Source organism: Salvia miltiorrhiza, chromosome 2, assembly GCF_028751815.1.
Source record: "Salvia miltiorrhiza cultivar Shanhuang (shh) chromosome 2, IMPLAD_Smil_shh, whole genome shotgun sequence".
Lineage (NCBI taxonomy): Eukaryota > Viridiplantae > Streptophyta > Magnoliopsida > Lamiales > Lamiaceae > Salvia > Salvia miltiorrhiza.
In genome coordinates, this window is record NC_080388.1 from 70,169,282 (window position 1) to 70,280,482 (window position 111,201).

General features: G+C 34.0%; 12 protein-coding genes and 2 long non-coding RNA genes across 37 annotated transcripts; 3 read left to right on the forward strand and 11 right to left on the reverse strand.

Moving 5' to 3' along the window:
• Positions 1-4,300: 4,300 nt before the first annotated feature.
• LOC131009942 (protein FAR1-RELATED SEQUENCE 5-like) lies at positions 4,301-7,685 on the reverse strand. The gene is made up of 4 exons (XM_057937340.1): positions 5,114-7,685; positions 4,768-4,910; positions 4,438-4,500; positions 4,301-4,336 (listed from the first exon to the last, which is right to left on the reverse strand). Exons 1-4 carry the CDS (start codon positions 7,683-7,685, stop codon positions 4,301-4,303), a joined length of 2,814 nt encoding a protein of 937 aa, XP_057793323.1.
• Positions 7,686-19,408: 11,723 nt separating this feature from the next.
• LOC131008789 (uncharacterized) lies at positions 19,409-26,508 on the reverse strand. Of its 3 annotated transcripts, none has more exons than XM_057935818.1 (7): positions 26,308-26,508; positions 24,464-25,401; positions 24,304-24,385; positions 24,075-24,141; positions 21,470-21,655; positions 21,299-21,359; positions 19,409-20,079 (listed from the first exon to the last, which is right to left on the reverse strand). In XM_057935818.1, the coding sequence occupies exons 2-7, from the start codon at positions 25,281-25,283 to the stop codon at positions 19,892-19,894; spliced, it is 1,404 nt and encodes a 467-aa protein (XP_057791801.1). In that variant the 5' UTR covers positions 25,284-25,401; positions 26,308-26,508; the 3' UTR covers positions 19,409-19,891. The 3 variants fall into 3 exon arrangements, with proteins under 3 accessions (XP_057791801.1, XP_057791799.1, XP_057791800.1); XM_057935816.1 differs by having other exon boundaries at positions 26,068-26,482; XM_057935817.1 differs by having other exon boundaries at positions 26,005-26,482.
• LOC131008790 (uncharacterized) lies at positions 22,201-23,157 on the forward strand. The gene is made up of 2 exons (XR_009096352.1): positions 22,201-22,578; positions 22,898-23,157. It is a non-coding gene; the product is annotated as an uncharacterized LOC131008790 (long non-coding RNA).
• A 1,871-nt stretch (positions 26,509-28,379) lies between the features above and the next one.
• On the reverse strand, positions 28,380-31,275 carry LOC131008792 (uncharacterized). 3 transcript variants are annotated; one of them, XM_057935823.1, is made up of 8 exons: positions 31,140-31,275; positions 30,075-30,185; positions 29,866-29,979; positions 29,507-29,785; positions 29,291-29,404; positions 28,840-28,912; positions 28,693-28,754; positions 28,380-28,510 (listed from the first exon to the last, which is right to left on the reverse strand). In XM_057935823.1, exons 2-7 carry the CDS (start codon positions 30,135-30,137, stop codon positions 28,717-28,719), a joined length of 681 nt encoding a protein of 226 aa, XP_057791806.1. In that variant the 5' UTR covers positions 30,138-30,185; positions 31,140-31,275; the 3' UTR covers positions 28,380-28,510; positions 28,693-28,716. The 3 variants fall into 3 exon arrangements, with proteins under 3 accessions (XP_057791806.1, XP_057791808.1, XP_057791807.1); XM_057935825.1 differs by having other exon boundaries at positions 30,075-30,236; positions 31,140-31,268; XM_057935824.1 differs by lacking the exon at positions 31,140-31,275 and adding an exon at positions 30,482-30,680.
• A 1,689-nt stretch (positions 31,276-32,964) lies between these two features.
• LOC131008791 (uncharacterized) lies at positions 32,965-37,503 on the reverse strand. Of its 4 annotated transcripts, none has more exons than XM_057935820.1 (9): positions 37,192-37,503; positions 36,284-36,367; positions 36,032-36,142; positions 35,313-35,460; positions 35,064-35,153; positions 33,869-33,923; positions 33,649-33,771; positions 33,397-33,453; positions 32,965-33,317 (listed from the first exon to the last, which is right to left on the reverse strand). In XM_057935820.1, exons 1-9 carry the CDS (start codon positions 37,344-37,346, stop codon positions 33,190-33,192), a joined length of 951 nt encoding a protein of 316 aa, XP_057791803.1. In that variant the 5' UTR covers positions 37,347-37,503; the 3' UTR covers positions 32,965-33,189. The 4 variants fall into 4 exon arrangements, with proteins under 4 accessions (XP_057791803.1, XP_057791802.1, XP_057791805.1 ...); XM_057935819.1 differs by having other exon boundaries at positions 36,284-36,373; positions 37,192-37,478; XM_057935822.1 differs by having other exon boundaries at positions 36,284-36,430; positions 37,192-37,332.
• Positions 37,504-44,571: 7,068 nt separating this feature from the next.
• On the forward strand, positions 44,572-46,891 carry LOC131008793 (protein SPIRAL1-like 1). Of its 2 annotated transcripts, none has more exons than XM_057935826.1 (3): positions 44,572-44,961; positions 45,644-45,954; positions 46,545-46,891. In XM_057935826.1, exons 2-3 carry the CDS (start codon positions 45,664-45,666, stop codon positions 46,620-46,622), a joined length of 369 nt encoding a protein of 122 aa, XP_057791809.1. In that variant the 5' UTR covers positions 44,572-44,961; positions 45,644-45,663; the 3' UTR covers positions 46,623-46,891. The 2 variants fall into 2 exon arrangements, with proteins under 2 accessions (XP_057791809.1, XP_057791810.1); XM_057935827.1 differs by having other exon boundaries at positions 44,822-44,961; positions 45,649-45,954.
• A 902-nt stretch (positions 46,892-47,793) lies between these two features.
• LOC131008798 (RHOMBOID-like protein 12, mitochondrial) lies at positions 47,794-51,814 on the reverse strand. 2 transcript variants are annotated; one of them, XM_057935844.1, is made up of 8 exons: positions 51,148-51,814; positions 49,522-49,642; positions 49,328-49,447; positions 49,111-49,221; positions 48,702-48,743; positions 48,341-48,445; positions 48,215-48,256; positions 47,794-48,026 (listed from the first exon to the last, which is right to left on the reverse strand). In XM_057935844.1, exons 1-8 carry the CDS (start codon positions 51,477-51,479, stop codon positions 47,928-47,930), a joined length of 972 nt encoding a protein of 323 aa, XP_057791827.1. In that variant the 5' UTR covers positions 51,480-51,814; the 3' UTR covers positions 47,794-47,927. The 2 variants fall into 2 exon arrangements, with proteins under 2 accessions (XP_057791827.1, XP_057791828.1); XM_057935845.1 differs by having other exon boundaries at positions 50,221-51,529.
• Positions 51,815-52,114: 300 nt separating this feature from the next.
• Positions 52,115-70,612, reverse strand: LOC131008795 (RHOMBOID-like protein 12, mitochondrial). 7 transcript variants are annotated; one of them, XM_057935837.1, is made up of 11 exons: positions 54,579-54,713; positions 54,123-54,213; positions 53,979-54,037; positions 53,664-53,784; positions 53,468-53,587; positions 53,258-53,364; positions 53,141-53,182; positions 52,788-52,862; positions 52,682-52,717; positions 52,542-52,604; positions 52,115-52,456 (listed from the first exon to the last, which is right to left on the reverse strand). In XM_057935837.1, exons 3-11 carry the CDS (start codon positions 53,988-53,990, stop codon positions 52,358-52,360), a joined length of 675 nt encoding a protein of 224 aa, XP_057791820.1. In that variant the 5' UTR covers positions 53,991-54,037; positions 54,123-54,213; positions 54,579-54,713; the 3' UTR covers positions 52,115-52,357. The 7 variants fall into 7 exon arrangements, with proteins under 7 accessions (XP_057791820.1, XP_057791822.1, XP_057791821.1 ...); XM_057935839.1 differs by lacking the exons at positions 54,123-54,213; positions 54,579-54,713 and adding an exon at positions 69,524-70,612; XM_057935838.1 differs by having other exon boundaries at positions 53,979-54,213.
• LOC131008794 (RHOMBOID-like protein 12, mitochondrial) lies at positions 56,211-61,412 on the reverse strand. 8 transcript variants are annotated; one of them, XM_057935828.1, is made up of 9 exons: positions 60,954-61,408; positions 58,615-58,735; positions 58,414-58,533; positions 58,234-58,344; positions 57,983-58,024; positions 57,812-57,886; positions 57,692-57,733; positions 57,571-57,618; positions 56,211-56,508 (listed from the first exon to the last, which is right to left on the reverse strand). In XM_057935828.1, exons 1-9 carry the CDS (start codon positions 61,295-61,297, stop codon positions 56,398-56,400), a joined length of 1,014 nt encoding a protein of 337 aa, XP_057791811.1. In that variant the 5' UTR covers positions 61,298-61,408; the 3' UTR covers positions 56,211-56,397. The 8 variants fall into 8 exon arrangements, 7 of the variants coding, with proteins under 7 accessions (XP_057791811.1, XP_057791815.1, XP_057791816.1 ...); XM_057935832.1 differs by having other exon boundaries at positions 56,420-56,508; positions 57,812-57,911; positions 60,954-61,411; XM_057935833.1 differs by lacking the exon at positions 56,211-56,508 and adding an exon at positions 57,056-57,369 and having other exon boundaries at positions 57,812-57,911; positions 60,954-61,411.
• LOC131008797 (RHOMBOID-like protein 12, mitochondrial) lies at positions 67,308-71,019 on the reverse strand. Its single transcript, XM_057935843.1, has 9 exons — positions 70,626-71,019; positions 69,109-69,229; positions 68,913-69,032; positions 68,704-68,814; positions 68,285-68,326; positions 67,953-68,027; positions 67,833-67,874; positions 67,712-67,759; positions 67,308-67,591 (listed from the first exon to the last, which is right to left on the reverse strand). Exons 1-9 carry the CDS (start codon positions 70,955-70,957, stop codon positions 67,493-67,495), a joined length of 990 nt encoding a protein of 329 aa, XP_057791826.1. The 5' UTR covers positions 70,958-71,019; the 3' UTR covers positions 67,308-67,492.
• A 16,387-nt stretch (positions 71,020-87,406) lies between these two features.
• Positions 87,407-90,090, reverse strand: LOC131008799 (cytochrome P450 78A5-like). Its single transcript, XM_057935846.1, has 2 exons — positions 89,034-90,090; positions 87,407-88,300 (listed from the first exon to the last, which is right to left on the reverse strand). The coding sequence occupies exons 1-2, from the start codon at positions 89,991-89,993 to the stop codon at positions 87,695-87,697; spliced, it is 1,566 nt and encodes a 521-aa protein (XP_057791829.1). The 5' UTR covers positions 89,994-90,090; the 3' UTR covers positions 87,407-87,694.
• Positions 90,091-93,127: 3,037 nt separating this feature from the next.
• Positions 93,128-96,028, forward strand: LOC131008800 (COBRA-like protein 1). 2 transcript variants are annotated; one of them, XM_057935847.1, is made up of 6 exons: positions 93,128-93,369; positions 94,027-94,106; positions 94,347-94,803; positions 94,906-95,062; positions 95,156-95,430; positions 95,494-96,028. In XM_057935847.1, the coding sequence occupies exons 1-6, from the start codon at positions 93,309-93,311 to the stop codon at positions 95,796-95,798; spliced, it is 1,335 nt and encodes a 444-aa protein (XP_057791830.1). In that variant the 5' UTR covers positions 93,128-93,308; the 3' UTR covers positions 95,799-96,028. The 2 variants fall into 2 exon arrangements, with proteins under 2 accessions (XP_057791830.1, XP_057791831.1); XM_057935848.1 differs by lacking the exon at positions 93,128-93,369 and adding an exon at positions 93,753-93,926.
• An 825-nt stretch (positions 96,029-96,853) lies between these two features.
• Positions 96,854-98,961, reverse strand: LOC131008801 (COBRA-like protein 4). Its single transcript, XM_057935849.1, has 6 exons — positions 98,629-98,961; positions 98,477-98,556; positions 97,936-98,392; positions 97,706-97,853; positions 97,360-97,637; positions 96,854-97,276 (listed from the first exon to the last, which is right to left on the reverse strand). The coding sequence occupies exons 1-6, from the start codon at positions 98,693-98,695 to the stop codon at positions 96,999-97,001; spliced, it is 1,308 nt and encodes a 435-aa protein (XP_057791832.1). The 5' UTR covers positions 98,696-98,961; the 3' UTR covers positions 96,854-96,998.
• A 2,827-nt stretch (positions 98,962-101,788) lies between these two features.
• Positions 101,789-104,359, reverse strand: LOC131008802 (uncharacterized). Its single transcript, XR_009096354.1, has 2 exons — positions 103,869-104,359; positions 101,789-102,271 (listed from the first exon to the last, which is right to left on the reverse strand). It is a non-coding gene; the product is annotated as an uncharacterized LOC131008802 (long non-coding RNA).
• Positions 104,360-111,201: the final 6,842 nt, after the last annotated feature.

Below are 111,201 nucleotides of genomic sequence, written 5' to 3' on the forward strand. Positions count from 1 at the left end.
TCCAAATAATCAATTTGTTTCAGGTAAAACATGAGCGGAAAATCTGTCTTGTATTTAGAGTTGATTTGTTGCGCAATGACGTCTATTGCGTTGAGATCGCGCTCCCCTCCAACGATCCATGTATTAAATCGTTGTTCATTGATTAGATAATCAACGAACAAATCCTCCATTTCGGCATTCCAATGCCCGCGATAAAACCATTTAGTGTGCGGAGTAGGGTTTCCGAATGCCATGTTAAGTTTTTTTTTCCTGAAAAATGGTACATACACCTTACACTATATGAAACTTATACGATTGTTAAAAGTTTTGAAGATGTAGAGTTGTTTGCCGAATTTCCAGTTGTTTCGGCGACATTCATGCTAAATTGAAAGACAGCCTGCCTGCAGCACTGCCGAAAAGTTGTTCTATAATTACATAAACGACAAATCCAGTAGTTCACAAGACCAGCGTATCTTTAAAAAAATCTTTGTTGCCGAAATCTCTGCCGAAAGTCAATGAAAAAATCGTCTAACATGCATGCACCTTTCAAATCACTGCAGGCCTATGCCACAGAATAGAGGGAATCAAAACCTTTTTTCAAGATACACTTTATATTTGAAATTCCACGCTGAATTGCCAATTTATATTTTCGAGGACATTTATTGCCGATACATGTGCCGAGACTGCATGCATTTAAATTATATGGCAGTGCATTTAAATTATAGGGCAGAGTGCACTCAAAAGGCTGCATAAATGAAAGACAAGTTGTCGGCACCATTCCCACCTTCAAGACTTTTTTGCCGATACATGTGCCGAGAGTGCCTTTAAATTTAAGGGTACAGTGCACTTGCCAGCGTCGGCAAAATTTATTAATCAACTTTGCAGAAATGGCAACTGTTTCGCCGATAAGGATGCAAAAAATGCAAGCCACGCTGAATTGCCAATTTATATTTTCGAGGACATTTCTTGCCGAGACTGCATGCATTTAAATTATATGGCAGTGCATTTAAATTATAGGGCAGAGTGCACTCAAAAGGCTGCATAAATGAAAGACAAGTGGTCGGCACCATTCCCACCTTCAAGACTTTTTTGCCGATACATGTGCCGAGAGTGCCTTTAAATTTAAGGGTACAGTGCACTTGCCAGCGTCGGCAAAATTTATTAATCAACTTTGCAGAAATGGCAACTGTTTCGCCGATAAGGATGCAAAAATGCAAGCCACGCTGAATTGCCAATTTATATTTTCGAGGACATTTCTTGCCGATACATGTGCCGAGACTGCATGAATTAAAATTATAGGGTAGAGTGCATTTAAATTATAGGGCAGAGTGCACTAAAAAGGCTGCATAAATGAAAGACAAGTTGTCGGCACCTTTCCCATCTTGAAGACATTTTTTGCCGATACATGTGCCGAGAGAGCATTTAAATTATGGCCTACAAGAAAGCATACTTCAAATCGATAACAGCCATTTAAATTATGGCCTACAAGAAGCATACTTAACATAATTAGAGGCTATCAGTTAAACAAACTAATTTATTAAATCATGAGCCATAATGCTCATCCGACCCTCCGTAATACGAGCCATAACCACTACCCGACGTGTCATCCGATCCGTAATGATTCGCTGCACCATCGTAAGATCCATAGCTACTAACTTCAACATCGTCTGAGCAATTTTGAATGGGGTCGCTCGCATCCAAAGCCATGGGCCTGCTTGTAACTTCTTCGGACGAGGTAGTAGAGCTAAAGTAGGCCGTAATATTGCGCGGAGAGTTACTGGCTGAGTTAATTTCCTCACAAGAGAACAACCGCTTGAGTAGTCTGTAATTTAGCTCGCCCTCGCCAATATAGCGCCGATATTTCTTGTGTACCTTTATTATGAAGTTGTTAGATTTTATAATAATAAATAACATACTAAAAACGACGTTGCACAAGTATGTTGTAACCTGAACCAGTAGCTCCCATGTCCAATCGCTCGCCGTGACTTTATTTGTCAGCTCACAGTATTGAACTCCACCCTCCTTAATAAGCGATGAGAATTCAAAGTAACGTTCCTCCCACTCTAATAGTTTGTTTGTGTATTGATCCCAAGTGATATTTAGATTCCATGGGGCACGTGAAAGGCGCGTCTGAATTTGAGCAACAACGCGTTCGTTATACTCACTGTATCCATTCACCCATTTACCTAATCTTCTTGCATCGGCAAGCTTTCTCAAGACTAAGGTTTCAACCTGACGAGACCACGGAACCAAATAAAAACAACGATCTTGATCAATGGGTTGCGGAACCATTTTATGCAAAGATGAGTTGTTTGTGTAGTTGTTTGAGCTGAACGCAAATGTTTATAGTGTTGTGTAATATTTTTCATGAACCTCAATATGCCATCAATGTATAGGATCTTTGGGTTGTACGTACCATGGCAATCTTTAGTTATGGTCGCAAGATAAAGAGGTGCAGGCTATTGTTTGTTTGTTTGTGAAATGCTTAGGTCTTACGTGTTTTTTTTTATCAGTTATTAAGTGAACCTATAAAAAAAGGACCAAGTCATACAAATTGTGAATCCCTTGAAAGGACTTGACTATGCAAGACAACCATAAAAAATAATCTATCGCTGAAAATTAAAAACCATTTTTAAAAAAAAACTATGAAATATCGAAAGTGGTCAAAAAATGAGGCCCAAAATTGGTTTCGGCAAAACTAGAGGGGTCGGCAATCGGCACATAACTTTAAGTAAGAAAAGGAAAGTACTTGGCAGCAAATAACGTGAGCATATATTAAACACAATCTAAATAAACCTTTCGGCAGTTATTGTTGCCAACTATTTCGGCAGCAAATAACGTGAATTAAAATTACAATTACAAAAACATAGCATTACATATTAAACCTAATCACATATTAAACTAACGAAATTTGAAGGCTGCCAAGTAGCATTACATATTAAACCTAATCACTCGTCTGAGTTGTCATCATTGGGATAAGGGAATAACTTCTTCATCTCGAAGAAAAATGGTTCGCCTTCTTGAAAATATGCCTCAACAAGAGCATCCACCTACAAACAATGGTCAATTATTTAAAATAGAACTAGTAAATAAATGAATAAATCACATACCTTTATTAAAGCATTCCAAACGCCAGGCTTTGCTTTCATAGTGTTATGGAGAGCGTCCCACTTGACACCGTTCTGAGTAAGTAACCAAGCAAACGTTTCGAACCTCTGTTGAATAAATGCAATTTTCCCCGAGTAAAAAGAGTAATCAAATTGCCTGCCAAACTGGATGTTGATACTGTTCCCCACTTCGGTCAAAGCAACGGGATCAATACCCCGTCCGACAACCCATCGGTCGCGGCATTCAAGTTCATCGACCATCATCTCAACAAGGATGGACTCCATTGCCGGAGTCCATTCAAAAGAATAGAACCATGCCTCTTGTGGTGAAGTTGGTGACATTTAGGTTACCAAATATAATAATTTCTTTACACTACAATATTATGGAGTGTGTGTATTGGCATTATTTCTTTACATCACTTATAATGGCTTCAGTTAGGTACTTCCCTGCCACCAAGGGGCCGACACCCCCCTCCCTCCAAACAACCAACTCACAAAGGTAGGTGCATTATTGCACTACCTTTAAAATAGGTGTCAGGTATCAAGCACACAAGTTGAAATCTCAACAAACAAATATACTAATATAATTCAAAATAGAACATATATACAAAATTGATAAGTAAAAATTGGACAAACTATTTCAGTTACATTATATTTTAAACACATATACAAAATTGCTAAGACAAAAAAAGCAACAAGTATTTCATTTCATACTAAGATAATAAACGAATTAGTCTTTCATACCGGCATTCGAACGCTCATTCGGCAAAAGACATTTCCAACATATTTTCAACAGTTCTTCGCCAAAAAATTGAGTCTTCAAATGCTGGTTGCCGATATCTGTGACGAAAGAGACGACAAAAGACGTGCAGCTTGCATGCAACCTTGAAATCATTGCATTCTTTTTTTAGAGCACTTATAATTTCAAGAAAATTTGAAAATAGAACAGGTATACATCATTGCTAAGACAAAATAGCAGAAAATATTTTAGTTCAAAAATATTTTCATTTCATAATAGGGCAACTGTAATATTAAAAGGACAAAATACAACCATATATTTCATCAGGAAAAATTTGGTTTAATTTTATGAAAAAAATTTCAATAAATAGTTGAAAATGTACTGAAACATATTTCATAAAATACAACTAAATTTTTCCACATGAAGTCCAAAACTGTACATACTATTTAAGGCCCAAAATCGAACACAGAACAACTCAATTCCTTGAGAGACTAAATTCCAAGTCCAAGTCCTGCATTATTCAAAAGACCAACGATTGATTCAATATGTTAACAGTATAGTTGAGATAAGCTTCGAAATATTAGAAGAGACATTGCAAAAGAAAATTCAAACCTGAAAGTCATCTTCCGGGGTGTGATTTATCCGGTCTTCATTGTCACTAATATGAATGTATCTCTGCAATTAAGTTAAATATATATTTCTTGTCAAATTACATCGTAATTTTATTAAAACATATTGCATTCAAACCTGAGAGTCGGCATCCGGGGTGGGGTCTATCCGTTGTTCATTGTCATTAATAATAATGTATCGCTGCAATTAAATTAAATACATATTTCTTGTCAAATTAGCCTAATCAATAACAACAAAACACTACAAAATTAGCCTAATCAATAACAACAAAACACTACAAAATTTAACATAACAACGCATGCAAAACAATACTTTAGCATCAGCACGTGTCCAACCAAAAGTAGTATCCCAACATTCCGATACCGAAGGACTTTCGTATGGCGTAGCATTACTATCAGAAGGGGCGGCTTGAGCTTCATGCAACTTTCGTTTCTGCGAACCACCAATTTTACAACCTGTTACATACGTTTGAGTGTAGACATAAGTGAAAAAAACAAGTAAATAAAATAAATTCGTGTGCAATATATTTGAACTCACCAGGATTTCTTGTTAGATACTTTCTTTTTACCCTTACTTTTAGATCTATCCCAATGGCGAATAATTGTTGAATTCGTTTCACCACGTGTTTTGGCAACTTTCGGATTGCGAAATGAAATACCTCCTTTCGGCAATTGAGGCTGCTCTCTTGCCAAGGGCTTCTCAACAGTCATCGAACCAGGTCTTTTCGGCATCGCATGCTGCTCTCCTGCCGAGGCATTCTCAGCAGCCTTCGAACCACCTCTCTTCGGCAACTCATGGTGCTCTCCTGCCGAGGCATTCTCAGCAGCCTTCGAACCACCTCTCTTCGGCAACTCATGCTGCTCTACCGCCGAGGCATTCTCAATACCCTTCAAACCACGCCTCTCCGGCAGCCCTTGCTTCTTCTCTCCTGCCGAGGATTTCTCAGCAACCTTCGAACCACGTGTCTTCGGCAACTCATACTGCGCTCCTGCCGAGGAGTTCTCAACACCCTTTGAGCAATCTCCTTTCGGCACTTCACTGCCATCTCTTGGCAACCCATTCTGAACATCATTCGAACCATAAACCTCCTTGCACAATGAGGCAAGTCTGGTCAATATAAGCCCACGCTTATCAGAATTGACTTTTGCATATTCACTAAGCTCATATGTAGTACGCATGACCTGATTTGCGAAAGCCAAACCAGATACATGTAGGGCGGAATCATTATCAACTACATTGTCGGCAGCAACATTCGTGATAATTCTTTGCTTGGCAGCCAGAGATAGCCTCTTCAACAAATATTCGTTGGGAATTTTTTTCACATTCATAAGAAAATAAATCTTGAAAATATGAGAACACAAAAAACCTGCAGTTTCGAATAGCCGACAAGTGCACGTACAAAGATGGGTTTCCCTATTGAATTCAATATACCTGGGCTTTCCACCACCAAAACCAGAGGTCACAGTAAACTGGAGGTCATCCGAATCATATCGTGATGGACCTTTGATTAAATCCACATTCATCGAATAAGCTGCCTGCTGCTCAATTTTTCGAAAAACACTTCTTGTCAATACTTTAGCCGCACCCTTCATAAGTTCATTGTTTAGAACAAATAACCCGGGCACTCCTATGCAAAGTGCATCCTCTTCAGTTTCTTTTCGACGCCACTCAATCTGTATTTCTTCGAACTTAAGCACAAAATCATGCAGAGATGTGCTCGCATTACAAAGGCTCTTTAGAACTTTGTTGGTTACCTCACTACGTGATGTAGCATGTAGGCCGGCGCAGAATCGGTGATTCGTAAATGCAGATGACCATCTAGTCTTCAAACCGTACATGGTGTTAAACCATCTATGATCACCAAGCGCATACTGATCAATCATAGATTTCCACGCATCTTCAAATTCGCCAGCCGTATCACAGCCATTCATACAATGAAACCAAGCTTTCTTGAAGATAGAACTCCCGTTCAGTTTTCCGAAATGAGATGGCGCGTTCTGATTGATATGCCATTGGCAAAGACGATGACTAGAAGTTGTAAATACGATATCAACTGCATTCATAAGAGATTGGCATTGATCTGTAAAAATCACCTCTGGTTCTTTACAAGACATGCTCGCCCAAAAAGTAGTAAGTAGCCATTCATACGATCGGCTAGTTTCATCTGATAAAAAACCCATTCCGTACATCACATTATTCAAGTGGTGGTTGACACCAACAAAAGGTACACAAACAAGTTTGTACTTGTTCGTCCGATATGTACTATCCACAGATAAGACATCGCCGAAATACTCATAGTCCAACGAGCTGCGTGTGTCTCTGAAGAAGAAATTAAGAAGTCGGCCCTCATCATCAAGTTCAAAGTCCCAATAGAAGAATGGTTCTGTATTTGCCTTCGTCGTAAAATATTCAACAAGGCACTTTGCATCACCGTTCTCTACTTTCGTCTTCATCTTAAGCCCATTAATGTGATTATATGCATCCTTCCTAGTAAAACCACAATTTTGAGGACCGCCGGACTCCTTCTCCATGAATCTACAAGCCTTAGCAATGCTAATGCCGACTGACTGCATGGCTTCTAGCAAAGATTTCTTATAAGTCGACAAATTACGCGCTGATCGTAGCAAATAAGATTGCTGAGTCGGAAATAATTCATGATTGTGCTCTGTGTAGAATGAAGAAACTTTCCATTCCTTCTCCCACTTGCGTGACACTCTTAGCTTTGCCTTACACGAACACCTCCGAACTTGCTTCTTGTAAGTTGGCATCCTTCCATCAGATGCTTTGCAATCACTCTTGCCATTGCAGGAACAAACAAATTCTTTGAAACGCCATATTTTAGTGCCTGTGAAGTAATCTTGGTTACGTCTTGTCACGCTAAAGCCCTTAAGTCTTCCGTACTCACAATATAGAAGGTAAGCTGTATCAGGATCTGGCACGGGTTCCCCTGGTTGAAATTTTGTTTCAAATTGATCCACCAAATCAAAATCTTCATCATTCAGATTTGCATCTGAATCTGAATTCAAATGGGGTTCAAACTGTCCATCATCCAAATTTTCATTATCATCTGGTAAACTTTGCTCACTTTCTTCAACATCTTCAACATGTACAACATCTTCAAAATCGTCAACATGTCTGACTTCTTCAACATCCACAGAATCTTCAACATATACACACCTATCTTCATCTCCGAGATCATCAAAGGGAGCTTCATTCAAATCAAAGTTCATGATTAACCTAAAATATGACAAAAATCATTCAGCATACTAAAATATTACATTGTACAACTACAAAAAAAGGCATTTGCCGAACTACAAAACCAAAAATCTTAACAAATTTCTGATTTGCCAATTCCGGCAAGGACATGCCGAAATATGTACTTGGCAGGTTGCTGTTCCATAAAAATATGGTCATATGTGTAGTTGCCGAAATTTAAAAACTGCCGAACAATACATGTTGCTTTTTGTTCGGCAGTTTTTAAAATTCGGCAACTACATATGTGACCATATTTATATATGTTTAGCCTATTCTCGCCAAAAAAAAATTTAAATTTACCTATTACTAGATTGTTCGGCAGTTTTAACATTTCGGCAACTACATATATGAACATATGTACTTGGCAGGTTGCTGTTGAATAAAAATATGGTCATATGTGTAGTTGCCGAAATTAAAAAACTGCCGAACAATACATGAATACATGTTGCTTTTTGTTCGGCAGTTTTTTTATTTCGGCAACTACATATGTGACCATATTTATATATGTTTTTCCTATTCTGGCCAAAAAAAAATTAATTTTACCTATTACTAGATTGTTCGGCAGTTTTGACATTTCGGCAACTACATATATGAACATATTTTTATTCAATAGCAACTTGCCAGGAAACATGAAACACGAAATTATTTGGCCATATCAATTACATAACATAAATACATACGAAAAATAGGATATTGTCGTGATAAAAAAAAAAAAAAAAATTCAGAACCGAATCAACAAAATTCGAAAATAATCGGATAAAACTAAAAAAAAAATTCGTATTGTTAGAATGGAGCTTCTAATTAGTCGAATAATGATACTTCACAGTGCAAGAATGACGCTACAATATCTTTTCCATTTAAGAAAAATTAAGAGCTTCAAAATATACTCATATACAGTAAAACAATATAGAATCAACACAATTAAAAAATAATCAAATAAAAATAGAATAATAAGTAACCTTTGAATGGAGTTTCTATTTAGTCGAATAATATGATACTACACAATGGAAGATTGAAGCTACAATTTCCTTTTTGATTTAAGATCAATGAAGAGCTTCAAAACAAGCTCAGAATTCGTGGGGAAGAAAATGAAGAAAGAAAACCCAAAAGTCTCTATTTGATCCCCCACCAAAAAAGGAATTCGAAAAATCGCGCCCAACAGTACAAATGTGACAGTGTTGCCGATACACTAGGCAGCAAAAATTGCCGAATTCTGATGCCGAGACGTATCTATTCCCAAGAAAGCAATGAGTGCTACACGGCTGAACTTGACGGTGTTAACTATTAGTTGCAAAAGAAAAATCGAAACTCATAAAGTTCACCTTTACACGTGTCGCACATCCGATCTAGGAGTGCCGGCGACCCTGGTGTAGGGTAGAATTTACCGTGATTTTGTCACCACTCTCTCTCTCCCTCTCCCTCTCCCTCTCTTCTATTTCACATTACAAATTAATTATTTCATTTTTTATCCTAAGCTTTTTCATCTTCAGTTAAAAAAGATACAATTACAGAAAATGCAAAACGTCATTTTAATGTGAATTTAATTTATTCTTTTGGCTGTATTTTCCCACGTCGAAACACCAGAATATCACTAGGATTAGATTTGTAGATGCTCCAATTGTTTTATGATTATCGATTTTAGTACGAGTAACTTTTCTTTTTCTATTTACGGAGATCGTAATTTGTGATTTAAATACTATAGTGTAAATTGTATGAGAAAAGTCACGTGGGCCTTAATTTCATGTCCAAATATGTCATATCTCCATCTTTTAATAATGTGCATTATTTATTACTCCCCCATCCACGAAAGAATTTTCTAGGAGGGAGTGACACGTGTTTTTAAAAAAATATTGTTGAGTGTATTAAAAGTAGAAAAAAAATTTGTTGAGTGTATTGGGAGTTGTGAAAAAGTAAAAAGTAAGTAATTATAAGTGGTGGATATAATTCAAAAATAGGTAGGAAGTTTTTTTGTGGACGTCCCAAAAATGAAAGATAGGAAGTTCTTTTGTGGACGGAGGAAGTATTTTAGTCACTTTTAAACGATGCACACTCTATATATTTGGAAATTTTTACCTGAAGGAATTCTGATCTTGAACATTAATCACTTACCGTCAGATCAACACACGCATACAACATACCAATTTTATCATTTCTAATATTATGACTTGAAACGTTTTATTTATAATGTTTAAATGTTGAAGGATAAAATGATATCGTGAACATGGAACAATGTAATATATTTTCTTTCTTTTTCTAAAAATATTTTCTTTAAATAATACATGTAATTGAGTATTTCTCTCATATAATCGAATAATCTTTATTAAAATTAGTTCCTATATAAATATATAAATAAAGATACACGAAACTCCTCTACTTCAATGTCAACATACAGTAACGATAAATTAAATAAAAGTTGATAAGCACACGTTATTAATCTTTTTAATGGATCACTTTAAATTAAAATCTCATCATGTATCGTTATATGGAGACACGTATGAGCAATTTAAAAAAATAAAAAAAAATCTCAAAGACCCAGTTTCGATCGAGTAATGCTAAACAGCCACATTGTGGTCACCCACAATTTACCTAAATAAAAAATAATTTAATTCATTTAACTTATTTTTGAAAATAAAAATAAGATTTAATTATCTTATCATAGTCTCTACACTGTAATTATTTTTTTGTAATTTTTTTGGTAACTTTTTTATTTTTATTAAAAAATAAATTAAAAATAAAAATTGTAAAAAAATTTAAAAAAAATAAGTACAATGTAGAGAATATACTAAATCCTATTTTTATTTTAAAAAATAAATTAAATAAATCTAAATTTTCTTTATTATACTAATGTGTGGGTGACTATAATGTGGCCGCATAGATTTATTGGTTTCGATAATCTATCTCTGACTATCACTAATCTTTTGAAAATGATGAGCCAGTATAGTCATAAATACTGGATTGACTTTGACCCTATAATTTCTATTTTTTTTTTATAAAAGAAAAAGATTATACATTTTGTGGAAAAGAATTGCCCTTCAAATGCAAATCCTTGAATTGCCCTTTCAGAAAATGACATAAGACAAGGAAAATGTCAATTGTCTTGAAAATCACATTATGTTAAATGTCAATTGTCTTGAAAATCACATTATTTTAAACAATAAATCTATAAATTCTAGTAGATTTAAAATGGGCAGGTTTTATGACGATAATATAAATTCTAGTAGATTGTAGCATCCGATCTAACTCGAATGGATCCACTTGGATTGAAGATTCAAAAATTATAAAAAGATGGATCAACTCATGCCAAAAATTATAAAAAGATGAATCCACTGAGGACCGACCTTAGATCGAATCGAAATCGAACATCGAGTTCGGTTCGATCCGTCAAAATATTTGGATTGTATTTTTTTACTATTTTACACCCAATTTTCATAATTGAAACTTGAAATTTTCTATTCAAAGTTTGAGTTGAAGAACATGAACCGATTTTTTTAGTTTTTATCAAGTTTTAGTTAGGTTGGATATTAGATAAAATTCAATTTATTTATTATAAATATATAAATTAAATAATTACTATGGTATTTTATATATACAAATTGATACGGGTTGAGTGAGTTCAAATAAGTTTAGACCTGGACCGACTCGAAAAATAATCGATCCCTAAAAATTAACTCGACCCGACCGGATCATATGTGTCTTTTGGATCGGTTTAATTCGGATTGAATCTGTCGATTCAAATCGATATAACATATTCGATTTGAATTTGCTCACCCCTAATCACGATACCAATTTTTCGCAATCGAAACATTTTTAACTTTTTGCAACGTCTTTTCTCAAAATGGGCTTTGTCAATCCTACACGAGATTAATTAAATACACTCAATATCCATACACCAATAAAATGATGATGATGATTATGATGATGATGCACTTTTCCAATAATTGGCAATTGTTGGAAACAATTTTGCATTATTAAACTTTATGATCAAGTTGCAATTTTTTATTTTGAAATGCAATAGAAAACATCTAACGACACTTAGCCTTTAATTTATGAATTTAGGACAACTTAAACAATTGGATTAGTTGCTAAGTTAAAAGTGAATCCAAAAGGTTACTAAATGCAAGGGCGGAAATTGCATCATCTTTTTTTTTCCCCTTACATCTGATCTCGTGGTAATTCAAATGCGTTGCATATTGATCGAAAAAGAATCATCTTATCAATTAAGTCGCGTTTTATTATCATAAAATCTTAGTTATGCGTAATGTCTGAGAATTTTTCAATTTATACTTTTGGAACGTAACAATAATGTAGTAAACCTTTCATTTCTAATTTGATGAAAGGACAAAATCCACTATAAAAAGGAAACGCATCTTTATATTCAAATCGAGGGACATGTCTCGTTCTAGAATAAAGAAAATAAATCCAAAAATACAAAAGCAAACTAAGCATAAGTATTTATTTTGAGATAAGATGCACCAATGAAAATGACATAAAAACAAAAAGTAAAAGTAAAAAGAAAAAAAAAAAAAGAGAATTGTCAGCTCTGATTGGGTAATAAAATGGATGGTGAAAAGTGAAAACTGCCCAAGCGCCTATCCAAAGTCTTCGGTACTTCTGTTGAGGAATATGTTTTTTTTTTTTTTTTTTTTTTTTTTTTTTTTTTTTTTAATTATGCATTATTGATATTGAAAGTATTGAATAATAGTATTATGGTAAGAACACCAGCTGTAGTTTTTATTGTTATTTTATTATTAAAATAATAAATATACTTATGTTCGTAAGTTCATAATAATGTTCGTTGGTTCCCAGAATTGGAAAATGAGGAATTTACGGGATTTTCTAAACTTGAAGAATTCGGATTAATCTGATTCATTGATTTTGGTGATATCAATGACTCTGATTTGGTCTCTATTCTCTATATAGGGAAGTGGTCTCTATTGAAGCTGATCATATATATATATATATATTATATATATATATAGGGAGAGGTTCAGGAAAGAACCATAAATAAAAGAAGACCGGAGAACCATTTTCAGTCATTCGATCATCAAGATCTACGGTGGATGCATCATCTTGTTGGATGAATGCAGATCCTGGGTTCGAATTCTGAAGGAAGCATTTTTTTAATTTTTTTAGTGCATTAATTTTAACAGCGAATGCATTAATTTTTACAGTGGATGCATTAGATTTGATGGTTCTCCCGTTCTCACAAATAATGTAGTTCTCTCTAGAACCACACCCTATATATATATATATATATATATATATATATATATATATATATTATAATTATTCTTTATATATTTCATAAGAAGGTGAAAAATGAATAATGTTGAACTTCTCACTAAAATTGTCGTTATAAAGAAGCCTGAAATCAAGACCTTTTTTTTTTTAGGGATGAAACCAAGACCTTTGGGATATAAACTATAAAGTATTTAATTTCAAATATATATGTCCACTACACCACTAGATTTGTTTATGTGATTAAATGGGTGTGATTTGTCTTATTATTATTATCATTATTATTCACAAATGTGATATACTTTGTCGTAATTTTCGAACAAAGAAGTTCACCTATTACTTAGAGGTCATCTGAATAAATCACATGCAGTTTTCTAAATTAATGTAATGGTCCTGGAATATTAAGTCTGTGACCTATGCTATCAGAAAAGGAACAAAAAAGCCCGTGGCCTACCAATGAAACACCAATTTTTAGTTCCTAATTTGGGAGATCCTACTACAACTATACATTATTAATTGCTTGAGTTCGTATATAAATGTCGCAATATAATGTACCATGTTTTTATATACTATTTGTTTGTTTGTTTTCTTTGGACGAAGGTGGTCTCGCATTGTTCCATTTATTCTAAACTACCAAAATAGTATGCATGTAAACATCATCACTTTAGATAATACTCCCTCCGTCCCTGAAATAAGTTCCTCTTTTTCCATTTTGGGACGTCTCCCAAATAAGTTCCTCTTTTTTTTTTCTATTTTTGGACAACTACCCCACCACTAATAATACTTTATTTATTCTTACTTTTCACTTTTTCACCACTCTCAATACTAATTATAACACTTTTTCACCTTTTCACCACTCTCAATACTAATTATAGTAACATATTTTTTTCCACTATCAATACACTTTACCATTTTCATTAAAACCCGTGCCGTCACCAAAGAGGAACTTATTTTGGGGACGGAGGGAGTATATACTTTCTCCCTTCAATAATTAAAAAGTTTGAGTCATTTGCTGAAGGTATGAATAGTGGAGAATGAGTCTCACGTTGAGAATATTAACAATGAAAAATAGTCTAACATTAAAATTATCAAATTATGCGTGAGATAGTGTTCAAAAATAGGAAATGTATATATTTAGGGACATAAAAAATGAATAATTCTAAAAGATGGACATAGTACATATATATAAAAGATAGATAAAGACACAAATTGATTTTTAGTTATATCAAATCAATAAAATTTAAATATTCATTTACATATTCAAATAATTAATTAGTTAGCATTCAAGTTAAAATAAACAAGAAAAATAATTATAAGTATATCAAAATTTGTAAGAATAGATAATATTCTATTATTGATCGGATTTGAGGGTAAAAAAACTGTTCATGTTTGTTTATGCATAGTTAATAACGTGTGAATATATAACATAACATTATTATATGATAAAAATAGAAATTAAACTATATCCAAATTTTAATTAAATGTTCATTGTCATTAATAAATTATAATTATAGAATAATAAACTATAAATAGGAATTACTAAAATTTAATTGGAAAGATTAGCATATCATAATTTGAAGATTAATAAAGCCCAATTAATAAAGAACTACTAATTAATCAAAACCCTAATTAACTCTTCATTAACCTCCAACAAAAGTTAATATCTGCAGGAATCGGAATTTGTATGCATACATACATGGTCAGATAGAATAAGACATTCTTAAAATAAAGAAATGAAAACATGTGCAGAGCGTCAACAATGTTGGGCAGCAACAACTATCAATCTCAATCATCTTACAAACCTACAAAAAATTGACATGTGATGATTTTTATTTGATTTGTATCAACTATTTCAAATACTAATAAAATCATCACACTGATTATTAATTACGATAGACAGGTTGGAACAACGTTACACACTATTGAAGTGTCACACCATATATCACAATTCTCGTGAAAACCAAAATGCAGATAGATGCTGCCTTGTTTGGATTTTCAGAATTATTCAATTTTTCTAGTTGTCTGTTTCTAGTAATTATTTTCATTAGTGTATGTATGCTTGTTATTCAATTAGATTAATAAGTAAATTTTTAAGATTAGCATATATATGTAGAATTAACTTTTAGTTAGTCTTTAAGAAAACTAGTAATTATTTTGGTAGGACTGTAATCTGCATCTTATGATACATTTAAAAAATAATTGTAAAAAGTTGCCAAGTTCAGATCATTTACAAAAATTAAAATAAGGTCATAAATCAAAAAGTTGTTGAAATTATGGTCATAAATTGCCATTAACCTCTAAGAAAAATGCACATGTATTTGTAGAAACAATGTTATTAATATATTTTTGTGGCAAAAAAAGTGTTATCAACATTTTAATTAAGATTTGTAGTGCTTGACATGTTATACTATTTCAATAGCAAAATAACTGACATTTTTCTGAAAGGTTCACACTTAATAAAATAACTGACATTCTACCCAAAATAAATAAATAAACTGACATAGTCCACGCTTAATAAAATAAGAATAAAGTTTGGAGAGATCAATGAGTATAGATTGCAAATTGTGACAGATGTTGACATATTACCATTTATGAGGGGTCGATGTGGATTCCATTTCCTGAGAAAAAGCTTATCCTAATTCATAGACATTAAGATATTTTTACTGAAAAGAATTTCATATTCGACAACATTTCAACTCATAGAATTCTTTTAATTTGACAATAACGTGAACAATAATTTTAAATATTTGAAGAGAATCGAAATAAATCGATCAAATATAAGAAGTCCATTTTATTGTATTATTTAATAATCAAAGAATGTTCAACATGTGGGCATAGTATTGCGTTATACTCAGGGACGGAGCCAGGAATTAAGTTCGGGGGGGCTGAACTTGTGCGGGGGTTCGGGGGCGGCAACCCCCGAGAAAATTTTTTTGGGCATTCTGTATATTTAAGGTATTTTTTTATTAAAATACGAGCATAATACTAATAATAACGAACAATATTTTCATAGATTATATAGTTTCAATATATCACAAAACTTTTTTTGGACATTCCGTGTATTTAAAACTTTTTTTATTAAAAGGCAAGCATAATAATAATAATAACAAACAACATGTTCATAGATTATATATTTTCTATATATTACAAATTAGTTTCAATACATTATAATTTTTTTTAGCATTTCATACATATTAGGCATTTTTTTATTAAAAGACAAGTATAATAGTAATAATAACAAACAATATTTCATAGATTATATAGTTTTAAATTACAGAATTATCCTTAAATTAAGTATATATGAGAGAATATAATAATCAAATACTCTTTTATAAAACAAAATTATTTTATAATAGGTATAAACATATATATATATATATATATATATATATATATATATTTAAAAAAAAACTCAGAATTTGGGAGGGGGCTCTAGCCCCCCCTAGCTCCCCCCTGCCTCCGTCCCTGGTTATACTCCATCTATAAGTAACAAAAAAATCGATATGTTTCATAATTAAATGAATTTTGTGGGAAAAATCACAAGTACTCTTAAATGAATATTTGATGATATTTTTTTATATATTATAATAATACTTATTTTTGACGATAAATTGTACAAAGATCAACTGTGTAGATTGGCCGCTGCTAGAATTTTTGTAAAAAAATTACTTTAACCACCCGCTATATATTTTTAATGATAAATTGTACATAAGACTTTTACTTAATTCGCAAAATAAATTTATGCTAACTTTCACTTAAAAAAATGTTCATTTAATTTTTTTTTAAAAAAGTTCGTGTTGCATATAGCAACATGTTGCAACATATTTACTTTCTAAATAAATGAATTTTGTGGGAAAATTAGAAGAACATTAATTTTGTGCGAAAAATTGAAAAATTGTGAAAGTTCGTGTATTTTTTTTTTTTGAAGCATGAAAGTTCATGTATTTGTATATGAATAACTCAAAGAAATAATTAAGATCATCGGTCGATCATTTCACGTTGGTAGCTCCGATGGGCACATCACCATCAATTTGAAGAAAACTAAATTGTGTGGGAAAAATTAGATGAGTACTAAATTCGTTTATTTAAATAAAAAAAAAGATTCGTGAAAAAAACTTAAAAAATATTAAAAATTTGTGTAAATTTTATATTCATTCATTTACACATAAATATTTCTTTCAGAAAATACTGAATCATTTTTTTTTTTTTTTTGTAATTACTACTCTAGTTATTATGGTTCTCAACAAACGCAATGAAATGTAGAATTACGTCCTTGCCAAGAGAAAAAAGGGCTCAAAAATATGAAAGTAGGTCAACATTCATTGATGATATTAGTCTTTCCATAAATGTGTGAACCTAACAGACAATACAGCCTAATAAATGCAAATAACATAGGCAAGTGAGGATTCTTTAAATGCAAATTAATCATGTAAATAAAAAGGACAACCATCTATTTCTTGAAACGCACTTGCAACCATATGGTTGGCAATAATTGCTACTTCACATATTCATATACAAAGAAGGATTAGGTTATAACTTTTTTAAAATAAATTCATTACGAATGTATGAATTTTACGTAGATTATGTATATGAATTCACTTTTATAATGTATGAATATAAAAATTAATTTTTTTTGCACTTTATGAGATTCAAACTTATGATCATAAATTCATTCAATAAAGTGATTAATCACCGTAGATCTTCATGATCTAAGGCCTGAAAATTATTCTTAATACAGAGGAATGTTATGCTACATACCTTATGTGAGCACCACTCACCTTTAGCCCTTGTTAGCATTATCTTTTTTGTTTTAGACATTTATTTTTATTCTAATACTTTATAAATCGTTATTAGGATCATTAATTTTATAAATAATAAAAAATTAAAGTCCGATTTGTTCATATTCCTTTTAACTTCAAATAATTAATAAAAAGAACAAATTAGACTTCGGTTTTTCTGTTATTTATAAAATTAATGATCCTAATAACGATTTATGAAGTATTAGAATAAAAATAAATATCTAAAACAAAAAAGATATATAATGCTAACGATGGCTAAACGTGAGTGGTGCTCACATAAGGTATGTAGCATAAAGTGATTAATCACCGTAGATCTTCATGATCTAAGGCCTGAAAATGATTCTTAATACATATTTTACAAAATGAATTCTTAATACAGTACCCCAAGCCTAGGGTAGTACTCAAGTCCACACATTTAATTTGTTCCTGTAGACACACTCGAAACGTGAGCCTTTTAAGACAAAAATACAAGGGGGTAGTATTGTCCTTTAAATATATGATGGTTAATTTTTTTTTTGCATTTTTAAAATTTTTAACGCGTTTATAATATGCATAATATTAAATATAAATCTACGTAGTGTTAAAAATAAATATGTATATTGTCATACACAAAAGTGCAACATTATGTTGAGGAGAGTTTGGCTCGAGCGGGTTTTATCCGGTGACGGAGTCACGGAGGCAGCGGCGACGAGGGAATTTGTCGCCATATGGCGACGGCGGCGCCATATGCGTGAAAATTTAAAGGTCTGAAGCTGCATGCACCAGTTAGGTGTGAAAATTGGTGAGGCATCAATTTTAACCACCAAAATTAAATGAATCGGGTAGCATTAATAATGGAAATTAAGGATATATGTGCAAAGTATATAACAATTTATTATTTATTTTTTCTATTGATCGAATATTGACCTAAAATAAAATTTTAACTCGTGACATTCTCATCGCCTATCTCATTCCACAATTCATCAACTATGTTATTTTGAGATTTTCATTCGATACTACATATTATGTGCACACTACTTGGATAGGATTTACGTAAGTTCTACGATGCAATTTATAGATTACATTAGATATTTAATTAGAAGAAAAAACAATAGAAAGAACATGATTATGAAAGCCTAGTATAAATTATCAGAATGTTATATCAGTTATCCCCTAAAAAAACAGAAATATTAGAATCTTATAAAAATCCTTTGGGAAACAATATATATTACTACTGACTAATACTACTAATAATTTATTAGTAATATTTTTTTCATAAAAAATCTCTTAAATATCTTAATGACCCGATTTATCAAAAAATATCGAGCTCATCCTAAAATCAGAAGTAATTAAGCATATTTTTTAGACATTTTGAATAAATTTAGCAAAACGCCTCTACGTTAATATGAAACTGACATCAATATTGGTGTTCTGTTTTGAGTTAATTAATAAGTTTAGCATACGTGCAGAAGTTTGTTGAGAAATAATACGTGCAAAAGTTAAATAAATTATTTTTAATATGTGTAAAATCACTGAGTTTCAGGTAACACCCTCAAATAAAAAGTTGCGATCTGCCAATAAATAATTTTCAAGCTGCAGCTTCTTCCTTTTTCCCTCTTAATTCAAACTTGTTCATTTTCAAACGAGCTAACATATCTCGAGCCAAGCTTGAACTCAAGCACTTTCCTGATCAAACAAAAGCTCAAGTCTAGTAAAAGTTAAACGAGTTGAGCTCGAGCCAAAAAAGGTACAAGTCAACTAGGCACGGCTCGGTTACACCCATAACAGCACTACATCAACCAGGACTAAAACTACAAAGCCAAGCCAGACGACGCGTGGTCATACATCAAAACACTGTAGGTCAAAAGGGTGCTTTGCTTAGCAAAACACAGCATACAAAATCTACCTAAAATTACATTAAACTAACCATCCATTTGCCAAATAGAACTGTGGGACTTACACTAAAACTATTCTACAAAAGAATAAGTTAAGAAGAGCATCGAGAAACAAAAAACAGAAACGATTGGATAGCAATGGACTTCTGCTCTGCTTTATGCAGCAGTTAAGAGACTGCTGATGCTTCATGGAAACTGAAGAGAAAATCTGTGTTTGGGCAAAAATTGTGATACAAGTGGGACGTCGGGATCAGGACTTACTGTTCATCATCAAGGGTTGCCTGTATCTGTTTGTCGTGGTGGTGTGGAGTTCGCTGCAATAACCTTTCGATAGTAACCCCAGGAAAGATTTTTCTCTGTTATGGGCCTCTGGCCGAATGGGTTCTGCTTCACATATTCTTGAACATTTTCTGCTTCGGCCAACCCCTCTAAGTAAACACGGAGATCACCTCCAGGCCCTATGCAGGACAAAATAAGACAATTACTTGTCACGCAATCCCTATGTGCATTTGAGAAGCGAGTGGGGAGTTGGGAAGAGAATAAAGTGACAACTATCCAAATGAAAAATACAAAAAATTACTAGTGTATGATTGCATAATGATATAAATCCCAACCAATGTGGAAAGTGATATAACAACGGTTTCGTGCACAAGTATTGAGGCAACAAACTCATGTTTCATAAGCATGTAAACTACTTCACGTTATGACATGTGATTAAAATAAGGAACAAAAAAGAGCATGTATTTAGAGGAGCTATAGTATGTATGCTTTGCCCCCTTCAACAGATAATATATATTTGGAACGTGATCGCACTATGCTTGAAAAATTATCAAAATGATGCAATGATGTAATATCCATAGTTGTACAGTTTGTCCATCTCAATGTAGACACTAATATATGAATACCATCTACAAGACGAATATGTCTAACATGATATTTTGCATGGTGTAACATTCCACCTCAAAATAGTTCATATGTATCTTTTATAACTTTTCTTGTGGCCAAACATTAAAGATTTGGTCCCAACTCCCAAGGTTAATGTGTGACTGTTTGAAGGTAATTGAAAATATCTTGAATCTCCGGCGTTTGCATCTTCCTCAATAAGTTGCTCAATCTCAACCTATCCTTTCAGTCATGCCGACTGAACTAAGTTAAGATCTGCTGTAAAGCCTAGTTATAATATTATAAGAAGATTTTATATTTTCTAACAATACCACAAGCACACATTTTCCAATCCATAAATGTACTCTGCAATAAGCAGATCCAGACATTTATATGGTCTTACTGCATCCTTGAATTCCCACATCAGAGATGAACTAATCTAGTTAGACTATTACGGTTTGACAACACCTATAGGCAAGCTACTTCCTTGTAACCTAGCATATGGATTCTTTTTTTTGTATTTATCTGTGGTCAACTATGTCAATCTTTCAATAGAACACCTTATCTATTTCTTTCTTTCTTTTTCTTTTTCTTTTTTCATTCTTGTTTCTTTTAAAAGAAGGGGGTGGGGCACTGCCCGCCAAGTGATTATGAATACAGGGCTGCCAAAATTAGATTACGGATAGCTGATGCCTGTTATGCATTAAGAATAACAACAAAAGGAATCTAAAGTATAGTACTGATTTCAGAAAGAAGTTCCACGCGAACATGAGCTGCATAGATTATAGAACTCACCTAATGAATTGTCTTTTACATCTCTGAACCGGTAGGTGTAGGGAAAGACTGCAGTGTATGGCTGCAAATATATGCATAGTTACTTTCAGAGATAAACTGTCACCAGAATCACGTAAAGATTGGATCAAATGTTCTTATTTTTTCTGGAAAGAGAGAACAAATTAAACTTACAGGGTTTGTTAAAGCTTTACAGGGAGTATCATCTAATAAAAGTGTATTTGATTCGTTATACACTCCCCTCTCCCATGGGAGACCAGGCTCACATTTATCCCATAACTTTTTAAGTTTCTTCAAGAGAAGAGGCTTGTTTTTTTTCTCAACAGTATAGTAACCTGTATCAGTGCAGTGCGATTGATCCTGTAAAAGGGGTTTCTAGTTAGATAGAGCAAAAATACTTTAAGATTATCAGCAATGGATAATTTCATTATGTATCCACATTATAATTACAATTATATGAAAGAAAGTAATCCATGCATTTCGTAAAGAGGCAGAATAAGTATATTTACAACCGTCAATATGTCCAAATGATTCTTAAAGAGATAACGCCATCATTTTTTTAATCAACATATCAGAAGAAATCTGATTTTAACAGACAAAAAACAGGCTAATAGCATCTCAAAAGGCAGGGAACAGGTTTCACCTACACCCTCAGCCCATTAAATCCTCCTGTTAGTTACCTTTTCATTTTAGAAGAGAGCATGTTACTTTCTAACATGTGCGAGGTTCTCTGTTTATAGAGATTACTACCATAAATATAGGTCTTAACATCTTATGATCTTAATAAGTATTTATTCATGTATTGGACAGACATGGAAACAATTATTCGCCGAGTCCAATGAACATATGCCCTCTAAAAACAAAGTTCTGGATGCAAAATGAAATATTCTAACTGCAAATACACCTTGGTTTAAAAAAGCGCGCTTAAGCGCAAAAAAGCGCGCGCTTTTGGTGAAGCGCAGCTGTGGGCTTTTTTCTGGGCGAAGCGCGCTCACCTACACGAAGCGCCGAAAAGCGCACAAAAGCGCACAAAGCGCAGAAAAGCGCAAAGCGCAGAAAAGCGGGCTTTTAGTATGTTAGGGTTAGGTTTTTAAATTTTAAAAAAACTAGGTTTTATTTCATAAAATCAAAGGCTTGCCTCCAGCGTCCAGCCGTCTTCTCCCATCCCTCTCGCGTCCTGCCGTCGCGCGCCGCCGCCTGCCGTCGCGCGCTGCCGCCTGCCGTCGCGCGCCGCCTCCAGCCCGCCGCCGTCGTCGCCAGCTGTCCGCCGGTCATCGTCCAAGGTAAAGTTTTCAGTTTTCCTTCATTTTTTGTTCGGTTTTTTCAAGTTTGTTTTTTTACTGTCAGTTTTTTTTTTTGGTTTTTGGGTCATTGTTTAAAGTTTTCGATTTTTCCTTTTGTTTACTTTTTCCTTTTGTTCAGTTTTTTAATTTCATTTTTGGGTGCTGAATTTTTTAAAATGAACCTTTAAACAAGTAGCATCATGTAATGTGACTTCAAATGAATTTTTCCAGTTCAGTTTTTTAAAATGAATTTTTCGGTCATTGTCCAGTTTTCTGTTTTTTTTAAATAAATTCTGATTTTTTTTATTTTTTTTTTCAGTTTTTTAATGACTTCAAATAGTTCACAAGTAGCATCATCAACGGATGGAGATGATCCAGCTAAAAGATATGAGGTTGGGGAGGAGATGGAAGAGGACATTGGTGAAGACAAAGATGATGAAGGAGATGGGGATGATGCACTTAATGATGATGATTTTTGATTAGTTGCTTGAGATTTGATTGAACTTTTAGACTTGCGTACTTTAAACTTAAGTATTTGTGTGTTTTAATTTTTAAATTAAGTATTTGTGTGTTTAAGTATTTGTGGTTTTAAGTATTTGTGTTTTTTGCTATAAAATATATTGTAGGTAAATATATTAGAATTTTTTAGGTTTTAGCGCGTTTTGCCTACGAAAAGCCCGCGCTTTCACCAAAAGCCCGCGCTTTAAGCCCCGGGGCAGTTTGCGCTTCGGTGCGCTTCACGCTTTTTTAAACCAAGAAATACACTTACACAAGCATGCATGCTTAAAACATCTTCAAGTCAAGGATATACCAAATCTTACAATATATGACTAATTTACCAAAAACTATGAAAGTGTCCCACTAGCACTCTCTATTGAGTATGATTAGTCATGCAGTTTTTTGAAAGACCGGCTAAAAAATGCCTAGAATTAGAAGGCTCCTAGTTTCTTTCCTCCAAATGTTATGTCGGAGGTTCTAAATCCATTTATTAGCCGTTCCGTTGTCATGCAATTTCTGCTGTTGTTTACTTTGGAGCTTGAGTCTCTTGTTAAGAAACACGAAAGCTTTTTAGTTTTACTTTATGGTAATTAGACACTTGCATAACTACAGTTATGTAAGATATTCAAGCATTCATATAATCATATATTTCATCTTTTTTACAATGAAAAGAGAAAATCCCCGAAGTGTGATATTAAGTTATTTCCATTGCTTTTATCATACTTTCAATGAAACACAAAGTAGAAATTCCAATGCAGTTTGGTTTACTTTCAAGCGAATATATAAATGCAGCATACACGGACAGGCAACCAAGAAATGGACACAGATACATGTGCAGGCAACCAAGAAATGGACATAGATGCACATAAAGGCATACTTCTAAGCTTCAAAATACAGGCCACTGCCAGATTCAAGTCCTGTCTCATGCTTTCCATGCCAAGAAATTAAATTCCAGAAAACTCAAAGAACAAAACAAAGTGATACAGAAAATGACTTACCCAATAAAAAAGCAACCTCGACTTATTATTCCCTAAAAGAAATTCAAGAAGTGGCTCCATGTTTCTTCTGCAAAGGTTCCATCAGTGCACATGGCACATTAGAATAGGTCACGGACTTTCCAAGAACACAAAAAGAATAAATAAGTAATATATATTACGAGGAACTTATAGGAAATTTTGATGTGGGGAGAGAGAACTTAATCATGAAAATGCAAAGGTTGAAAAGTACTTGGTTCTTGAAGTCCAAAAACCCACATTGAACTTCTCAAAGCAAAAGTCCAGAAAATCATTACAGTGAGGCCTCCGAAAAACTGATAGAAAAAGAAGAAGAATGTCAGAAAAGTAGTCGAGCAGCATTAGAAGCAACAACTTACAACTGATTATTGTACCTGCTTTCTTCATTATTATATCATCTGGATCACAATTGTAAGGTACAAATGAGCATATATCAAGAAGCAACCCATTCAAATCAAGAACGAGAAGCTTCTTCTGCATGTAACCAGTAAATGCTCTATCAACTGGGACAATTATGGTTTCACAAACAACACCTTGTGTATCATCCAAGGAAAGATCATCATGTGATGCCACAGACTGTTCCTCATGGTATAATGGAGTAACCTCACCTGATGCATCACCATCAACCACACTAGTAATTTCCTTGGCCTCATCATGCAGTTCTTCCAGGTGATCGCTTACTGGCATACCAGCATCACAAGACTTACTTTTCATCATTGCATGCGTAGAGTTATTCAAGGAAGTGTTTAGAATTTCTGAAGAGCAATGTAAAGATTCATCCAGTGACATCTGAACAACCTCTGCAGAAATCCCATCCTCAAACGCCTCCTTTTTCTCACTCATAGCAACCCCTGCAGAAATCCCATCCTCAAACACCTCCGTTTTCTCACTCATACTTGAAGAAAAGCGATGTGGCACAGATTTAAATTCAATAGGCTGAACCAAAGAATGATTTTCGATAATTTGGCTCACATTACCCAAGGATAAATCATCCCCCTCACTGAAAGATTCAAGATCTGTTCTTGGAAGATCAGATAGGTCTGCCTTCTTCAGTCTTTTCCTCGGTTGATAAGTAACTATATCCTTTGCATCTTCACGAATCTCCTTATTCCCAACGATGTCATTCTTTTCCTGAGCCAGACTCATATTGACATTGCAGCTAATTGATTCAGCCCCACCTTGGACAGAGTTCATGTGTGTGCTTAATTCGCTTCTGCTGCGTCCATTACAAGGTACAAATATTCCATGGAAGGTGAAGCAACCCCCTACAGAATCATAACTCTTGTTCTATAACCCCAGAAAAACAATGCACCTGCATAATTCAGCACCATTTTCAACCTTTTGGCAAGTAACAGAAGAAACAGATTTGTAAATAAACAGATTAGATAAAGCTACAACGAAAAAACCGGCCTCCCTCACTTGGTTTATTCGGTTTTCACATAGGTCAAAACCCATAAGCACCTATTAATTTCTCAGTATCAACCCATTAATTCTGTTGGTCAATTTCATCACATCTCAAACAAACTGAAGCAAATCCTAAATAGCAAAAAGGATACGTCTAAGCATATCGAGCTAGGAAAAAGTGGTCCGATATGCAATTACAAAATTAACTTGCAAAAACTCTAAAATATGCTCCCTTCCAGCTGATTTATTCTATCTCCATTTGCAACTCTAAGAATGCCCTAAAAGTTCCATAAGCTCTGTTTGTTTATTTCGCACTCAATAACCCAAAAGCTCAATCTACGATACCAACTAATTGAGTTTAAACTTCATTCAGTATGAGCTCAATCTACAGAAGCTAGTCGCAGAAGAATGTTTAAATAAATGACAACAGAATGAGCTGAACTAACAGAAAACGAATAGAGCAGAATGCTCAAATAAATGTCAACGCAGTGAGCTAAATCTAACTTCTCACCAAATAATCCGAGAAGAAAATTTAAATGAATGATAACACAATGGGCTCAAGTTAACATCATACAGCTCAATCCAAACGGAACGCCAACTAATCAGCATGAAACTTATCGCAGCATCTCCGACGCCAAATACTGAAGCAAAAGCCTAATAACAATACAATTCGGAATAACCTATTGCTAGAAGAGAAAAGGCCCCAATTGAAGTCGAGGAATCATAAAATCGTATTCCAGAACATTCGCAATTTTACAGAAATGCAGCACAGGAGATGCAGAAGAAATCAAATTGAAAGAGATCGAAAAAATACCGCGAAAGCAGAACTTGGCAATAGCAGAGAGAGTGAGAGAGAGAGAAGAAATGGGTGTGGTTGTGTTGTGCGGCAGAGAAGAGTAACCTAGGACGCTTGTATTACACTTTTACTTAGCTTTGTTTGGTATTGGTAGGGACAAAACAAAAGGAAACTGAAAAGTAGAAGGTTTCCATTTTCGACAAATATCAATCCTTCTTCTTTTTCTGTTTTTTTAAGGAAAATTCTGTACTTGTATTATACCTCTTCCGCCCGCAGTGTCCTACTTTCCTTTTTGAGTTATATCACAATAAATGTCTTCTTTTTAAAATAAAAAAGTGGATCCATTACTTTTAACTTTTTACTTTTCAATTATTTCTATTTTTATTTTGTGAATTTTAATTTTATTTCTCGCACAAAATAAAAATAGACTCTATTATTTCTTTTTATTTTTTATACTCTTTAATTATACTCATTTAAATTTTCATGCTTCAATTGCACCTAGTGCTATTCCATTCAATAGGTGACTCCAATGGTGATTTCCAAATATTGGAAACCATATTTTACGTTATTGGAGAAACAAGAAATTAGTTTTAAAAAAATCAAGAAATTATTTCTCAATTAGAAACTTTCAAGTTTCTACCGCCTTTCTATAGGCTCCTTCTGACGCATCACAATTCCAAATCACATTTTTTTTTAATATTTTTTAGTGCTCGTTTGGTTCAAGTAGAGGAATGAAAAGGGAATGGAATCAAATAAAGGAGTGGAATGGTAACAATAACCATTACTTTTATTGAGTGTTTGATTTAACAATGGAAATAGAACATTAATAAGGGATTCCCTTTCTTTCATTTCCCCTCTATTTTGAGGGGTAACAAATTAGGTGATTGAGTTACCCTCAAGTAAGGGTAATGATTATCTCATTACCCAAATCAAACAACAAGTAATGGATTCAATTACATGATTCCATTTCCAACCTCTAAAAACATCCAGCCAAATATGGGCTTAGTATGATAGAGCTCCCAAAAAGATAGAAACTGATTTATTGTTATAGTAAATTTTAAACAACTTTGTAAAGCTGACGTGACAATTTAGAAGCTGAAATTCTAGTTCATCGGAGCAATGATTTTTATATTACAAGAAGTAGCATAATGTTTGCCATTGTTTGGCGATGGCCAGAAATTAATTTGAAATAGATAAAACTACCTCCACAGAATTCGCAAGTTGCTCTCCAAGAAGAGAGAAATGATGAATCTATTCTTAACAAACAAATTCAGTGATATTATGCACAGCAATTCAGTGAAGATGAAGGGGGAATTGTATGCACAGCAAAATCACAAATGCATAGATAATAAAAAGTGATATTATGAAAAAGAAAAAAAAGTTAAAAGAAAAAAATTAAAAATAAAAGAATTAAAAATATATTTATTAAAAAAAGACGACTTCCACAATTTTGTTGCCATTTTCCTACATATCAAACAATATGCGTTATTTATCACATGATTAACCAACATAACAAATCCTACTAATTTTATTTTAAAAAATGGTTTCTAAAGTGACATTCATTGAAGCAAAGCGGAAACAAGAATTAGCACTTCATGTAATTGTAAATTATCCTTTTCTTTTTGTAAATTTCTTCTTCCAAATCTGTCTATTTATAGAAACAAAAACCACTAGTAAACAATTGTTGTCCAACATGAAATTATGCTTTGTTTCACTTTCTTCACTTATTTTTTTTTTTTAAGTAAATTATACACGCAATTTCAAGCCCGATTGATCAGAACCTAAATTAGCACAAACCTAATAGTATTACTACCTATACAATTTAACATGTTATATTATTACTCCTCGCCTTTTGGATGAGCAATTTTTTTCATCAAAAAAAAAAAAACTAAAAGATAAAACAATTTTAAGTTTTTCACAACATTTATTAATAAAGAGCCATTTTCATTCTAGTACTTGGATATTTTATATTGCCTTAACTTTTTAAATTTCCTGAATTAATATAAATATTTCAACCGATACTTTTCTTCGTGGGAATAACGAGGTAAACTCTCAGTGAAGTTACAAACATGCAAAAGATGAGAAGAAAATTCAATACAAAATGATTTATCAAATAGATATATGGTAATTACAGGCCAATAATAATACACGAACGTCTTTGCCTTTAGTTTCGAGAATCAAATCCAAATACCTTGTGCCCTTCCTTCTAATCCTTTTTAACCTGCGATTTATAATATCACAAAGGATTTTCAAATGATCTATATGCTTCCACAGTTCCACAGCATTAAAAGATCGAAAATTCGAGAAGAAGTTTTAAGAGAAGAGAAACTCAAATATTGCATTCAAATCCCCCACTAATCAACCATGTCAATTCATTATGAACATAATATTTACAAGTCTTACCTGGTCGAGAGAAGGGCAAGGAGCTCACCCGATCATTGTGCGTTTTCTTCCTCTTTGTCGTACTGAACGCACAACACATAATCGATCAAACATAGTTTTCTGGGAAGCAAAACATATGCAAAATTCAGGGCATGAATTAAGTGGTACCTTGAGCTAGCTTGTTCAAGGTTGAGGACCACTGCTTCGAGGATTTCTTGTATGCAGCAAGGATTCGTTCCATCTAGATGAGACGACAGAATAGGAATAGGCATCATGATGGCTTTTCAGTCTACGATATGATGCGTGCAAACATTCTAATTATCATTCTTTTTTCTCAATGATCATTACATAGGAAACTTGATTTTTGCAAGTTTTCCATCAAAGCAGCCTTGTTACCAGTTCATAAAATGATAAAATAAGTTTAGCAGCAAAAGGAGTACTCTGCAATACACCACAATTTACTGTTTGAAATACCATTTTTACTACTGAGGAAAAATAAAATAATTTAGGAGACATTATTTCAACTAAAAGAGCGATGGCATTAAACAGAAATATTTGGTTTCATTCTTCAAGTCATTTTCTAACACTAATTGTTTTATTGAAAACAATGTCTGCTCACCACATTCCCGCATGAAGAGTGCATAGATATCAATGCTCGTTCAAGAACATAAAGATCGACAGCTTTATCTTCTGGAAGCGTCGAAGTGAAGCTTAGGCCGAAATCGATGAGTGCCTTCAGTAATATACAAATTCATTGAGGAAGAAAGTTGGCAAAATAAACAACTTGGAAAGCTTACCACAAAATATACACACACAAAAGAAAGTAGTGGCATACCAACTTATTAGTACCGTGACGAACTAACATGTTTGATGTTGTCAAATCACCATGGATCAGGCCACCATCATGTAGTTTCCCGATGGCATCACCAATCTGTGTTGCAATATCATCTAATCGTTCTTCAACAATACCATGCAAGCCAAAGTCGAGTAATACGTCTTTCACAGCAGGACCTTCCACATACTCAAACGTAAGAGTATGTAGCAAGGGATCGACAGCATAGAGCGCCGGAGTGGAAACCCCAAGCTTTCTAGCTTTTGTCAAGCACCGAGCTTCCTGCTCTAGGATTCAGCGAAAGTCAAGCAAATAGCAGAGGATTTGACTGCTAAAATGTGATCTTTGATTTGAAGACTAACCGCATTAAGACGTTTGAGAGTTAGCTTTGAGTCCAAAAATGGATGCCGATATTTTTTTGGAAACCGTTCCTTAACGATAGACCTTCTACCAACAAAAGTCGACTCAAACACCCTCTAGAAAAAAACATAAAAATTAGAGATTAACATACAGCAAGAGACACTAACAAGATACCAGCAAGAATTTTAACAAGGTTCAAAATTCAACTTACAGCCTCAGCGCCTTGCTTAATCAAAACCAAGGATCCTTCTATTCCCTCTAACTTCATCTCCATAGTGAAAAATACAGCAATTCAGATGTCAATATAGGGTTGATGGTATGGCTGGAAAAGAGAATTAAAACTTAAGGTCACTCATCTGGAAACATAGAAAGTCTGCATTAAACAAAATGAAACCACCAGTAAGACTCTGCACTAATCAGTCCAGTATGCAAAAGTTTTGAAATGCAATGCATGATCAGTAGCCCCTACTATATTTCGCAAGATAAATGTGATTTTTTTCCTTTCTCATCAAAGAATATAAATGAAACTATGATATAATAAAAGATCTTATTAGGTCCAATAACGTTTTAAGAAGTTACAGGATTTCAGAAAGTAAGTGCAAAAACAATGAAAATTACCCAATCCGAGGAAGGCAGTAAGTACCCCAAAATCCTTTAATGTACCATAATCATAACAGTATGCACGAATAACTTCAAGAAACCAAGAAAATCTCTTTCAGTTAGTTTCTAATGTAAAAGCTGAGATGCCAAATACCTTATATCATCTCTTCACTGTTTAATTACTCAATTGCAATCCAGAAAAACATTTCAAACTTATCAATCCGTAAATTAAAGTCAAATCCAAAGAGTCAACAACACGGTGGATAACAAATGAATTGAGAAAGCTGAGCAAAAGATTACACCATATTCGAGCTCAAGCTCGTTTAACTTGAATATTAATAAAATTCCGCTGAATTCCTCAAAAAGTTGTCCAGATCCTCTTCAGGGCTATTTTGTGTCCATTTAACAATCGCCCTATTCCAATCCCAAATGAGGCAAATGGATTGAAAAATATATTTTTCTTTCAAAATATATTTCAGTTTGCTTCTTAAACTAATGCATAAAGGAGCTATCAGCACAAAAATATTAAATAGATATATAGACATATAAACACATGCAATTGAGGGATGCACAGAATCCCAAACCGAAAGACTTGCTGAAAATTGGTCGTTCTATTCAATTGAACCTCGCTGCAAATTATTGGAATAAAGAGTGAAACTGAAATCTTTTTTGTCACCTTGGATGGAGAGCGAAAGCAGCGGCAGGGACACGGCGGGGTGGGCGCGGCACACGGCAGCGGCGGCAGAGAAGAAGGGTTTCCAAACGAGTGGCCGAGTGAAGGTCTGACTTCTTCTAGTATAGAACAAAGTGTACCCCCAAATTTTTTATAAAAAGAATATTATTATATATAAAATTGAAAAATTGCTTTTAATTTTTCATTTGTACTCCCATTTGTAGAAGAACTAGCTAAAAATTTTAAAGAAAAAGAACAAAAAAAATCTTCTCATCGTACCTTGTTCGTCTAAATAAGATCTAAAAAAATAGGTACAACATGTTTTTCAAGAAAAAGTTATGAATTTGGATAATCCAAGTACTAGTAGTGTGTCATTAGAGGAGAAAGAAATATTCTATCATTTTTAAATTAAACAATGTATAGAATATACTATAGTTTACGTTTATGTAGCGCACCCCCAGATATTAAATCCTGGATCCGCCACTGGAGACTGAGAGAGAGGGGGAGACCGGTGCCTTCAAAAATGACTCCAGATACTCCTACGTTGACCTAGGGGTGGCCAAGAAACCGGAACTATCGAACCGGACTTGATGTCAACAGTTTTAAAATCAAAACCGTGGTCAACGGTTTTGAACCAGAACCGTATTCGATCGGTTCTGTTCCAAATTTTCGGAATCGTCGATTCACAGTTCGAAATCATAACCGTGCGATTTGAACCGCGAACCGCATCAAACCGCCGGTTTCACGGTTCGAACTGTGGAACCGTGAACCAGCACTCCTCCCCAACACGAAAAAGATGGATGCTACTTTCCTTCCCACGGTTTATTTATGTAGTATATATTGGTGTTTAGTTTTCTGTCTTTTGCTATGTAGTTATTTGATTATGTTTGATCTTTCAGATTTTGTCTCGAAATGGATCTGTTTTTGCACATTATTGAGGGTTGGGATTGAGTTACAATTATTGATTTTATCTAGATATATATTTCACCATATTTTAATAAACATAAACAATATAGAAAAAAAAATAATAAATAAACTATTTTCTCAAAAAAAAAAATTGAACTGTTCGCTGGTTTGAAACCGGAATCATTTTGACGGTTCCCAAGCAGACTCGTTTGAGCTCGAACTCAACTTAAATTTTTTATCAATGCTCAGTTCAAGGTTCGAGCTTGACTTATTTAGTAAACGATTTGAATTTTGGACGAGTTCATGCGCAGTTTGGTGCATTTGTTGATAGTTTAATTTCATTAGGTGTTATAATTCCTTTACTCATAAAATGGATCGAATTTATATATTCAAAAGGTGTAAGTATTTTTCATCCTTCCAAATTGGAAATTATATTTTTCTCTTTTCCAACACGGAAGCTAGCAATACAAGTATATCAATCTACACCTTAAAATGTTTACCAGTATTAAAAGACTACCTAACTCATCTAGTAACCAAGTCCAATTGGCTTTATTTTCTCAATGTGCAATCAAATTTTGAAAAATAAAAAATACTACGTAAATGCGCAAAGAGATTCATAAAACTCAATCATTCGGCCACCATATAGTGTAAGTGCTCGTTTGGTTCAAGTAGAGGAATGAAAAGAGAATGGAATTAAATAAATGAGTGGAATAATAACAATAAACATTACTTATATTGAGTGTTTGGTTTAACAATGAAAATGAATCATTAGTAAGGGATTCTCTTTCTTTTGTTTCCCCACTATTTTAAGGGGTAACAAATTGGGTGATTGGGTTACCCTCAAGTAAGGGTAATGATTATCTCATTACCCAAACCAAACAACAAGTAATGGATTCAATTACTTAATTCCCTTTCCAACCTCTTAAAACACCCAACCAAACGTGGGCTAAGTGTGTAATACTTCTCATTTTCATAAAGAGTCCACCAAAACATGGTTCTCAAACATATGAATCAATCAGTTTCGTAGATGCAAAATTTTTATAGGACCTAGAATTTTACATAACAGCAAATAAACAGAGATCATCTAAGCAGACATAAACATCTCCGTTTACCTCGAAAGAGAAAGTTTCGATTGGAATGCCTGTTTCTATCTAAAACATATGGGCCGTCTCTGAGGCCATGCTTCAATCTTCTGGAAGTACTTCACGGGCACCACTCCATCAAAACCCTCGGTTAAAATCACCCTGTTGTCGGATACGTAAAGTTTCATTCCCTCTGAGTAAATGGAAGAATGTCAGCAGATGCAATATCAAACCATATCATGTCCTGTTGTGAACTATATTTAGTGGAGTACCTTCCAGGGATTTTCTCACATCGAGAAAGATTAATGTGTCAACGTCTCGCCTCATACCTGAAAAATCATATCATACATATCAAGACACCATTTATAAGACATAATTATGTGCTGATTTCTAATGCACATGTTGAATTATCATCAAGTGTGAAGCTATGCAACCTAGGTTGAAATCATTGTTGTATGGAGAACTTTGAATTTATGTTGGTTATTCTAGGATACAAGATGCGAAGAACAAGGATACAATCTTACCACTAACAACTTCTACATTCCTCGGCAAGCCACTGGAGAAATGCACGTGTAACCTCTGCATGCGCTTGAGACCCTCCCTTAGGATTGATTCCAAGTTACTCTTGTAGGTCCCATGCACGCAAACTTATAAAACCAAGCATGGAGAAAAGATGCATGAAAGATGTAAAACAGTTAAATGTATCTCACAATGAAAGAGAGGGCAATTGTTGTAGATCCTAACCTGGAACTTCTTCAGGTGAAAGTATGGGTTTCAGCAGGCTCTCTGTTTCCACTGTCTGTCAAAGCAAGACAATGAAGGAGAATTTAAAAAAAAAATAATGAAAACATAAAATGACACAGCCAGTACAACATTAAGGAATTAGCATCTCAGAAACAATATTCAAGAACAACAAATACGAGAAGAACTGAAGATGCCCAAACTGAGCACAAATTCCATAACTTTAGATACCAAGTAAGCATGCAGGCAAAAGTTTAAAGTAGACCAATCAAAATGCACACACTACAACTTTAGGTATATTATTATAGATTATCGATGAATCAATTGAATTCAGTACCATACATAAGTAGAAGGTGTTTGGCTAAGCTTATTTTAAAGAGCTTATAAGCTCCAATAGCTTATAAGATGTTTTAAGAGCTCAAAAGATGTAAAATCTCAAGAGCTTATAAGTTGTCAAAGTGTTTGGATAATTGAGCTTATAAGCTAGAGAGAGAATATAGTGTGCTAGAGAGAGAGAGAATTTTGTGCTAGAAAGAGAAAGAGAATTTTTGTTAGAGAAAATTGAAGAGAGATGAACTTGAAAGGCTGAAATACCAAATCATAGTTGAATAATATTTGTAAAATGACTGTTGCATATAAGATTATGAAAAAATAAGTTGGGGGTATAGGAACTTATAAGCTTTTGGAACTTATTTTTACTGTTTATAAGTTGTTTAGAGCTTATTTTGCCAAACGCTTTGAATGAGCTTATAAGCTCCTAAACAGCTTATAAGTTGTTTCAAAAAGAAGCTCAGCCAAACACCCTCTTAATTATACCTCCCATCACATATTGCCAATGCATGTAACTGATGAGGTACTTAAGCTCCTCCCTAGGTTACGAGTCATCAAGGAAGTTCAATTTTTGAAAATTCTAATGAATTATATTTATCCTTTCTGTAGTTTCTACTTCTGTAACTTGACATTCTCACATTGCTGTCTAAACTTTCTACATTTGAATGACTAAAGAGTTTCTAACTTGTTTTTGCACCATTCTAGCCAAATGCCCTTTAGGTAGAATTCTTCTGTGGAAAGAAACAAACAGGAAATCATGAAATGCTTAGAACAGTTTAGAACAAAAGATGATGAGAACCTTCAGTTTCTATTTCTTTTTTGATACTCCAACCAAAATACAGCCTCAATCTTTCATAAGGCATATTACCGCTATACTGTGACCTTGGTTTGCACGTAGCAACAGCTCTCCATTTTCTTCCAGCAGGCTAAACCGCTGCTTGTTATCATGTCTGACAACCTGTGGACATATTATAAGTATCAATAAGTATTTTACACAAAGTAAATCGAAAGAGAAACAAAAGACTTGGTTAAAAGGAAAGCATGCATCAAAAGAAAACAAAACCACATACGATACTCATAGGAAAATATATTAAACATACAGAATAAGAGTCAAAACCTCTCTAATATCTTCAACTGTGTGTGATCGCAGCGGAATATTCGCCATAGTTTTCAGATTTAACTTGAGCAGATCTTGGACCTTGACATAGCCATCATTCCTCATATATATATTCAACTCAGAGGCCTTATGTCTCAATATGCGCGTTCTGAAGTTTTTACAACAAAGTAGCTAATATGAGTCATGAAGAATAAGAATTTGATCATTATTGCAAAGAAATCAGTTCATAAACTATTACGAATGGGAGTTGATCAAATATTAAAACAGAAAAGCAATCAAACTAGTCCAACTTTGAAAATCATAACATGTAACCCATCCAAGTTTATTCACTTCTCCCGTGAAAGATAATACTCCAACAGCAACAAGTATTAAATGGTGTAATTAACTTCCATCAGAAAACTTACTTTTCTAGCAAAAGTTCCTAAGTATAAAAGTGGCAGCAAGCCCCTTCCAAACTGCATTCAAAGTTTCAGGGAGTTTATTTGAATACAATACCCAAACTTGTATTAGTACCATCCACAAAGGAAGAGTCCCTAAATTCTTTCACGTTTTAAAATTGGCTAATCTTCTCTAGCATCTGTTTTTCATTCTTTTCCATTCAAAAAATAAAGGATGCTTGTCCATAACTGACTTATATTCATCCTTCATCAACATGAAAAAACCATTCTAAGAAATTAAAGGAATAAAATTCCAATGTAAAGACCAGCATAACCACACACAGCAGTCTGCCAAGTGCATCAATCTTGTTATCTCCAAAAGAGATGCAGCAATTTCCTCTTGATCTTTCGTGGTAATCTTTTGTCTCTATTCTTCTACCTCTGCTCCCACCACTGCCACAAAAATAATTATGACAAACATCAGCCACAGAATAGCATTAAGAAGGATAAAAAGAAGCTCATTCCGGTAATATTTCCTTTTTAAAACAGAAAATTTCGTGATAAAGACTAAAGAAAAAAAAACAAGAAACTGACCTTCTGTTAGAATGAGCCAAGGTAATAAAAGTGGGGTTTCCAGCTGGCTTGAGATGCCTTTCCATCAACCTTGAGTGTTGGAATCTGGAACTTCACAACAAATAACGACATCAACTATGGAAGGTGGCCGCGAAAGAAGGCGGTAACCTAGAACACGGAAAGCTATGCCAGTGAGTGTAGCGCACATCTACACATGACATAAGATTAGTTGGTTAGGGTGGCTAACGGGGACAGATATGACTGAAAAATCGACAGGAATGTGAAATGAAAGCATGTTTTATTTCTAAGTGATTATGTTCTACTTGAAGAAGGCATGGCCTGTTCGTGGAAGGCTGATAGTGGTGGACCATCAGCTGACCGTGGCTGCTCTGTGGAGCGTGGATTTCAAAGAGAGGCTGACTCCTAGATAGGCATCAACTCTATACTAATTCACAGGGATTTTTTTACCTTTGGCTAATTGTAGTATTACGTGATTGCATAGACAAAGGAATTTAAATGAAAATATATCATCAATGATATCAATTAATGAAGATTTCCAAAATAATATGCTACTATTATCTTTGGAGAACTTCAATCAATTATAGTATGATGTAATATAGCTTAAACACCACAATGCTGATATCTATTATCTGTATCTATATCTATCTATAAAAGCCAAGTAGTGGCCATTTGGCGCCTAAACCACCAACCTGCTTCATCATTTCATCTAAGCAAATATTTGCCTTTCAAATATATTTCAATTTGCTTCTTAAACTAATGCATAAAGCAGCTATCAGCACCAAAAATAATAAACGCATGCAATTGAGGGATGCACAGAATCACAAAGCGAAAGACTTGCTGAAAATTGTGGTTTCAATTCAATTAAACCTGGGTGCAAATTATTGGAATAAAGACCGAAACAACAATACCTTTCGTCAGCTTGGATGGCGAGCGGAGGCGGAGCAGCGGCAGAGAAGAATGGATTTTGGGGATTTGGTGTGAAGGAGGGAGTGAGGCTTGTGAAAGTGAGAGAGAGACGGGTTCGAGTTTCACGTACAAGCTGGTTTATGGCTCTCACGAGCATGTCGACTGAGCATAATCAGGTTCGAGCTCCACTCCAAACTTTTATCGACCTCAATTCGCCTCGCTTAGTAAACGATTCAATTTTGAAAGAGTTTCTAACCCCAACTCCGAATACCTTACAAGCAGCGTTTTATTGCCGGTTGAAAATGAACGAAAATTATTATTTCATCCGTGCAAAAAAAAAATATACTACATTTTTTTTTTTAAATGTCAGTGAAGTGGGCTGTAAACGAGCCGAACCGAACCGAATACTAGCAGGCTCGAACTCGGCTCGTTTAAATATTCGGGTGTTCAAGCTCGGCTCGAACTCGATTCGAGCTTTTATCTTGATTCTTGATGATCGAGCTCGGCTCGTCATCCACTTACTAAGCTCGGGCTCGGTTCGAGTTCGGCTCGGGTGATGCTCGATAATATCGAATTCGAGCTTGAGCTCGAGCTCGGCTCGTTAGATGTTTGTATATATGGTGTTCAAGCTCGAATTTGTTATAAATTTAAGAAAATCTTCTTAATTAATATGCTACACGAGTTCGAGTTCGAGTTCGACTCGTTTAAGGCTCGTGTACTAGCTCGATTGAAGGCTCGACTGAAGGTTCGTGAACAAGCTCGCGAACATGTTCGCGAACAATCGAATTCGAATATGTTCGCGAGCTCAACGAGCAGAGCACTGTCAGGCTCGAGTGCGGCTCGATAAAAATTTTGAGCTTGAAATTAGGCTCGAGCTCGGCTCATTTATTATCGAATCGAGCTCCGAACGAGCTTTTTTCGAGCCGAATCTCGAATAGCTTGCGAGTAGTGTAACACCCCGTACTTTTATGAGTAGTAGTAGTGTCGAGACACTACAGAGAGTACTACGGTACTGAGATATGAGATTATAATTAAGATGAGATGGAGTTATGATGATAAATAGAAATATTGAGTATTAGAGTTACATTATTTTGATGAGACGAGTTATTATTTTAGATGGAGATATGAGTCTGATAGAATCAATGATGAAGATAGAGATGATGATTGAAATGAGAAAATAGCATAATTTATTTTTCCCGATGACGGATACAGAGGTATCTGTGAGATTAATTGTCCTATTGCTAATAGGAACATCTGAAGAAGAATAGAGTTGAGATAAGTGAGTGAGAAACCCTATAGAAGGGAGAGTCGATCTGAGAGATGATTGCTGATTGCTTTAATAAGAATTGTATCCGTGTTTTATCTGAGATGGTTTGAGTGATTTTCTACGTGACTATTTGTTTGCGATGATGTGAGTATGATTTGTTTTGTGTTATCTTAACACGGATTATTTTCGAGATTTTGGAGAACGAGATTATTATTTTTAAATCGGGAAATGGCATACAACTATTATTATTTTGCATATCAGTTTTTTTTATGAGAAATATTTTACTGAGATATAAATAAATAAGTTTATGATGAGATGAGATATTCCAATAGTTTGAGCTATTGTATTTTTGATGAGGTTAAAAATTTCTTTCCTTTCGATAAAATTGTAGCAGCTCAAGCGTAGCTGAGCTCTGCTCTGGAGGCAGAGCTGAAAACCGAGCTCTGCTCTGGAAGCAGAGCTGAAGTTGAACCGAGCTCTGCTCTGGAAGCAGAGCTGATGTTGAGCCGAGCTCTGCTCTGCTCTGACGACAGAGCTGAAAACCCGAGCTCTGCTCTGGTGACAGAGCTGAAATCGAGCTCTGCTCTGGCCGAGTCAGTTAGCTCTGCTCTGCCGAGTCAGTCGGCTCTGCTCTGCCGAGTCAGTCAGCTCTGCTCTGGCTTGAGAGCTCTGCTCTGGATGTGAGCTCTGCTCTGGCGAGCATTCCTCTGGCGAGCTCTGCTCTGGTGCGGAACTGACTTAGAAAGAGAAGATATTTTATGCAAGTGGATAATTAAGCATGTGTTATTTATCCAATACTTGATGGCTAAGTAAATGGGGTTAAATAAAACAACTCCTTTCTTTTTCATCCCTCATAACAGACGTCCCTTTCCTCTCTCTTCTCTCTCGACTGTCCTCACCCAACACCATTGATGAGATAGTAAAAAGCTTCACAAGCTACTTGTATGCCATAACCACCGATTAAATCAAGCTGAAAACACTCTTAAATCCATAGAACAAAAGCTAGGTAGAAGGTTCGAGCTAGGAATCAAGAAGGTGGAGTTATACTTTTCTCTACACAAATCATAAGAGTAAGCTTCTAAACACATGAATCTACTTATATCTAAGCTTTATGAGCATGTCCATAGATGATTAGAGTATTAAAACAACTCCTAATTCAAGTTGAAGTTCATGAAGAAAGTGAGGATTTGAGTATAAAAATGAGCCTATGAGATAGTAGTTATGATAGTTGATGGATTAAAATGATGATTACAGATGGTTAATAACGATTCATGAGTTCTTGAGTTGATTTGAAGATTTGAATAGTTATATGAGTTTTTGAGCATGCTATGATGTTAAGTGATGGTTTAAATTGATGATTAGAAGTGATGAAATGAGTTTTGATATGAGTTTGTTGTTGAGAATTATGATGTTATATTCAAGTTAGAGATGTTTTTGAGATATATGATTTTTGAGTTCAAATTGGAGAAATTTCGTAGGCCTACTGACCTACTGTGATAGACGGTTTTTCGATTTCCAATAGCTTTGAAAATTTTATAGCAAGTCCCTACATGAGTCTTGAGTACCCTGGTAAAATTTCAAGTCTTTTCAACTTCGTTTGATATTTCTTTAAAATGCAAAACTTAAACTGCACATTATTACCGAGAATTTCAGAAAACAGGGGAAATACTCTTTCATTTCAGTAGCTTCCTATGTGATCTAGCTTTCCAAATTTTTATGGTATCAACCTTATTGTGTTAGCTAGATATCCACCGAAGATGAGCCCAGTTTGACAACGTTTACTAATTTTGAAAAATTGTAACCTTAGGTTGCACAAAACTGCCAGAAATGGTAGATCATGGTAAAAACGTCATATCTCTCAAATCACTTGGAGTTTTCGACTCTACTTTTTTTAAAATGAAACTAGACTCGAAGATCTTTCTTTCGGTATGAGTCTCGAGTCCAGGAGATGTCGGAGTCAGAACAATTTAAATTTTGAAGTTGAGTCAGTGTAAAAACAGAGCATGTTTTGATGATGTTTGTTTGTGATTTCTTATGTGCCTTATGTGATTGTGTTGCCTATGTGTTTGAATGAGATTAGACGAACCTTATATGAGAGATAAATCGAGACTTAGAGCCATGATTTTCTTGAAACCTATCCTTGAACTTAAGGATGTGAGATGAGTGGAGAGTTTATATAGAGTTGAGTAAAGAGATAGAATATGAGATAGAGTATGAGATAAGGCCTGAGAATTAGTCAATGAGTTCTAATCGAGATTCATTTTATGACATGAACCTTCGATGATGATGATGATCCCTGAAGACACGAGCAGAGCAAGGAAGTAAGTAACTCCACTTTGACGAGAGATTTTGAGTAAGGTCTTCAGGTGGGCATTATTTTGAGTATATAATTTAAGAGCTTTTCCAAACTGTTTTAAATAATGATAAAATATGAGATGTTTGATGTTTCGAGATTATGATGATGTTTGAGAATTATTGACTTGCCAATATTTTTATGATAATGTTGAGCTTGTATGTTTACCCTCTACTGATGAGTTGAGATGAGACGATCGGGTCCTAGGCAGTTAGTTGATAGCTATCTTGCCAGGGCTAGTGTACACTGAGGTGACTGTGAGCCGTCTTCGGGTCGGCCAGTCACGGTGCTTGAGAAGGAGGCCTACTTCTCAGTACCTTAATGGTGATGAAGAGTTGTAGATGTGGTACATACATGTCGAGTACTTGTCTGCAGACACTTAATTATGATGTTTATGGTTAAAACTGCTTGCACAGGTTCTTTTAAGATATAATTCCTGTGTATTGCTGAATTGTGGCAAGTTCAATTTATAGCTCTATGAGCAGCTTTGTTTTTCGGCGATATGTCCACTGAGTATTTATGTACTCACGCCCTGCATGTATTTCTAAACGTGCAGGATAAGCGAAGGGGGAGTATGGTGCGGTGCTGGTGGAGAATGTTTCGGGTTGACGTTTTCTTTCTCTATCATATGTCTGTTTTGTCGATAGAGTTTTGATATGAAATTATGTTAAATAGAGTTTGATGTTTAAGATACTTAGTTTCCTTTGAAAATCAAGCAATACACTCACGGTTATATGTCTTCATACATATAATCGATTCGCCTTTTGCTGCGATACTCTGCATATTATTCTTCATTATGAAAAATGAGCTATACCCGTTTTGCTTTTCATGATGAGATTCCCGATATTTATCGAGTTATGACAATATTGACGAATATACCCTTTTGATGAATTATGATGATCCTTCCTTAGCATGTTTCTTTGTGAGCTTCCGCTGTTGATCTATGTATTCTTTCTATCTTCCCCCTTTCTTTTATTAGTCGTATTGATACTCGGTCCCCGCTATTACTAGTGTCGGAACCGGGCTGCGACAAGTAGCTCTGTTCATTTACAGCCCTACTGTCACACATTTTTGTATCCATCATATTTTCTTTTTTGAATGTTTGGCATTTTTAGTTTAATTTTATTAGGTGGGGTGAGATCATTACTTCATTTTAATTATTTTAATACTCACATAAAAAATATAATCCATATTTTATTTATAATAAATCCAACAATTTTATTAAAATCCGTCTCACTCTTAATTTGATAGTAATTTTTTTAAGGGGGTTTTGATAGTTAAAATTGGAACAGAAGGAGTAGTACTATAAGGTTAAAACTTAAAACCCTTTCATGAAAGAATTTAACAAAGCTCAGGGGGCAGATTGAAGGACTTAGATTTTATTTTATTTTTCTTCTGAAAAACTGAAAACTAAAAAATTAATATCGTAATTTGAAATAAATTTTAACAAAGAAGGCAAATTACACGATCTTTCGATTGGATTTTCCAATTGCGAAATATATATTACATCTCTGTTTCATACTCTCTCCGTTTCATAAAAATATGAACATTTTGTCATTTTGAGGCGTCTCACAAAAATATGAACATTTATATTTTGGTACGCTACCCCACCACAATCATTTTACTTTTTATAAAGTGAGACCAATTTTCCATTCACAATACACTTTTATCTTACATTTCTTAAAACTCGTGTCACTTACAAATATTCATTTTTTTGTGAGACGGAGGGAGTATTATATATCTCTCCGTTAATTTATTGCCATCTTCCGACATCCAATTTGTAGCCAGCTCGATCGCCATTCCCTCTATCTGCCTTCACCATTTCAATACAATGACTTTTGATTTAGTTATAGGTATCGCAAATTTTTATATGAATATGCACATAATCAATAGTGTATGTGCACACTTATCATATTCGTGTCCTTATCATATTGATACGATGATTTTGTATTATCTTTGTGTATGATTCGTCTTTTTATCATATAATGTATAACACGATGTTATTTAGTATTTTTTTTCGATTTTTCAATTTATTATAAATTTTACTGACTAGTGTAGCTAAATTTATTGTAACATGTCATATCAACGAAATCGAAATGGTGTCACCTTCGTGCTTATATAGTCTCCATATGGTAGAAATCATGATTGGTTCTATAGCGTTATGTTGCAATTGTGTCGACGCAATAACAATTCGACATGCTTGAAATGGTGTCACCTTCGTGCTTGAATTGTTAGCTGGAGAATTATATGTCATGTTACATGGGATATTGAATTTTGCTTGGAGCATGATTTGGACATATTTTCTCCAACTCGCTCTTAACTATTTACTTCGTGTAAGATTCTCATAAAACTTTCTTTGTCTCACTAAAAGTGACATGTATTTTATTTTGGATTATCCTATTGTAAGTGGCATATTTTTATAAAAGAAAAAATTTAACCCTTAAAAAATTATAAACACTGCCACTTTCAATTAATTTATATATATATTTTAATTTTTATGTTGAAAAATTTAGAGCCACTTATAATGGGACGAAACGAATACTTTTTTCACATGCTTGAAGGTAAGCTAATTGGATGGACGATTCATAATTTAGTTAATTTATTTGATCTCTTTAAATGTCATGATCTAAAAGTTGAAATATCAATTAGGACTTATGAATATAGTACAATCAATAACACGTAACATGTAAGGTGTATGAATTTTCCTTCTCCTTTTAAGAAAAAGAAAGAAAACACAAATGAAAATCACCAAAAATAGGAAGTGGAACTGCGACTCAACAGCCTCTATTATTTGGTACTTTTGTTCGCTTATAGCAAGAAAATCGGCTGATATCGATTGGATAACAAATTCAAATAAAGATGCTTAAACCTTGCTCCACCAATTGTAAACGCCACAAAATAGCAAGCCAATAAATAAAATAACGGATATATAAAGTCGTTAATTTTTCATGTTCGTGTTGATACAATAGAGAAAGAAAAAAAAAACATTACTTCAAAATCCGCTCACAAAAAAACTCTCATAAAATGACATTCAATGCTTTCTAAATCAGTCTATTATTCGACTTATTTACTTAATCCAAATCAAACATTAAATCATAACAAAAAAAAATATTGTGAAATGCCAATAATTATAGACTATACTATTTTAATAGTAACGATATCTTGCTATGTCAAAGAAATTAAAAATCAAAATCAAAATCAAAACTCAAACTACATAATTTCTGATAGAAATATTGTCTTACTTGAAAATCTTCTAATAGGATGCCGGCACTAATAAGGACTTATGATATTATGTCTTTATTTTTTGATATTAAGGTCGGCATGATTACAATTACCGACACTCTTACTAAAATTAATACTATATCCAAACTTGGAAAAATCCAATTGGAAAGCTTTTTAAAACATTGTTCCCTTTTAGAATCCCCTTTACGAAAAGAACCAAAAACTAATTTAAAATAATTATTTTATGCATCAAATTCCTTGTCATTTAATGGCACCTCCTACACACAGCAAGGAATACACACACTTTATCGTTTCAATTAATGCGATTTTTATTTTTCTTATAGTATTTCATCATTAAAAAAAATTATTTTTCTCTATAATTAATTTGCTAAGAATTTATGATCTCAACTACTATATATTTAATACTTACCTTTTGCAAATATAATACAATAGCTTAAATGATAAATCATGAAAAAGTATAGACAAAATTTTTACTTTATTATAGGTTTGTGTTCGATATATATACAATTTATAAAAATGGTTTGCTGTAACTATATACTTTTATTTAAATGTCTTTTCAAAAAGACAAAAGTAACCTTGATAATAAAAATGTCGTTTATTATTAGTATTATTATTGCACCCCTATTCATAAAATAAATTTTTTCTTAGCGGAGGTGATTTGAATAATTAAATTGTAGTTGTGTTTTGTTTTCATTTATATTTATAATTTATAATATTTTTCAATTTTATAAAAATAAACAACTCATACTAACGGGAACATATTCAAATTATCTTTTAAATACAACGTATGTAGCGTTAGCTTTTTCAGTTCACTGCTCTATATCTCTCTCTGCCTCTGTCTCTTTCTCTCCACTCACTCTCTCCACATTAGATTGTAACTTCTCGCCGTAGATCTGATTTCCGATCTAGGTCAGTCGACTTTCTGCTTATCTCTCTTCCTGTTTTTCTTACCGTTAAGCTTCTTTTGAACTGTGTTTGCTGGAATTTGCGTTTGTTTCTGCTGCTTGTTTCCAGATCTACTGTTTGGCGTTCCGATTTTCGTGTATAAACAACATTTGTGGCAACCGCTGTCATTTTCTTTTGAAAATGTTATAATTGCCGATCTTTTAAGTGTTCTATTGTTTAATTTTGTTATTACAACTGTTATCATCATTATTTCGTTTTTCGTTTTTGGATTTTTTTTATTTGGTGGATCTCTTTCAATCAACAGTAATGATGTAAATTATTATGAATTGTGTTTACTAGGCTAAGTTGATTTTTGCGGAAGAAGTATCATTGTGGACTACTGATTGGTGGAAAAGCAGAGGCAAAATATGAAAAGCACTTTGTTATCTTAAATTTAAGTTGTGGGGAAAAATAAAGGGTTTTAAAGATTAGAGGTCGAATCACTGATATCTCGGCACCAATTTTGATGGGTTCCTTGTCTCTTAGCAATTCCAATTCCACAATCTCAACTAATTTTATAATGATGTGAAGAAAAAAATCATGTCCAACCGAAAGAAATTTTGTATTAATATTTTGTTTACCATGTTGAATCCTGTAATCTAATTGGCAAGGAGCTGATTGAATCTCGTACTGTTGCTTGGTACAGTTCAGGAATTTCAAGAGATAATGGGTCGTGGAGTTAGCAGCGGTGGAGGTCAGAGTTCTTTGGGATACCTATTTGGAGGCAACGAAGCTCCTGCACCAAAACCTGCTGCAACCAATGTGGAGGCTCCTCCGAGGAATTCAGCACCTACAAGGAATTCAGCTCCACCGGCAAGTACTGTGGTTGCAGACAAGTCATCTGCTGTTGCACCATCTGGCGACGCCCCCAAGCAGATTCCTGCTGGCATCCAGGGTAGCCAGAAAAACAACAACTACTTCCGTGCTGATGGCCAAAACACTGGCAATTTCCTCACGGTATATTTATGCTTTTGTTAATATATTCTGTCATTTAAGTTCTTTTGTTAGGCCTTCTTTCTTCTGTCTGTGTGCAACTGGTGATCAGGGGATAATCTTGATATGTGTTTGCTATTTTCCGTGAGATTATTATGTATATAGTTGTCATTGAGTTGGAATGCTTGTCATCTCACTGCAGAATCGATCTTTTCTCATACTTCTTTTTTCTCCTTAATAGCTTTATAGCTGTCACTTGTTGGGTTGTTGCTTAGACGATTCATACCTATAACATTGGCTATCCAGTAAATCTGCTAAATTTTGTTTTAACCACCATTTACTGCTTATCAGTTTATAGTATGATCTATCATTCTAGGGAAATGCAACTTGATTCATACGAGTATGTGACACATTTCCATCTTGTGGGAATCGCCAAATACAATTCTCTGATCACACCTTAATTGGAGACCACGCCTTCTTTGGAGTTGCTATTGTACTGGCATTTTCTTGCTTCTTAAATTTGATTTTGATGCAATTGAAACCCCTACTCATAAATGGTTGTCATTGTTGAGAGTTTTTCATCAAAATGATGCTTGAAAAACTTTGTTTGACAGGATCGACCATCCACCAAAGTTCATGCTGCTCCAGGAGGTGGATCTTCCCTGGGATATCTTTTCGGAGATGGCAAGTAGTTTCTTTATACCTCTTCCAATTCAAAGATGAAAATTGTTGTTTGCTGTGTTTGCTTGGTTCCCCTCTGAAACAGGGGGCGGGCATCTAGTAGCTTCAGACATTGTGAATTGTAATATATGTTATTTTTGTTTTCCTAAATCGAGTGTTGCTTCTCTGGCCTCGAACGAAGAAGTTACTTGCTGCTGTCTGGATGCTAATGGCAGATTATTAATTGTAATATTTTACTTTTCCATATTGCAATGTCAATTGTGTTGATGATTCTTGAGTATTCTTGTGCTTCCCAACCAATAATGATAGATAAAGTTACATTGTAAAGTTCAATAATTACATTTGAACTTTATAATGTAAGTTTGGCAACATTAGAGCTGCAAAATATTTTATGAAAAAATCATTGAGTTGATTGGGATTGGGGGGACCAGAAGAGTAGTATCAGCCCTTGTCAATTCAAGTGATTTTTAGAACATTGCTTGAGTTACAAGAGAAACGAATTAATGCAAATAAATTTTAGGGTCGAAGACTCGAAGTTGATTGACAAGCATGAAATCTTGATGTGTGAATTTTTATTTTTATTTTTATTTTCTAATTTTTGTAACATAGGTGATTGGTGCAAGGCCTTTTCATAAAGGTGTTACGTGTAGTCGTGGGTTATGGTTGTAGTTCGTTACTAGTATTTATTTTCATATAGGAACTCATAACCAAACAGCTCCTAAAAAAACATATCTTTGAATTATATATGTTGAAAGGTATCAAATTTCAAAATTTTATTTTATTTATGAAACAATATAAATTTTTGGAGTTTTTTAGTAATTTCTGAAAAATGTCAACTAACTCGCATTTTTCATTTAAAAACCCTCAACTTCAAAAAAAGTTTGAATGAAGGTTACCCGCTAGATTCCTAGATGGATTATTAAAGTTTAGAGTTTTTCTGCAATTTTATATTGAATAATGCAAATTTTAGCTAGACAATTTATTAAAACTTCGAGTTTTATAAGGTAGAGTTATAATCTTTATTTTTTTTAATTGAAGATTTTTTAAGTAAAAACGTAAATCGATAATGTTTTTTTCCAAGTTGGACACAAATTATGATAGACTCTTATAAATACTACTATTAGAAATTCAACTACAAAAATTCTAAAACAGATCTAGCATGAATTCATCTCGATCTGGGCATGAGAAAACTGGGAAAATGCATCTCATTTCCTAATTAAAATCTCAGAAGCAGTCAAATATAGTCCAAAAATACCAACCTAAATCTCATAGTAGATGCAATTATTGAAAGCTCATACACTAAATGAGTTATAAACTCAGAATCGTCCAAAGCGTCCCTTCCTTTTACTCAACCACGCTAAGGCACCAGCCGCTGCTCCACCTAAATGAGAGGCTCCGGAAATTTCTGTATTGCCCTGATATGACAAAAGACGACGCTACTATCAGAGCAGCAAACGACCGCCTCAAAGTTTCAGATAACGGCACAATTATACGAGAATGTGAAATCAACTGAAATGGACCTTCCCATTCACAAAACAAGAATTGGAATTGAATTTTTGTGATGATGAATCGGAATTTCAATGATATTATAGAATAAACGTACCTTCCACACCTTCCACATGTCATTGCCGATCAAAAACACCCCCTGGCAGAACATTAGGACGAGAAATAAGTAGCTCAACTATTTTTTTCTCTAAATTTCTCTGTAGAGAAGTGATTTTAACCTTACCACTAAATAAGCAGGAACTGGTACAAAGAATTCTAGATAGATAGTCGATGTTGGATATAGAAGTATATTGAGCAGTATTATCGCATTCAAAGCAGCACTTGCACCCTACAAAAATGAGAGGGCAGAATCACAAACATGACCAGAAATTTACATATTATATTCGAGCATGGTAATCATACAAGGAGAGTGATATTGTAAAGACTTTCAATGTTCTTGTTCAATCTTTTAAACTTACATAACAAAATCTCATCTTCAGCTCAAGAACAGAAACGACCACTTATTCATGCTTTAAATAAAATTCGATAAAAGATATCAACGTGAACAATGCTGAAAACAAGGGAAATTGATTAGAATTGCGTACCAGTGCTGGAACTTGCGAATGGCTAAGACGTCCCGGTTTACTCTAGACACAATAAAGAATGAACAAGAATAAGTATATCAAAGTTCTTTTGATAAACCACATCATTTGCACAAATTGATAGCTGATGACTGATGTTGCTCACAATTGATGACAATAATCAATGAGAATGTTAGTTAATAATGTCAAGATCACATATTTTGGAACATAGAAACTCCGAAGTGCACGTGCCAGCAAAATATCAACGGGTTACATGATTACCATGATCCCAATTTCCATACTAGAAGAGACGGAAATGCTCGACAGAAGAAATCTAATCACTAAAGGATGGACATTGATTGAGTCCAGTATGATTATATTACATTCACAATTGCAGAAAAATTACAAGTTACAACGAGTTCTACAACTTTACCTCGACTGATGGAGCTATGAAAGCCTGATATACCAAATAAAAGATCGAGCCAGCAATCGCACCACCTAGATACAACTTCAGCAAATATTGAGGTCCAAAAGTTTGTCCTATCTGTCCAATGAAATTACAGTTTACTTAAATACCTTACTGTAAAATAATCCTAACGAAGAAACTAGAAAGAACTGAAAATCAAATAACTAAAGCCAAGTCATCTTACACTGCTTCCAAAGAAGTAGAGCCCGACCATATTTGAAAAGAGGTGAAACGCATCTCTATGACTGAATGCATTGGTTATCATCGTGTGAAGCTGGCCATGTTTGATGTTTTCTACAGAAATCTGAGACGTAACAACAAACGGAATAAACTTTTCTAGTGACACCTTCTTTAAAAACTCACATGTTATAAACTTACCATAAAATTCTTCACCATAAACTTTGTGTCTGCAACATTCCATAACATAAAGACAGCAACATTCGTCATTATCAATCCCCACAAAACTCCGTCGGTTGTAAGCCTTCTGAAAAATGATCTCCTATAATGCGAAAAAGGACCATGATTTTCTTACTCATGTAATTTCGATACTCATGCAAGATAGAATGTAGAAGGCATCGGCAGATACCCGCTCTGTCTCATTAAGTCATTATCAAGAAAGAGTAAAGTAATATTGTATTTAAAACAAACAGCAGAATCATTTATTACACAGCGAACTGTTTCAGCTTATGGCGACACATTTAGACATTTTGTGGGCATAGCCAAGAAACAAGACGATCCCAATATATCAAGACTAGATTATTACAACAAAAAGTGATAACTAAAAATAACCGCTGAACGGCATGATAAGGTTGGATAACTAATTGTTAACCAATGATGAAGGAAGGGACATAGCAAAAGATGACCAAATAAAGACATTTGAAGTTTCCATTGATGTCTTCCTCAAAACTACTTGTCTTTCAATTGAGAGAAAGAAACGAAGCATCAATCCTCTGCTCATAAAAAGGTATAAAAGCTGAGAAGCATACATATGTTCATCGTTTGAGTTCCTCTTTTATAGTAGACTATGGAACATTACAAATGGACAAGAAAGATTCATATCCAAGATTCCTATCTTACTCATTCTGCAGGATGGAAGAGGCTAAACTCGGCCAATACATCACAAATTTTGCCTTTGCACCAGACCTCCCACATTTTTGAAATCATGCATTCAATCAGTGCTTATTATCATTCAAACATGCGATCTGGGAAAATATTACGGACAAAAAATTCCAAACATTCTCATCCACTAAACTTGCATTGGCCTTAATCAAGTTAAAGATTTAAAAAAAAAAAAAAAAAAGCTTTAAACACAAATTATCTTATAGTATGATTTACTTAGTCTGAAATGGCTTGTAAATAAGAAGTTTAATTTAGAAAGGGTTTGAAAGTCCCATGTAATGGAAAACCATTATAGCATGAACAACCAAACTAGTACATTCTTGTCATTTGCCATGTGTGTTTGTGTGTGTGTGTGTGTGAGAGAGAGAGAGAGAGAGAGAGAGAGAGAGAGCTCCTATTCTAGTTTAAACAACAGGCGACTTTCGGAGTTAGTGCATAGAGAGAATAAGAGAAGCAACAAAAATGGAAACTATACAGCAGTCTATCAAACCAGCATTTGACACGTTGATGGGCTTTAACCGGTATAAATTAAAGGAGCTTTTGGTGGTTAAACAGAGATGCCGCAGAGTTGAATAGCAGAACCGAAACACCTCTGTTCACATCAATCATCTTTACAAATTTAAGCAGACAACGCTACTTAATATAAACAGAGTAGTAATTTCCATTATTTCAATAAATTCAAACTGAGAAAGAAATATTAATTTGCTTTCGTAATTCACGATGGAGAATCTCGATCAACATTAGAACAAGATTGAAGCATTCTATTCTCTTTGCAAAAAGAAAAAGAAAAAGAAAAAGAAAAAGAGAGAGAGAGAGAGAGAATTGAACAGGAATCACAAACACACACACATAAATGTATATCTATATATAGAGAGAGAGAAGTACCGCCGGCTGTCTAGTGAAAACGAAGCCAGTGATCTTCTGTTACGAAACGTAACAGGAAATTTGCCTCGGCCCTGCAAAAGGGCGCTCGAAAAAACCCTTGTTGCGACAAGTGAAGTGGGAAAAGCCCCATTTTGGATGGTCCCTCTAAGGCCATTGGGACAGCATAGTTTCCATAAATGGGAACGTGAAAGCGTGGAATACTCGGAGAGAGAGCGACGATAAAATGGGATGAGGAATGAGGAGGGAGACACAGATTTTGGCGATATTAAGTTGATCGAAGGGCCATTTCTTGCGATTTTAGTAAGCAGCCCCACGCCCAGCTGCCTTCGCATTTTTCACTCTCTTGATTCTCTGCTCTCTTTTAGGTAACAGACTCTCTTTTTATTTCACTCTCTTCATTCTTTCTCTCCCTCTTTATAGATGGCCTAAATTAAAAAAAAAAATCATATTTAAAGTATAAATATATATATATACATATAAATAAAAACCTTTTCTATTCTGAATAGTAATAACTGATCATAATCATTTATATTAAGTGATGTTTTTCCGTCAAATTACCTTATAATTTTTGGAGTTATTTTTAATATTTTTGTTTATTTTTTATTTAAGTATCCCAAATCATGTGTATATTTTATATTATATTTTTTTATATTATCCAATTAAAATATTAAATTTTTTATCTCTTATTATAGGTGTTAGTTACACGGGTATATGAAATGATCACAAATGTTCAATAAATTTATTAAAATAATCAATAAACATAATAAAATTATTAAAATATTAATATTGATAAGATTTATAGTTATATACAAATTTTTAAAATTTGAGTGAGACTGTATCTCTGTCCTATTAGTAATGAGTAGTTACTATATTGGGACATCCTAATTAAAATATTATCAAAGATGGGCCTACTCATTTTATATATCAACTCATTTAAAATAATCCTTAAATATCTGCCACCGACTCATTTTATAAACTAACTATACTTTTTTTTATTTAATATTCGTGAGAGACGGAGGAAGCATGTAGTTACAATCTTAAAGCATATATTTTATCCATGTCACACACCAAGAACGCGACACATAACATAAAACTTTGGAGGCCTTCCAAATAAAAATAAACGCGGCATATGTTGTTATTCGAATAAATCTTCTCTTGTTTCTAATTTTCTCTTTTTTGGAGCAAAGTGTTTGGAACTGCAAAGATAAACTCAGAATCGTCCGAAGCGTCCCTTCCTTTTCCACAACCACGCTAAGCCACCAGCCGCCGCTCCACCTAAATGAGCTCGGGCTCCGGCATTCTCTTTCTTCTGATACCAAACAACGCGACGCGACACTGCTATCATTCTCTCATTCAATCGGAATTTCAATCATCTTATACAATCGGAAACGTACCTCCCACTCCCACTCCAACCTCATGTTCGGGGGCATTCCGTAGATCTTGATCAACAGAGTCCACTGCCACAACATTACCACCAAAAATAAGAATTTGAATTCAACTTTTGTGATGATTGATGATTGTAGAATAAACATACCCTCGACAACATCTCCATGCCGATTAAAAACACACCCTGCCACAACATTACCACCACAAATAAGTATATCTTTCTCTCTAGAGAAGGCAACTGGTTTTAACCTTACCCCTAATAAAGCACCAACTGGTGGAAGTAGTAATATATCGTGCACCATTATCGCACCCACAGCAGCACTTGCACCCTAAAAAAGTAACATCACCATAAAATCTACATATTCTATTCAAGCTTGGTGAACATGCAATGTCAAGGAGAGTGATATTGTACAAGCCTTTCAATCTTCTCTGTTCAATCTTCTAAACTTACATAACAAAATCCCATCTTCGGCTCAAATACAAAAACGCCCACTTATTCATGCTTTAAAGAAGATCCATCATCATGAGATCAAATTCGATAAGAGATGTCAACATCAAGACTTACAACAATGCTTAAAAACAAGGGAAATTGATTAGAATTGCGTACCAGTCCTTGAAGATCCGAATGCCTAATTTCTGCCTGTTTAACCTAGACATGATAAGGATTGAACAAGAATAAGTATATCAAACTTCTTTTCATAAACAACGAGTTCTACAACCTTACCTCAACCAACGGAGCTATGAAAGCCTGATATACCAAAAAACCCATCGAGCCACCAATTGCACCACCTAGATACAACTTTAGCAAATATTTAGGTCCAAACTTTCGTGCTATCTGTCCAATGAAATTACAGTTCACTCAAATACCTTACTGTAAAATAATCCTAACGAACAAAGAACTGAAAACCATATAACTAACGCCAAGTCATCTTACACGTGTTCCGAAGATGGAGAGTATGAGCATATTTGAAATAAGGTGCCCCACAATTATATGACTGAACGCACTGGTTATCATTGTGTAGAGCAGGCCACATTTGATGTGTTGTACAGACATCTGAAAGTAGCAATAAAAGGAACAAACATTTCTAGTGACGCCTTCTTTAAAAACTCACATGTTATGAACAACTTACCATAAAATTTAGCACCATAAAGTTTTGGGGTGCAACTCTCCATAATACAAGGACAATAACATTCGTCATTATCAATAACACCACACATGGTTCCGGTATCAACCTTCTGAAAAGTGATCTCCTATAATGCGAAAAAGAACCATGGTTTTGTTACTCGTGTAATTTCAATGCTTATGAAAGATACAATCTACAGAGCATCGGTAGATACCCCGGCTCTGTCTCATTAAGTCATTATCATGAAAGAGTAAAGTAGTAATATTTAAAACAAACAAAACAACATAATCATTTATTACATAGCAAACTGTTTCAGCTTACACATGTAGACATTTTGTCGGAATACAGCCAAGAAATTTGAATGAATCATTGTCATTACCCTGCACAAGCCGATTCCAATATAAAAGGGATAACTAGAAAAAACCGTTGAATGGCATGATTAGGTTGGATAACTAATTGTTTTACCAATGATGAAAGATGACATTTGAAGTTTCCATTGATTTCTTCCTCAAAACTATTTTTCTTTCAATTGAGAACGAAACGAAGCATCTATCGTCTGCTCATAAAAAGGGATAAAAGCTGAGAAGCATTCATATGATCATCGCGTGAGTTCGTCTTTCATATCCAAGATTCCTATATCTTACTCATTCTGCAGGATGGCCGATAATCACAAACTATTATCATTTTGTCTTTGCACTCACCCACAATTTTGAAATCATGCATTTAATCAATGCTTGTCATCGTTCAAAACATGCAAACTGGGAAAATATTACGGATAAAAAATTCCAAACATTCTCATCCACTAAAATGCATTGGCCACAATCAAGTTAATGATTAAAAAAAAGTCTGAAAAGCCTTAAACACAAACTAGTGCATTCTTGTCATTTGCCATGTGTGTGAGAGAGAGAGAGAGAGAAGTACCACCGGCTGTCTGGTGAAAACGAAGACAGTGATCTCCTGTTAAGGAACGTAACAGGAGATTTGGGTCGCCCCTGCAAAAGGGCGTTGGAAAAAAACCTTCTTGCGAGAAGTGAAGTGGGAAAAGCCCCATTTTGGATGGCCCCTCTCAGGCCATTGGGACTGCTTATTTTCCATAGATGGGAACGTGAAGGCGTGGAATACTCCGAGAGAGAGCCACGATGAAATGGGATGGAATTGGGTTTGAGGAATGAGGAGAGAGACAAAGATTTTGGCGATATTACGTTGATCGAAGGGCCATTTCCTGCTGTTTTAGTAAGCAGCCAAACGTGCCTTCGCATTTTTCACTCTCTTGATTTCTCTGCTCTCTCCAGTCTTGGGTAACATACTCTCTTCATTCTTTCTCTCCCTCTTTATAGATGACCTAAATTAAAAAATTCATTTTAAAGTATAAATATATAAAATTTCAAAAAAAAAGTATAAATATATACATATATAAATAAAAAATATATTGTTAATACTAATAACTAATCATAATTATCTATTTTAAGTGATGTTTTCCCGTCAAATTACCTTATACTCCCTCCATCCCACGAATCTTGACACGTTTTCCGTTTTCCTTGTTGGACCGTCCCACGAATCTTGACACATTTCCAAATAAGTTAATAATTACTCCATTACTTTCTCTCTCCTACTGTATCATTTTTATACTTTATTAACTATACACTTAAAATACTAATCTACAACTCTTTAATTCTCGTGCCGAAACCAAACGTATCAAGATTCGTGGGACAGAGGAAGTAATTTTTAAAAATAATTAATTTTAATATTTTTGTTTGTTTCTTTTATTTTACCTACCCAAAATCATGTGTGTCAGTGTGTGTTTTTTTTATTATAGTTTTTACATTATCCAATTAAAATATTAGTAAGTATTTTTAAATATCTTATTATATGTGTTAGTTATATGGATATATAAAATGATCACATATATTCAATAATTTTATTAACATATTTAATAATATAAATAAAATTACTAAAATATTAATATTGGTAAGATTTGTAATCATATACTCCCTTCGTCCTGAATATATAGTCTGATTGAAATTTACACAAATATTAAGAAAAATCATTGAAAATGAAAATATATAAGTAAATTTTCTAATATGCTCATTATTTAATGATGAATTAAAGTTGAAGTAACTTAAAGAATTAAATAAGAACATAATAGTAAATGTTTAGAAATATGCTAGAGAGAAGAAATATATAGACTGATGCCATTTTGTAGGAAATATGGTATAGAGAAGAAATACTCCTATGTTTGAAGAATAGTTGAAAATGATGTGAGAAATGAAGTAAAAATGAGGTGGAAAATTACTCATATATAAGATGTTTCACGCGACTGGTCCCATCACATGCGAATATTTGCATAAAATTGTTTATGTTTTGGGAATAATTTGGCTTGTTGGGGAATTCCCATAGCATATGATGAAACTAAGAGGGGTGTATTAATTCAGGATTTTAAAAGATTTATGCAAATTTTTAAAATTTGGGTGTATTCGTTCAAGACTTTTAAAAGTCTATGAAAATCTAGGTGTATTCGTTCATAACTTTTAAAAGTTTATGAAAATCTAGAAGTATTTAAAAGTCTATAGATTTTAACCATGGACCGATTGTCATTGATTTTCATTCACAAAATACACATCAACAAATCCGAGGTCCAACCATCAGAATTCAAAGGATTTCATATTTCAGCGCCCGCTGAGACCCAGCAACCGCGGCTCAAGAAGCCAGCGGCCGTTGGAGGAAGTAGTTTTGGGGTTACTCAGCCCTGTGTGTGTGTCGTGCATGCATTTTGTGCATCTCTTCGGTCTTCTCTTCCCCCTTTGCCTCTTTGCACGCACATGTGCTTCTCTCTCTTTAAATATTTTAAACTCTACAACACAAGATTTTGAGAGGAGAAGGAAAAAAAATATAAAAATAAAAGTAAAAGCAAGAGGAGGCGGCGGTGGCCCTCGGGGATGGGAGTAATAATTTGGCAGAGACTAATAGAATAATGGAACTTTATTTAACTTATTAGGAGATGGGGGTAGTAATCTGGCAGAGACTAATAAAATAATGAAACTCTATTTAACTTATTAATAGAATAATGGGGTAGTAATGCATGCATCAAAATAAAATAGTTTTTGGATATATTTTAGTTTTATATTTTGTTGGAGTTGTTGCTGTGAGCAATTGGGGCGTGGGTTCTCGGCGGGGAGCCAGCGATTGCTGGGAACCTGTCGAGCACTCGTTGAGCGCAAACGACCGATGGCTTTGTGGATTTCAACTCCGAGAAAATCACGATAAATTCTTGGTAATTCATTAAAAATTCGACTAAGAATTCATTTAAAATAATGAAGAATCCGTGTGAATTCTATAGATTTTTAAAATTCACAGATATTAAAAATCTACAAAAATCCTGAACTAATACACCTCCTAAATGAAAAGATGAATATCAAATCTAATCAAGAATTCATGTGAAAATAGTGGCAAGATGGATCCAAATTTGGTAATTAAAATCTGAAAAGCAATGAAAATATAGTCCAAAAACAGCAAGCCTAATCTGATGAATGCAATTATAGAGTAGAAATAAATGAGTCAGAATCGTGGAAAGCGTCCCTTGATTGTCCACAGCCACGCAAAGCCACCGGCCATAAATCCACCTAAATGAGCGGGACTTCCAGAAACCTCTCTGTCGCCTATATACTAAACAAGGCAACCACACTATGATTGATGAATCGGAATTTCAATGATACTCCCGAGTTTTAAGAAATGTATGGAGTGTAGTGTGAATAGTTTAAGGGTCTCATTTTTTGAGTGTATATTAATTAAAGAGATGTGTGGGGTACACTTGCCAAAAAGAAAAATGGGTACTCATTTCGTGGACGGACGAAAAAGGAAATATGGGTACTCATTTCGTGGACGGAGGGAGTATTATAGAATAGAATAAACGTACCTCCCTTACCACCCGCACCCCGGGGAAGATGCAGATCTCAATCCTCTCCTAAATAAGAATTGGAATCGGATTTTTGTGACGAATCAGATTTTTTTCAATGACGATTATAGAATAAACGTACCTTCTTCCATGACAACATGTCCCTGCCGATTATAAACACCCCCTGCCAGAAAATTAGGACGACAAATAAGCAACTCGGCTATTTTTTCTCTGTAGACAAGACAAGTGAATTTAACCTTACCACTAAAAAAACAGGAACTGGTGGAAATAGCAATACATCGAGCAGCACTATCGCATTCACAGCAGCACTCGCACCCTAAAAACATAACATCACCACAAATCTACATATTGTACAAGCCTTCCATGATCATGAAATCAAATTTGATAAGAGATGTCAACATCAAATGCTTACCAGTGCTGAAACATCCGAATGGCTAATTTCTGGCCGTTCAACCTAGACAAGATAAAGATTGAACCAGAATAAGTATATCAAACTTGTTTCCATCATTTGCACAATTTGATAGCTCATATTGCTCGCAGTTGATGACAATAATCAATAAGCATGTTAGTTAATGATGTAAAAGAACCTAGTCACTAAAGGATGAACGTTGATTGAGTTCACTATGATTATATTACATTCAAAATTGCAAGTTACAACCTTACCTCGACTGATGGAGCTACGAAAGCCTGAAATACCAGATAAAAGATGGAGCCAGCAGTTGCACCACCTAGATACAACTTCAGCAAATATTGAGGTCCAAACTTTCTTGCTATCTGTCCAATGAAATTACACTTCACTCAGAAACAAGTGCAAATCATATAACAAACGCCAAGTCATCTTACACGTGTTCCGAAGATGGAGAATATCAGCATATTTGCAATAAGGTGATCCGTCTTTATATGACTGAACGCACTGGTTATAAATGTGTAGAGCAGGCCACATTTGATGTGTTGTACAGAAATCTGACAAGTAACAATAAACAGAATGAATAAATAGTTCTAGTGATGCCTTCTTTAAGAACTCACATGTTACAAATAACTTACCATAAAATTCTTGATCATAAAATCTGTGTCTGCAACCTTCCACAACATAAAGACAGCAGTATTGGTCACTATCATTAACACCACACATCGGTCCGGTATAAACCTTCTAAAAAATGATATCCTATAATGCAAAAAAGAACCATGGTTTTGTTACTCGTGTAATTTCGATGCTTATGCAAGATAAAATCTACAAAGCATCGGCAGATACCCCCGCTCTGTCTCATTAAGTCATTATCACGAGAGAGTAAACAAGTAATTCTTAAAGAAACAACATAATCATTTATTACATAGCAAGCTGTTTCAGCTTACACATTTTTTGTCGGAATACAGCCAAGAAATTTGGCTGAATCATTGTCATTACCCTGCACAAGCCCATTCCAATAAAAAGTGATAACTAGAAAAAACCTTTGAATGGCATGATAAGATTGGATAACTAATTGTTTAACCGATGATGAAAGATGACATTTAAAGTTTCCATTGATGTCTTCCTCAAAACTATTTTTCTTTCAATTGAGAACGAAACGAAGCATCTATCCTCTGCTCATACAAAGGGATAAAAGCTGAGAAGCATCCATATGATCATCGTTTGAGTTCGTCTTTCATAGTAGACTATGGAACATTACAAATATACAAGAAAGATTCATATTCAAGATTCCTATCTTACTCAATACTCATTCTGCAGGATGGAAGAGGCTGAACTCGGCAGATACATCACAAACTATCAATTTGCCTTTGCACCTTATCAAACCACCCACATTTTTGAAATCGCGCATTTAATCAATGCTTATTATCATTCAAAACATGCCGACTGGGAAAATATTACGGATAAAAAATTCCTAACATTCTCACCCACCAACTTGCATTGGCCACAAATTATCTTATAGTATGATTTACTTAGTCTGAAATCTATACTATATTTATTCAAAAAAAAAAAAATCTATACTATGTTAAAAAGGAAGTCTCCAATATAAAATCAATTTCAAAATTGAATGGCAATTTTATAGTTACAATAAAATAAAAGGTTTATGTTTAAACTATATATTTTCCTTTTTATTTTCATTTTCTTTAACTTCTTATTTCTTGTTACATTTCTTTTCAAAATTGTGAAATTCGATTAATTATAAAATATTTAATGTGCATATCAAATTAAACATCACGATAAGAGCTTTAATATGATACTCTCTTCGTCCCTGAAATGGCTTCCTCTTTGGGGACGACACAGGTTTTAATGAAAAGTTGTAAAGTATATTGATAGTGGAGAAAAAGTGAAATAATTATTATTGGAAGTTGTAAAAAGTGTTATAATTAGTATTGGGAGTGGTGAAAAGTGAAAAGTAAGAATAAATAAAGTATTATTAGTGGTGGGGTAGGTGTCCAAAAATGGAAAGAAAGAGAGAGGAAGTTATTTGGGGACGTCCCAAAATGGAAAAAGATGAAGTTATTTTAGGGACTGAGGGAGTATATTTTAAGAAAATATTTGATTTAAAATGTATAAATTAAATTTATTTAAATATTAAAGTTTTATAAATTTCTCTCTTCTCTCATCTTTTTTGAATAAATACATTTTTTATTCTTTTTAATTAGTATTTTATTTTTAATTTTTTCAACTTATTTTTTTTTTGTTTTTGTTTTATAATTGTGATTTTTTTTCAATATTCAATTCAAATATATTCAATTAAAATTAATTTTTTAATATATTTATAAGTATAATAATTGAATTAGTATTAATTTTATATAAATATAAAATTTAAAAATATTTGGCTTGTAAATAAGAATTTTAATTTAGAAAGGGTTTTAAAGCCCCATGGAATGGAAAAAATAAGAATTTTAATTTAGAAAGGGTTTTAAAGCCCCATGGAATGGAAAAAATAAGAATTTTAATTTAGAAAACCTTTAGACACTTGTAAAAATGCCTATTAACACAAACGAGGCATTTGCCTATTAGACATTTTTGCCTATTAACACAAACCTTTATAGCATGAACAACCAAACTAGAACATTCTTGTCATTTGCCATGTGTGTTTGTGTGTGTGTGTGAGAGAGAGAGAGCCCCTATTCTAGTTTAAACAACAGGCGCTTTAGGAGTTAGTGCATAGAGAGAATCAGAGAAGCAACAACCATTATTTCAATAAATTCAAACTGAGAAAGAAAGATTAAGTCGCTTTCGTAATTCACGATGGAGAATCTCGATCAACATTAGAATAAGATTGAAGCATTCTATTCTCTTTGCAAAAAGAAAAAGAAAAAAAAGAGAGAGAGAGAGAGAAAGAAAGAATTGAACAGGAAAATAACTAATCACAAACACAAATGTGTATCTATATAGAGAGAGAGAGAAGTACCACCGGCTGTCTGGTGAAAACGAAGACAGTGATCTCCTGTTAAGGAACGTAACAGGAAATTTGGGTCGCCCCTGCAAAAGGGCGTTGGAAAAAAACCTTGTTGCGACAAGTGAAGTGGGAAAAGCCCCATTTTGGATGCTCCCTCTAAGGCCATTGGGACTGCATATTTTCCATAGGTGAGAACGTGAAAGCGTGGAATACTTCAAGAGAGAGCGATGATGAAATGGGGTGGAATTGGGGTTGAGGAATGAGGAGAGAGACGCAGATTTTGGCGATATTACGTTGATCGAAGGGCCATTTCTTGCGATTTTAGTAAGCAGCCCAACGCCCAGCTGCCTTCGCATTTTTCACTCTCTTGATTCTCTGCTCTCTTTGAGTCTTGGGTAACACGCTCTCTTCATTCTTTCTCTCCCTCTTTATAGATGACCTAAATTAAAAAATTCATTTTAAAGTATAAATATATACACATATAAATAAATTATATTGTGAATACTAATAACTAATCATAATCATCTATTTTAAGTGATGTTTTCCCGTCAAGTTACCTTATAATTTTTTAAAATAATTAATTTTAATATTTTTGTTTATTTTTTTATTTTACCTACCCAAAATCATTTCTGTATTTTTTTTATTATAATTTTTTACATTATCCAATTAAAATATTATTAAATTTTTGTTTCTCTCTTATTATATGTGTTAGTTATACGTAGGGGTGAGCAAAATATCCGAAATCCGAATATCCAATCTGAAATTTAAAATTTGGTTCGAATTAATCGGATCTTTGGATCGGATCGGATCAAATTTTAAGTAATTTTCGGATTTTCGGATCGGATCAGTACTTTTAAAATCCGAACTAATCTGAAATCCGAATTGTATTTATAATATATATATATATATATATATATATATATTAATTTGAAAATTTGAATTATTGAATAATATATATATATATATATATATTATTTTTTAATTTGAAATTTCGAATTATTTAATTTTGTAAATTGTCTTATTTGTTAGGTGTATATATTTCGGATTTTTTTTTTCTCTTTTTTGATTTTCGAATTTTGTTTGTATTTCGGATTTTTTCGGTTCGGATCGGATTTTATCCGAAAACTTCGGATTTTCGGATTCGTATCTATGGATTATATGGTACGGATTGGATTTTATTTTCTTCAAATTTCGGATTTTCGAATCGAATCGGATCAGACAAAAATTCGATCTGTAATCCGAATGCTCACCCCTAATTATACGGATATATAAAATGATCACAAATGTTCAATAATTTTATTAAAATATTTAATAAACGTAAATAAAATTATTCAAATATTTATATTGATAAGATTTATAAATTATAATCATATACTCCCTACGTCCCGTATATATAGACTAATTGGAATTTAGACAAGTATTAAGAAAAATAATTGGAAATGAAAATATATAAGTAAACTTCCTAATATGCCTATATTTATTATATAATGATGAATTAAAGTTGGAATAAATTAAAGAATTTAGTAAGAATGTAATAGTGAAGGAGTAAAAAAAATATTACTTTTATGAAAATAAGTCTATATAAAATGGGACATTCGAAAAGGAAAAACAAGCCAATATATACTGGACGAAGGGAGTATGAAATTTTAACATATTTATTTATTTAGTGGCATTCCACCCTTCCTTCTCCTTTCAGGGTCTTCCAATATCAATAGGTTGATTGTTTCGCTCCTGTATCTTCCAAAAGGAAAAAAGATCTCTGAGAGTTGTTTCCTGAATCCGAAAGAGAGTACTTGGGTTCTCCCAATAACTCAAAAGTGTAGCATGCCTGAATCTAACTGGGGTTCGCGGTGGTGGAGGAACTGGATCGGAAAAAAGAGGGATTCTAGTTGTACGATATCTAATGAAACCGTCGCTGGAATTGAGATCTTATTCAAAGAGAAAGATATCAAATATTTGGAGTTTCTTTTTGTATATTATATGGATGATCCGATCCGCAAGGACCGTGATTGGGAATTATTTGATCGTCTTTCTCTGAGGAAGAGGCGAAATAGAATCAACTTGAATTCGGGACCGCTATTCGAAATCATTCATGAACATTTAGTTAGCAAGTGTAAAATAATTTTGAATATTTAAGATTAATCAAATCACTATAATTGTGTCTCAATTATGATCCCATAAAATTGATTACTAACATAATTTTAGCACAACTCCCTCCGTCCTGACTATCTTGAGACAAAACTTTTGGGCACAAAATTTAAGATACTAGTGTTTAGTGTGATAAGTGTGGTATGTAAAAAAGTGAATAAATAAAAAAAATGTTTACCATATAAGAAAATGTATCAAGATAGTTGAGGCGGCTTAAAAATGAATACGAATCAAAATAATTGGGACAGAGGGAGAATAATATATTGTAGGGCAAATGTGCAGATTGGCCCCTAAACATGACACCCCTATAGCTTTTACCCCCAGGATTGGTCAAGGCGCATTGACCTCCCTAAACTTTCGAAAAAATGGTGCACTTAAACCCCTCCGTTAAACGGCCCCTTAAACGCCGTTTTCTTTTAATTTTTTTTTTTAATTTTGGGCGGGCCCCACTCATCTCCCTCTCTTCTCTCACTTATCTCAAATCTCTCACCACAGAGGAAAATGATGCAAGGCCACAGATCAAAAACAAACAGGGGCTCTGCCATTTTCCTCTACAAAAAGGGTGAAGGATTCATCTACTACGCCGCATAACATACAATAGAACTTATACATTATTTCTCTGTTTCTCCCTCCGACCACCGCCGCAGGGCTAGCCGTCGCCGCCTCTATGTACAGCTCCGGTGATCGGATCTTATCTATTGGTCCAGCAGCAGGGGAAACGATTTAGCTTAAATCCGCCATGGATGACATCTCTCCTCCATTTATGATCCATGGATGCCCTGAAATTAGACATCAAAATAAAATTAGCCTCAAAATTATTGAACCGATAGTAGCTGATGGATTCATGATTCCTCTATTGCGAGATCTAATAGATGGAATGTAGAGAGATAATACTTACTGAGATCTAATAGTTGTGATGAGGATGGTGAGATTGTGCAAGAGGGTTGCTGGAGTGAGGGCTTCAGCGCCGACTTTTGTCTTCTTCAACATTATTTTCGTCTAAGCTATTTACATATACGTAGTTCGCCAAGGTCCTGTTTTGATTCTTTAACTTAACTGCGGTAGCTCAAGTTCTTCTAAAAATGTGTGAAAGTTCAAGTGTTAGCTTAGTTTGAATTTGGGTCGTATTATCTTAGCAGTCGTCTTTAAGTTACAGATCCTTAGCCTCCGGCGACCGAGCGGAAAATCTTAGACGGAAACCTCAAATTACCGCGCAGCACGACCTCAAACGTCTCCGCCGGTCCATTAGCACCTTCAGCGCCACGTAGTACGGCGTTCCAACCATCCCGCTCATCTTGGAAACATCGAATAGCTCCGCCGATCCGAAATCGGCGAGCTTGAGCCTTCCCCTGGAGTCGAACAGAATGTTGGCGGTGGAGAAGAGAGAGAGAGAGAGAGAGAGAGAGAGAGAGAGAGAGGAGTGGGGCCCGCCCAAAATAAAAAAATAAAAAGAAAACAACGTTTAAAGGGCCATTTAACGGAGGAGTTTAAGTGCACCCTTTTTTTGAAAGTTCAGGGAGGTCAACGCGCCTTGACTAGGGGCGGGGGTAAAAGCTACAGGGGTGTCATGTTTAGGGGCCAATCTGCACATTTGCCCTTTATTGTATTAGTTAACTTTGTTATCTCATAAATATTTTAAGGTGTTATATATATAGGGTTGAGTTGTACTAAAAATGTTATCTTTCGTAAGAAATAAGAATACATATAGGGTTGGGTTGTACTAAAAATGTTATCTTTCGTAAGAAATAAGAATACTGCATAAGTTAGTATATAGCGTTGAATAAACTGCTTATAATGACTGCATAAAGAAATTCAATTAATTGATAAAAATTTTGCTCCCTCCATGATTCGAACCTAGGTAAAAATCCGTCCCCTCTAGATAAATATCAGTCATAGGATTTGAAAATTCAACGTTACAGATTCATTCTCATTTCTAATCACATTGTGTGTGTGTGCGCGCGCGCGTGTGTAATATTTAATTTAATACGATTATATTACATAATTTATTTTTTAATGAAATATGTAAGTACTTAATATATTTTGTCTTAAATGATCACATGTATTCAATAAATATAATTAAAATTACTAAAATATTTAAATTAATAAAATTTATAATTATACATAGATTTTAACATATTTATTTATTCATTCTTTTTTGAATATTTAGTTAAAATATTTATGGTTAAATAGCATAGTACTACGATTGACTAAGAATGTGAGATTCTGAATTATGAGTACGATAAGTTGAAGGAATTTTTATAGTAAATTATGGGATAATAATGATTATGCATCTATTGATTTATTTGAAGATGTATTGCTTAATTTATTTGAATGTCTAATAAAAGAAATTATTTAAAGTAATTACTTATCTTACTCTAATAACATTTACCATAATTTTTATTTCAAAGCACGATTAAATTAGATAATACAATTTCAATATCTTTTATTGAGAAATTGCACATTTACAGACAAAGTGTCGAATTTGTTATTCGAAATTTCGAATAGGTTTTTGCTTCTTGCAATTTTTTTTTTTTGTTTTTTCGAGCAAACTGTTTGAAATAGTGAATAACTAGCAATTGCTCAGTTATTTATATGCAATCTCTCATAATTCGAGCATTTCAAAATATACTATTCTTCTATTTTTTAATCACTTAATTTTATTTGTGCACTTCATAAATAAGTAATGATATATAGTTTTCTACTTGATCACTATTAAATTATTAATTATGTTTAAATTGACCTCAGATTTATATTAACTTTTATAGATTAACTAATTTTTTTTAAAAAAAAAATACTCAAAGCATTCAGAGACAACATTTTAAATATAAAAAATATTAAAATTTTTACTTTAAAACACAAAAAACGAGTGCTTTTAGTGGGATTCAATACGCTACAAGTAAGGCGAGTACTTAGGGGTGGGACGACACGATATACTCTTTTAAATTTGTCATACCTTTTATATCTTACTTTTATCTTTGGTATGGAGAAATATCATAAATTTACCTTACATTTTACTATGGTATATCTTAGTCCGGTATACCTTAATTACGGTATGGAAAATTTTTATACCTTTACCGTACCTTTATTTCAGTATATCGTACCAAATTTCGATATACCTCACTTTCACGGTATACCAAAGTAATCGATTTACCAAAAAAACTGATAAAATTCGCTATGATATATACTCACAACTTATTTTTTTAAAACATGTTTATCTAATAAGCAACATCTAATAAATATAATAACGTCATAATAATTAAATATATCACAAGTTAACAAAAAAATAAACATTATCCACATTCATATTAAATTGTATAACATATGTATTATATATTATTCATTTTATATCGTTTGATTATATATATAGTCTCATACTTGTATATTCATATATTATATATCAAACTATATTGATGTTATAAGTTGGATGTAATTAATTTATTTTAAAACAATAATTTTAATTATGTAACTCACATAATAAGCAATACTATAATTCGATTATATTAAATTGTAGTATAGCATATTTATTATATATTATTCATTTTATATCAGTTAATTATTTTATAGTCTCATGCTTGAATATTTTTTTATTATATAATAAATTATATTGATATTATAAGTTAGATATAATATATTTAATTAGAATACATTCTTTAATATCATTTGATTATCTTTACCCCATTTATTTATTTTTCAAAGATGTACTTGAAAATTATATTTTGATATTATTGTAAATTGCTATATATGAATTAGTTGCAACTTATTTTATAATTAAATCATAATTATAATTATATATTAACTCTTTATAATTATTTTCATACCTTGTTCCAGTATATAATGCTATACCAGTGATACGGTACCATACCTTCTTTCCGCATATACCTTTAATACGATATTTATTGATTTTTATGGTATATACTCCGGTATCAGTATACGCTCGTATACTCAGTATCTGAAAAACATATCCTTTACCCTATTGAAAACCTTCGGCACAGTATCATATTTTATCGAAAAATTAGGTGTACCTTATGCTCGGTGTTATACAGTATTTTTGATACGATATGACAGGTATACCAAATTTTCGGTATACTTCCCCATCTCATAATGTGTTTTCCATTGGACCATAGCATTGGTTTTGCTTTTATTTGTGAAATTATTTATATGCCATTGGTCTTATCGCATGCAAGTATTTGCTTGAAGTTGTTTATGTTTTGAGAATAATTTTGATTCTTGGGGAATTCCCATAGTATGATGAAACTAAATAAAAAGATGAATATCAAATCCAATTTACATCAAAATAGATGTAACAAGAATTCATCTGGAGCTGGGAATGAAAAAACTGGGAAGCCAAATGCGATCGTAGAGTAGATGCACTTATAAACTAGAAACAAATGAGTTATATAAAATCAGAATCGTCCAAAGCGTCCCTTCCTTTTACTCAGCCAAGCTATGGCACCAGCCGCCGATCCACCTATATGCGCGGCTCCATAAATCTCTGTCTCCGCCTGATACCAAAGAAGACGACGCTACTATCAAATAACGACACTATCTTTATCTCATTCAACTTGTGAGATGATGAATCCGAAAATGACAAATTGGATACATTTTTTATAGAATAAACGCACCTCCCTTACCAACCGCACGCCCGGGAAGATGGAGATCACAATACTCCCCTACCACAACATTACCACCAAAAATCAGAATCGGAATTGAATTTTTGTGATGATGATTATAGAATAAACGTACCTTCTTCCACGACAACATGTCCATGCCGATTATTAGCATCCCCTGCCACAACATTAGGATGAGAAATAAGTAACTCGACTATTTTTTCTCTGTAGAGAAGACAAGTGAATTTAACATTACCGCAAAAAAAGCAGGAACTGGTGGAAATAGAAATATATCGAGCAGCACTATCGCATTCACAGCAGCATTTGCACCCTAAAAAAGTAACATCACCACAAATCTACATATTATATTCAAGGAGAGTGATATATATTGTACAAAGCCTTTCAATGTTCTTGTTCAATCTGTCAAACTTACATAACAAAATCTCATCTTCGTCTCAAATACAAAAACGCCCACTTATTCATGCTTTAAAGAAGATCCATCATCATGAAATCAAATTTGATAAGAGATGTCAACATCAAGACTTATAACAATGCTTAAAACAAGGAAAATTGATTGGAATTGCATACCAGTCCTGGAAACTCCAAAGGGCTAATAGCTGGCCGTTTAACCTAGACACGATAAAGATTGAACCAGAATAAGCATATCAAACTTCTTTTCATAAACACAATCATTTGCACAATTTGATAGCTTGTATTGCTCACAGATGATGACAATAATCAATGAGCATGTTAGTTTATAATGTCAGCATCACATATTATATTTTGGTCTATTCTATACAACGGCTTATGATTTGAAACATAGAAACTCGGAAGTGCACAAGCAGCAAAATATCAACAGGTTGTATTATTACCATACTAGAAGAGACGCAAGTGCTTGACAGAAGAACCTAATCACTAAAGGATGAACGCTGTTTGAGTTCATTATGATTATATTACATTCAAAATCGCAGAAAAAGTACAAATTACAATGAGTTCTACAACCATACCTTAACTGACGGAGCTAGGAAAGCCTGATATACCACAAAAAACATCGAGCCAGCAATTGCACCACCTAGATACAACTTCAGCAAATATAACGGTCCAAACTTTCGTGCTATCTGTTCAATGAAATTATAGTTCACTCAAATACCTTACTGTAAATAATCCTAACGGAGAAAGAACTGAAAATCAAATAACTAATGCCAATTCATCTTACACGTGTTCCAAAGATGGATAGTAGGAGCATATTTGAAATAAGGTGATCCGTCTTTATATGACTGAACGCACTGGTTATCAGCGTGTGGAACATGCCATGTTGGATGTGGTCTGCAGAAACCTGAAAGTAACATTAAATGGAATAAACATTTCTAGTGACGCCTTCTTTAAAAACTCACATGTTATGAACAACTTACCATAAAATTTATCACCATAAACTTTGGGTGTGCAAGTCTCCATAATAGATAGACAAGAACATTCGTCACTATCAATAACACCACACATCGGTCCGGTATAAACCTTCTGAAAATTGATCTCCTATAATGCGAAAAAGAACCATGGTTTTATTACTCGTGTAATTTTGATGCTTATGCAAGCCGCTCTGTCTTATTAAGTCATTATCATGAAAGAGTAAAGTTTAAAAGAAACAACATAATCATTTATTATATAGCAAACTGTTTCAGCTTACACATTTAGATATTTTGTCGGAATACAGCCAAGAAATTTGACTGAATCATTTTCATTACCCTGCACAAGCTGATCCTAATATAAAGTGATAACTAGAAAAACCCGTTGAACGGCATGATAAGGTTGGATAACTAATTGTTTAACCAATGATGAAAGATGACATTTGAAGTTTCCATTGATGTCTTCCTCAAAACTATTTTTCTTTCAATTGAGAACGAAACGAAGCATCCAATCCTCTTCAATAGTAGATTATGGAACATTAAAAATATACAAGAAAGATCCATATCCAAGATCCCTATCTTACTCATTCTGCAGGATGGGAGAGGCTGAACTCGGCCAATACATCACAAATGTCTATTATCTATCGAAACTAGTACTATCATTTTGTCTTTGCACCTTATCAAACCACCCACAGGCCACGATTTTGAAATCATGCATTTAATCAATGCTTGCCATCATTCAAAACATGCAAACTAGGAAAATATTACGGATAAAAAATTCCAAACATTCTCATCCACCAACTTGCATTGGCCTCAATCAAGTTAAAGATTAAACGCAAATTATCTTATAGTATGATTTACTTAGTCTGAAATGGCTTGTAAATAAGAATTTTAATTTAGAAAGGGTTTGAAAGTCCCCATGGAATGGAAAGCCATTATAGCATGAACAACCAAACTAGTACATTCTTGTCATTTGCCATGTGTGTTTGTGTGTGTGTGAGAGAGAGAGCTCCTATTCTAGTTTAAAACAGCAGGCGCTTTCGGAGTTGGTGCATAGAGAGAATCAGAGAAACAACAAAAATGGAAACTATACAGCAGTCCATCAAACCAGAATTTGACACGTTGATCTTGCTTTAAGCGGTATAAAAATAAAGGAGCTTTTGGTGATTATAAACCGAGATGCCGCTGAGTTGAATAGCAGAACGGAAATACGTCTTTCACATCGATCATCTTTACAAATTAATTTTAGCATACAACGCTACTTAATGTAAACATATATTCTTCTCAAAAAAAAAAAAATATAAACATATACTCGTAATTTCCATTATTTCAATAAGATTAAGTCGCTTTCGTAATTCACGATGGAGAATCTCGATCAACATTAGAATAAGATTAAAGCATTCTCTTCTCTTAGCAAAAAAAAAGAGGAATTTAACAGGAAAATAACTAATCATACATACACACACACAAATATGTGTGTGTGTATATATATATATATATATAGAGAGAGAGAGAGAGAGAAGTACCGCCGGCGGTCTAGTGAAAACGAAGCCAGTGACCTTCTGTTACGAAACGTAACAGGAAATTTGGGTCGCCCCTGCAAAAGGGCGTTGGAAAAAACCCTTGTTGCGAGAAGTGAAGGGGGAAAAGCTCCATTTCGGATTGTCCCTCTAAGGCCATTGGGACAGCATAGTTTCCATAAATGGGAACGTGAAAGCGTGGAATACTCGGAGAGAGAGCGACGATGAAATGGGATGAGGAATGAGGAGGGAGACGCAGATTTTGGCGATATTACGTTGATCGAAGGGCCATTTCTTGCGATTTTAGTTAGCAGCCCCACGCCCAGCTGCCTTCGCATTTTTCACTCTCTTGATTCTCTCTTAGAAAAAACCCAAAATATTGATAAATTATTACTCACTCTCTCCCTCCACCTACGTGGTCACTTTTGCCATTTTTGTATTCATGAAAAATATGTCACTTTTTTTTAAAAAAAAATAATTTTTATTTATAAAAGGATTATCATTTATTCAATTTTAACTATTCATTTTATATAATAATGAAAAATATTTTCTCTCTTACATAAAAATCACTAATCATTTTATTAAAATTCATATCCAGTTAAAGTGATATACTTTTAACGGACGAACGACATAATTTTATTGGATGAAATTATGATTGTGAGTTCAAATTTCATAGAGAGCAAAAAAATTAATATTAAAATTTATTCATTTTCATTATTTATTCATACATGTTTCATATATAATTATGAATTCGTAGTTAATATTTCAAAAAGGATTTATAACCCAACTTTTATGGGGCGTTCAATTTGCCGAGATTGAATTAACCCGAGACTGAGTTGGCTTGAGATTAATTTTATCATAGGAGTATAAGTCAAGACTATTTCTATGTGGTATTGTCCAGATATTAAATATCAGATCGTATTTATCCAATCGAATAAGATTGGAGTATAATCTTATGCAATCCTTCAAACCGAACAACTCATATATATATATATATATATATATATATATATATATATATATATATATATATATATAGGAAAGAGCTACAGTAAAAACAATTCTTAAAATACAAATTACAAACCAGCAAAAATGTATGAATTTTATATATAACATATATGAATTCACTATATAAATTTATGAATTGTAAAAAATAATATTTTTGCTACCTATGAGATTCAAACTCAGATTCAAACTCAGGATCATGAATATACAATGTTGGGAATTAAAGACGCCAATAATTCCGCCCGGGATCTAGTGTGACGCAATATTTTGGATATCGACCGATATGAAACGAGAAGAAAAATGACACCGATATTTTTAACGTGGTTCGGCCAAACTGCCTACGTCCACGGACCCACACCAATATATTAGAGAATCTCAAAAGGAGGAGTACAACAAAAATACCACACTATATTTTGTATCTGCCTACGCAGAGGCTATCTCTCAACTCACTTTTTATCACTCGTGTATAACTTCCACACTGAAGTTTTCTCTCACAAGATTTTTCTCTATCTTTCTAGCAAATAACACTTTGCTTCTGGGGGTGTTGGGGATGATCTTCATACTGCTGTGAAGGCCTCAATTTATAGGCAAAGATCAAGCCTCCAAATGAATAGTGAAGTTGCAGATGTTGAAATTGTTGGCCGCATTGCTTGAAGCCATTTGCAGCTAAAGTGGAAGCCACCCTTTTGACTTGGTGGTTGGCCCCCTTATTTTGACTAACAATCTCCCACTTGAAGACTGATTTCAATCTGTCTTCACACCTCAATCAACGCAGCAGCCTTTCTGTCTTTAACTGTAAAGACATAACCGGTAGTGCTTCTCCTGCGATTTACCGCACCGGCAAAATCTGCATCTACAAAACCTTGTAGTGCTACATTACCTCGTCGAAAGCACAAGCATCTATCAGTAGATCCACGTAGATATCTCAATATCCACTTTACTGCTTCCCAATGCTGCTTTCCAGGATTTGCCATAAATCTGCTCACAACTCCCACTGCATGAGCGATATCTGGTCTAGTACAGACCATGGCATACATCAGACTTCCAACGGCTGAGGCGTAAGGAATTTTAGCCATGAAGTCTCTTTCCTCCTTTGTCTTTTGAGAGTGCTCTTTGCATAGGCGGAAATGGTTAGCTAACGCTGAGCTAACCGACTTAGCACTGCTCATGTTGAATCTTTGCAAGATTCGATCAACGTATTTGGCCTGAGACAACTGCAAAACACCTTTTTGCTTGTCTCTGTAAATTCTCATCCCGAGAATTCGCTTTGCTTCTCCTAAATCCTCCCCTCAAACCAAGGACCACATCATGTCCTCCCTCGAACGACAATCCGTACATCTTGCACCGCCGTTACCACTCAACGGGACTCGCTGCCTGACCACACTATCAGGAAGACTTTCGATACAGGGAACCACCGGATTCAATCGTGAGTTCACTGGGGGTACACCTCCGTATATCTTGCACCGCCGTTACCACGCAACGGGACTCGCTGCCTGACCACACTATCAGGAAGACTTTCGATACAAGGAACCTGAGGTCGAGATGACCTCCTAGGAATAGGAGTTAGAGCTGGAACTGGAGACTGTGGTGGATCAGCCTCAGAGTTGGGCTCCTCCGTCTGTAAACTTTCATCTGTTTGCTTTGATGTACTACACTCTGCAGTATCATCTGGATCAACATATGTTGGATCCTCCGTTGTTGTGTCGGTGAACTGCACTGCATTCCTGTCCTTGTACATCACATTTTCATTGAATATTACGTCCCTGCTTCGGATGACCTTCCTGTTTTTGTCATCCCAAAAACGGTACCCGAACTCATCTCCACCATTATCCAATGAAAATACATTTTAGTGATTTGGAGTCGAGCTTACTCCTGGCAATATCACTAATGTGTACATACGCGACACAGCCAAATACTTTTAAGTGAGAAAGTTTAATTTCTTTGCCACTCAAAACTTCCTCCGGTATTCTGTACTCCAATGGTACAGATGTCCCATGGTTAACGAGATATGCCGTTGTGTTGACAGCTTCTGCCCAAAATTATGTTGGCAGTCCTGCATGTATCCTCATGCTCCTAGCTCTTTCTGTCAACGTCCGGTTCATGCGTTCTGCGACTCTATTTTGTTGTGGGGTCCCTGGCATTTCCAACTTGATGCCATTCTGGTAACAAAATTTCTTGAACGTCATATCTTCGTATTCTCCGCCATTATCGGATCTCTTTATCCGTAAGCCAGTTTCATTCTCCACCATGGCCTTCCACTTCTTGAACGCCTCAAACACCTCTGACTTTTGTCTCAAGAAGTACACCCACACATTTTTCGAGTGGTGAAAGTCACAAAGGTAAGACTTTCCGCCAACGGATGAAACTCTTGCTGGACCCCAAACATCTGTGTGGACTAACTCAAGCTTTACTTGCTTCAGAGTTCTACCACTTGTGTTGAAACTCACCCTCTTCTGGTAGTTTCCCTTTCGAATGCATATACTTGAGCCCTTTCTGGCTCATGTGCCCAAGTCTTTGGTGCCACAAATTTGCATTCTTCTTGCTATCAGCAACTGCAATTATCACACACGCATTCATCGCTGTGTATAGGCTGCTAGTATACTTGCCACGTGCAAGAATCATTGCGCCCCTAGTGATTTTCCAACAATCACCTGAGAGGTGTGTATCACATCCTTCTCTCGACAATTGCTTGACGGAGATCAAGTTATTCCTCAACTCTGGAATATGTCTCACGTCCTTCTCCTTCAGCCACAACATTGGCTTCGGTCTTTTTCTCGTTTCCCTTTGAAGGTACTTTACACTGCGTTCTGTAGTGCCCGACCTGACCACAGTTCCAACATTCAATAGACTTTGATTTGTTGGAATTCTTGTGGATCCTGGAGCTCTGCCTGCCATTCCTTGACTTGCTTCGTCCACGTCCTTGACTTCTGGATTTTCCTTCAAGGGCTTATACAGGTCCTTCTGGTACAAGTAATCCTCCATTTGCATTTTCCAAAAAATCCAAAATTCACACCGTTGAATTTATCAATTTTGGAAATTTTATCGTCTGTCGACATTGCTCCCACTCGATCTGGACTCCTTGGATCGTTTCTGATTTTTCAGCTAACCACCGTGTTTAGAACACCTTTTGTCGACAAACCGGAACCGCCGACAAATTTCACTATTCACGTGAATAGTAACAGCGAAAAAACATCAGAAAAATATCTGCCACCACCGTGGCTCTGATACCAGTTGTTGGGAATTAAAGACGCCAATAATTCCGCCCGGGATCTAGTGTGACGCAATATTTTGGATATCGACCGATATGAAACGAGAAGAAAAATGACACCGATATTTTTAACGTGGTTCGGCCAAACTGCCTACGTCCACGGACCCACACCAATATATTAGAGAATCTCAAAAGGAGGAGTACAACAAAAATACCACACTGTATTTTGTATCTGCCTACGCAGAGGCTATCTCTCAACTCACTTTTATCACTCGTGTATAACTTCCACAATGAAATTTTCTCTCACAAGATTTTTCTCTATCTTTCTAGCAAATAACACTTTGCTTCTGGGGGTGTTGGGGATGATCTTCATACTGCTGTGAAGGCCTCAATTTATAGGCAAAGATCAAGCCTCCAAATGAATAGTGAAGTTGCAGATGTTGAAATTGTTGGCCGCATTGCTTGAAGCCATTTGCAGCTAAAGTGGAAGCCACCCTTTTGACTTGGTGGTTGGCCCCCTTATTTTGACTAACATACAAGACATCCTCCGTCTCATTATCAGTGATTAAAACATGCCAACTCTACGGATATAAAATTCCAAACACTAACTTGCATTTGTCGACTGAAAACGAAGCCACTGACCTTCTGTAACGGAAAGTGACAGGAAATTTGGGTCGCCCCTGCAAAAGGGCGTTGGAAAAAAAGCCCCATTTCGGATTGTCCCTCTAAGACCATTGAGACAGCATATTTTCCAGAGATGGGAACGTGAAAGCGTGGAATACTCCTAGAGAGAGAGAGCGTTGATGAAATGGGATGAGGAATGAGGAGGCAGACAGCAGACAGCGAGTGTATTCAATTCAGATTTTATACTATTTTAAATGTTCATAGGTATTCATTTCAAATTTTAAAAAGTCCATAAAAATTTGTTGGTATTCAAGCATGACTTTTAAATATACATCTAAATCTAATGGTATTGGAACTTTCAAGGATTCTAATATGGCATGGATTTTGGAGGATTTTAGTGCCCTAGTATAAATACAAAATCTCTACATAAATCTCACCTCTCCACAAGAGATTTTAAAATATTGTCTCTCTCCCCTACCCGTCTTATACTCTCATGCCGTCTTCTACAAGCCGTGTCGCCACACTTCCGCGAATGGAACCTGATTTTGGGCTTTTATCGAACGAATCAGATTGAAGAAGTCGTGGAACTGATGAAGTTTGGAGAGGAGTGTCGTCTTCTGGCGTGGGGTGTGTGTTGTGTGCTGGGGACAGTGGCGGAGTCAGGAATTAATTTGGGAGGGGGCTGAGCTTACACCGAGAATTTTTTTTTTGAACATTCCGTATATTTAAAGCATTATTTTATTAAAAGACGAGCATGATAGTAATAATAAAGAACAATATTTTCATAGATTATATAATTTAAATATATAACAAATTAGTTTCAATACATTACAAATTTTTTTGGGACATTCTGTATTTTTAAAGCATTTTTTATTAAAAGACGAGCATAATAGTAATTATAAAGAACACCATTTTCATATACTATATAGTTTCAATATATTACAAATTAATTTCAATACATTACAAACTTTTTTTTTGTCATTTCATACATTTTAGGCATTTTTTATTAATAGACAAGCATAATAGCAATAATAACGAACAATATTTTCATAAATTATATTTTCAATAAATTACAAGCTAAAATCAATAATAATAAAAGACAAGCATAGTAATAATAGCAAATAAATTTTTTTTGGGTATTCCATCCATTTTAGGCATTTTCTATTAAAAGACAAGCATAATAGTGATAATAATGTATAATATTTTTATAGATTGTATAGTTTTAAATAACACAATTATCCTTAAATTAATTATAAATGGAAAAATATAACAAGCTAATCAACTTTTGTAAAACAAATTTCTTTTATAATATAAACATATATCTATATATATTATAAAAAAAAACTCAAAATTTGGGAGGGGGCTTCAGCCCCCCTGGCTACGCCCCTGGCTGGGGAGTCATGGTTCTGATGGGGAGTGCCATCGTGTTCAGGGAATTGGGGGATTTTGGGTGGGGAGGGGAGTGTCAGGAACGTTGATGATTTTTTTTCCCCACAATTTTGGATTTCTACTTCTTATTCACTGATTGAATATTTCTTTTTCATGAACATAAATAGTTGTAGCATATACACTCCCTTTTCGCATCAAGAGTTAAGAATGGATAGTTTCAATTTGTTCTTCAACACAAACACAAGTTATAATTGAAAGGGTGGAGGCATTGATTTTTCTTTTTCTTGCTGGGGAACGTCGGGAAGAAGAGGGAGATGTCGGTGCTTCTCAATCTAAATAGAGATGACAAAAATATATATTTTGTTTTAATTTATTTATTTAGATTATTTTTTATTTTTTATAATAACAGTCTATAGATTTATAAACTCTATGAAAATAAAGATAAATAAATCTAACAAGATTTGCTAAACTCCACGTAAAATTAAAATAATTCATAAAATTAGCATAATCTACAAATTATAAAAACTTCGTCAAAATCTTTTAAATTCTTAATTGAATACACCCCCGTCCCCCACGTCGAGCTGCCTTCACATTTTTCACTCTGTTGATGGTTTCTTGCCAAATACTCTCCTCTCTCTCTATTCTGACTGTTTATGTGCTGTGGTAGCCTCAATAATTTCTTTGGGCCGAGCTTTTCAGCAAAGCCTTAACCTTTACAGTTAATAGTTGGGCCTATGGATCCATAGTGATTCTATTTATAGCCCGCATTTAATTCACTCTAGCCCCCATCTAAAATAATGGAGTACTAATAAAGATAATTATAAATTTATTCTTTTACCTTACAATTTATCTGTCTTTAAATTAATTACCTAATACTAGTGTATTACCCGTCGAAATTCGACGGGTACATATTTTCTTGTAATTTATATATTTTATGTTATTTTTATGATAATTATATAAAATAATTTTTTATGTAAATTATTTATATAATTAATTAAATTAGTAATACATTTTAAATTATATTAATGTCAACAACTTTTAGCAATTAAATTATTAATTTTGTTGAGATCATAAAAATACCCATTAGTTTTCATATGAAATTTTATAAAAAGTTGACGCGTAAGAAAAAAAAGAGTAGAAATACATATAAATTTGACATAAGTATCATATAATTCCGAACTTCTAAAAGTATAACTAATTATGAAAATAATCTCGCCTGATATTTAAAAGACCATAACTGATTTATCGAACATCGTATCATTTGGAGTTTTAAGACCAATCAAGTTGTGGGCATCAGCTCATCGCAAACTTGACATATCACCTCTAACTTCTGAGCATCATCTTGTCTGAAACTTGAAAGAGAATCATCTCGTCTAAAACTTGAAAGAGCGTCATCTCGTCTGGAGTTTTGAGCATCATCTCATCTAGAGTTTGAGAGAGCATCATCAAATATGAAATTATATTCAACCATGACTCCAATTGTCAACTATCTAACAAACATAACTATAACAATTTAGATATTTTATTTATATATGTAATTTTATTAGTTCAAACTCTAGAGAGAAAGGAAAGAGAAGAGTTCTTAAAGCAGTAAAAGAGAGAGTGTGTGCTTTATTTCATCATCGTAGGTATTTATACGCATTACAGTCGGGGTAAAGTAGTAAATTCGTCTGGTCATCTATTCCGCATGCTCGTCATTAAACTAATTAAGGCTATTATTAGATTATAACTTGTCAGGTCGTTGTCCCCTAATTACAGAGCTGGATTCTGTCCTCATCATCCCGCTCTGTCTAGTAGCTCTAGATTTCCTTCCTTGGGGCAGACCTCTACTCTTTGGCTCCGCTCTGCTAAGTAGCTCCGCCTTCTGGCGAATTATCTCTAGCGTGTGGCTCCGCGCTCTGGCTCCAATAGCTTAGCTCTGACTCTGGATCTGGCGATTTGGCTCTGGCTCTGACTCTTATGACTTAGCTCTGACTCTGGATCTGGCGACTTGGCTCTGGCTCTGACTTTAATGACTTAGCTCTGGAATCTCTGCTCTGACATCTCTGCTCTGGTTAGCTCTGGCTCTGTCAGCTCTGCTCTGGCAACTCTGCTCTGGTTAGCACTGGCTCTGGCATCTCTGCTCTGGCTAGCTCTGCTCTGGTATCTCTGCTCTAGCAACGTGGCTCTGACCCTCTGCTCTGGAAGCTCTGCTCTGGCTCTGGCAGCTCTGCTCTGGAAGCTCTGCTATGGCAACTCTGCTCTTTAAGCTTTACTCTAGCAACTCAAAATTGTATTATATGGACCCAATCAACTGTAATTTACATATTCCGTCGAAAGGCTTATAACATATCTTTCACAAGTCAGAAACAAATTTTATTCAAATACGAAGCACTAAAATTACACAGCAAAAGGTTTGCTTTGCTCCCTAAACACAGGAAAAAAAGAACAAAAGTACGTTGTGTTGGCTGAAAAAATACGATGAAGTGTAAATCATTATTAACTAAGGAATTTATAGCTAAAAATCTAGGTATGCAATTATAGAATTTAACTAAGGAATTATCGACTTTAGAGAGAGAAAATGATTGAGAGAAGAGAGAGACAGTGAAGGGGGAGACGACGCCGACCGGATTCAGGGACGATGGCGATGGGGTGAGGAAGAGGCAGGCGTGAGGAAGAGGGAGGCGTGACTTTTGTTTTAAAAGTGAGAATGAGAATATATAGATTGGATTCTCAAATGCCACGTTGGAGATTGAGATTGAAAAGAAAGAATTTGAGGCCTGCCACGTAGGCTAAGGTCTAATCGTATTATAGAATTTATTATTATTATTATTATTATTATTATTATTATAGTAATGGACGAACATAAACAAATAAAGTTTGCAGAAATGAAAAATATATTTTTCTTCCCTATATAAATAAAATGTATGGATTTATTTTATAAAAAATAAAAATAAAATTTTAATTATTTTGATAGACATAAAATAAGATTTTGTTTTAAATTAATCAGTTTATAGAATTTTTGCCTTATTATGCAAACATGTAAATCAATGACCGTACCCGTTTATAATTTACATATATGTGCATGTCTCAATTCAAACTTAATTTAAAATTAATTTTATTGAAAATTATTAAGAATATAAATATTATATATATATATATATATACACACACACAATATAATATATTGCAACATATACATATAATATGTACGCTATTGAGAAATATAAAATTAATAACAAATATACATCTAATCACTAACATTCAATTAAAATAATTTATCGTATATAGATTATAATTTTTTTCTTATCAGACATATAAATCTAATTTTTATCTAGAAAAAATAAATAATAAAATTTATTAATTTAGATTATATGTAATGTTAATATTATTATATATATACATTTATTATTAGTTATATTTATTATGATTAATGAATCTTTATATAGAATGTAATAGTTAATTAATTAATAAATGATGAAGATTATATATGAAAAATTTTGAAATTGTGAGATTTTAGATATGCCACATAGGCTAAAGCTTAATCCTATTATATAATAGATAGACTAGTAAAATGGAGTATAACCAAATCTTACCTTCAAACATCAAAATCCAACGGAGCGGATTCTCTGTTATGGCTAAAACACAACACATTCTACTATACTATGGGAGCAATCCACAACATTTTGTTTCATTTTTATCTCCACTACATACTTTTCTTCTTTCCTTGCCATTCTGACCATTTTTTTTGTAATTTCATTTATTTAGAGTTAAATTTGCAACAAAAAAAAAAAAATTATTTCCTAAAATTTCATTTCCCATCACCTTCAAGCTCTGTTTTATTTTCACAGCAAAACATCTGGTGGGGCGGTGAAAGAAGGGTAAAGGAATGGTGAAATTATAAGAATAATTTTGAGAAAAGTAAGGGATGCAATTTCGTTAAAAAAAGTAATTTTGAAAAAGGGTTAATTGCACATAAAATACTGAACTTTCGTCCAATTCTAATTTTACACATAAATTTTGAACTGTAGCGTGATAATTACTAAACTTTAGATTTTATCTGATTTTGCTACTAATTCAAATCCCGGTCAAATATCAGGCTAATATGACGTGCCAATATTTGACGTGACGTATCTATTGTTAATTTCTTATTAATAATAATAAAAAAAAGAACACAAAGCAAATAACCCAAATTGTCAATAATTTAATATATCAAATCAAATAATAGTATTTTTTTAATTCTCAAGTTTAAATCATTTTTTTTCTAGTTCACTATTACACAATTGATTTCTCCAATATATAAAATAGAAGTAATTCAAATAGTATAAATATATATAGTTTATAAAAAAATTAATCTACAGATAATGAAATTTAATAAACTTTATTACTTAGCTAAATAAATTTTTTATATATTAAGTTATTGATAATTAAAATGTTCTTTGGCTGACACATCTAAATTCGAAGAATCCCTTACTATTATTGAATTTATTCAATTAATTAATTCAACTAAAAAATACTATTATTTGATTTGATATATTAAATTATTGACAATTTGAGTTATTTTCATTGTGTTCTTTTTTTATTGATAAGAAATTAAATAAAAAATATTATTTTGCCAACTAATTGTCATTCAAGAATAAATACGCCACGTCAAAATTGGCACGCCATATTATATACGGCACAATTTAGTAATTAGCTTGGTATTTGACCGGAATTTGAATTAGTAGCAAAATCAGATAAAATCAAAAGTTTAGTAATTATGACGCCACAGTTCAAAGTTTGCGTGCAAAATCAAAACTGGATAAAAGTTCAGTATTTATAGACAATTAACCATTTGAAAAAAGGGCAATTAACAAATTCCTTTTGATTTTGTTTTTAATTTAAAAATAAAAAAAATGTAATAGGACACATCGGAATCCGCAAGGCAACCTGAAGGCATTGACGATAATGCGGTAGATCAAATTTCTTTCTCTTTTTTTTTACAATTTTTTTGGCAAAATAATAATAAAAAATACTCCATTTTGATCAATAAGCTTGTCACATTAGTTTTAATTTTACCACTTTAACTTTGAGTTGTGGAAAATTAAAATTTATGGAAAATTATAAAAAGTCTCAAAGTATGCGTATTTTAGCACCAATTAACCCTAATTTTGCCACGTCGCATCAATTTTAAATATAATGCATGAATTTATAATCAAATAACCTTAATTTCTTTTTTTAAATAAATTTCATTTTATCATGTGTGGGGTAGGATTATACTGCAAGGCTGTGGGCTTAGAGTAACAGTGCTGGCGTGGTCCATGTCATCATTTTTTCCTTACTCATATATTATTACCAGTTTACCACGATCATCAAATTAACGAAATACATGAAAATCAAAGCCTAGTTTATTATTATTATTATTATTATTATTATTATTATTATTATTATTATTATTATTATTATTATTATTATTATTATTATTATTATTATTTATTTTAGCACCTAGTTTATTAATTATTTTTAGTTGTCTGTTTAGAGTTAAAAATTAAAAGAACGAATCAGTTTTGATTTTTTAAATATTTGCAAATTTGATGGTTTAAACTATAATTTATGAAATATTAGGAAAAAAAAATGTGTCTATCACTACATAAGGATTTAATCTTTAAAATTTCTTATGTTTTGGGAATAATTTTTATTCTTCGGGAATTCCCATAGTATAATGAAACAAAATAAAAAGATCAACATCAAATCTAATTTATATCTATTCTCCGCATGAATGTGCTTTGAATGAATTATTCTCCATAACCCATAATTAATATACTTTAGTTAATTATGATGCTATAGGTGTGACTGATATCTTAGTTTAGAGCTTTTGAAGAAGCACAGAGTATTATATTATGAGACTTTTTTGTATTTTATATTAAATTAGTAAAAATAAATAAAATAAGGCTATATAATTTAGCTAAAAGAATCAGCAGCCGCCTACTCCATGATCACTGTGGTGATTGTCAGCTTCATACTTTCAATCATTATATCCCTGTTTTGATACTCTGATATATACTTTAATTATATTTTTCTTTTTTAATTCCAGAGTATGAATGTATGATCATAAAAAAGGAGTTTGGAGATCTGATAAAAAAAAGAGTTTGGAGATTTGTAACTTTATTCTATTTGGGACCATATATTTAATTATATTACTCCCTCCGTCCCACGAATCTTGACACGTTTTCCTTTTTGGGTTGTCCCACGAGTCTTGACACGTTTCTTTTTTGGATAATAAGTTTACATTCTCTCTCCTACTTTATCACATTTATTATATTATCTCTCCTACTTTATCACTTTTATTACCTTCTCTCTCCTACTTTATCAATTTTATACTTTATTAATTACACACTTAAAACACTAATCTACAACTCCTTAATTCTCGTGCCGAACCCAAACGTGTCAAGACTCGCGGGACGGAGGGAGTATTTTGGAGGGGGGCGATAGAGTTTGGATTATAAATTATAATTAAACTTCACCCTTTAAAATAAGAAATTGTAGTGTTCACATATACTATAAGGTTTAATTACCGAAAATATCGTTACATTTACTCAAATTGCAATATGCACATGACTTTTAAAAGGATTGAAATTACTACATCACTTCAAAAGTATTTTTTAATTGCAACTTTTTTTCCTACACCAAAGTTTGTCTATATAGTATTGTTTACCCTGAACGACGTAGTTTTATAAATAAAAAACTAAGGATGTTGCAACTAACACGTGCAAAAATTATAAATTTTGCAGATAATTTACATTACGTTGTAAAAGTTGTGTGGAAAACATAAATTCATTCATTTTTTGTTTACCCAAAAAAAACCAACTTTATTTATAAAATCCAAATAGATTCGACGTGTTAACTACATTAATGGAATGAAAAATTGATGCCTGACCGTCTGATCCGATCCAAAAGGTATGCATCGGGGATTAGGAATTTGAGAATATTGTACTGAAATACAAAATTATTATATTCGCTGTAAAATTAACTACTCTTGAAAATAATGCAGAATTTTCACTCTCCATAAGATTCGATCCAAGTATTATACATTCATTAAGATGATGCATTCACTGTAGATTTTCATGATCGAATGACTAAGAATAATTCTCCATTATCATTTTAAATAAAAATTCTTATATAAACCCCTCTCTCTCTCTCTACATATATATAGTGTTAATGTATAGATAAAAACGATTTGGTGAGAAATGAAAATAAATTTGGAACGTGATAAGTTCAAATGTTGTAGGAGTAGCTAATATTTATTCAAATTAATCGTGAAATATTCAACTAACGACACGAAACCATTTTGATCCGGATTTGAATCTCAGAGGGGGCGAAAATTTCTCCACATTAATTGAATACAACTATTCGTGCATTATGAACAACTTATTCATGAATTTGATTCCATTTATTCGTTATTCTCATTTTTCACGAGAAATCACCATTCTCACTATAGCTATAACTCAGTCCTAATTAATATATACATATAGGGTTAGGTTCAAATGTGATTGCTATTTTTCGTGATAAGATGAATAAGTTCGTATATAGTACTATTAAAATGCAGTATATAATGTTGAATAAAGATATTCAAAAATTAGTTAAATTTTTGCTCCCTACAAGATTTGAACCTAAGTAAAAATTTACCCTCTCCAAGTAAATATCAATCATATGATACATTAAATCAACACCTACAAATCAATCTCTCACTATATATGAGGAATCTCAATGGATATTTGGTCTAGTTTAATAACTTGATTGTTATTTGATTAACTTATTAATTAAATATACAGTTTCATGACATACTACATAACTTGTCTGTAAAAGATATTAACATTTACATGGACATAGATTAAAGATTAAACTAAGTAGTCAAATTAATTTGAAGCTATGATATAAGATTGTGATTATATTAAGAGCATGTTTGACTGCCCCTAAAAAAAAGTGAATGTTTGACTGAGTTTATAAAAACATCTTATAAGCTCTTGTAACTTGTTTGACAAAATAGGCTTTTATACAACTTGCAAATTATAAAAATAAGCTTCAATAACTTATAATTAAGCGCCCAAAAAATTAAGTTTCATAGTTCCAACTTATTTTTGTAAAACCTTATAAGCAACAATACTTTATAAAAATTACCCTACTATTTTTTATAGTAATTTCCATCATATTCAATTTTACTTTTCTTGCATTTTCTCTTCAACTAAGATTTTCTCTCTTAATTTATAAACTCAATTATTTAAATAGTTTGATAATTTATAAATTTTTGAGATATTAAGACTTATAAGTTGTTGGAGTTTATAAACTATTTAAAATTAATAAAGTTAATACGCGTTCTAAATTAATACTCAAACGCCTACATATTACACAATATTGTATGCACAATCTAATCCTAGTAAGGGTTTTTGTTGGGTCCATTTGTATCTTGACTTGGTTCGGTCTACCAATTGGGCCAACATATACATATACTAATGGCTCACACATTTGAGCAACACAAATTCAAAAACCGAAGTTATGGAAAAAATTGTATAACGATGCTATACAATACTGTATACTCATTTAATTATTAATATAATACTAGTGTTAGATACTGTGACGCAACGATAATCCAATATATTGTATACTCATTATATTTATATAATAATCGTTTTAAATATTCACTCCGTTTCATAAAAATGTGCATAATTAATTGTGGCACATGTTTTAATAAATATTAGATGAGTGTGTTGGTGGAAGAAGAGACCCACTTTTACTAGTGGAAGAAGGAGTCCAAAATAAAAAATTGCACTCTTGTGGGACGTACTAAAATATCAAAAAACACACACTTTTATGAGACGGAGAGAGTATTATTTTGTCTATCCAAGTATAAGCTTAGGTACTTTACAAAAGCAAAAAAAAAGAAAAAAAAAGAAGATGTGAATCATAATAAAGGGTAACATAGATATGTTCTTGGCTTTTGTGTTTTATCATATTTTTATAAGATACTGATAGTAGGCTAGAAGAATGTCTGTATTCTGTTAATTGCGATCACATATATCCACATATTTTGTGCATACGTCAGTGTCGAGGTAGCTTAGAATAAATTCAATGTGCAACATACATATATAATTGTACGGAGATGCATATATGGCTATGTGTATGTTGTTGTGTGAAACAGACAAAATGGAATATAGAAAGATGATAAGTAGTGGCACCAGCATCGCTTATCTCTCTCTCTCTCTCTCTCGTTAGCTAGGGAAAAGGAGAGAAGCTTTCTGCAGGCGCTACTTTCATTCATTCATTTCTTTTTTCCAATAAAATAAATATGATTCTAGTTGGATGGATTTAAATCCCCACACAATCATTGTAGGACTTGGGTTCTTATTCTTCAATCATCATATATGGAATTTATATATACAATGTGATGATCAAGCCTGAGAATAAAAAATAATGGAAGAAATTAATTAGTGACCAATATATATTTAGATAAAGGATATGTGTGTGTGTGTGTGTGTGTGTGTGTTGAGGAAGATATTGTATTAATCATGATATGTCAATAAGATTTCCCTAAGTCGAGAGGAAGTCCAATAATATGGCCACCAACAATACACAACAAATTGTGGAAGAGAATGAACTGCTACATTAGTCGATCTATACATATGTTATCCATTTAATTTGAAAGAACATCGAATAGTATAGATCGAGAGTAAAAATATTTTGAATTCAATTTTATGCCGTCATAATTATTTTCAACATACAATTTAATTAATTATTAACATATTAAATGATCAAACAAGTTGAAAGTTAATCAATAATAACACCATCCATATTTGGATAAGTGACAGTAATATAATTATATAAATGCAATATCTGAAACAGTACTATCTTCTATATAGTTGAAGGCGGAGCCAGGCCCCTAAAGACAAGGGGGCAAAATATGATAAAGAAAATTAAAAATAATTTCTATAAAAATTATATAATAAAATATTTTTTATAATAATTCCCTACGATCACTCATATTCTGAAAGCGACGTAATATCAACTGTTTCAATTTTTTTTTTCTTTTTTTCCTTCACCATCTCCATTGCAAGACTTCCTAATTGGTACAGATTTAACTTCTTTATCTTCTTTTCGATCTCCACGTTAGACAAAAGAAAAAGAATGTAGTTGATCAAAGTCAACTTTTTTCCAATCTCCATATTTTGCCCCTTTTTCTCAAGATTTTGGCGGGGCAAATTTTTTTTTTTTAATAATTATACACATATATTAATATAATAAGTATACTAATTTTTTATTAGGGGGGCAATTGCCCCACCACCTCATAGTGAAAGAAATAAATCCATGCCAACATCCAAAAGTATACAAGACGATAAATTAGTATTTTGCGAGTGTCCAAAAGAAAATGAAAAATTAATGCTTCCTGATTCGGAAGGGTTCTTTGGTTTGCCCATAATTGAAATATTACTATTATCATCATTTGATCGCAGGTAAATTAATTAGTTTAATTTCACAATATATATATGACTAACTAAGCAACAAAGTATTATATACAGCAGCGATATGTTTGGCTAAACAAATCCCAATATTGAGGTAAGAATAATTCATAAATATAGCGAAAACCTAAAGAAGGGCACACAATATTTGAAGATTCGTACTATGATCATAACTATATAAACATACTAGCTAGCTCACACTTTAGGATATTAAAAGTCCAAACAAATTCCTAAAACAATAAACTACGTAATTATATATTTCTCCATCTAATTTTAATCTTTTTGAGCTGGCTTATATGAACAAACACGATCTCCTCCATATATATAGAACTCAAAAATCATGGCAAGAAATCGAATCTTTTAACCCTTGATTAATTCCTTCAAGAAATCCTAGGAAAAGCTTTGCAAACTAGTGGTTGCTTCATCTCCAACGACAATTTCAGGCATTCCGATAAATCCACTCCACGATCAGCACAAGCAGTCCACTTGAACTTATGAAGCAAGTGAGCTAGCCAGAGTTGGACCGTGGCGAGGCCCATTGACTTACCGGGGCACACCCGCCTCCCGGACCCGAATGGGGCCAACCTCAAATCGGACCCCATAATGGAGACATCCTCCTCCAGGAACCTCTCGGGCCTGAACCTCTCGGGCTCGGGCCACACCCCCTCGTCGTGGGTGATGGCCCACATGTTGACCATGGCGGTGGTGCCTGCGGGGACGAAGTGGGGGCCCACGTGGGTGTCGTGGATGGCGAGGCGGGCCCAGGAGAGGAGGGGGCCCGGGGGGTGCAACCTTAGGGTCTCCTTCACAATAGCTTGGATGTAAGGGAGGTTTGGGAGGTCGGAATCAGCCACCATTTTGTTGAGCCCAATTGCATTGTCAATCTCATTTTGTGCCTTGGCTTGGATTTCAGGATGAAGAATCATTCTTGCAAGAATCCATTCCAAAAGGATGGCCACAGTATCAGTCCCTCTAAAGATCATTTCCTGAGGAAATTAATAAAAAAAACATATATTCCATGTAAAGAATTAATTGGATATGATGAGAATTTTTTAGTGTTCTATTCAAAGAGAGAAAACAACATTTGAGTACACTAGAAATTAAATCAAGAGAGAAAACATAAATATCGATGTTGCCATCACTAGCTGGCATAAAACAGCCTAAAGTTATGCAGATTCACCATATCCAAAAAGATAAAAACATACAAGCATATATATATATGTATGTATTGTAGCATATAAAAAAAAATAGTGCAATACACACATAACCGAATCAGCCAAAACAAATCTTAATAAAAAGTGAAAAATTCTAACTTGTGTTACATCTTTTTTTTTCCCCTCCTGGTATAACAAACACATATCATACATGTGTAAAATGATATGTATTCGGTTATTAATTAATATATTAGTATGAGACGAAACATTATTCTAAAAAATAATAACGCCCTAAAATATTTCGATAGGTGGCATTCACGTGGTTAAAAAAGGTACTAGTTTACCACACACATCCATCATGAAACTGATAAAAAAAAAAAACCCATGAAAGTAGGCAAATGCAAGAAGCCGTTTAAATTAGGTAACGCATGCATTAATCATTCATGTCATGCATCATATAATTTCTTCGTACCCCCCAACAAAAATTAAAAAAAAAAAAAATCAAGACCCATGTCTACTCAAATATAGAAATAAAAAATAATTAAAAGAATAATTAATTACGTACCCAAAGAACTGCAATCATTTCCAAATCAGATAGTTTGCTCTCCTTCTCCAAATCAAGCAAAACATCAACAAAATCATGAGATTCATCACCTTCTTGATGAATCATGTTGGCCCTCTTAACCCTATGCTCCTCCACAATTTTTCCGACAAAAACATTAACCTTTTCCACCAATCGCATGCTTCGCTTTCTGATTCCCTGCCAAACAAACGGGCCCGGTAACGGAAAATGATCACTCCAATTCAACATCCCAAGCAACTCATACCCTTCCTTCACCAAGAACTCCAACTCCAAACCCTCTCCACTTTCTCCAAATTCATACCATTTCCCAAACACACTCATCATCACATTATTCAAAGACCCCAAATGCAACAAACTCCTAACCCTAACCACGCCCTCTCTCCCCATCTCCGCCGCGGCCCCGGCCGCCACCCGCCGCGCAATCCCCCTCCTCACCTCCCCGTGGCGGGCCAGCTGCCTCGGGCCGAAGAGGTGCACGGCGGAGATCCTCCTCAGGCTCCGCCAGTAGTCCCCGTAGGGCGCGAAGCCCATGGCCCGGTCGAACATCAGCATGCGGGCCGTCTCCTTCACGGGCCGGTCCGCGAAGGCGGAGCTGCTGAGGATCTCCCGGGCCGTGTCGCGGTCGCCCGAGACGACGAAGCGGGTGAAGCCGACGGAGAAGGCCATTAGGGGTTTGGATTTGAAGGCCTTGGAGAGGCGGGCGAGGGTTCTATGCGTGAGGGAGTGGTGGGTGAAGGAGAGGGCCAGGCCTACGATGGGAAGGCCCGAAGGCCCGGGAATGGATGCGGCGGCCCGGGAATGGGCCCGGTATAGGGCCCATGCAAGGCCCCCCGGCGTCAGCCAGAGCCCGAAGACTGCGATGAAGAGAAGCAAGCACACGCAGAGCTCGAAGGAGAGCACACTTGTTGATTGAACGAAGAGGAAATTGCATTCCGACGACATTTTTTTTTCCTTTGTTTTTTTTTTTTTTTTTTTTTGCAGAGGTGTAATGGTGGAGAGTGGGCAGTTATAATATGAGAGAGAGAGAGAGAGAGAGAGGAATGTAAAGAGGCAAGAGTGTGATACAACGGTATAAATAGAAGTTGCTTTGGTTTGAATCCTTTTTAGTTTCTTTCATGTTTTTTAATTTTTTAACCCAAAACATTGGTTAATTGGTTATAGAAAACATATTTCATGGTGAGATTTATCCGTTATCAACATGCATGCTTCACCTATAATAATGATTTACATTTATATATTATTGGAGTGGGTTTATGTATTTATCATATAATATAAGAATTATTTTTAGCCCTAAGATAATGGATTCATGATTTTGTAGAATAAACCATAATTCAGGGTTTGAATAATTGGTAGGTGACAAAAATTTATTATTTTGAAGTCATAATTTTTTACGAAAAGTTCACAAAAATTTATAAAAAAATTCAACATGAACGTTTTTTATACGATAAATATTGTGATTTTGTAATGACAAAATGTTTGTATCTAAAAATCCTTAATATATGACAAGATTTATCTCTATTTTTTTTAGGCGAGGAAGAAGATATAAATATTACTAGTATTACATTCATAATTTAAACGTGCTCCTATGATTTAGGTCATGCAAAATTGAAATGGATGAATTCTCCGCCCAAAACATGCATCTTCATATCATTCCTATTTCCCCGAGTTAGACGATTCATATGACGAAAGTATTTGAATTCAAGGCAATATTGTTGTACAAAAATGTGTTGTCTAAATTAGCTTATAAATTTCTAATAGTGAAGGTCACAATAATTCATCAAGGTTAAGGCCTAAGGGATAGTCATGAGCACTACATCATTGCTTTATTTTTTTTAAAGATGAAACACTTTTTTAAAAAAACGCATAGAAATATGTCTTTATATGCTTTCAATGTACTTGCTGTTGAATTAATGGAACCCGAACAAATATTTATTATACTAAGTGACTTCCTTCTAATCTTAAGTCCATTAAAATTCTACTTTGACATAAAAATAAATTGTACGGAATGCTAAAAATAAACTATACGTACAGAATTCTACTTAGTTCTAACATCATACAAATATTTTCGAACGCCATACTTTAATAAATTCAATTCCCTAACCGTAAATCCTGGATCCGCCATGTATACATGTACAAAGTTACTAAAGAGTCACAATTCTGCAGCAAGAAAAAAGAGAGTCACAATTCAGTGCATTGAGATGTACGATGTATATGTCTTAACGCAATTATAATTATAAATTAATAAATCTTAAATGAGATTAATATGAATGCATCGTATACTGAATGTACATTAAATTTTACCATTACTAAATTAGCATAACGAGCATTGTAGCTCAATAGTATTCCTCTCTTCTGTAAAAATGAGATGTAATTATGTAAAGGTACGAATCTCAATCCCTCTATCCTCCAACTTAAAAAGATTGAAGTGGGCATCAACATCAGCAGCCCAACACAAAATTGGGCTGATTAGCTTATATATTATTGGCCCATTAGATCGGGGTTGGGCTGGTCCGTTATGCCTAACTCAACACATTGGCTCATTGGTTTTAACCAAAAAAAAATATGAAATATTAAAGCTGATTTAGTGATTTGAGATCCCAAAACTAGCAGCCTGATAAAAAATGTGTAAATATAATATATATCAAAATAAAAAATTAAAAGAAAAAGTATATAGCAATATAAACAAATGTGAGTTATTTATCTGAAACATTGTGGAATCTCTATTAAAATCATTTCAAGAATAAATATTGAAAATCTTGGTAAAATATCAAACATTTTGCATATAGATATATATATAGATTCAATTTGTAACCTTGGAGTACAAAATAATTTTTAAATAGGAAATATTTCACTAACATTTGTTTTCTTTTTAAGTTCGTGGGAATGGAGGAATTAAGATTTAATCTATAATCTGTGTCACATTTGCAAAGAATATGTATGCAACTAAACTATAAGGCTTGTTTCCCTGCTAGTTACTTTACCTAAAAACAAAGTTAAGTTTATCTAAAAAAAGTCACTTTAGAAATTGAGGTTATAAATAAAGGAACTAAAATCTAGTAAAAAGAAAAAGAAAAAAAGAGGAAATATAAACACCAAATTCAAATCTTTATTTCTGAACCATTGGGGAAGGAGTTGTGTAAAAAGCATACGCAATGTTTATAGAAATTTAGCGATTATTGGCTACGAATCTTCATACTGTGCAAGCTGGACTGCAACATCTATTCAAATTTCCCCAAAATAACCAACAAAAGGGGGACTTGTATTTATTTCATTTAGTGGTGTCAAAGGGCATATTCGTCAATTTTCGAGTAAAGAGTTTTCGAAAAACAGCTGTCAATTGATAAGTAAGGGATTTTCTTGATTGCTTCCTCTAAATTCACGATTTTCTCTTCAACTTCTTCGTATGAAGCCAATTTCATAGCAAGAAGGATGTCTTCAGTCGCTTGAAATTAAATTAGTTTACAATTCGCTTAAGATTATTTTGTTATAAGATTAGGATAGACCACGATTCATAAAGTATAATTAATAATACGTGATATTATCTCGAGTTAAGTATGGAAACGAGTCCACTAAAAGAATGGTGTATCTTTAGTAAATATTATCTAAGCCATCAAACAAACAATATATCATTAAATTAAATCTTATTTAATTCATCAAATCAAATATTTCACAATAACTTACAAAAAAAAAAACCAAAAAATTAGAGATAGATACCGTTACCATTCTTTGGAGAAATAACTTTTGCGATTTAAAGTATGAAATTTAAATTTCATCAACACCATAAATTATAGTATGAGGTAAGTAACATTTTATGCGATTGAAAGTATAAAATTTAAATTTCAGCAACACCTACAAACTATAGCTTGTTATATTAGGTAAGTTTTTATAAGACGAATTAAATATTTTTTTCATATGTAGTTTGCATATGATTTATAGTATTATTTTTATGTGCAGTTTTCATAGAATTATTGAAAATAAATTTCTACCATTAAAGGAAAGAAAAAGAGACAGATAGGTGGCGATTGGTAGAATCAGTAAATTCTTGAAGATAAATACACAGAGTTATTACAGTCTCCTCCTAGTCATCAAAGGAAGAGAGAGAGAGGATCTGCTGCCCAATCCCATTTGTTTACACAGTTTCGCCACCCCAGAAAATAATAACCTTCAGATTACAAACTCCCTCTCTCGACTCTTCTTCTGCTACTAACTCTGTTTTCATAAAAACTTCTCTTCTCCCATTATACATAAATCAGGAACATGAAATCGGTGTTCATTTTCTCAGTGCTTTTGCTTTGCTGCCTCTGCTTTACCTCCATTGGTGCGTGATCACTTCTTTCCTTGCTCCCATTTTTCGTTTGTTTTTTGTCTTCATAGTCTTTCCTTGATTTTGCTTATTGGCTGAGTATTATTGAGATGTTGTTTATTTTTTCTTACATGATGATTTGTTTCGACGTTCAAAGTTTTGATCTTTCTGTAGTTTTTCTTTTGGAAATCTTGCTCTCTCTTTTTTGTCAGTAGTGAATGGATAAAACGATAGTAGAGAAAAAAATGAGTTAATTTCATGTTGATATGTCAGAGGAGAATTGTTGTGAATTGTGATGATAAAAGTTGTTATTCTAGTATTTGTTTTGTCTTCAATGTGATGAAGGACTTAAGCTAAATTTGGATTTATGGTGCTATAAAATCCAGTATCTGAAATCAGTATAAACGTGCAATTAAATGCCCCTTTCTTATTAACTAAATCATGCTGCATTGTTGATTTTTAAAGAATTGATTTCACTCTTAAATTTATCAGCCCCCAAAGGAATTTCACATTTAATTATGAGTAAAAGAGCAAAGATGAGAGATGAGTCTACAAAGTTTTTTTTGGCTTAGGTGATTGCTTGAGTTTGAGTTTACATACTCTTTCAAATCATCACTGTATATTTGATGTTTGTATTTTAGATTCTCATAGTCTAAAACCTGGTTTCTGCAGATGCTTACGACGCCCTCGATCCTAATGGGAACATAACTATCAAATGGGATGTTATACAGTGGACTGCTGATGGATATGTTGTAAGTGTATACACCAACTACATTCATAATATTTCTCCTAAGATTTATTCTCTAGAATGATGAACAATTCTTGGATGATCTATTTCATTATATGAAGATAAGGGCCTTTCACAATATCCCCCTTTATGCATTCGAATTGATCTTTGCAGAATTATAGAGATTGATATACATTACATGTATGCCATAGATAAAACATGCAATGAGTTGAACTGAAACTCCTTATCTTGTAAAATGTGGCAGACTGTGGTTACAATCTATAACTTTCAGAAATATCGACACATTGAGGTACCTGGGTGGAAGTTGGGTTGGACATGGGCTAAAAAGGAAGTGATTTGGTTCATGAGTGGAGGCCAAGCTACAGAGCAAGGCGATTGTTCAAGATTCCGAGGACTCATTCCACATAACTGCCAAAGGACTCCAACCATCGTTGATCTCTTGCCCGGTACCCCTTATAACCTACAGACTGCAAATTGCTGCAGAGGTGGAGTTATAAGCTCTTGGGTCCAAGATCCAGCAAACTCAGCCAGCTCGTTCCAGTTAAGCGTTGGTCAAGCTGGCACGAGCAACAAGACCGTGAGGCTGCCTAAGAATTTCACCCTCCAAGCACCGGGGCCAGGGTACACCTGTGGACCGGCTAAACTAGTGAAGCCAACCAAATTCTTGACTCCGGATAAAAGGAGAACTACTCAAGCTCTAAGTAAGTAGAAAAAATGATTTTTTTTTACTATTTTATATGCATATGAGCATTAGTTTCAAGTGGTATGGATTTTTCATGTCTCTATGCATCACTTGTTTGTAGTGACATGGAATGTTACTTGCACGTATTCGCAATTTCTGGCTCAAAAGACACCGACTTGTTGTGTTTCACTCTCCTCGTTTTACAATGGATCGATTGTGGACTGTCCAACTTGTTCTTGTGGCTGTCGGAGTCTAGCTCAACCAAGCAACTGTGTGGAGTAAGGACTCAACTCTGTATATGTATCTCTTTGTGTTGTTTGTTGTTATTATCCCTTTGGTTTTGAACATATTCTTGTGATTTTGCATTGCAGCCCGAATTCTCCACACATAGCTTCAGCCGTTTCAAGATCAGACACGAGCAATCTAACTCGCCTGCAGTGCACCAACCACATGTGCCCCGTCCGAGTCCACTGGCATGTCAAGCTCAACTACAAAGATTACTGGCGTGTGAAGATCACAATCACCAATTTCAACTACGCAAGGAACTACACGCAGTGGAATCTCGTCGTTCAGCATCCAAACTTGAGCAATCTCACTCAGATATTCAGCTTCAACTACGAGCCGTTGACACCATATGGCTCCATAAGTAAGTGCACTTCCCTTACAAATGTTAAAACTCTAGAAAGTCTCTTAACTGAATATGGAACAGATGACACTGGTATGTTGTGGGGAGTTGAGTTCTACAACGACTTGCTCATGCAAAACGGGCATTCAGGGAATGTGCAGTCGGAGCTGCTGTTTAGGAAGGACAAGACGAGCTTCACCTTCGACAAGGGATGGGCTTTCCCTCGGAGGGTGTACTACAATGGTGACAACTGTGTCATGCCGCCGCCAGATGCTTACCCGTTTCTCCCTAACGAGGGTGCTCGTGCACCTATCGCCACGCCTCGTGTGATAGCAGCTGCTCTGGTGGTGTCTTTGGTGAGTTTGTTTGCACATCCTTGGTTAGCTTGAGTTGAGGAAATCTATGATTGATTGTTGGTGATGGAATTCTTCATTCTTTCTATATAGTGAACCCAATAGGATGCATTTTTTACTGTTTTGTTTTGTTTTCATGCTGATTGTATTTGTATGCCAACACAAGAAAGGCAGGAGCGGATCCAGAAATTGAGGTTAGGGGGGTTGAATTTATTGATGTGCGACGTATGAAGATATTTACACGGGGGTTCCGCCCCCGAAGCAAATTTTTTTGAGCATTCCGTACAGTTCATTTTCATGCATTTTTTTAACAGTCACTTAATATAATAGATAATTGTTTGAAATTCAATTAATTCAACATCAAGTAAATTGAAAGCATACAAAAACATATTTTTATGCATTCTTTTAAAAAAATATTATATTTTTTCTTCTATTTCTTATTTATATACATATATATAGATATATAAAATATACATCTATATTAAAAAAAAAAATGGGAGGGGGCTTCAGCTCCCCTAGCCCCCTGAATCCGCCAGTGAAGAAAGGGCAATATCGCAGCTGAATCGTCTTTTAATATACTTTTTTTTTACAAACTAAAACAAAAAAAAAACTTGGAATCATGTTTAGATCGAATTAGAGTTGCCATCAAACAAAGAAACCAACTCTATCCAATCAAATCCAAAGGGATTCATCACTAAAAGTATGATTACATTTGAGCATTCAATTATTAGTAGTAGTAAATTAGAGCTGAATCCCACGAGCAGTTTCAATCATCCGCTCCGCAATCATCTTGGCCACGAACACAGTGTTCCAAATTAGGGCTCATAAATTTCTCAAAAATACTAGTAGTATTTTTTTCTCGTTAAAATAAAATCCTAAACAATAATAATAATTCGATTTTTTTTTCAAAGATTATTTGGGGGATTTTAATTTTTTGGGTTCGGTTCGATTTTGATTAAAATGTTTTGGATAATGTGGTTCAGCTATTTCCAACAATTTACTTCGATCTGGCTTTCTTTCTTTTTAACTTAAAAGAATACAAATTTAATATGATCCGATTTCAGCAAAATCAAGCTAAACCCGACCACGACTAAATTTATAAGTGCAAATCTATTCGATAAAAATATTATGTCCAACCAAACAGTGTTTAATATTCGGCAATCATGAGAAAGCAAACAAAAAAAACTTTAAAAAACAACCTAAAAGATTTTACACAAACACTAGAGTTTCCAAAATTTACAGCAATACTATTGCCCCAGTAATGAACAAAAGCATGAAAGGTGCTGTGAAAATTTTGTGAGCAGAGTTTGGTAAAAAGGGGTAAGCATGAGGAGGCGGGAGCTGGCATTCATCTCCATTGAAGTAAATCTTCCTGGGAAATGCCCATCCCTGCTTCAGAGTAAACGTATCCTTATCCTTCTTCAACAGAATCTCAGTCTGCACATTCCCAAACTCCCCTGCCTCCATCAGCAGGTCGTTGTAGAACTTCATGCCGTAGAACATGGCCGTGTCGTCTGCGCAAACAATCAATCAATCAAATAAGAAGAGAAGAGTGATGAATGTGGAAGACTAGCTAGTTAGGTTATATATAGCTCACTGATGCTCTGGTATGGGACAAGGGATTTATAGTCGAAGCTGAAGACTTGGGTGACATTGTTGAGGTTGGGGTGCTGTGCCACCAGCGTCCACTGCGTGAAGTTCATCCTGTAGTTGAAGTTGGTTATGGCGATCTTCACGCGCCAGTAGTCTCTGTAGTTCACCTTCACGTGCCAGTGGACTCGAATCGGGCACATGTGCTGCGTGCACTGCAGCAGTGGACTGTTATCCTTCTTGGGTGTGTTGATCCCCACCATCTTCAGCTTGTTTGAATCAGGCCTGCATTTTCATGGTTTAGTCTCCATGGGAGGGGATCAGGGGAAGGAGGTTGATTAATTATGTCTCACTTGATGCACTCCTTCTTGTTGTGGCAGCCGCAGGCGCATTTCGAGCAGGGAGTGATAGTCTCGTTGTAGAAGGACGACAACGAGACGCAGCAGCTCGGGTGCCTCGACACCAGGAGCTGCGAGTAAGTACACGTCACGTTCCACGTCACTGCAAAAAAGTAAAATCCATTATTTTAGTTAGTATACGTGCTCAGATCAACCACAATCACCCGATCTTGATTAGTGCTTACTGAGAGCTTGAGTTTTCCTCCTCCGATCCGGAGTTAGGTAGACGGTGGAGGGCACGATCTTGGCGGGGCCGCAAGTGTAGCCGGGGCCCGGGCCGAGGAGGGTGAAGTTGGTGGGGAGCTTGACGGTCTTGTTGGTGGTCCCGGAGAGGCCCACGCTGACCTGGAAGGCGGAGACCGCGGAGGCGGGGTCCTGGCCCCACGAGGCCACGACCCCGCCTTTGCAGCAGTTGGCAATCTGTTGGTTGTAGGGAACACCGGGGAGCAAATCAACAACCGTAGGGTTCCTCTTGCAACAATGAGGCACATTTCCTTTGAATTTGGAGCAATCGCCTTGCTCCGTGGTTTGGGCACCCACCATGGACCATATCACCTCCTTCTTCGCCCAACCCCACGTCAGCGTCCACCCGGGGCTCATCATGTGTCGATACATTTGGAAGTTGAACATCGTCACTAATGCCTATTCCACGTCCCAATTTTTGTCACGCGCCATGTAAACGAAATCAAAATGTGTTGATTAGGGTTAGGAACGTATTGTGCTCACCACGTATCCATCGGCAGTCCAAGATATGACGTCCCATTTGATTGTTACGTTCCCAAATGGATCCAACGGGTCGTACGACGCTACAAACAACGACGAATTAAACAACAAAGATTGATACATAAGAAAGATCATCAAGAAAGAGTAGACATTACCAGCATGAGAAAAGATCATGGATAGCAAGATAGCCCATAAGGTGAACTTCAATATTTTCTGATTCATTACGATTTTTTTTTATATATTTTTTTGCTATTACAAGTAGTTCTAAGTAGTGCAGATTGGGTGATTATATGAAGATTGGGAGTTATGTTGTTGTGTGCGATGATGAATTGGTATGCCCAATGATTTCATCTCACACCTAATAGTTGTTGGAATTTCATTTGATTATTAGTTTGATATATAATTGGCTGTGGAAAATAGGCGGGAGAGATGAGACACTTGAACTTAAAAACACTTTCAGTCACGTCTTAGTGGTGCTACATCTTCTTATCATACGTATTCTTTTAAAATTTGGAATTAAAGTCATCAGATACAAAAGATTGCTTCATTTATTTTTCTACCTAATTTGAGCGATCATCATAACCCCTTTTACGATTATGGCACTCCCATTATGATAAGTATACATGTTAATTTATAAGTTGTGTGACGATATGTCTTACATTGCGAACTTGTAACTAAGTTATCATCACTACTATTTTGAGAATTTGACATGTTTTGCTGAAAAAGGATAAAATATGATTCCCATCTTCAAGATTTTAAAGGCTAAGAATAAGGTGAAAAAAAAGGGCAAATGCTACGAGTCACTTACAGACTTATAGTGCCGTTTTCAATTGAAAATGGGCCCAGAGCGAAACGATAAAAATGAGCCCCTATCCACCATCATAAAAACATAAGATGACACTTTTTTAAGTCACATTATAACATTTCGATAAAAATAAAAATATTAGTAATTATAAAAAATGACTTCTTCTTGCCTTTTGTACTTGCAAAGTCAATTAATAATACTCCCTCCGTCCATGATAAGTCATCTATAATACTTGCAAAGATATTTTGATTGTAAATTTTTACTTACCATGTTTACAACAAATAAAATATCATACCAAGTAAAAATTCAAAAATTTCAATTGATGCAGCTAAACTTTCAGCTTCACTTTTCGACTTTGCATCAACACAAATATCACATAATTTTAATAAAGCATCTTTCAATTCAACAATCTGAAATCTAATTGCTCGAACACTTTTAATACGACTTTCTCAATGTGTATTTGACAAATATTTTTACTATATACTAACCACTTTCGATCTTGCACCTCATCACCATAGCTTAATTTTCTAGTATAGTGAGCATAAAAAAACTGCCTACAGATGTTGTCTAAAGAAAATACAAGATTTATTTCTATAATAGACCATTTTCCAACTAAAATACCGCTTTCATTATTATCAATATTATCCCTATTTCTCGGATTATATATATCACATGAAGGAATAAAATGTTCATCATTGACTCTATGTTCGTCATTTGGCATATTAAGAAGGTGATCATCCACGCTCAGAGTTATCTCTATTCTCATTGATATCCTCAACTTCAGCAAACAACAAAAAGAATTAAAGATTTTCGTGCAATCATGCTATTATCTAAAAATATTTAGGGATGTAATTTAATTAGGCTCCAAAATTCTTTTGAGGTGTAATTTTTTGGGCCCCATTTTTTTTAATATTAGTGGTATACATAAAAAAACAAAAAAGTTGGCTTGTAATAATAATAATAATATACTCCATCCGTCCCACAAATCTTGACACGTTTTCCTTTTTGGGCCGTCCCATGAATTTTGACACGTTTCCATTTTGGGTAATAATTATTACCTTCTATCTCATACTTTATCACATTTATAATTACATTCTCTCTCCTATTTTATCACCTTTATTACATTCTCTCTCATACTTTATCACTTTTATACTTTATTAATTACACATTTAAAATACTAATCTACAACTCCTTAATTCCCGTGCCGAAACCAAACGTGTCAAGATTTATGGGACGGAGGGAGTATATAAAAGGATATAAAGTTTTTTAGGCCCCCAAAAATGATGGGCCCTGTGCGATCACTCATGCTCGTCCGCCCTCGAAGACGGCCCTGGTCATTTAAAGTGGTTCGTATATATGTTTGCGTGAGTCAAAAAAATATGTAAAGATTTTTAATAAATACAAGTAATAGTTTAGAGTGCTACTTTTAGTCTGCAACAATCGACAATTATTGCGAAAGAAGACTCCCTCTTTCGGATAGTCTTTCAATTCAAAACGAATATAATTATGTAGATTAGTTTCAAAGCTAAAATGATTAAGGGATAAAATCGCACCACATTTGATTGTAACTCTTACCACGCTTTATAAGTTATTATAGGATTAAGAGCCGCACTCCTCTGTGCTTCCCAAAACTCAAGTTCGATCCGGATCGAATATGAACTTGGGTTGAATTCGGATCGAATTCGGGCTGACCTGACCCACGCGCAAAGCTAGTGAAGCTGAGGTCGTCTGTAATTAATTGTTAAATAATAACGTGCTAACTTTGATTCCGATTGTAATTTCAATTCAATTTTAAAATGTTTCTATGATGCTACGATTTTTCGATATATATCAAATTAGACACTTCAATTTTTTCAAGACTCAAAATCATAGCATAACATATTTATTAAAGAATTTGTCTCCAAAAATATTATTATGGGACACATAGATTTTTGTGGTGTATGTATTCTTCAATGTTAAGCGGGCAGAAAAAAAAATCGAAAACTTCTGCATGCTACTAGTTGAAAACATTTCAAAATTGATAATAAACTTGGAAATTAAATCAAGGTTAGAGCGTCAACAACGTGACTTGCGGAGTGGGCGCAAGCCCAACTCGCGCGATCCGCTATCGGAAGGATCATCGGCTCAAGTTGAGGCATGCACATGCGCACTGGGCCTGGAAGAGGAAAGAGAAAGTCGCATGGTTGCACCGCCGGAGGATGGGGCGAGCTAGGCCTGAAGGCATGGGCGGAGCCACACTATGAGGTGGTGGGGCAATTGCCCCCCTCAAAAAAAAATTAGTATACTTATTATATTAATATATGTGTATAATTATTAAAAAAAAAAAAAGAGTTTGCCCCACCAAAATTTTGAGAAAAAGGGGCAAAATATGGAGATTGGAAAAAAGTTGACTTTGATAAACTACATTTTTTTTTCTTTTGTCTAACGTGGAGATCGGAAAGAAGATAAAAAAGTTAAATTTGTACCAATTAGGAAGTCTTGCAATGGAGATGATGAAGACAAAAAGAGATATTGTGTATTTATTGATGTATAATCTTATTAAATTTGCACTTGTTTTACATGTGACAAGCAACTGTGAAAATAGTTTTTTCTGTCATGAAGATTGTCAAAAGTCAACTTCAAAATCAAATGGGTGATCGTTTGATGAATGATTGTTTAGTTACTTATATTGAGAAAAAAAAATTAAAACAGTTGATATTACGTCACTTTCAAAATATGAGTGGTTGTAGGGAATTATTGTAAAAATATTTTATTAAATAATTTTTATAGAAATTATTTTAAATTTTCTTTATTATATTTTGCCCCCCTTGTCTTTAGGGGCCTAGCTTCGCCCCTGCCTGAAGGTGGGACTCAACATCCTCCGGCGAGCTAGGCCTGAAGGTGGGACTCAACAGCTGTGGAGTCTGGTGCCTCGGGGGGCCCAGGGAGCCCACCGTCAAGCCAACGGCTGTGGATGCTCTTAGTGCATTATTTAGCAATCACTCTCTTTTGCTCTATCCTCGAGTCCTCGGAGAATTTAGACGAATATGAGATGATTTCTCAAAGCTTAGGAGTAACTTCCTTGCATGTATTTTTTATTTATAGACTATGAATATGCTGGTTGTCCTTCGTAGGTTTCTTAGTTGATCCCAAAATATAGTGCGTAAAATTTTATCAAAAAGCGGATGAAGGGTGCAACTCAATAATGAACCACACAGTTCAAAAAATTACAAGCCTAACATAATCATAATATAATAAGACAATGAAATAAATTACAAATTCATTTTTTTGAACTAAAGCAAGAAAACTGCATACGCCATTTAACATCTCACACAATGACACAATCACGAGGTTCATATTTTCATTTCCAAAGAAGCTCTCACCTTCTTTAAAAGTCTAATTGAATAAACAAAAATAATTTTCAAATAAAAAGCTCTGATGCCATTTTATTAATTTCCGTGGCCACCGACATTCGGATAAGGTGGTAGGGAAAATTGCAGCGTGTCAGATTACGCACGAGAGCCTCGTGGCCTTTTTTACCATTTCGCAACGTGAATTAACAAGCGAAACAACTGTGAATAAATACTTATCCATAGCCCTTTTGAAATGTAATTAGCTAATTTTGGACAAAGTGACTCATTGAATTGGAGAGTGGGTTTTTTTTTTTTTTTAATGAAAGAAGGTATAGACTACATATATAAACAAAAGTTGCTAATTTAAATATTAAGAGACAAGAAAAATTAAGGAAAAATACATGGATTGATTTATTTAAACCCCATTAAATCATGTTCATTTAATTTTAGAATTTCTAGTTTCGAAAATCGTTGTTGATGAGCCTAGAGTTTCATATTTTGGAGGAATACCCCGGTTAATTTGAATTCTTTACGTGTGATAGTGATACTGATAATAAATGTGGATCGCCCAATTTGAGCTTCATGATTCCAGCTCAAACGATAAAAACAAAATTCATTTCTCTCTACAACGTACGAGATCTCAAATGCTAGGTTTAGCTCACGACAAGAATAAAATAAAAATAAATAAATCAGTTAAACGATAAATCTGTGAGGATCAAAAATTAAATTAAAGAAGATCGGCATCATCATACATTTTGTTTCACATATTGAGGAACATGTTCCACATATTGTTTTTTTTTTTTGCTTCCACATACTGTTTTGAAGTTACACATTTTATTGCGCATATAAAATTTTGGGGCCGAAAAGCCAAAAAAGTAAGGAAGGGTTAGGTCTTTTTAAGTTTGTTTAATGATAATAATGATTAGTGAGTGCTTTTGATCCGGATCAAATCGGTCCATTTAGCAGTACTCTTAGTTCAAAAATAAAATCAATATAAACTCAATTAAGTGCAAAGTGAATAACTAAATATACAATTAACAAGTCATGAAAAAAGTACTCGAAAATACAATAATTATTAATTGGATATGTTGTTTTAGAGAGAGAAAGTACAGACTCGCTGTTGTATTTGTATATACTCTACCATTTTTCTTAAAGATGAATTACTCACAAAACATAGAATTTCCCGAGAAAATAAAATAGAAAGACATTAAATTCTGAATTAGCTAAAGTAAATGTTAATCACATAAAGGAACTATACCTTACATGTAAAATAAGCGAAGAAGAAAACAGATAGACGAAATGAGGGGAAATCCCAAAATCCATAGGAATGGGTGGAGTTGGAAATCAAAAGAAGAGAGCAATGGCAAAAGCAATTTCGATTTCCAATCCACCGATCCCCACAGATGTTGGCCCGAAATCGACCCCCATTTCACCTCTCGGCCCGCACTACATCTATCTGCGTTTTAGAGAGAGAGAGAAAGAGAGATGGAGACACTGAGGAATGATACATGTGTATATAAAGAGATGGGGACGAGTGGATAAGGATTAGGCGTTGATTTGTTGGTTGCTTTCTACAACAATAAATTCCTTTTCCTTATCATAATATATGGAGTAGTTTTTTGGTTAATATCAATGCTGTTGTTATTACCTAACTAGAAATTTGAATTCTGGTCCTTTTTTTTGTATAGTAGTACTATTTTATTTTGTTATTGTTCTATTTTACTATTCATCAAGTGGTTTTTATTATTTATGTGGCTTGATTTTTTAAGATGAATAAACGGTCTTTGTCTTATCTTTGGACGTGCTATAGATACGACCAATAATGTATTAGCTAAATTGTAGGAGTATGTCTTTATATGATCTCAAATTTATGGTATTTTATTGAGGAAAAGTATGGATGTACAAAAAAGAGCATATATCCCATATATTTTAGATGTTGTAGCTTCATAGTAATTTCGAGCATGTCGTGTTAGAATATATGAATTTAAAATTTCAAATTATTGCTTAAGATTTGACTTCGAACTCAACCACACCCCTCATTTTATGACACATAAATAAAGCAAAGACTTTGCTCAAAAAAAATAAATAAAGCAAAGACTAGTCTAATTTATTTATTTTTCATACCAATTCCACTCTGTCGCCACCACACACCAACTTCATTATTGAACCACCCATGAGCGGCTAGTTCAAAAATTAAAAATGGTGTTCATGGTTGAATTATACACCAAAAAATAAAACAAAAAATTCTTATGGGAAACCTTTGGATGAAAGGAAAATTTGTTAACTTTTATACATTTAAACAGAGATATTACAAAATAAATGGAATTGTTGAACTTTAAAAGAAAGATGTGCGGCGCCATCGTGATTAGTAAGTCAAGAATTTGAAGATAATTTATCACTGATACATAGGTCATACCCTATGTATAAATAAAATTTAATACACAGTTAATTTGATTTGGTGAATGAGATAGATAAGATTGAAGATATGATTAAATAATACATTTAATTTTATGGTGATTAATAACTCAAGTGATAAAGATGAGACACTCTAACACTCCTTTATGAGAGGTCTTGATTCAATCCCGCGTGCATGCGATTTAATTTTTCATTTTTGTGTGGATAATGGTCATGTCATATCACTCAAACCAAACGCCTACAATATATACAAGTGGATGCGACTTAAGCAGTAAAATTGATATACTAAAATATTTTCTTTGTGAAGATCTTTGGTTCGATTTCCACCAAGATGTGAATAATTTTTACAATTTATTTATATATAGTCTACGGTTTGTACTAGTAGTTTGACTATTGTATTGCAAAATTTCATAGTAATATATATTCATTTCATAACATGACATGCATCATATATCTCAAAAAAAAAAATTATGAAAGCGTTGTATATTTTGGATCACATTAATTTGGCTAGATAAAACATACTCCCTCCGTCCCAATAATGAAGACACACTTCATTTGGGCACGGAGATTAAGGAGAAGTAGTTTAGATGATAAAGTATTGTGGCCCACATTATTAATGTAGTTGATTAACTTTTGTTTATTGAATTTATTTATTTTTATTTTACATTTCAGATTGAGTTTTTTTATTTTAAAAATTCAGAAACACCACCGACAACCATCACCGCCGCCGCCGACCACCACTCTTTGATCCGGCGAGCCATCGTCGCTGTCCCCAGTCAGCCCCTTTCAACTTCGCCCCTGCTCCCTCCGATCATAATCCCCAAAATCATACCCCAAATCAGAAAAAAAAAATCTGAAATTTTGGAACCCCCAATTCATACCCCTAAATCAGAAATAATCCTCAAAGATTTGGGGAAATGGTTGGATCTGAGGGAGGAGACGCGAGGCGATGGCTGCTGCCATCGGAGAGAGAGAGAGGACATTGTCGCGGCGGTGGATCTGGTTGAAGAGAAAGGAGAGCCGACGGCGCAAGCTGTTGGTGTGTTCGGCGGCAGCGCAAGGAAGGGCGTGGGAGGGGCGCCACTGTTGCAAATCGAACCCAGAACCCAAAAAATCGAGGGTTCTGAAATTGGGGGCTGAATATTGAAGGGGAACTTGCGAATCTAGGTTTTTGGGAGCTGAATCTGCGTGGTGGTGGTTCGGCAGCACAGGGCGGCTTCTGGTTTTGGGGCCTAGAACTCTGGTCGTCTCTCCGACGAAGTCGACATCTTTGTCGTCTCTCTTCGTCGGATGTCTGGTTTTGGGGCCTAGAGCTTTGGTTGGCGGCAGCAAGGGCGACGACCCTATCAAGGGTTCGGCGGTGGGCTCGCCTACCGTTGCATCGCCGGAGATTTGAGGGCGGAACCGGCGATGCTGTTCGCCGGAGAGGGGAGAACATTCAAGAGAGAGAGAAAGAGATGGGAGGCGGATGGATTTTGTAGATTTTAGGGTTTAGTTAGTTATTTATAATCTAATTAGTGTTAAATTAATTAGTGTTGTTAAGCACTAATTATTTCCATATATAGAAATGTGTCTTCATTATTGGGACAGCCCGAAAAAGAAAGTGTGTCTTCATTATTGGGACGGAAGGAGTAATATAATTGGACGAGTGAAATTATAATTTTATGTTTATTAACAATTTTAAATGAATAAAATTATAATTTTATATACAAAAAATTGTAAAAGAAATACAAAGTAAAATTTAATACTAATAATAATTTGGGGCATATATATAAACACGTGCAGAGTAGGTTTTTTTGGAGTTTCTTTTTGAGGAAATAGTAGCAAGTGGGTCATACATATTGGATTTAATTTCATTGTATTAATTAAAGAAGAAAAAAAAAAAAATCGACGACGTACGGACAATTATGGGTGCCGGTATTGACGGTTCCGCCTCCGCACCTAGTTTTTGTATATCTAAACAGAATGTTCCAACGAATATGCTAAAATCAATACATTTATTTATTTATTTGTTTTAATTAATTGCAACTTGCACTAACTAATTATGCCATTTCTAATCATCGTTCATATTTAAAATTTATCCCCAGAAAACCGATTCAGTCCGATTTAACAATACGACACGTTGGCTCTTTTTTTTTCTTTTCTTTTTAAAGAAAAAAAAAACAAAATAACACATCGTCTCGGGCCGGACTGGGCTTGGGATGACTATTTAACACAGGCCCGATTAGCCTAGTTTCTGCGGGTCCAGGCTTTCATATGCCAGATTTGGACTTTTTAGAGATGGCCCCACTGGCTTGGCCCAGGCCAACTCGGATCAATCCATCAATCCATTAATTTTCATAATTGACAGTATAATGAATTTCTCTAATTTTATCTTATATGAATGAAGTAAAATTAATTTAAATGATAAAAATTATCAAAGACCTTGAGAATTGAGATATCTCAAAATTTCAATTTATCTATCTTAGTAAACAAAATTAACCTAGACTATATTTTTTTTTTATCTAGATTAATTATTTAAAGTAAATATCCCGAGAGAGGGTGTTTTGTGTTAATTGTAAATAACATCACCACCTATGATCCAATTAATAAAAAAAATGCAAGTATTAATTTGTTGCAACTGGGATAATCTTTGGCGATCGAAATTGTGACATTTTATTTTTTTAATTGAAACAAGATTAGTCAAATAATTAAGAAGTTTGATAACTTAGAAAGTAGGGTGTCACATTTTATTGTGGCATTCCTTGTTTCTGCACAACTTAAGTTTCCATGCGCCAATTCGGCTTTTTAGAACTACTTCTCTTAATTTCTTCTTCTTCTCTATCTCCTTTGAAACCATTGCTGCCAGATTCTGCATAATATGTAGAAGAAGCAAATGAGATATGTATCAATATATGCAAAATAAATAAATAAAATTCCAAAAAAAGGAATGTATAGACTAACCAATTTTTCTTGGAAACCAGGTAACATGATCCTGATAAAATACATGCATGGAATTGAGAGAGTTCTTTGCCTTCCATTGATTATTTCACTGGGAAACTAGTTTCAAATGGGGTTAAGTTAATCTAAGGGGAGCTAGTTTCTACTTGAAAGAGAGAAAAGTCTGAGTGTCAAATTTAGATGCAAGAGAATGTCATTAATAGAACAAACAAGATAGAAAGTTAATTATACATCAATATTTATATATGTAACATTTATTCACAGCGATAAATTTATTTCTCCTAAGAAAAGATTAATTTACTTTTTTAATATAAAACTTATTTCATATCATGTCAGTTGTTATCAATTTTTCCTCATCCCCGTGATACTCAATAAATTACCACAGAAGCTTTATTAATTATACTCCATGAGAACTAGCTTGAATAAATTAGTTACTTTTGAGATATGCTATTAAGTAGTATTAACTAAGAAAATATGGTTAGTTCTCTCTTTTTTTTATGAATTTATACCAATTTTCCGTCAAAAAAAAATGAATTTATACCAATTAATGCTCCTCGACATCATATATACACATTCTTAAGTAAGACTATCACCAACGAGGGTCACCCTCACCCAAATAGGACAAAATCAATGTCAAAAATAAAATAAAATGTAAAAGTCATGTTTATTTTTTTAATACAAAACTTATATCATATCATGTCAATCGTTATTAATTTTTCCTCATCCCGTGCTACTTAATAAATTACCACAGACGCTTTATATCCTTCAAATTAAATACTCTCACGTAGTTATTATTCCCCGTCCAGCGAAGTTCAAGCATTATTCATTTTCAGATTGTCCTGTGAAACTTGAACCTTTTCTTATATTATAAAAAAAAATTGTGTGAGTGTGTTGACCTAGCGGTAAGTGATTAATGCCTAAGAGACCTAAGGTCCTGAGTTTAAGTCTTTCATCGTGTGGTCTTTAATTTTTTTTTTTTTACTTATGTATACGTAAGTTATTAAAAAAAAAGTTTTCCTTTATTCACATTTTTCTGCCTATAATTGACATTATTTTTTTATACAAATGACACTGCGTATAAATGATAGTATAATATTTTAAATAACACTGTAAAATTGAAAATGACGCTATAACATTTTAAAATGTTACAATATCATTTATATAATTAAATAGTGTCAGTTATAAGCAGTGTCATTTATATAACTTAATAGTGTCATTTACACGATTTCGGTCAAAATGCGCATTTGAATTAACATCGCGGGTCAAGATCTGAATATGGGTCGATCTAAGTGTACGGTATATTTGGGTGTACAAAATTTTTTGTGTATATTGTACTCTCTCCGTCCCACTAGACTTGGCACACTTGCCTTTTTTGTTTGTCCGATTAGAATTTGCACTTTCCTAAAATAGTATGTGGTCCCTACTTTCTCTACTCACATAAAATAAGTGGACCCTACCTATTTTACACTCTTAATCCTTTATTCTTAATTTTCGTGCCCAACTCAAAAGTGCCAAGTCTAGTGGGACGGAGGGAGTATTATAAATTGATATAGACTAGAATAGAGATAATGATGTATAGTTTGAAATCATTTTAATCTTTAAGGCTGATGTAGAAGGAAATCATTTTTAACCTATATAAGCTGCAACATGTCAGTTGTAGGCATACTTTCTTCCTTCACTATCTATTCTCACTCATTAAATTTCTATAAATTAATTGCAGGTATACGTGTATATTTCAACATGTCAGTTGAAGGTATATTCTCCTAAAAAAAGATTAATTTATCTTTTCAATACTCCACTATAAATTGTAGGTATATTTCAATCGCTATCAATTTTTCTCTTCCCTATGCTACTCAATAAATTACCACAGAAGCTTCATTAATTAATACTCCACTCCACTATGACTATGAGAACTTGAATAAAGTAGTTATTTTTGAGATATATACTACTAATTTAGCTATTAACTTATAAAATACAGTTTACATAGTTTTCTTATTTATGAATTTATATAGTTTTCTTTTAATTATCAAATAATTTAATGCTCCTCGACATCCTATATATTCTTAAGTATCATCGTCCTAACCTAAGTGTACGTATCACCAAAATTTTCTAAGTAACTATTGACGTACTACGATAATTTAATTTTTCTATTTTTTCGTTTCATCTTTTTACAAACTACAAGTATATTTTAATCTTTAAGGACGTAAAACAATAAAAAGTAAAATACAATCGTATTGCTCTTCCCTTGTATAACTGACATAGAAAATTCTCAACCATTAGAAAATTCTCAAATTTGGTATATTACATAGTATAAATTAGTTCACATATTGTTGTCTTGTTCATGATGCTATAAATTGTTGTTTATGTAATATTGTGTATTATTAGGTTGTTGAAAGTATAGGCTAGCTATATGGATTTTGTATTTAATAGTTATGAAAGCATGAATTCGAATATATGTTTGCAAAGCCTATTGAATAATTAATGAGAAATTGACTTGTAAGCTGCAACATAACGTGTGTAAAAAATTATTTTAACATGCAACATGATATAATTTTAAATATTTTTTTTAATCTAGTATAGAGGTAATCATACTATTGATTTTTTTTTTTATCAGAAAAAGTATAACTAAAATATATCGGTACCAGGGGTACCAAGGCAGAAGCCTTAAAGAAGTTTACAGATCAGGTCATTGGAGCACCACGCATCCAAATCCAACACATCATCAACAATCTCAAAAATCCTATTCCAAGACCAAAGCCTAATCTTGATCTTCAAAACAAAATTTTTGCTGTTCCACTCTTTATCACAAAAGCGTCTCTCGTTTCTTTTTTTCCACAGAATCCAAATACACCCTACCCAAATAGCCAAGAGAAGGTTTCTAATCTTCTTTTCCTTTTCAAATGTAGTGAACGTGCCTAGATGTTTTTCAAAATGATTTGGGCGAACTGTTGCAACTCCCAACCACTTCTGCACTTCGTTCCACACCTATAAGACTGCAACATTTCAGTCTCTTGGAAACATATTTTCCTTCTTGACTAGCCATCATTAGGGCTGTCTAATTGGTTATCGGATTTTGGATAATCTATTAACCGAACCAAAATTCTCGGATTCGGATATCCAATAACCGAAATTTCGGGTATTGGATCGGTTTTGATTATCACTTTTAATAAAAACTCGGGTATCGGTTAACCCGATAACCGATTCGGATTAATTGAATAACCAAAAATTATTTATTT

Bases quoted from the DNA above. Each gene is read 5' to 3' on its own strand.
- LOC131009942 (XM_057937340.1), bottom strand. From the start codon at position 7,685: ATGAACTTTGATTTGAATGAAGCTCCCTTTGATGATCTCGGAGATGAA. The intron at 4,501-4,767 runs GTATTGTTTTGC...ACTTAATTGCAG, and splicing joins GGACACGTGCTGATGCTAAA to AGATACATTCATATTAGTGA. The intron at 4,337-4,437 runs GTTTGAATTTTC...TGAATAATGCAG, and splicing joins CCCCGGAAGATGACTTTCAG to GACTTGGACTTGGAATTTAG.
- LOC131008789 (XM_057935818.1), bottom strand. From the start codon at position 25,283: ATGAACTCTGTCCAAGGTGGGGCTGAATCAATTAGCTGCAATGTCAAT. The intron at 24,386-24,463 runs GTACAATAATCA...TTTTTCTATCAG, and splicing joins TATAATAATGAAGAAAGCAG to TTTTTCGGAGGCCTCACTGT. The intron at 20,080-21,298 runs GTGAGTTCTATA...TGTCCTGCATAG, and splicing joins TGTAAAAGACAATTCATTAG to GGCCTGGAGGTGATCTCCGT.
- LOC131008791 (XM_057935819.1), bottom strand. From the start codon at position 37,346: ATGCTCGTGAGAGCCATAAACCAGCTTGTACGTGAAACTCGAACCCGT. The intron at 36,143-36,283 runs GTCAGTTTCTTG...TTTTTGTGGCAG, and splicing joins TTGGCTCATTCTAACAGAAG to TGGTGGGAGCAGAGGTAGAA. The intron at 33,454-33,648 runs GTAAGATTGTAT...ATGATTTTTCAG, and splicing joins GAATGTAGAAGTTGTTAGTG to GTATGAGGCGAGACGTTGAC.
- LOC131008801 (XM_057935849.1), bottom strand. From the start codon at position 98,695: ATGAATCAGAAAATATTGAAGTTCACCTTATGGGCTATCTTGCTATCC. The intron at 97,638-97,705 runs GTGAGACATAAT...ATGAAAATGCAG, and splicing joins AACAAGAAGGAGTGCATCAA to GCCTGATTCAAACAAGCTGA. The intron at 97,277-97,359 runs GTGAGCTATATA...TTGTTTGCGCAG, and splicing joins TGTCCCATACCAGAGCATCA to ACGACACGGCCATGTTCTAC.
- LOC131008799 (XM_057935846.1), bottom strand. From the start codon at position 89,993: ATGTCGTCGGAATGCAATTTCCTCTTCGTTCAATCAACAAGTGTGCTC. The intron at 88,301-89,033 runs GTACGTAATTAA...TAATTTCCTCAG, and splicing joins AAATGATTGCAGTTCTTTGG to GAAATGATCTTTAGAGGGAC.
- LOC131008793 (XM_057935826.1), top strand. From the start codon at position 45,664: ATGGGTCGTGGAGTTAGCAGCGGTGGAGGTCAGAGTTCTTTGGGATAC. The intron at 45,955-46,544 runs GTATATTTATGC...TTTGTTTGACAG, and splicing joins ACACTGGCAATTTCCTCACG to GATCGACCATCCACCAAAGT.
- LOC131008797 (XM_057935843.1), bottom strand. From the start codon at position 70,957: ATGCGAAGGCAGCTGGGCGTGGGGCTGCTAACTAAAATCGCAAGAAAT. The intron at 69,230-70,625 runs GTACTTCTCTCT...TTCGCATTATAG, and splicing joins TTTTCACTAGACCGCCGGCG to GAGATCAATTTTCAGAAGGT. The intron at 67,760-67,832 runs GTACGTTTATTC...ATGTTGTGGTAG, and splicing joins ACATGTTGTCGTGGAAGAAG to GGGAGTATTGTGATCTCCAT.
- LOC131008792 (XM_057935823.1), bottom strand. From the start codon at position 30,137: ATGGAGATGAAGTTAGAGGGAATAGAAGGATCCTTGGTTTTGATTAAG. The intron at 29,786-29,865 runs GTTAGTCTTCAA...ATCCTAGAGCAG, and splicing joins CTCTCAAACGTCTTAATGCG to GAAGCTCGGTGCTTGACAAA. The intron at 29,405-29,506 runs GTATGCCACTAC...ATATTACTGAAG, and splicing joins GTCACGGTACTAATAAGTTG to GCACTCATCGATTTCGGCCT.
- LOC131008795 (XM_057935835.1), bottom strand. From the start codon at position 54,916: ATGCGAAGGCACGTTTGGCTGCTTACTAAAACAGCAGGAAATGGCCCT. The intron at 53,183-53,257 runs GTAAGGTTGTAG...TATCATGTCTAG, and splicing joins TCATAGCTCCGTTGGTTGAG to GTTAAACAGGCAGAAATTAG. The intron at 52,457-52,541 runs GTACGTTTCCGA...GTTTGGTATCAG, and splicing joins GGTTGGAGTGGGAGTGGGAG to AAGAAAGAGAATGCCGGAGC.
- LOC131008798 (XM_057935844.1), bottom strand. From the start codon at position 51,479: ATGCGAAGGCAGCTGGGCGTGGGGCTGCTTACTAAAATCGCAAGAAAT. The intron at 48,446-48,701 runs GTACGCAATTCT...TCATTTTTGTAG, and splicing joins ATTCGCAAGTTCCAGCACTG to GGTGCAAGTGCTGCTTTGAA. The intron at 48,257-48,340 runs GTAAGGTTAAAA...ATGTTCTGCCAG, and splicing joins CAGTTCCTGCTTATTTAGTG to GGGGTGTTTTTGATCGGCAA.
- LOC131008794 (XM_057935828.1), bottom strand. From the start codon at position 61,297: ATGCGAAGGCAGCTGGGCGTTGGGCTGCTTACTAAAATCGCAAGAAAT. The intron at 58,345-58,413 runs GTAAGATGACTT...TTCATTGGACAG, and splicing joins TCTCCATCTTCGGAACACGT to ATAGCAAGAAAGTTTGGACC. The intron at 56,509-57,570 runs GTACGTTTATTC...CTTGTGTTGTAG, and splicing joins GGGTGCGGGTGGTAAGGGAG to AGTTTAAAATATTTAAAGAG.
- LOC131008800 (XM_057935847.1), top strand. From the start codon at position 93,309: ATGAAATCGGTGTTCATTTTCTCAGTGCTTTTGCTTTGCTGCCTCTGC. The intron at 94,804-94,905 runs GTAAGTAGAAAA...ACTTGTTTGTAG, and splicing joins GAGAACTACTCAAGCTCTAA to TGACATGGAATGTTACTTGC. The intron at 95,063-95,155 runs GTAAGGACTCAA...TTTGCATTGCAG, and splicing joins CAACCAAGCAACTGTGTGGA to CCCGAATTCTCCACACATAG.